This window comes from Manis javanica, chromosome 5 (genome assembly GCF_040802235.1).
Source record: "Manis javanica isolate MJ-LG chromosome 5, MJ_LKY, whole genome shotgun sequence".
Classification (NCBI taxonomy): domain Eukaryota; kingdom Metazoa; phylum Chordata; class Mammalia; order Pholidota; family Manidae; genus Manis; species Manis javanica.
The window spans coordinates 133382189-133490520 of record NC_133160.1 but is presented as its reverse complement, the minus strand read 5'-3'; the positions used below and the strand labels follow the sequence as shown (position 1 = coordinate 133490520).

At 41.9% G+C, this 108332-nt stretch overlaps 2 protein-coding genes across 3 annotated transcripts; both read right to left on the bottom strand.

Annotated features, from left to right (window-relative positions):
• Positions 1-46913: 46913 nt before the first annotated feature.
• On the bottom strand, positions 46914-90721 carry LRRC66 (leucine rich repeat containing 66). 2 transcript variants are annotated; one of them, XM_036998703.2, is made up of 5 exons: positions 90515-90721; positions 88156-88656; positions 61113-61273; positions 54809-55001; positions 46914-53621 (listed from the first exon to the last, which is right to left on the bottom strand). In XM_036998703.2, exons 2-5 carry the CDS (start codon positions 88649-88651, stop codon positions 51157-51159), a joined length of 3315 nt encoding a protein of 1104 aa, XP_036854598.2. In that variant the 5' UTR covers positions 88652-88656; positions 90515-90721; the 3' UTR covers positions 46914-51156. The 2 variants fall into 2 exon arrangements, with proteins under 2 accessions (XP_036854598.2, XP_036854599.2); XM_036998704.2 differs by having other exon boundaries at positions 54809-54998.
• A 188-nt stretch (positions 90722-90909) lies between these two features.
• Positions 90910-108111, bottom strand: SGCB (sarcoglycan beta). The gene is made up of 6 exons (XM_036998705.2): positions 107761-108111; positions 103367-103576; positions 98212-98397; positions 97280-97471; positions 96828-96959; positions 90910-93786 (listed from the first exon to the last, which is right to left on the bottom strand). The coding sequence occupies exons 1-6, from the start codon at positions 108094-108096 to the stop codon at positions 93583-93585; spliced, it is 1260 nt and encodes a 419-aa protein (XP_036854600.1). The 5' UTR covers positions 108097-108111; the 3' UTR covers positions 90910-93582.
• Between the last annotated feature and the right edge of the window lie 221 nt (positions 108112-108332).

Here is a 108332-nt window from a genome sequence, read left to right as displayed (position 1 = left end):
AGGGTACGTCTCTGATGTGAGGGCAATGGCGAAACTGAGCTGCAGGTTTACAGTGAGGTGTGCATGATGTTGATGTTAACCATGAGAGGTCAGATCCAAGGGCAGGTCTAGGGTTAGGGTTAGGGTTAGGTTTTCTGGAAGGTGTATGGGGAGGATAGCATTACACTTAAATTTAGAGTCGGGCTCTGATGTGTGGGTGAGTGTGAGTATAAACTTCTTGGTTACAGTGAAGCATGGGTGTTGTCAATGGTGAACATGAGTGGTCAGGTCATGTGGCTAGGGCTAGGGTTTGGGTTAGGTGTTCAGTAAGGTGTTTGGGCAGGATAGGGTTTTGGTTACATTTAGGACCTGGCTCTGATGTGAGGGCAACAGCGAGATTGACCTACAGTGTTACAGTGAGGCATGGGTGAGGGCAATGGTGATGGTTGCGATCTTGTCCAAGAGCCAGGACTAGGGTTAGGATTAGGTTTTCAGGTAGGTGTACAGGGGTAACAGGTTTGTGGTTAGAGTTAGAGGCCAGCTGTGCTGTGAGGGTGAGTGCGAGATTGTGTTTCAGGTTTACGACTTGGTGGGGGTGACATTGAAACTGATGGTGAGTGGTCAAGTACAGGGGCCAGGGTTAGGATTAGGCTTAAGTGTTTGGTAAAGTGTATGGGCCAAATAGAGTTATGGTTAGAGTGAAGATCTGTCTCTGATGTGAGGGTGAGGGCGAGATTGAGCTACAGGTTTATGGTGAGTTTTGGGTGAGGTTGATGGTAGGGGTCTTTTCCAAGAGCCAGGGCTAAGGTTAGGGTTACGTGTATGGGGAGATGTACACGGTGGATAGGCTTTCGGTTAGAGTAAGGGTTTGGCTGTGATATGAGCATGAGTGCGAGATTGTGTTTTAAGTTTATGTTTTGATGGGGGTGACATTAAAACAGATGTTGGGGGGTCATGTCATGGGTCCAGGGCTACATTTAGGGTTAGGTGTTCGATAAGGTATAAGGGCAGGATGGTGTATGGTTACAGTTAGGATCTGGTTGCGATGTGAGGTCAAGGTCGAGATTGAGGTTCAAGTTTATGGGGAGGCATGGTGGAAGGTCAAATGTGACCATGAGAATTCATGTGCTACATGTAAGAGTTATAGTAAGGGTAGATGGGCTACAGTAAGGGTTAGGTGTTTGGTAAGGTGTCCTGGGAACAAAGCATTTCGGTTACACGTAAGGTCAGGCTCTGATGTTAGGGCGAGGGAGAGAGTGAATTTCATTGAAGTGTGGTCATGTCAATTGTGATGGTAGGTTTCTGGACCACAAGCCAGGGCTAGGGTAAAGGTTAAGCGTTCAGTAATGTGTGTGGGGAGGATAGGTTTACAGTTACAGTTAGGATCCGGCTCTGATGTAAGGGCAAGGGCAAGATAGAGGTTCAGTGTTAGTGTGAGGTTTTCATGATGTCCATGGTGACTGTGAGGGATGAGGTCCAAGGTCCAGGGCTAGGGTTAGGAGTTCGAGAAGGTGTATGGTCAGAATAGTGTTATGTTTACAGTTAGGAATCCACTCTAATGTGGGGTGGTGGGCTAGGATTGAGGTTCAGGATACGGGGAGTCGTGGTGGACATCTATGTTGACCATTAGGGATAAGGTGACAGGGCAGGGCTAGGGTTAGGGTTAAGTGTACGCTAAGTTGTACAGGGCAGATAGGGTTGGAGTTAGAATTAGGATCTGGCTCTGGTGTGAGGACGAAGGTGAGACTGAGGTTCAAGTTTATGGTGTGACATGGGGGATGTCGATGGTGTTGGTCAGGTGTCAGGTCCAGGAGCCCTGGTCTAGGTTTAGGTTTAGTGTTTGGTTATGTGTACGGGAATGATAGGGTTACATTTGCTCTGAGCATCTGGCTGTGATGTGAGGGTGACAGCGAGATTGCGCTACAAGTTTACGGTGAGGTGTGTGTGCGGTTGATGTTGACCATGAGAGGTCAGGTCCAAGGGCAGCACTAGGGATAGTGTTAGGTGTTCCAAAGGTGTATGGGGATAATAGGATTATGGTCATAGGATTAGACTCTGATGTGAAGGTGAGTGCGGGTATGAACTTCAGGGTTACAGTCATGCTTGGCTGTGGTCTATGGTGATGGTGAGGGGTCAGGTCGAGGGGCCAGGGCTAGGGTTAGGGTTAGGTGTTTGGTGAGGTGCAAGGGCTGGATAGGGTTATTGTTACATTTAGGATCCGCCTCTGATGTGAGGGTGACAGCAAGAATGGGCTAAAGTGTTACATTGAGACATGGGTGACATCAATGATGATGGCAGAGGTCTGGTCCAAGAGCCAGGGCTAGGGATAGGGTTAGGTGTTTGGGATGGTGTACGAGGGTATACTGTTTCGGTTACAGTTTGGATCTGGCTGTGATGTGAGGATGAGTGCAAGATTCTGTTTCAGGTTTATGATTTGGCGGAAGTGACATTGAAACCTATGGAGAGGGTTCAGGTCCAGGGGCCAGGGCTAGGGTTAGGGTTAGGATTTTGGTAAAGTGTACAGGGTGGAGAGGTTTGCGGTTAGAGTTAGGATCCAGGTTTGATGTGAGGTTGAGGGCGAGATTGAGGTTCAGGTTTATGGGGAGGCATGCTGGAAGGTCGAAGGTGACCATGAGGGTACAGGTGCAAAGGCTGGACTATGGTCAGGGTTAGGTGTTTGGTAAGGTGTACTGGGATGAAAGGGTTTCAGTACATTTAGGGTCAGGCTCTAATGTGAGTGTGAGGGAGAGATTGAACTTCAGGCTTAAAGTGAAGCATGGCTCTCATCAATGTGGTGGTAGGGGTCTGGACCACGAGCCTGAGCTAGGGTTAGGGTTAGGTATTCAGGAAGGTGTATGCGGAGGACACGTTTGCAGTTAGAGTTAGGATCCGGCTCTGATGTGAGGGCAAGGGCGAGATAGAGGTTCAGTGTTACTGTGAGGCATTGGTGATGTCCATGGTGATCATGTGCTTTGAGGTCCAAGGTCCAGGGCCAGGGTTAAGGTTAGGAGTTTGATAAGGTGTATGGTCAGAATAGTCTTACATTTTAAGTTAGGAACCTGCTTTAATGTGAGGGTGATGGCTAGGATTGATGCTAAGGATTATGGGTAGGTATGGTGGACATCGATGTTGACCATTAGGGATAATGTGAAAGGGCAGGGCTAGGGTTAGGGTTAAGTGTTTGGTACAGCATACTGGGTGGAGAGGGTTCCACTTTGAGTTAGGATCCAGCTCTGGTGTGAGAACGAGGGTGAGACTGAGGTTCAGATTTATGATGAGGTGTGGGGCATGCTGAACATGTCAGTCAAGTGTGCTGTCCAGGATCCCAGTGCTAGGGTTAGGTATAGTGTTCAGTAATGTGTACGGGCAGGATAGGTTTATGGTTTCCCTGAGGATCCGGCCCTAATAAGAGGGTGATGGCAAGATTGAGCTGTGGGTTTGTGGTGAGGTATGGGTGATGTTGATGTTGATGTTGACTGTGTGGGATCACTTCCACGTCAGGGCTACGGTTAGGGTTAGGTGTACTGGAATGTGTATGGGGAAGATAGCATTATGGTTAGAGTTATGGACCAGCTCTGATGTGAGGGGAAGTGCAGGTATGAACTTCAAGGCTACAGTGAAACATGGGTGTTGTCAATGGTGCCGGTGAGGGTTCAGGTCTAGATGCCTGGGCTAGGTTTAGGGTGGGTGTTTGGTAAGGTTTACATGCAGGATAGTTATGGTTTCATTTAGGATCCAGCTCTGATGTGAGTGCAACAGCGAGATTGAGGTACAATGTTACAGTGAGGCATGGGTAATGCCTATGTTGAAGGTAGGGATCTGGTCCATGAGCCAGGGCTAGGATTAGGGTTAGGTGAAAGGGGAACGTGTACAGGGGGGATCCCATTTCGGTTAGAGTTAGGGTCCAGCTGTGATGTGAGGGTGGGTGAGAGATTCTGTTTCAGGTTTACAATTTGTCACGGGTGACATTGAAATTGATGGAGAGTGGTCAGGTTAAGGGGCCAGGGCAAGGGTTAGGGCAAGTGTACAGGGTAGAATGGTTTCTGGTTCATGTTATGATCCAGGTCTGATGTGAGGTCGAGGGCGAGATTGAGGTTCAGGTTTATGGGGAGGCATGCTGGAAGTTCAAAGTTGACCATGACAGCTCAGGTACAAAGGCTGGGCTGCGATTAGGGTTAGGTGTTTGGTAAGGTGTACTGGGAGGAAAGGGTTTCAGTTACATTTAGGGTCAGGCTCTGATGTGAGGGCGAGGGAGAGATTGAACTTCAGGCTTACAGTGAAGCATGGGTCACGTCGATAGTGACAGTAGGGGTCTGGACCACAAGCCAGAGCTAGGGTTAGGGTTAGGATTTCAGAAAGGTGTACGGGAAGGACACATTTGTGTTTAGAGTGTGGATCCAGCTCTGAATTGAGGGCCAGGGCGAGTTAGAGGTTCAGTGTTACTGTGAGGTATTGGTGATGTCCATGGTGACCATGAGGGATGAGGTCCAAGGTGCAGGGCTAGGGTTAGGATTAGGAGTTCGATAAGGTGTATGGTCAGGATAGTGTTATGTTTACAGTTAGGAACCAGCTCTAATGTGAGGGTGAGTGCTAGGATTGAGTTTCAGGATTATGGGGAGGCATGGTGGACTTTGATGTTGACCATTAGAGATAATGTGAAAGGGCACGGCTAGGGTTATGGTTAAGTGTTCAGTAAGGTGTACAGGTTGGATAGGGTTTCAGTTAGAGTTAGGATCCAGCTCTGGTGTGAGGACAAGGGCGAGACTGAAGTAGAGGTTTATGCTGAGTCTTGGGGTATGTTGATTGTGTCAGTCAGGTTTCAGGTCCAGGAGCCCTGGGCTAGGGTTAGGTTTAGTGTTTGGTTATGTGTATGGGTAGGATAAGGTTATGGTTACACTGAGGATCTGGCTCTGATGTGAGGGCGATGGCAAAATTGAGCTGCAGGTTTACGGTGAGTTGTGTGTGATGTTGATGTTGACCGTGAGGGGTCAGATCCAAGGGCAGGTCTAGAGTTAGGGTTAGGTGTTTGGTAAGGTGTCTGGACGGGATAGGGTTTTCGTTACATTTAGCATCTGGCTCTGATGTGAGGGCAACAGCGAGATTGAGCTACACCGTTACAGTGAGGCATGGGTGATGTCGATGGTGATTTTAGGGGTCCAGTCAGTGAGCCAGGGCTAGGGTTAGGGTTAACTGTTCAGTAATGTGTACAGGGAGGATAGGTTTACAGTTACACTGAGGATCCAGCTCTGATGTGAGGGGGACAGCGAGATTGAGCTACAGGTTTACTGTGAGATGTGGGTGATGTTGAGTGTGAGGGCTCAGGTTCAAGGGCAGGGCTAGGGTTAGGGGTAAGTGTTCCAGAAGGTGTACAGGAGGATACTTTTATGGTTACAGTAAGGATAAGTCTCTGATGTGAGTGTGAGGGGGAGATAGAGATTCAGTGTTACTGTGAGGCATTGATGATCTCCATGGTGACTGTGAGGGGTGAGGTCCAAGGTCCAGGGCTAGGGTTAGGTTTAGGAGTTCGATAAGGTGTACAGTCAGGATTATGTTATGTTTACAGTTAGGAGCCAGCTCTAATGTGGGGGTGAGGGCTATGATTGAGGTTCAGGATTATAGGGGTGTATGGTGGTCATCGATGTTGACCATTAGGTATAACGTGAAAGGGCAGAGGTAGGGTTTGGGTTAAGTGTTCAGTAAGGTGTACATGTTGGATAGGGTTTTGGTTAGAGTTATGATCTGGCTCTGGTGATAGGACGAGGGTGAGACTGAGGTTCAGGTTCATGCTGAGGCATGGGGACGTTGATTATGTCAGTCAGGTTTCAGGTCCAGGAGCCCTGGGCTAGAGTTAGGTTTAGTGTTCAGTAATGTGTATGGGTAGAATAGGGTTACGGTTACACTGAGGATCCAGCTCTGATCTTAGGGCGACGGCGAAATTGAGCTGCATGTTTACGGTAAGGTGTGCATGATGTTGATGTTAACCTTGAGGGGTCAGATCCAAGGGCAGGTTGGCAAGGTCTAGGGATAGGGTTAGGTGTTGTGGAAGGTGTACGGGGAGGATAGCATTACACTTAGACTTAGAGTCCGGCTCTGATGTGAGGGGGAGTGTGAATATAAATTACTCGGTTCCAGTGAAGAATGGGTGTTGTTGATGGTGATTGTGAGGGGTCAGGTCATGTGGCAATGTCTAGGGTTAGGGTTAGGTGTACGTTAAGGTGTCTGGGCATGATAGGGTTATGGTTACATTTAGGATCCGGCTCTTATGTGAGGGCAACAGCAAGATTGAGCTACACTGTTACAGTGAGGCATGGGTGATGTTGATGGTGATGGTAGGGTTCTGGTCCATGAGTCAGGTCAAGGTTTAGGGTTAAGTGTTCAGTAATATGTACGGGGAGGATAGGTTTATGGTTACCCTGAGGATCCAGCTCTGATGTGAGAGGGATGGCGAGATTGAGCTGCAGGTTTACTGTGAGGTGTGGGTGATGTTGATGTTGAGTATGAAGGCTCAGGTTCAAGAGCAGGGCTAGGGTTAGGTTTAAGTGTTCTGGAAGGTGTACAAGGAGGATAGTTTTATGGTTATAGTAAGGATAAGGCTCTGATGTGTGGGTGAGGGCGAGAAGGAGGTTCAGTGTTACTGTGAGGCATTGATGATATACATGGTTACTGTGACAGGTGAGGTCCAAGGTCCAGGGCTATGGTTAGGGTTAGATGATCGATTATGTGTACTGTCAGGATAGTGTTATGTGTACAGTTTGGAACTGGCTATAATGTGATGGTGATGGCTGGGATTAAGGTCTAGGATTATGGGTAGGCATGGTGGACTTCAATGTTGATTAGTAAGGAAAGGTGAAAGGGCAGGCCTGGGGTTAGGGTTAGGTGTTAGGTACAGTGTACCGGTTGGATGGGGTTTCGGTTAGAGTTAGGATACGGCTCTCGTGTGAGGAAGAGGGCGAGACTGAAGTTCTGGTTTATGCTTAGTCATGGGGGATGTCAGTGGTGTCAGTCAGGTGTCAGGTACAGGAGCCCTGGGCTAGGGTTAGGTTTAGGGTTCAGTACTGAGTACAGGCAGGATCCTGTTATGGTTATATTAAGGATCCAGCTCTGATGTGAGGGCGACGGCCAGGTTGAGCTGCAGGCTTACAGTGAGGTGTGGGTGATGTTGATGTTGACCGTGAGGGGTCAGGTCCAAGGGCAGGGCTAGGGTTAGGGTTAGGTGTTCTGGAAGGTATACTGGGAGGATAGCACTATGGTTAGAGTTAGAGTCTGCCTCTGATGTGAGGATGAGTGTGAGTATAAACTTCCCGGTTACAGTGAAGTGTGGGTGTTGTCAATGGTGACAATGAGGGGTCATATTGAGTGGCCAGGGCTAGGGTTAGGGTTAGGTGTTTGGTAAGGTGTCCAGGCAAGATAGGGTTATGGTTACATTTAGGATCCAGCTCTGATGTGAGGAGGACAGCGAAATTGAGCTACCATGTTACAGTAAGGCATGCGTGATGTTGTCGCTGATGGTAGTGGTACGGTCCATGAGCCAGGGCTAGGGTTAGGGTTATGTGTTTAGTAATGTGTACAGGGAGGATAGGTTTACAGTTACAGTTATGATCCGGCTCTGATGTGAGGGTGAGGGCGAGATAGTGGTTTAGTGTGACTGAGGCATTGGTGATATCCGTGTCCATGGTGACCATTATGGATGAGGTCCAAGGTCCAGGGCTAGGTTCAGGGTTAGTTTGGGAAGGTGTAAGCGGGTGATACCATTTGGTTAGAATTAGGGTCCGGCTGTGATGTGAGGGTGATTGTGAGATTCTGTTTCCAGTTTACTATTTGGCACAGGTGACATTGAAACCAATGGAGAAGGGTCACCTCAAGGGAACAGGGCTAGGGTTAGGGTTAGGAGTTCGGTAAGGTCCAATGAGAGGAAAGGGTTTCAATAACATTTAGGGTCAGGCTCTGATGTGAGGGGGAAAGAGAGATTGAACTTCAGGCTTACAGTGAAGCATGGGTCACGTCGATGGTGATGGCTAGGGTCTGGACCCTGAGCGAGAGCTAAGGGTGAGGGTTAGGTTTTCAGAATGGTGTATGGGGAGGCTACCTTTATGATTAGAGTTAGGAACCAGCTCTGATGTGAGGGTGAGGGTGAGATAGAGGCTCAATGTTACTGTGAGGCATTGGTGATATCCATGGTGACCATGTGGGTTGAAGCCCAAGTCCAGGGCTTCAGTAGGGGTTAGGAGTTCGATAAGGTGTATGGTCAGGATAGTGTTACATTCACAGATAAGGACCAGCTCAAATGTGAGGGTGAGGTCTTGGATTGAGGTTCAGGATTATGGGGAGGCATGGTGGACATCAATGTTGACCATTAGGGATAACGTGGAAGGGCAGGGCTAGGGTTAGTGTTAAGTGTTCAGTAAGTTGTACAGGTTGGATAGGGTTTCATTTAGAGTTAGCATCTGGCTCGGTGTGAGAATGAGGGCAAGACTGAGGTTCAGATTTATGCTGAGGCATTGGGGACATTGAACGTGTCAGTCAGGTGTCATGTCCAGGAGCCTGGGTCTAGGTTTAAGTATAGTGTTCGGTAATGAGTACAGGCAGGATAGGCTTATGGTTACACTGAGGATCCAGCTCTAATAAGATGGTGACTGCGTGATTGAGCTGCAGGTTTATGGTGAGGTGTGGGTGATGTTGATGTTGACTGTGTAGGGTCATGTCCAAGGCAGGGCTAGGCTTAGGGTTAGGTGAACTGGAAGGTATATGGGGAAAATATCATTATGGTTAGAGTTAGGTACTGGCTCTTATGTGAGGGCAAGTGCGGGTCTTAACTTCAGGGTTACAGTGAAGTGTGGTGTTGTCAATGGTGCTGGTGAGAGTTCAGGTCTAGTGGCCAGGGCTCGGTTAGGATTAGGAGTTCGGTAAGGTGTATGGGCAGGATAGGGTTATGGTTACATTTAGGATATGGCTCTGATGTGAGCGTGACAGTGAGATTGAGAAACAGTGTCACATTGAGGAATGGGTGCCACCAATGGTGATGGTAGGGCTATGGTCCATGAGCCAGGGCTAGGATTAGGATTAGGTGAATAGGAAGGTGTATGGGGGTGATTCCATTTTGGTTAGAGTTAGGGTCCAGCTGTGATGTTAGCGTGAGATGCAGTTTCAGGTTTATGATTTGGCATTGGTGACATTGAAACTGATGGAGAGGTGTCAGGTCCAGGGACCAGGGCTAGGGTGAGGGTTAGCTGTTCGATAAAGTGTACAGGGTAGATAGGTTTCTGGTTAGAGTCAGGATCCAGGTCTGATGTGAGATCGAGGGTGAGATTGAGGTTCAGGTTTATGGGGAGGCTTGCTGGAAGGTTGAACATGGCCATGACAGCTCAGGTACAAAGGCTTGGCTGTGGTTAGGGTTAGGTGTTCAGTAAGGTGTACTGGGAGGAAAGGGTTTCAGTTACCTTTAGGGTCAGGCTATGATGTGAGGGCGAGGTAGAGATTGAACTTCAGGCTTACAGTGAAGCATGGGTTATGTCATTGGTGATGGTTAGAGTTTGGACCACTAGCCAGAGATATGGTTAGGGTTAGGTTTTCAGAAAGATGTATGGGTAGGACATGTTTATGGTTAGAGTTAGGATCTGGCTCTGATGTGAGGCAAGATATAGGTTCAGTGTTACTGTGAGGTGTTGGTGATGTCCATGGTCACCATGAGGGATGAGGTCCAAGGTCCAGAGTTAGGGTTAGGGTTAGGGTTAGGTGTTCGATAAGGAGAACAGTCTGGATAGTGTTATGTTTAGAGTTAGGAACCTGCTCTAATGTGAGGGTGAGGGCTAGGATTAAGGTTCATGATTATGGGTTGTCATGGTGGACATCTTTGTTGACCATTAGGGATAATGTGAAAGGGCAGGGTTAGGGTTACGGTTAAGTGTTCAGTAAGTTGTACAGGTTGGATAGGATTTCAGTTAGAGTTAGGATCTGTCTCTGGTGTGAGGATGAGGGCTAGACTTAGGTTCAGGTTTATGCTGTGGCATGGGGGATGTTGGTTTTCTCGGTCAGGTTTCAGGTCCATGAGCCCTGGGCTAGGATTTGGTTTAGTGTTCGGTAATGTGTATGGGTAGGATAGGGTTACAGTTACACTGAGGATCCGGCTCTGATATGAGGGCGATGTAGAGATTGAGGTGCAGGTTTACAGTGAGGTGTGGGTAATGTTGATGTTGACCAAGAGGGGTCAGGTCGAAGGGCAGGGCTAGGGTTAGTAGGTGTTCCAGAAGGTGTATGGGAAGGATAGCATTATGGTTAGAGTTAGAGTCCAGCTCTGATGTGAGGGCAAGTGTGAGTATAAACTTCCCAGTTACCATGAAGCATGAATGTTGTCGATGGTGATGGTGAGGGATCAAGTCGTGTTGCCAGGGCTAGGGTTAGGGTTAGGTGTTCCGTAAGGTGTCTGGACAGGATAGTGTTATGGTTACATTTAGGATCCACCTCTGATGTGAGGGCGACAGTGAGATTGAGTGACAGTGTTACAGTGAGGCATGCATGATGTCGATGGTGACAGTAGGAGTCTAGTCCATGAGACAGGTCTAGGGTTAGGGTTAAGCATTCCATAATGTGTACAAGGAGGATAGGTTTACTGTTACAGTTAGGATCTAGCTCTGATATGAGGGCGAGGTTGGGATAGAGGTTCAGTGTTACTATGAGACATTTGTAATATCCATGGTGTCCATGAGGGAGGAGGTCCAAGGTCCAGGGCTAGGGTTAGGGTTAGGTGTTTGATAAGGTGTACGGTCAGGTTAGTGTTACGTGTACAGTTAGGAACTGCCTCTAATGTGAGGGTGAGTGCTGGAATAAGGTTCAGGATTATGGGGAGGCGTGGTGGACTTCAATATTGACCATTAGGGACAAGGTGAAAGGGCTGGGGTAGCGTTAGGGTTAACTGTTCGGTATGGTGTACAGGGTAGATAGAGTTTTCTTTAGAGTCTGTATACAGCTCTGGTGTGAGGAAGAAGGTGAGACTGAGGTTCAGCTTTATGGTGAGTCATGAGGACGTTGATGGTGTCTGTCAGGTGTCCGCTACAGGAGCCCTGGGCTAGGGTTAGGTTTAGGGTTCGGTATTGGGTACAGGCAGGATCGGGTTATGATTACATTGAGGATCTGGCTCTGATGTGAGGGTGAGGGAGAGATTGAACTTCATGCTTACAGTGAAGCATGGGTCACGTCGATAGTGACAGTAGGGGTCTGTACAATGAGCCAGAGCTAGGGTAAGGGTTAGGTTTTCAGAAAGTGTACAGGGAGGACATGTTTACGGTTAGAGTTAGGAACCATCTCTGATGTGAGTGTGAGGGTGAGATAGAGCTTCAGTGTTACTATGAGCTCTTGGTGATATCCATGATGACTGTGAGTAACAAGGTCCATGTTCCAGGTCTAGGGTTAGGGTTAGGAGTTTGAAAAATGGTATGTTCAAGATAGTTTTATGGTTACACTTAGGAACCCTTTCTAATGTGAGTGTGAGGGCAAGATTGAGGCTCAGGATTACGGGGAGGCATGGTGGACATTGATGTTGACCATTAGGGATAAACTGCAAGAGCAGGGCAAGGATAAGGGATAGGTGTTTATTAAGGTGTACAGGGATCCGGGTGTGATGTGAGGGTGAATGGGAGATTCTGTGTCAGGTTTAAGATTTGCGGGGTTGACCTTGAATCTGATGGTGAGTGGTCTTTCCAGTCGCCAGGGCTAGGGTTAGGATTAAGTGTTTGGGAATGGTCATGGGCAGGTTAGGGTTACGGTTAAAGTGAGGTTATGGCTCTGATGGGAAGTTGAGGCTGATATTGAGCTACAGGTTTACCATGAGTTGTGGGTGACGTCGATGTTGATGGTGAGAGATGAACCCAAGGGCCAGTGTAGGGTTGGGGTTAGGTGATCCAGAAGGTGTTTGGGGAGGGTAGAGTTACAGTTAGACTAAGGGATGGTCCCTGATGTGAGGGCAAGTGTGGGCAAGAACTGCAGCATTACAGTGAAGCATGAGTATTGTTGATGGTGATGGTGAGGGGTCAGGTCTAGGGGCCAGGTCTAGGGTTAGGGTTAAGTGTTCGGTATGGTGTAGGGGAAGGATAAGTTTATGGTTACATTTAGGATCCAGCTCTGATGTGAGGGCGACAGAGAGATTGAGCTAGTGTTTCAGTGATGCGTTGGTGATGTCGATGGGGATGGTAGGGGTCTTTCCCATAAGCCAAGGCTAGGGTTAAGGTTAGGTATTCGATAAAGTGTACAGGGTGGATAGGGTTGCGGTTAGATTTAGGGTCTGGCTGTAATGTGAGAGTTACTGTGAGATTATGTGTCAGGTTTATGATTTGGCAGCAGTGACAATGAAACTGAAGGTTAGGGGTCAGGTTCAGTTGCCACGGCCAGGGTTAGGGTTAAGTGTTCAGCAATGTGTATGGGCAGTATAGGTTTATGGTTACAGTGAAGATCTGGTTTTGATGTGAGGCTGAGGACGAGATTGAGCTACTGACTTATGGGGAGTTGTTTGTGATGTCGATGTTGATGGTGAGGGTTCAGGCCCAGGGCCAGGGCTAGGGTTAGGTTTAGGTGTTCAGGAAGGTGTATGGGGGTGGATAGGGTTTCAGTTAGATTTAGGGTCTGGCTGTAATGTGAGTGTGACTGCGAGATTGTGTTTCAGCTTTACGTTTTGATGAGGGTGACATTGAAACTGATATTGAGGAGTCGGGTCCAGGGCTCAGTTTAGGGTCAGGAGTTCTAATAGTTGTGTGGGCAGGATTGTGTATGGTTACAGTTAGGAACTGGCTGTGATGTGAATTCAAGTGCGAGAGTATGAGGCATAGTGGAATATCGAAGATGAGCATGAGGATTCATGTGCAAATGATGGGCTACAGGAAGGGTTAGGTGTTCGGTAAGGTGTACTGGGAGGAAAGCATTTCAGTTACATTTAGGGTCAGGCTCTGATGTGAGGGCAAGTGTGGGTATGAACTTCAGGGTTACAGTGATGCATGGGTGTTGTTGATGGTGACGGTGAGGGCTCAGCTTGGGTGGCCAGGGCTGGGTTATAGTTAGGTGTTCAGTGAGGTGTACCAGAAGGATAGGGTTACAGTTACATTTAGGATCTCTCTCTGATGTGAGGGTGACAGTGAGGTTGATCTACAGTGTTACAATGAGGCATGGGTGACATTAATGGTGATGATAGGGCCTGGTTGAAGAGCCAGGACTAGGATTAGGATTAGGTGTATGGAAGGTGTACATGAATAGGGCTTTGGTTAGATTTAGGGTCCGGCTGTGATGTGAGCTTGAGTGCGAGATTGTGTTTCAGGTTTACGATTTGGTGGGGGTAACATTGAAACTGACAGTGAGTTGTCAGGTTCAGGGTCAAGGGTTAGGTTTAGGGTTAAGAGTTTGGTAATATGTATGGGCAGTAAAGGGTTAAGGTTACAGTAAGGATTTGCCTGTGATGTGAGGGTGAGGGCGAGATTGAGCTACAGGTGTACAGTGAGTTGTGGTTGATGTCGATGTTCACCATGAGGGGTTATCTCCAAGGGCCAGGGCTAGGGTTAGGGTTAGGTGTTCCAGATGTTGTATGGGAAGGATAGAGTTACAGTGACAGTAAAGGTCTATTTCTGATGTGAGGGCAAGTGCTGGTATGAACTTCAGGGTTACAGTGAAGCATGGGTATTGTCAATGGTGATGGTAAGGGGTCAGGTTGTGTGGCCAGGGCTAGGGTTGGGGTTAGGTGTTTGGTAAGGTGTATGGGCAGGATAGGTTTATGACTACATTTAGGATCCGGATCTGATGTGAGCGCGACAGCGAGATTAAGCTATAGTGTTACAGTGAGGCATGGTTGACATCGATGGTGATGGTAGGGGTCTGGCCCAAGAGCCAGGGCTGGGGTTAGGGTTTGGTTTTCAGGATGGTGTACTGGGGCAATAGGGTTTTGGTCAGAGTTAGGGTCCAGCTGTGATGTGAGATTGAGTGTGAGATTGTGTTTTAGGTTTATGATTTGGCGGAGGTGACATTGAAATTGATGGTGAGAGTCATGTCCAGGAGTCAGGGCTAGGGATAGGGTTAAGTGTTCATTAATGTGTATGGGCAGGATAGGGTCATGGTTAGAGTGACGATCTAGCTCTGATGTGAGGGTGAGGGCGAGATTGAGCTACAGATTTCCTGTGAGTTATGGTTGATGTCAGGTCCAAGGGCCAGGGCTAGGATTAGGGTTAGGTGTTCTAGAAGGTGTTTGGCGAGGATTGAGTTATGATTAGAGTAATGGTCTTTCTCTGACATGAAGGCGAGCGCATGTATGAACTTCAGAGTTACAATGAAGCGTGGGTGTTGTCGATGGTGACATTGAGGTGTCAGGTTGAGTGGCCAGGGCTAGGGTTAGGGTTAGGAGTTCGATAAGGTGGACAGTCAGGATGGTGTTACAGTTACAGTTAGGAACCTGCTATAATGTGAGGGTGAGTGCAAGATTGAGGTTCATGATTACAGTGAGGCGTGGTGTACATCAATGTTGACCATTAGGGTTAAAGGACAAGGGCAGGCGTAGTGTTAAGGTTAGGTAATCGGTAAAGTGTACAGGGTGGATAGAGTTGTGGTTAGAGTTAGAATCTGGCTGTGATGTGAGGACCTGGGTGAGGCTGAGGTGAAGCTTTATGGTGAGGCGTGGGGATGTTGATGGTGTTAGTCAGATGTCAGGTCCAGGGGCCCTCGGCTAGGGTTAGGTTTAGTGTTTGGTAATGTGTACGGACAGGATAGGGTTGTGGTTACACTTAGGATCTGCCTCTGATGTGAGCGTGAATACGAGATTGAGCTGCAGGTTTATGGTGAGTTGTGCATGATGATAATGTTGATTGTGAGGGGTCAGGCCCAACAGCAGGGCTAGGGTTAGGATTAGGTGTTCCAGAATGTGTACAGTTAGGATAGCATTACGGTTAGAGTTAGGGTCCTGCTGTGATGTGAGGGTGAGTGCGAGGTTGTGCTTCAGCTTTACGTTTTGATGGTGGTGACATTGAAACTGATGGTGAGGGGTCAGGTCAAGGGGCCAGTGCTGGGACTAGGGTTAGGTATTTGCTAAGGTGTATGGGCTGGATTGTGTATAGTTACAGTTAGGAACCGCCTCTGATGTGACCATGGCTTTATAGACTTCCCTCCATGGCAGTGTTCCAGTGAACCTCCACTGTCCTTCCCCAGTCATATATCCAGTGCACTGCTCCAGTGCCCCCTTCAATGCACTGTACCAGTGCTCCTTCCACTGCACTGCCCCAGACCTCACTCCACTGCACTGCTTCAGTCCTCCAACCAGGGCCCTGCTCCAATCCTGCCTCCACGGCACTGCTCCAGTCCTCATTCCACTGCACGGCTCCAGTGCTCCCTCCACTGCACTCCCCAAGTACTTCACCCAATGCACTGCTCCATAGCTCCCTCCACTGCACTGCTCCAGTTCTCCCTCTACTGCATTGTTCTGTTCCCACCCCCATGGGGTTACAGTCTTCCCTCCATGGCAGTGTTCCAGTGCACCTCCACTGCACTTCCCCAGTCATATATCCAGTGCAATATCCCTTTCAAGGCACTGTACCAGTTCTCCCTCCACTGCACTGCCCCAGACCTCACTCCACTGCACTGCTCCAGTCCTCCAACCAGTGCCCTGCTCCAATCCTGCCTCCGTGGCACTGCTCCAGTCATGCCTACACTTCACTGCACCCATGCACCCTCCACTTCACTGCACCTCACCTCCCTCACAGCACTGCTCCATTCATGACACCACTATACTTCTCCAGGGCTCTCTCCATGGCACAGCTACCATCTACCACTCAAGTCACTGCTACCATGCACCCTCCACTGCACTGCTCAAGTCCACCCTCCAGGTCACTGCTCCTGCAAACGCTCCACTGCACTGTTTCTGGCCTCCCTCCATGGCATTGCTCCATTAATGAATACACTGCACAGCTCTATTGCTCCCTCCACAGCACTTTTCCAGTGCTCCCTCCACTGCACTTCACCTGGCGTACCTCTATGGCACTGCCCCACTGCTCCAACCACGGCAGTACTCAAGTGCACCCTCTACTGCTCCAGTCATGCCTCCACTTCACGGCTCCAGTGCTCCTTCCACTTCATTGCTCCAGTCCACCCTCCACAACACTGCTCCAGTGCTCCTCCACTGCACTGCTCCAATCATACATCCAGTGCACTGCTCTAGTGCTACAACACATTACTGCTCCATTCCCCACTCTAATGCACTGCTCCAGTGCTCCCTCCACTCTGCTGCTCCTTGCCTCCATCCACTGCACTGCTCCAGTGCTCCCTCAATGCACTGCCCCAGTACTTCACCCAGTGCACTGCTCAAGAGAGCTCCCTCCACTGCACTGTTCCAGTCCTCCAACCAGTGCCCTGCTCCAATCCTGCCTACACGGCACTGCTCCTTGTCTCCCTCCATGTCACTGCTCCAGTGCTCCCTCCATTGCATGCTACGGTACCTCACACAGTGCATTGCTCTGTAGTTCCCCTCACTGCACTGCTCCAGTCCTCCCTTCCTTCCTGCCCCCATGACTTTACTGTCTTCCCTCCACGGCAGTGATCCAGTGAACCTCCACTGCACTTCCCCTGTCATATATCCAGTGCACTGCTCCAGTGCCCACTTCAACACACTGTACCAGTGCTTCCTTCACTGCACTGCCTCAGGTCTCACTCCACTGCACTGCTCCAGTCCTCCAACCAGTGCCCTGCTCCAATCCTGCCTTCATGGAACTGCTCCGGTCATGCCTCCAATTCACTGGTCCAGTGCTCCTTCCACTGAACTTGTCCAGTCCTCCCTGAAGGTCGCTGCTGCCATGTACACTACACTGCACTATCCCTGACTTACCTCCATGGCACTGGTCCAGTGCTCTCTCCACAGCACTGCTCTAGTGCTCCCAGTATGGCAGTGTTAGAGCGCACTCACAAATTCACTGCTCCAGTCCTCCAACGGGTGCCCTGCAACAATCCTGCCTCCACAGCACTGCTCCAGTACTCACTAGACTGTACTGCTCCAGTGCTCCCTCCACTGCACAGCTCCTGGGCTACCTCCATGGCACTGCTCTAGTGCACCTCCACTGCACTTTTCCAGTCATACATAAAGTGCACTGCTATAGTTCTCCGTCTAGTGAACTGCTCTATTGCTCACACAACTGCACTGCTCCATTCCCCCTCCACTGCACTTCTCCAATTCTCCCTCCACTCTATTTCCCCTTGCTTCCTCCTCTGCAAAGCCCCAGTACTCCTTCCACTGCACTGCTCCTTGTGTCCCTCCATGTAACTGCTCCAGTGTACCCTCTACTGCATTGCCCCAGTAATTCACCCCAGTGCACTGTATCAGTGCTCCCTCCACTGCATTGCTCCTTTCCTGCTTCCATGGCTTTACAGTATTCCATCCATGGCAGTGTTCCAGTGCACATCCACTGCTCTGCCCCAGTCATATATCCAGTTCACTGATCCAGTACACCCTTCATGGCACTGCACCAGTCCTCCCTCTAGTGCATTGCTCCAGTGCTTAGTCCACTGCACTGCTCCAGTGCTCCCTACACTGCACTGTACCTGTCTGACATCCATGGTACTTCTCCAGGGCCATAACACCTTGGAAGTGCTCCAGTGCACCCTTAACTGCACTGACACAGTCCTGCGTCCACTGAACTGCTCCAGTGCTCCTTCCACAGCACTGCTACATTCCACTCTCCATGACACTGCTCCAGTGCTCTTCCACTGAACTTCTCCAGTCATACATGTAGTGCACTTCTCCAGGGCTCCCTCCAGTGCACTGCTCCTGTGCACCTCCACAGCACTGATCCAGTCCTCCAACCAGTGCCCTGCTCCAATCCTGCCTCTACGGCACTACTCCAATCATGCCTCCACTTCACTGCTCCAGTGCTCTTTTCACTGCACTGCTCCAGTGTGCACTCCAGGTCACTGCTCCCGTGCACCCTCCACTGCACTGCTCCTGGCCTACCTCCATGGCACTGCTGCATTGCTCCTGTCTTCCAACCAGTGCCCTGCTCCAATCCTGCCTCCATGGCACTACTCCAATCATGCCTCCACTTCACCATTCCATTGCTCTTTGCACTGTACTGCTGCAGTCCACATTTCAGATCACTGCTCCAGGGTACCTTCCACTTCACTGCACTCACATCACAGCCGGATCTTAACTCTAACTGTAAATGTATTCCCCCTGAACACCTATCTGAAAACCTAAATCTAACCCTATCCCTGGCTCATGGTCCAGAACCCTACCATCACCATCGATGTGATGCATGCTTCACTGTAAACCTGAAGTGCAATCTCTCCCTCGCCCTCACATCAAAGCCTAACCCTAAATATAACTGAAATGCTTTCCTCCCAGTACACCTTACTAAACATCTAACCCTTTCCATAGCTCATCCTTTGCACATGAACCTTCATGGTCACCTTCGACCTTCCACCATGCCTCCCTGTAAACCTGAAACTCAATCTTGTCTTCGACCTAACATCATAGCCATTTCCTAAGTGCAACCATACACAATCCTGCCCATACACCTTACCAAACTTCTAACCCTAAACCTAGCCCTGGACCTTTGACCTGACCCTTCAACATCAGTTTCAATGTCACCCCCATTCAAAACGTAAAACTGAAACACAATCACTCACTCACCCTCACATCACAGCTGGACCCCAATTCTAACTGTAACCATAATCCTATCCTGCCCCTAAAACTTAGCGAACACCTAACCCTAACCCTAGTCCTGGCCACTAGACCTGATCCCTCACCATCACCATTGACAACACCCATGCTTCACTGAAATCCTGTAGGTCATACCCACCATAGCCCTCACATCAGAGCCGACCCCTAACTCCAACCGTTATGCTATCCTTCCCATACACCTTGAGGAACACCCAACACTAACCCTAGCCCTGCCTTGGACCTGATCCCTCATGGTCAACATCAACATCTCCCACATGTCACTGTAAACATGCAGCTAAATCTCACCATCACCCTCACATCAGAGCCTGATCCTCAAGGCAACAGTAAACCTATCCTGCCAGTACATCTTACAGAACACCTAACCCTAATCCTAGCCCTAGCCATTCCACCAGACCATTCACTCTCACCATCGACAGCACCCACGCTTCACTGTAACCAGGAAGTTTATACTCTCACTCGCCCTCCCAACAGAGCCTGACTCTAACTCTTACCATAATGCTGTCCTCACTGTACACCTTCTGGAACACTTACCCCTAACCCTATCCCTGCCCTTGGACCTGACCCCTCACAGTCAACATCAACATCACTCACACCTCACTGTAAACCTGCAGCTCAATCTCACCATTACCCTCACATCAGAGCTGGGTTCTCAGTTTAACTGGAACACTAACCTGCCTGTACACTATATTGAACACTAAACCTAACCCTCGCCCAGGGTTCCTGGACCTGACACCTGACCGACACCGTCGATGTCCCCCACACCTCAGCATAAACCTGAACCACAGTCTAGCCCTGTCCTCACAAAAGAGCTGGATCCTAACTCTAACCGAACCCCTATCCAACCTGTACATCTTACAGAACACTTAACCGTAACCCCAGCCCTGCCCTTTCACGTTATCCATAATGTTCAATATCGATGTCCACCATGATTTCCCATAATCTTGAACCTCAATCCTATACCTCAGTCTCACATTAGAGCTTTTTCCTAACTTTAAACATAATACCATTCTGATCGTACACCTTATCGAACTCCTAACCCTAACACTAGCCCTGGACTTTGGACCTCATCCCTCCCAGTCACCATGGACATCACCAACATCTCACAGTAACACTGAACCTCTATCTCGCCCTCGCCATCACATCAGAGCCGGATCCTAACTATAACCATAAACGTGTCTGCCCTGTACACCTTTCTGAAAACCTAACACTTACCCTAGCTCTGGCTCATGGTCCAAATCTCTGCCGTCACCATCAACATGACCCATGCTTCACTGTAAGCTTCAAGTTCATTCGCTTCCTCAACCTCACCTAAGAGCCTGACACTAAATGTAACTGAAACCCGTTCCTCCAAGTGCACCTTCCCGAACACCTAACCCTAACCGCAGCCCAGCCTTTGCACCTCAACCCTTGTGGTCACCATCGATCTTCCAGCATGCCTTCCCATAAACCTGAACCTCAATGTCACCCTCGGCCTCACATCAGACCTGGATCCTAACTGTAACAGCAAACCTATCCACCCTGTACACTTTACCGAAGTGCTAATCCTAACCCTAGCTCTGGTACCTAGACCTGACCTCTTTCCATCAGTTTCAATGTCACCCTTGGCAAATCATAAACCTGAAACAGAATCTCACCCTCATGCTCACATCATAGCTGGACCATAACTATAACCGAAATGGTATCACCCCCATAAACTTTCCTAAAAATCTAACCCTATCCCTAGCCCTGGGTCATGGACCTGTACCCCATCAGCATAGGTGTCACCCATGCATAAATATAACACTGTAGCTCAATCTCGCTGTCATGCTCACATCAGAGCCGTATCTTAAGTGTAATCATAACCCTATCCTGCCCGTACACCTTACCAAACACCTGACCCTAACCCTAGCCCTGGCCACTAGACATGACCCTCACCATTACCATTGACAACACCCACACTTCCCTATAACCCTGAAGTTCATACCTACACTTGCCCTCACATCAGAGCCAGTCCAGCTTAAATCATAATGCTATCCTCCATGTACACCTTCGTTAACACCTAACCCTAACTCTAGCCCTGCCCTTGGACCTGACACCTCTCGGTCAACATCAACATCACCCATACCTCACCGTAATCCTGAAGCCCAATCTCGCCATCTCCCTCACATCAGAGCCTGATCCTCTGTAACCATAAACCTATCCTGCCCATACACATTAGCGAACATTAAACCTAACCCTAGCCCATGGCTCCTGGACCTGACACCTGACTGACACCATCAACATCCCCACAACTCACTGTAAACCTTAACCACAGTCTCGCCCTTGTCCTCACACCAGAGCTGTGTCCTTACTCTAACCAAAACCCTATTTACCCTGTACAATGTACTGAACACTTAACCCTAACCTTAGTGCTGACCTTTCACCTTTTCCCTAATTGAAGTCCTAAATGCCTCCCCGTATTCTTAAATGTTAATCCTAGCATTCACCCTCACATTAGAGCAAGAACGTAACTGTAAATGTAACACTATCCTGAGCATACACCTTATCAAACAACTAAGCATAACCCTAGCCCTGGACCTTGGACGTCATCAATCATGGTCATGATGGACATCACCAAAGACTCACAGTAACACTGAACCTCTAACTTGCCATCACCCTCACATCAGACCCAGATCCTAACTGTAACCATAAACCTATCCTCCCCATACACATTACTGAACGCTTAACCCTAACCCTAGACATTGGTCATGGACCAGATCCCTACCATCACCATCGATATCACCCATGCCTCACTGCAACACTGTAGCTCAAACTCGCTGTCACCATCACATCAGAGTGGGATCCTGAATGTAACCATAACCCTATCCTGCCCAGACACCTTACTGAACACCTAAACCTAAGCTTAGCCCTGGCCACTTGACCTGAACCCTCACCTTCACCATTGACAACAACCACGCTTCACTGTAACCAGGAAATTTAAACTCACACTCTCCCTCACATCCCACCCGGACTCTAACTCTAACCATAATGCTGTCCTCACTGTACACCTTGTGGAACTCCTAACCGTAACCCTAGCCCTGCCCTTGGACCTGAACCCTCACAGTCAACATCAACATCACCCACTCTTCACCGTAAACCTGCAGCTCAATCTTGCCATCGCCCTCACATCAGAGTCAAATTCTCAGTATAACTGTAACCCTATCCTGCCCGTACACATTACCGAATACTAAACCTAACCCTAGCCCAGGGCTCCTGGACCTGATACCTGGCTGACACAATCAACGTCCCCCATGCCTCAGCATAAACCTGATCCTTAGCCTTGCCCTCATCCACACCAGAGCCAGATCCTAACTTTAACCGAAACCCTATCCAACTTCTACACCTTACTGAACACTTAACCCCAACCCTAGCCCTGCCCTTTCACGTTATTCCTAATGGTCAACATCGATGTCCCCCATGCCTCCCCATAAACCTGAACCTCAATCTCACCCTTGAACTCACATCAGACCTGGATCCTAACTCTAACCACAAATCTATCCACCCTTTACACTTTACCAAACACCCCACCCTAAACCTATCCCTAGCCCCTGGACCTGACCCCTCTAAATGAGTTTTAATGCCACCCATGGCAATTCATAAACCTGAAACAGAATCTCGCACTCACACTCACATCACAGCAGAACCCTAACTATAACCAAAGTGGTATCCCCCCTGTACACCTAACCCTAACCCTACCATTGGCACATGGACCAGAAATCTTCCATCAACATAGGTGTCACCCATGCCTCACTGTAACACTGTAGCTCATTCTCACTGTCATGCTCACATCAGAGCTGGATCATAAATGTAAACATAAACCTATCCTGATCGTACACCTTATAGAACACCTAACCCAAACCCTAGCAGTGGCCACTAAACCTGACCACTCACTGTCACCATGGACAACACCCATGCTTCACTGTAACCCTGAAGCTCATACCCGCATTTGCCCTCACATCAGAGCCAGTCCCTAACTTAAAACATAATGCTATCCTCACTGTATACCTTCCGGAACACCTAACCCTAACCCTAGCCCTGCCTTGGACCTGACCCATCAAAATCAACATCAACATCACCCACACCTCACCATAAACCTGTACCTCAATCTCGCCATCATCTTAACATCAGAGCCTGATCCTCAGTGTAACTGTAAACCTATCATGCCCGTACACTTTACCGAACACTAAACCTAACACTAGCCCAGGGCTCCTGGACCTGACAACTGACTGAAACCATCAACGTCTCCCCATGCTCACCAGAAACCTGAACCTCAGTCTCTCCCTCGTCCTCAGACCAGAGCCATACCCTAACTCTAAGTGAAACCCTATCTACCCTGCACACTGTACAGAACACTTAACTGTAACCCTAGCCCTCTCTTTTCACCTTTTACCTAATGGTCAACATTGAAGTCCACCAAGCTTCCTGTAATCCTGAACCTTAATCCTAGAACTCACCCTCAATTAGATCCTTTTCCAAATTGTAAACATAACACTATCCTGACCGTACACCTTAACGAACTCCTAAGCGTAACCCTAGCCCTGGCCTTTGGACCTGACCCCTCTCCATCAGTTTCAATGTCAGTCGTGCTCAATCATAAACCTGAAACAGAATCTCACACTCACCCTCACATCACAGCTGAACCCAAACTCTAACCAAGATGGTATACCCCCATACACCTTCCAGAACACCGAACCCTAACCCTGGCCCTGGCTCATGGACCAGACCCCTACCATCAACATAGGCATCACCTATGCCTCACTGTAACACTGTGGCTCAATCTTGCTGTCGCCCTCACATCAGAGCCAGATCCTAAATGGAACCATAACCCTATCCTGCCCAGACACCATGCCGAAAACCAAACCATAACCCAAGCCCTGGCCACTCAACCTGAATCACTGTCACCATCAACAACACACACACTTCCCTGTAACAGGGAAGTTTAAACTCATACTCATGCTCACATCAGAGCTGGATTCTAACTCTAACCATAATGCTATCCTCCCCATAAACCTTCCAGAACTCCTAATCCAAACCTAGCCCTGTCCTTGGATCTTACCCCTCATGGTCAACATCAACATCACGCACACCTCACTGTAAACCTGCAGCTCAATCTCACCATCACCCTCACATCAGAGCCAGATCCTCAGTGTAACCATAAGCCTATCCTGCCCATACACATTAACAAACATTAAACCTAACCCAGCCCAGGGCTCCTGGACCTGACACCAGAATGCCACCATAGATGTCCCCACACCTCAGCATTAACCTGAACCTCAGTCTCTCCCTCATCCACACACCAGATACAGATCCTAACTCTAACTGAAACCCTATCCAACCTGTACACCTTACTGAACCCTTAACCCTAACCCTAGCCCTGTCCTTACACGTTGTCCCTAATGGTCAAGATCAATGTCCACCATGCCTAGCCATAATCCTGAACACCCTCCACCCTCACATTAGAGCTGGCTCCTAACTGTAAAAGTAACACTATCCTGACCGTGCACCTTATCGAACTCCTAACCCTAACACTAGCCCTGGACTGTGGACCTCATCCCTCATGGTCACCATGGACATCACCAATGCCTCACAGGAACACTAAACCTCTATCTCGCCGTCGTGTTCACAGCAGAGCTGAATCCTAACTCTAACCATAAACGTGTCCTCCCCCTACACCTTTCTGAAAACCTAACCCTAACCCTAGCTCTGGCTCGTGGTCCAGAATCCTACCGTCACCATCGACATGACCCATAGTTCACTATAAGCCTGAAGTTCAATCTCTCCCTTGCCCTCACATCAGAGCCTGACACTAAATGTAACTGAAACCCTTTCCTCCTAGTACACCTTACTGAACACCTAACCCTAACTGTAGCCCAGCCTTTGCACCTGAAAACAAATGGTCAACTTCAACCTTGCAGCATGCCTCCCCATAAACCTGAACCTCAATGTCAGCCTCAGCTTCACATCAGACTTTGGTCCTAAGTCGAACTGCAAACCTCTCCATCCTGTACACTTTCCTGAACTCTGAACCCTAACCCCAGACCTGGTCCTTGGACCTGACCCCTCAACATCAGTTTCAATGTCACCCCCATCAAAACGTAAACCTGGAACACAGTATCACACTAAACCTCACATCACAGCCGGACCCTAACTCTATCCAAAACCCAATCCACCCTGTACATCTTCCCAAACACCTAACCCTAACCCTAGCCCTGGCTCATGGACCAGAACCCTACCATCACCATCAACATCACTCTTGTCTCACTGTAACACTGTAGTTCAATCTCGCTGTTGCCCTAACATCACAGCTGGATCCTAAGTGTAACCATAGCCCTATCCTGCCCATACACCTTACAGAACACCAAACCAAAAACCTAGCCCTGGACATTCGTCCTGACCCCTCACCATCACCATCGACAACACACATGCTTCACTGTAACCCTGAAGTTCATAACCACACTCGCCCTCACATCTGTGCCAGACCCTAACTCTAACCGTAATGCTATCCTCCCTGTACACCTTCCAGAACACCTAACCCTAACACTAGCCCTGCCCTTGCACCTGACCCCACATGGTAGACATCAACATCACCCACACTGCACCACAAACCTCCAGCTCAATCTCACTGCCACTCTCACATCAGAGCCAGATCCTCAGTGTAACCGTAACCATATTCTGCCCATACACATTAGTGAACTCTAAACCTAACCCTAGCCCAGGGCTCCTGGACATGACACCTGACTGACACCATTGACATCCCCTATGTCTCACCATAAACCTGAACATCAGTCTTGCCCTCATCCTCACACCAGCACCATGTCCTAGCTCTCACCAATACCCTATCCACCATGTACATCTTACAGAACATTTAAACCTAACCCTAGCCCTGCCCTTTCACCTTATCCTTAATGGTCCACATCAACGTGCACAATGCATACCTGTAATCTTGAACCTCAATCCTAGCTCTCATCCTAACATTAGAGCAAGTTACTAACAGTAAACGTAACACTATCCTGACCATACACCTTATTGAACTCCTAACCCTAAGAATGGCCCTGGACCTTGTACCTGATCCCTAACGATCACCATGGATACCACCAACGCCTCACAGTAACACTGAACCTCTGTCTCACCCTTGTCCTGACATCACAGCTGGATCCTATCCCTAACCACAACCCTGTCAACCCCACACAACTTACGAAAACCTAAACATAACCCTAGCTCTAGTCCCATGCCCTCACCCCTGAACATCAGTTTCAATGCCACCCCCATCAAAACGTAAAACTGAAACACAATCTCACACCCTCACATCACAGCCAGACACTAACTCTAACCAAACACCTGTGCTCACTGTAAAATTTCCCGAACACCTACCCCTAACCCTAGCTCTGGCACTTGAACCAGAACCCTACCATCATCAACAACATCACCCATGAATCACTGTAACACTCTAGCTCAATCTCGCTGTTGCCCTCACATCAGAGCCGGAACCTAAATGTAACCATAGCCCTATCCTGCCCATACACCTTACCGAACACCTAACCCTAACCGTAGCTCTGGACACTTGACCTGACCCTTCACCTTCACCATCAACAACACCCATGCTTCACTGTAACCCTGAAGGTAATACCCGCACTTGCCCTCACATCAAAATCAGAACTTGAAACTCCCCAAACACCTTCTGGATCACCTAACGATAACCATAGACCTGGCTCTGACCTGACCCCTCACAGACAACATTGACATCATCCACAACTCACCGTAAACCTGAGGCTCAATCTCGCCCTCACCCTCACATCAGAGCCTGATCCTTACTGTAACCATAACACTATCCTGCCCGTACACATTACAGAACACTTACCCTAACCCTAACCCTAGCCCTGGCCCCTGGACCTGACCACTCACCATCAGTTTCCATGTCACCCACACCTAATAGTAAACCTGACACACAATCTCACACTCACCCTCATATCACAGCCGGATTCTAACTCTAACCGCAATGCTATCCACCCTGTACACCTTAACGAACACCTAACCCTAACCCTAGCCCTGTCCTTGCACCTTATCCCTAATGGTCAACATCAATGTCCACCATGCCTCACTGTAATACAGAACCTCAATCTTGCCCTCACCGACACATTAGAGCCGGTCCCTAACTGTAACCGTAAAACTATCCTGAATCTACACCTTATCGAACTCCTAACCCTAAGCCTAGCCCTGGACCTTGGACCTCATCCCTCATAGTCACCATGGACATCACCAAGACCTCACAGTAACACTGAAGCTCTATCTCGCCCTCGCCCTCACATTAGAGCTGGATCCTAACTCTAACCATAAATGTATCTTCCCGGTACACCTTTCAGTAAACCTAACCCTAACCCTAGCCCTGGGTCGTGGTCTAGACCCCTACCATCACCATCGACATGACCCACACTTCAGTGTACAACTGAACTACAATCTCTCCAATGACCTCACATGAGAGCCTCACCCTAAATTTAAGTGAAACACTTTCCTCAAAGTACACCTTACAGAAGACCTAACCCTACCTGTAGCCCAGTCTTTGCACCAGAACCCTCATGGCCACCTTCAACCTTCCACCATGCCTCCCCAAAGTCCTGAAACTCAGTCTCGCCTTTGATGTCACATCAGACCTGGATTCTAACTCTAACCTCAAAGCAATCTACCCTGTACACTTTACTGAACCCCTAACCCTAACCCTAGCCCTTGCCACTGGACCTGACCCCTCTACATCACTTTCAATGTCTTTCCCACAAAATCGTAAACCTGAAACACAATCTTGCACTCACCCTCACATCACAGCTGGACCCTAAATCTAACTGAAACCCTATCCGACCCATACACCTTCCTGAACACCTAACCCTAACCCTAGCCCTGGCTCATGGACCAGACCCCTACCATCATCATCTACGTCACCCATGCCTCACTGTAATACTGTAACTCAATCTCGCTGTCGCCCTCACATCAGAGTCAGATCCTAAATGTAACCATAACCCTATCCTGCCTGTAAACCTTACCGAACACCTAACCCTAACCCTAACCCTGGCCACTTGACCTGACTCCTCACCGTCACCATCATAAACACTCACACTGCTCTGTAACCCTGAAATTCATACCCGCACTTGCTCTCACATCAGAGCTGGTCCCTAACTCTAACCATAATGCTATCTTCCACATACACCTTCTGGAACATCTAACCCTAACTCTAGCCCGGCCCTTGGACCTGTAACCTCATGGTCAACATCAATATCACCCACACCGCACTGTAAACCTGCAGCTCAATCACGTGGTCTCCCTCACATCAGACCCAGATCCTCAGTGTAACCGTAACCCTATCCTACCCATACACATTACCGAACACTAAACCTATCCCTAGCCCTGACCCCTGGATCTGAAACCTGACTGACATTATCGACATCCCCCATGCCTCACTATAAACCTGAACATCAATGTCACCCTCATCCTCACACCAGCGCTGGACCCTAATTCTAACTGAAACCCTATCCACCCTGTATACCCTAAGGAACACTTAACACTAACCCTAGCACTGCCCTTTCACCTTAGCCCTAATGGTAAACATCGATGTCCACCACAACTCCCCATAATCCTGAACCTCAAACCGAGTCATCACCTGCACATTAGAGCCTGTTCCTAACTGTAAACATAACACTCTCCTAACTGTACACCTCATGAAACTCCTAACCTTAACCGTAGTCCTGGAACTTGGACCTGATCCCTCACGGTCACCATGGGCATCACCAATGCCTCATAGTAACACTGAACCTCTATCTCACACTCGCCCTCACATCAGATCCAGATTCTTACTGTAACCTTAAACCCATCCTCACCATACACCTTTCTAAAAACCTAACCTCAACCCAAGCCCTGTCTCATAGCCCACAACAGTATGCTCACCATCGATGTGATGAATGCTTCACTGTAAGCCTGAAGTTCAATCTCTCACTTACCCTCACATCAGAGCTAGACTCTAACTCTAACCATAATCCTATCACCCCCATACACCTACCCAAACACCTAACCCTAACCCTAGACCTGGCTCTTGAACCAGACCTCTAACATCACCATTGACATCACCCATGCCTTACTGCAACACCGTAGCTCAATCTCACTGTTGCCCTCACATCAAAGCTGGATCCTAAATGTAACCATAACCCTATCCTGCCAGTACACCTTACTGAACACCTACCCCTAACTCTAGCCCTGGCTACATGACCTGAACCCTCACCATCATCATTGACAACACCCTCGCCTCTCTCTAACCCTGAAGTTCATACCCGCAGTCACCCTCACATCAGAGCCGGCTCTTTCTCTAACCTTAACTGTATCTTCCGCACATACCTTCTGGAACACCTAACCCTAACCCTAGCCTTGGCCCTTGGACCTGACCCCTCATGGCCAACATCGACATCACCCACAACTCACCATAAACCTGTAGCTCAATCTCGCCCTCACCCTCACATCAGAGCCAGATCTTCACTCTAACCATAAGCCTATTCTGCCCGTAAACTTTACTGAACACTTAACCCTAACCTTAGCCCTGGCCCCTGGACCTGACTTCTCACCATCAGTTTCAATATCACCTGTACCAAATCATAAATGTGAAACACAATCTCACACTCACCCTGACATCACGGCATAACCCTGACTGTAACTGTAACCGTTCCCCCTACCATATACCTACATGAACACCTAACCCTAACTATAGTCCTGGCTCTTGAATCAGACCCCTACCATCACCAACAACATCACCCATGACTCACTTTAACATTGTAGCTCAATCTCGCTGTCAACCTCACATTAGAGCTGTATCCTAAATTAATCATGACCCTATCCTGCCCTTAAACCTTTCCGAACACCTTACCCTATGCCTAGCCCAAGCCACTTGAACTGACCCTTCACACCAGTTTCCATGTCACCCATGCCTAATCATAAACCTGACACACAATCTCACACTCACCCTCACATCACAGCTGTACCCTAACTCTAACCGCAACCTTATCCACCCTGTACAACTTACCGAACACCTAATGCTAACCCTAGCCCTGTCCTTGCACCTTATCCCTAATGGTCAACATTGATGTCCACCATGCCTCCCCATAATCCTGAACCTAAATCTTGCCCTCACCCTCACATTAGAGACAGTTCCTAGCTGTAACCATAAAACTATACTTACCATACACCTTATCAAACTCCTAACCCAAACCCTAGACTTGGACCTTGGACCTTTTCCCTTCTGGTCACCATGGACATCACCAGCACCTCACAGTAACACTGAAGCTCTATCTCGCACTCACCCTCACAACAGAGCTGGATCCTAACTCTACCCAGAAACGTATCCTCCCCATACACTTTTCTGAAAACCTAACCCTAGCCCTGATTTGTTGTCCAGACACCTACCATCTCTATCAACATGACCCACTCTTCACTGTAAGCCTGAAGTTGAATCTCTCCCTCGCCCTCACATCAGAGCCTGACCGTACATGTAACCAAAACCTGTTCCTCCCAGTACACCTTATTGAACACCTAACCCTAACCGTAGCCCTGCCTTTGCACCTAATGTCATGGTCCCCTTTGAACTTCCACCATGCCTCACAATGAACCTAAAACTCAATCTCACCCTTGACCTCACATCAGGCCTAGATCCTAACTTTAACCACAACCCTATCCACCCTGTACACCTTACCGAACACCTAACCCTAACCATAGCCCTGCCCTTGCACCTTATCCCTAATGGTCCACATCAATGTCCACCATGCCTCCCCATAATACTGAACCTCAATCTTGCCTTTACCCTCACATTAGAGCCAGTTCCTAACTGTAACTGTAAAACTATCCTGACCATACACCTTATCGAACTCCTAACCATAACTGTAGCCCTGGACATTGGACTGCATCCCTCACATCACCATGGACATCACCAACACCTCACAGTAACAGTGAAGCTCTATCTTGCCCTTGCCCTCACATCAGAGCCAGATCCTATCTATAACTGTAATGTATCCTTCCCATACACCTTTCTGAAAACCTAATCCTAACACCAGCCCTGGCTCTTAGTCCATACCCCTACCATCAGCATTGGTGTCACCCACAATTCCCTGTGAACCTGACGTTCCAGCTCCCCCACACCCTCACATCAGAGCCTCATCCTAACTCTAACCATTACCTGGTGGGAGCCATGCTGCTCAGGCTGTTTGACAAAGTCCACGCCCGAGGATGGTCCCTGCCCAGCAGGTGTCCTTGCAGCTGGCTCTCTCTATTACCTGCCTTAACATTTTTGAGAGCTGTAATAATACTGTCTATTTTTTTACTGTGTTCATACCCAGGGCTTAATTTTCCTTTGGTAAGTTAACCAGAACTGATGGGGACACTGATTTCCTAACAGGTTTTCAGAATAATTACTCTAAGGAACATAATGGAACACAGAAAGAAAGTGAGATGCAGAAAGAACAAAGTAAAAGATTAGTAATTACAGAAAAGCCTCATGAATTACTTCCCCTGTTTTGTAATAACACTAATGTCAGTAATGAGGAATTCTTTAAGAAAATCCAGCATGAGCAAATCATGGATCCAGGCCTTTGAAAAGCTCCCTGATGCGAGAGGCTAATAAAGGCCTAGATAAAATAAATAGAGCTGTTACCACTGTAGCAGGACCACATGGCCCCACTTATCTTATAGGAGGAAGATTCTGGTATCTCTCTAGAAGAAGAAAATTCATGAGCAACATAGAGTTTACTTTGTTACCCACAGTACCCTATGAAAGAGTATATGATGAAGATATGAATTTGTGGTATTGGATTGATTATAAGATGGTTTGATTTAGTTCTGTCTCATAATGGGAAAGGATTAAAAGAGGAAAGAAACCTTAGTGTCTTTGGACACGTCAAGCACATAAAGTGTGGATAGAAATGTGGAATAAATGTTATAGAAAAATTAAATCTATTTATTGTATTAGGCCTTTAAAAGATGAGAATTATAATGTGAATTGCTATAGTAAGTGAACTTTGAATGAACTTTTGCACCTGCCCTTTCCCCACTGCATGCATCATGTATTCTGGTGAACATGCTTTGCATAAAAATGAGATGGTGTCAAAAAATAATCATACTAAGAATTGCATGAATAAGGAAATAGAGATGTCAGCTGTCTGCAATTAAGGGTAGTCACCTGGAATAAGAAAGAAACAGAAAGGAAAAAAGATTCTATTATCACTGATCAAAGGATAAATAAAGATTGTAACATTATTGATCAAAGGGTAAGTGTCTGGAAATAATCATATAAATAAAACCACTACTGGCACACTCACTAAGAACTGTGACTAGATGATTCCAGCTTGACTCCATGTCTGACTCCTTGTTTTTCCTCACTGTTTCACCAACTCCATCCTGCACCTTCGGGCATCCCACCCCTCAGCTGGAGCTGGACTCCAGCAATTACCCTTTCCTCCCAGTACACCTGACTGACCACCTAACCCTAACCCTAGACCTGGACCCTGTACCTGACTCCTCACTGTCACCATCAATGTCACCCATGCCTCACCATAACCCTGAACTTCAATCTCGTCCTTGCACTCACATCAGTGCCAGTCCCTAACTCTAACCATAACTCTATCATCACCATACACCTTACCAAACACCCAACCCTATCCCTGGCCCTTGGCCTGAACCCTCATTGTCACCATTGGTTTACCCCACACCTCATGGTAAACCTAACCCCTGCCCTCATATTAGATTTGGATCCTAATTCTCACCATAACCCTATGCTCTCTATACACCTTTACAAAGAACTTAACCTAACCCTAGCCCTGGCCCCTGGATGTGACCCTTCAACATCAGCATTGATGTCAACCCCGCCACACCATAACCCTGAAACCCAATCTGGCCCTCGCCCTCACATCAGAGCTGGAGTCTTAATCTAACCATAATCCTTTCCTCAATGTATACCTTACCAAAACCTAATCATAATTCTCGCCCTGGCCCCTTAACTGTCAGCATCAATGTCAACCACACCACACCATAATACTGAAACTCAATTTGGCCCTCACCCACACATCAGAGCTGGAGTCTAAATCTAACCATAACCCTATCCTCTACATATACCTTACCAAAAACTTAACCATAACCCTCGTCCTGGACCCTGGACCTGAACCCTCACCATCATCATCAACATCATCTATGCATCACCTTAGCCCTAAAGTGCAATCTGGCCCACGTCCTCACATCAGATCCATACCCTAACTCTAACCATAATGCTATCCTTCCCATACAACTTACAGAACACCTAACACTAACCATAGCCCTGGCCCCTGGACCTGACCCCTCACCATCAGCATTGACATTACCCCTGCCTTACTGTAAACCTGAACCTCAATCTCACCCTCGCCCTCTCAGAAGAGCCAGACCCTAACTCTAACCATAACCGTACCCACCCCGTACACCTTACTGAACAACTAACCCAAACCCTAGACCAGGCACCTGGACCTGACTCCTCACCATCACCACTGACGTCACCCAAGATTCACCATTACCCTGAACCTCAATCTCATCCTCCCCCTCACATCAGAACTGGACCCTAACTCTAACCATAACCCTATCCTGCTGGCACACCTTACTGAACACCTAACCATAACTGTAGCCCTGGCCCCTGGACCTGACCCCTCTCCATCAGCATGGACATTACTCCAGTCTCACTGTAAACCTGAACCTCAATCTCGCCTTCACCCTTACATCAGAGATGGACCCTAACTCAAACCATAACCCTATCCACCCCATACAACTTAACAAACATTGAACTACAACCATATCCCTGGCTCTTGGTCCTGACCCCTGACCATCACTATTGACATCACCCATGCCTCACCATAACCCTGAATCTCAGTCTCGCCCTTGTCCTCACATCAGAGCCAGACCCTAACTGTAACCATAAGCCTATCAATGCTGTACATGTTACCGAATACCTAAACCTAACCCTAGCACTGGAACCTGGACCTGACGCCTCACCATCACCATCAATGACACCCACACCTCACCGTAACCCTGAACCTCAGTCTCTCCCCTGCCCTCACATAAGAGCCAGTCTCTAATTCTAACCATATCCCTATTATCACCATACACACTACCAAACACATAACCCTAACCTTGGCTGGCCTCTGGACCTGACCCCTCATCGTCACCATTGACACCATCCACACATCACCTTAGACATGAAGTGCAATGTCTCCCTTGCCCTCACATCAGAGCCATACCCTAACTCTAACCATAACGTATTCCCCCTGTATACCTTACTGAAAACCTAACCCTAACCCTAGTCTTGGCCCCTTAGCCTGAACCCTCACCATCAGCATTGATGTCACCCCTGCCTAATGGTAACACTGAACATTAATCTCTCCCATGCCCTCACCTTGGAGCTGGACCCTAACTCTAACCATAACCATATCCTCCCTGTACACCTTTCCAAAAACCTAACAGTAACCCTATTCCTGGCCCTTGTACCTGTCTCCTCACCGTAACCATCGACATCACCCACACCTCACCATAAACCTGAAGCTCAGTCTTGCCCTCTCCCTCACATCAGAGACAGACTCTAACTCTAACAGTAACCTTATAATCCCCAAACACCTTTCCAAAAACCAAACCCTAACCTTATCTCTGGACCCTAGACCTGACCTCTCACCATCACCATTGACATCACCCACACATTCCTGTAATCCTGAACCTCAATCTCTTCCTCGCCCTCACATCAGAGCCAGACACCAAATCTAACCATAACCCTATCCTCCCTTACACCTTTATGAACACCTAACCCTAACCCTAGCCCTGGCTCCTGGACCTGACCCCTCACCATCACCATGAACATCACGCATGCCTCACCATAACTGTGAAGCTCAATGTCATCCTCACCCTCACATCAGAGCCAGGTTCTAAGTCTAACCATAACCCTCCCTCCACGTACACATTAAGGAACACCTAACACTCACCCTAGACCTGGCCCAGGATCTGACCCCTAACCATCACCATTGATGTCACCTCACCATAACCCTAAGGCTCAATTTCGCCCTCGACCTCACATCAGAGCCAGATTCTAACTCTAACCACAACCCTATCCTCTATGTACACCTTAAGGAACACTTAACACTAACCCTATCCCTGGCCCCTGGATCTGAGTCCTCACTGTCACCTTCGATGTCACCCATGCCTCACCATAACACCAAAGCTCACTCTCACCCTTGACCTCATATCAGAGCTGTATTCTAAATATAACTGAAATCCTATCTTCCATGTATATGTTACTAAACACCTAACCATAACTCACACTAGCCACTACACCTGACCCCTTACCATCACCACTGACATCCCCCACGCATCACCTTAATCCTGAACATCAATCTCGCTCTCACCCTCACATCAGAGCTGGGCTCGAACTCCAACCATGACCCTATCCTACCCGTACACCTTACCAAACTCCTAATCCTAAACTTAGCCATTGAACTGTGGACCTGACTCCTCACCATCAGCATCAACTTCACCAACGCATCACCATAACCCTGAACCTCATACTTGCCCTCGACCTCACATCAGAGCCGGACACTAAATCTAACCGCAACTCTATCCTCCGTGTACACCTTTCCGAACACCTAACTTTAACCCTATCCCCGGCCTCTGGACCTGACCCCACACTGTCAGCATCAATAACACCCAACCCTCACAGTAACCCTGAAGTTCAATATCACCACCGCCATCACAACAGAACTGTATCCTCACTCTAACCGTATGCTTATACTTTCCATACATCTTACCAAACACCGAATCCTAATCCTAACCCTGGTGCCTGGATCTGACCCCTCATTGTTATCATCAAATTAATCGACCCCTCTCCATAACCTTGAACCTTAATCTCACCCTCGCCCTCCAGTACGAACCAGACCCTATCACTAACCGCAACCAAATCCTCCCAGTACACCTAACAGAACACCTAAATATAACCCTAGCTCAGGCCCCTGGACCTGACGGCTCACAGTCACCATCAACTTCACTCAGGCCTCACCTCAACCCTGAAGTGCATTCTTGCCCCCACCTTCACATCAGAGATGGACCCTAAGTCTAACTGTAACCCAATCCTCCCAGTACACCTTATTGAACACCTAACCTTAACCCTAGCCCTCTTCCATGGACCTGACTCCTCAATGTCACCATAGATTTCCCCCATGCATCACTGTAACCCTGAAACTCAATCCCACCCTCACCTTCACATCAGAGTCGGACCCTAACTCTAGCCTTAAACATATCCTCCCTGTACACTTACCAAACACCTAACCCTATCTCAAATTATGGACCCTGGACCTGAACCCTCACTGTCACCATTGACATCATCCACATGTCACCTTAAACCTAAAACACAGTCATGCCTCCACTCTCACATCAGAGCCAGACCCTATTGCTAACCACAACACTAACCTCCCCTTACACCTAACAGAACACCTAAACCTAAACCGCGCCCTGTCCCTGGACTTGACCCCTCACCATCACCATCGACGTCACCCATGCCTCACCTTAACCTGAAGCTCAATCACGTTATTGCCCTCACATCAGAGCCAGGTTCTAACTCTAACCATAATGCTATCCATTCCGTACACATTACCGAACACCTAACCCTACCCCTAGCCCCTGCCCCTGGACCGTACACTCACTGTCATCATCGACATCACCCACGCTTCACCATAACCCTGAACATCAATCACGTACCCATACTAACATCAGAGCCAGACCCTAATCCTAACCATAACCCTATCCTCCCCGTACACCTTACTGAAACCTGAACCCTAACCCTAGCCTTGACCCTGGACCTGACTTCTCACTGTCACAATCGATTTCACCCACGTATCACTGTATAGCTGAACCTCAATCTCGCCCTCACCCTCACATCAGAGTCGGATCCTAACTATAACTGTAACCCTATCCTCCCTGTACACCCTATCAAAAACCTAACCCTAACCTTAGCCCTGTCTCCAGAACTCACCCCTCTCATGGTCACCATTGACGACACCCATGCTTCACTTTAAACCGGAAGTCCAGTCTCGCATTTGACATCACCTAAGAGCCAGACACTAAGTCTAACTGTTACCCTATCTTGTCCATACACTTTACATACCAGCCAACCCTGTCCCTAACCCTGGCCCCTGGACATGACCCCATACTGACAGTAGTCACCCATGCCTCACAGTAACCTTGCAGCTGAATCTCACACTCGCCCTCACATCAGAGCCAGACCCTATATCTAACCATAACTCTATCCTCCTCATACACCTCACCAAATACCTAACCCTAATTCTAGCTCTGATCCTGGACCTGACCCCTCACTGTCACCATTGATGTAAACCGTATTGCTGAACCTCAGTCTCACCCTAGACCTCACATCAGAGCCCTACCCTAACTCTAACCATAAACCTATCCTCCCAGTACACCCTATTGAACACCTAACCCTAACCCTAGCCCTGTCCCCAGACCTCAACCCTCATGGTCACCATCCACAACACCCACACTGCACCTTAAACCTGAAATTCAATCTCGCATTTGCCCTCACATCAGAGCCGGACACTAACTCTAACCATAACCCTATCCTCCCCATACACCTTACTGAACACCTAACCAAAATCCTAGCCCTGGTCCCTTGTCCTGACCTCTCACCATCACCATTGATGTCTCCCATGCTTCACCATAATCCTGAAACTCAATCCTAACCTCACTGTCACATCAGAGCTGGACCTGAACTCTAACCATAACCCTGCCCTCTCCGTACACCTTTATGGACCCACTACCCTAACTCTAGCCCTGGTCTGTGGACCTAACTTCTCACCATCATCATTGACAAAACCAATGCCTCACCATAATGGTGAACCTCAATCCCGCTGTTGCCCTCACATTAGAGCTGGTCCCTAGCTCTAAACATAACCCTTTGTTCCCCGTATACCTTACTGAACACCTAATCCTAACCCTAGCCCTTGGCCTGGACCTGATGTCTCACTGTCACCATTGACATCACCCCCACATCACCACAAACATGACTATCTTGCCCTCACCCTCATATTAGAGCCGAATGCTAATTCTAAACATAACCCTATTCTCCCAGTGCACCTTGCAGAACACCTATATGTAACCCTAGCCATTCTTTTCAATCTGAATCCCCCACATCACCATTGACTTCACCCACACTACACCATAACCCCGAAACTCAATATTTCCGTCACCATCACATCAGAGCCAGACCCGAACTCTAACAATAACCCTATCATCTCCGTACATGTTACCAAACATATCAACCTAACCCTAGCCCTGGACCCTGGACCTGACACCTCACAATCACAATGGATGTCACCCACACCTCACTGTAACTCTGAACCTCAATCTCGCCCTTGCCATAACATGAGAGCCATATCTGTACTCTAATTGTAACTCTATTGTTCCCGGTTCCCATGCACTCTAATGAACACCTAATCCTTACCCTATCCCTAGCCCATGGAACTGACCTTGGGCCATCACCATCAATGTCACACATGCCTCACCGTAACCCTGAACTTCTATCTCTTCCACGCTCTCACATCAAAGCCTTACCAGAACTCGAACCATAACCCTATCCTACCCATACACCTTAAAGAACACAAATCCTAACCCTAATCCTGGACTCTGGACCTGACACCTCACCATCACCATGGACGTCACTCACCCCCACAATATCCCTAAACCACAGTGTCACCCATTCCCTCACACCAGAGCTGTACCTGAACTCTAAGGATAAACCTATCCTCGTGGTACACCTTACCTAACACCTAAACTGAACCCTAGGTCTGGCCCCTCACCATCACCACTGACATCACCCATGCCTCACCGTGAACCTGAACCTCAATCTCAACCTCAGCCTCACATTAGAGGCAGACCCGAACTCTAAACTTAACCCTATTCTTCCCCTACAACTTACTGAACAACTAACCCTAACACTAGTCCTTCCACTGTACCTGACCTTCAACATCACCATTGACATCATCCACACATGACCATAACCCTGAACTTGAGTCTTGTACTCACCCTCACATCAGAGCTGGACCCTAACTCTAACTGAAACTCTATTCTCCCTGTACACCTTACTGAATACATAACCAAAATCCTAGCCCTGGCTCCTGGACCTGATACCTCATCATCACCATTGATCGCACCCATGCTCACCATACCCTGAAACTCAATCTTTCCTTTGCCATCACATCAGAGCCACACCCTAACTCTACCATAACCCTATCCTCTCGGTACACCTAACCAAACACCTAACCCTAACCCTAGCCTTGGCCCCTGGCCTGACCCCCACCATTACCATCGACATCTCCCAAGCCTCACCATAAACCTTAACCTCAATATACCCCTTGTCCTCACTTCAGAGCCTGACCCTAACTCTAACCAGAATCCTATCCTCCCTGTACATGTTACCAAACATATAACCTAACCTTAGCCATGGCACCTGGCCATGAGCCCTCACCATCACCATTGACGTCACTCACACCTCATCTTAAATCTGAACCACAATCTCACCATGTCCCTCACATCGGAGTCAGACCCTAACTCTAACCTTAACCCTATCAACCCTGTAAACCTTACCAAGCACCTAATTCTAACTTAGCCCTTCTCCTGGATCTGAACCCTCCCTGTCACCATTGAAGTCACACACACTTCACCGTAACCTTGAAACTGAATCTTGCCATCGCTCTCACATCTGTACTGGAATCAAACTCTAATTGTAACTGAATCCTTTCCATACACCTTGCCAAACACCTAATTCTAACCCTAGCCCCCAGCATCACCACCAATATCGCCCATGCCTCACTGTAAACCTGAACCTTAATCTCGCTGTTGACCACACATAAGAACCAGACCAGAACTCTAACCATAATCATATCCTTCCTGTACACCTTACCGGAAGCCTAATCCTAATCCTAACCCTAACCCTGGCCCCTGGACGTGACCCCAGACCATCACCATCGACTTAACCCACATGTTACTGTAAACCTGAACCTGAATCTTGCCCTTGCAATCACATTAGATTCTGTCCCAAACTCTAACCACAACTCTATACTCCTGGTACACTATACCTTACACCTAACCCTAGCCCTAGCTGTTCCACGGTACCTAACCCCTAACCATCACCATCAATGACAACCATGCCTCAGTGTAACCCCGAAACTAAATCTCGCCCTCACCCTCACATCAGAGCCGGAATCGAACTCTAACTATAATCCTATCCTTCCTGTACACTTTATCGAACATCTAACCCTAACTGTAGCCCTGGACCCTGGACCTGACCCTTCACCATGAACATCAACATCACCCAAGCTTCAACGTAACCCTGAACCTCAATCTTGCCTTTGCATCAAAGCTGGACCCGAACTCTAATTGTAACCCTGTCATCCCGTACACTTTACCAGACACCTAACCCTAACCCTACCCTTGGCACCTGGCCCTGACCCCTCACCTTAACCATTGACATAATCCATGCCTCACCGTAAATCAGAACCTCAGTCTCACCCTTGCCCTAACATCAGAGAGGGACCCAAACACCAATCCTAACCCAATCTGCCCCACACACCTTAATGAATACCTAACCATAACACTAACCCTGTGCCTTTTCCATCACCATCATCATCGATGTCACCAAAGTCTCACTTAAACCTGAAGCTCAATCTCGCCCTTGCCCTTGCATTGGAGTTGGATATTAACTCTAACCATAACCCTATCTTCCCTGTACACCTTACAATATACCTAACCATAGCCCTTTTTCTGGATCTGGTCCCTCACTGTCACCATCAACATCACTGATGACTCACCATAACCCTGAACCTCAATCTTGCTCTTGCCCTCAATCAGAGCAAGACCTGAAGTCTAACCATAACCCTATCCTCCCCATACACCTTACCGAACACCTAACCCTAACCCTAGACCTGGTCCCTAGACCTGACCCCTCACCACCACCACTGAAGTCACCAAGGCCTCACTATATCCCTGAACCTCAATCTCGCCCTCACCCTCATATCAGAGCCAGACCTGAACTCTTACCATAACCCTATCCTCCCCATACACCTTATCGAACACATAACCCTAACTCTAGCCCTAGACCCTGGACCTGACCCCACACCATGATCATTGACATCACCCATGCCTTACCATAACCCTGAACCTCATTCACTCCCTTGCCCTTACATCAGAGCCTCACCCGAACTCTAAACATAACCCTATCCTCTTCGTATACTTTACTGAACACCTAACCCTAACCCTAGCCCTGGCCACTGGACTTGACCCCTTACCTTTACCATTGACATCACCCACGCCAGTAGAACAGACTACAGAACACACATATAAACCCAAGAACATATGGTTAATTAGTATATGATAAAAGAGCCATGGATATACAATGGGGAAATGACAGCCTCTTCAACAGCTGGTGTTGGCAAAACGGTACAGCTACATGTAAGAGAATGAAACTGGATTATTGTGTAACCCCATACACAAAAGTAAACTCAAAATGGATAAAAAACCTGAATGTAAGTGATGAAACTATAAAACTCTTAGGAAAAAACATATGAAAAATCTCCTGGACATAAACATGAGCAACTTCTTCATGAACATATCTCCCCAGGCAAGGGAAACAAAAGCAAAAATGAACAAGTGGGACTATATCAAACTAAAAAGCTTTGTAAAGCAAAGGACACCATGAGTAGAACAAAAAGATCCTACAGTATGGGAGAATATATTCATAAATGACATATCCAAAAAGGGGTTGACATCCAAAATATATAAAGAGCTCACACACCTCAACAAACAAAAAGCAAATAATCCTATTAAAAAACCCAAAGAGGATCTGAACAGATACTTCTCCAAAGAAGAAATTCATATGGCCAACAGGAAATGAAAAGATGCTCCACATCACTAATCATCAGAGAAATGCAAATTCAAACAACAATGAGATATCATATCACACCAGTTAGGATGGCCAACATCCAAAAGACAAACAACAACAAATGTTGGCAAGGATGTAGAGAATGGGGAACCCTCCTACACTTCTGGTAGGAATGTAAATTAGTTTAACTATTGTGGAAAGCAGTATGGAGGTTCCCAAAAAAACTCAAAATAGAAATACCATTTGACCCAGGAATAACACTCCAGGAATTTACCCTAAGAATGCAGGAGCCCAGTTTGAAAAAGACATATGCACCCCTATGTTTATCACAGCACTATTTACAATAGCCAAGAAATGGAAGCAACCTAAGTGTCCATCAGTAGAAGAATGGATAAAGAAGATGTGGTACATATACACAATGGAATATTATTCAGCCTTAAGAAGAAAACAAATCCTACCATTTGCAACAACATGGATGGAGCTAGAGGGTATTATGCTTAGTGAAATAAGCCAGGTGGAGAAAAACAAGTACCAAATGATTTCACTCATCTGTGGAGTAAAAGAACAAAGCAAAACCTGAAGGAACAAAACAGCAGCAGACTCACAGAACCCAAGAATGGACTAACAGTTACCAAGGGAAAGGAACTGGGGAGGATGAGTGGGAAGGGAATGATAAGGGGGAAAGGGAGAATTATGATTAGCACACATAATTTTGAGGGGGGGGAAATGGGGAAGGCAGTATAACACAGAGAAGACAAGTAGTGATTCTACAGCATTTTATTATGCTGATGGACAGTGACTGTAATGGCGTATGTGGTGTGGTGGGGACTTGAGAATATGGGGAGTCTAGTAACCATAATGTTGCTCATGTAATTGTGCATTAATGATAACAAAAAAAAATTAAACCGAGACTGTAACTCTGACCAACGTCATGCTTTTGGTAGTTTTCAGTGTGCCTGAGAATTAGCAGAAAGTCATTCTTTCCAGGCTGAGTCACCCACAGTGAAAGCTGATGCATTTTGAAGCCAGGAGGTCTGGGAGTAAGTGGAGCATGTGTGTGAGTGGTGTGACCTCATTCGCAGGACTTACAGAATGGAAGAATTTCAGCAAGCCTCTTTTTTAGAAAAGGGAAGTTTTACATAATCCACTCTGCTGACAAGTAACTCATTGCTTCTGTGCAAGGAAACACTTCTTCAACTATTTGGTTTTCTCACTGTTTATTTTGTTCTTTCCTTGGGAACTTTAGGCAGGACTTGATGTTCTGGGTTTTTTCCTTCCCCCTACCCCCATTTGAGTGAATTTCCATTCTTAATGCTTTGTAAAGCAGTTCCTTGGCTTCCAAAGGAGGTACTTTTGTACACATGAGTGGCATGTGCTTAATGCATAATGCAGAACATAACAGACATCTAATTACTTCTTTGCTCTAGCAAACATAGCTCTGTAATATTCGCTTTCCTCCACCCTTGCTGCTCCAACTATAGACCCTTTAAGGACCTGGTGTGGAAGATTTTTCAGTTCACTTTATTTGAATATGAAAATAAGTTTTCCAGGTAAAATATAAGTCACCCAATAGAATCTGAATTTCAGATAAACAATGAATAATAATTTAGCATAAACAGGCTCCAAATATTGCACAGGACATAGTTAACTATTAAGAAAGTATTTTTGGATTACCTGGAAGGCAAACCCACTGGGCATCCTGTATTTTTATTTGCTAAACTGGCATCCCTAAAAAAAATCAGTACTACCAGCTGATATTTTCCTGCAGTAAACAGGGAGATGCTGAATGGTGCATTTCTCTTTGCTTGAAGGTCTCCTGCTGTGCCCAGTCTTTCCGGGGTAGGGTGGGGAGAGAGGGGAGAGGCCCGGAGCTTGCAGCACCATGGGGGGCTGGGAGGAGGCAGGGAGCCTGATCTGAGAGCAAATGGGCCTCTGCTGGCTGGGTCCAGGCTGACTGCAACAGGAACAACTCCAGAACAACCACACTCCAGGTGTTTAAATGAAAAGCAGGGCAATCAAGGGCTGTTTCAGGGGTTACCATGATTGTAAGGTTCTCTGAGGTCTGGCAAAGTGTGTCCAGGTCATCTTCAGGGAAAGGCAGTGTGGGGTGGGGAGAGGGAGGACCACAGGTGTACCCCCACAGGGAGGGGGCCATGGAGAGTGGGAATGGGGAAGCCCTGGCCCTTCAGGTGGCAGGAAGATGAACTTCAGGCTTGAAAGGTGGAAAGCACTGGGCTACTTCCAACTGCCAGGTATCATCCCCTGTCTCAGTGAATGAAGCAGTGAGGGTGCCAATTGCCACATTCACAGCAGCAGGCAGATGACTTTCCTGGGAAGGAGGGTGTGACATCCAGAAAAAAATGTTTCCTAAATCTCCTGAGGGGCAGGCCCCCTAGCTGGCAAGCCAGCCAGAGCAGAAGAGTAACAGTGGGAATGATGGAGGAAAGGATAAGGATTGTCCTTCATTGATAGCAGGCATCCAAGTGAGTTCTGATTGGAAACAAGAACTAGCTGGTTGACCTTGGGCAGTAAATTGACAAGCCTGTGCGTCAGTTTCCTTATCTATATAATAAGGTTGGAATCAATGGTGGGCTCTTCCAGTGCTGATTTCATTATTCACCTGGAAACTGTTTCAGATTGGAACAATGCTTCCCCAGAGTCAGTTTAGTTACCTACACCATCTATAAGAAAGAACAGAATGAAAAATCTGAAGGAAAAAAAAGGAGGGGAAATGAATTTATTTTCTGCATGATTATCAACATTATTTCTCCTCACCCAGCATCAGAACTTCATTCCCCTTGCAGAAGGGTGTGTGGATATCATTCAGAGAATGCAGTCAACATTAATAAATCCATACTGAGGCAAAACAAAAGTGTATCTACAGCAATTTTGATATCTACAAGATGTCCATAGAGTCTGTAAACATAAAAAAATACTGTTTTACTTATTTAGATTGGAGATCTTTGTGACAGCATTATGTATATTCATTTATGTTTCTGAATCTTACACATTTTTTTAAAGATATACACACCCTTCATAAGTGAGTGAGGGAGAGAGGAAAAGTGAGAGACAGGGAAACCAAATATGGCAAAAATGTTTATAATTAGTGAATCTAAATGTAGTCGGTCATGGTGTATGTAACTTTAGGTTTTTCACACGTATATCCAGGTAACTGCTATTTAAACAGTTAAATCATTGCATTTGGGTAGGAAATGAGCTTTTAAATCAGTGAAACATAAGAAAAGACTGTAATATTTACACTAGTTATCAAAGGTATTAATTATAGAGAAAGACTTGACTTTACATGAAAGTGAAGAATTTATGGAAAATATCTAGTATCATAAAAATGTTCTTTTCCAAAAATAGATACTGAGAGGTTATTTTTTCATTTTTGTTCATTTTGGAACTTTACATTTGATTTGAAAATCATTTCTAATTTCAACATCAGATCCCAGGCAAAAACCTGCGTTTTTTTCCCTTCCTTTGGCAGGAACCCATGCACTTGCTCCTTCCAGCTACATCTGCTATTAAATGAGTTGCAGTGCTCCACCCAGAACAGATCAAGCTTTGCTAATTGTCCTTGCTTATTAGCTAGACCTCACTACTTTTCATTACAACTGAGGAGTCAACTCTATGTTTATCTTGATGAAATTATTTACCCTAATAAGGATTATTTGACATTTGACTTTTCCTTGAGTTCTGTTCAGTATTTAATACTAGAATGTAGGGGGTGGGAGAATACATAAAACATGATCCTTGTGTCAATGAGCTTACAGTCCTCATGCTATAGGACACACAGGTTGTATTAGGACTGACTTGCTAGTTCTGGAGATGGAACTGGAATTCAGTTATTTTTTCTCCAAAGGAATAGATCTTTATGCATCCCCACGAGGTATGGGTAAAACCCCAGCAAGTTTCAATATCATCTCCATCCTTTCTGGGTGGAGCACATAGTATTGTCAGGGAAAAGAAAGGAGTTTTCTGATAATCTGGAGTTTCCAAGTGGTATTCAGTGTACCATCCAGGGTGCATCTTGTTGCTTTGGGCTACTCTGCAGAGAAAGTCAGAGGGCCTCATTTTTGATGGGTAAATGGAGTAGTCCTGACGCATGTCAAGAGAAGCCAACTTTAGGGTCCTGGACAGTGCTGATACAATAGCCCACTATTGCTACAGAAATATATGGCAGAAAGTGAGTTCCATGTTTACATTTCAAAAACAATATTAGGGCCTTATTTAAGCTGCTATTTAGCATCAAGTTTCATCAAGCCAGCGTTTTGTCTCAGTACATTTGGAAGACAGTCTGATGATTAAAAAAAGGAAACCTGAAGTCTTGTAACATAGTGTTTTAGGGAAGGGGCAAGCTCCCAGAGGAGGTTATCCAGGGACCTCTTCCAAGATACAACTATGACAGAAAAATAATGTAGTTCAAAGCAGAATCAAAAATAGACTAAATAGAATTACAAGGTGTGTATTTGGGGAGCACAGAGAGGCCTGAGGAAGGTGATTTTGGAACAATCAAGAGAGCCTTCATAAAGAGGGGAGCAGTTTTGAGCTGGTTCCTCGAAGGTGGGTGGGATATTCACAAGCAAATAATGAAGAAACATGATCCCTAGACAGAAACAGCAGGAATTCCAAATACTTAATGGAACAAAATGACTAGGAGGAAGCAATTGGCCAAATGCAGAATGTAGGTCACTCTGCAGGACAATTTACCCTGTTTGTTCAGCAAGTCTAGGGTGTGGAAAGGGGTGATGGTAGAGAGAAGGATTAATCTAGATTTAAAAAGATCTACTGCCCCTCATTAGAGCAGAATTCTCTGCCTGTGCTCTGTCCCTTCATTCCACTACTCACGGAGCTGACAAATGCTTGTTCAGCCCTCACTCCGTGTCGGGGACTGGGCTAATCAATCAGCACTGTGGGTCCTTCCTGGGACTTTCCATTTCCAGTCCCTTGACACCTTCCTCAACTAATGCCCACATTAAAGCAGTGGTCTCCATAGCGATCTCATTCCCTCCAAGCCCATACTTTTTCCACAATCTGTAAAGCTAATGTGAAAACTTGTCTGGAATCCACAAATCCCACAGAGCCAGGCAAGAGGCCTCTGGTGACCACCCTGTGAGGCAGCCTGCATGGCCAAGGGCAGACACGGGGCCCTGTGGAAGAACCCGCACAGACAAAAGGCACTCGGCACGAGGTCACATACCGAGGGAGACAAACAGAGATTACACACCTCAGTCCCACAAGCCCCTTTTTGATAAAAGTAAAAAAAATCAAGTCTCTCTATGAAAGGAGTATATTTTAATTAAAGGGAACTTACAAGCAAATTCTGCTGTACCTGAAGGTACATTTGTTTAATTGGGCATTATATGAAAATAATATCTCTTTGCTGAAAAGAGAAGGTGCTGCAACCAAATGAGTATTTCCTCAACAATAGGGTTGAGACAAAGTCTCGGGTAAGAGAGACCGCCCTGTCTCCGGTGACAATTCTTTCTGGCTGTGTTTTCTGCCCATGCAGTATAAAGCCATCAGAACTCCATCTTGTTATCAAATTGTTTTATGATAAAAGTTTCTTCTTGCCCACATGAAATATACACCTGTCTTGTCTGTTTGCATGTCAATAATAATGAAACAGGTTTTTAAAAAGTTTAAAAAGTCACAAAAGGCAACTAGGGCAAGCAATAATAACTGTAATAGTAATTACTATAAATGTAAATAAATTTCAAACAAGTTGTTTTCTCTTTTCCCTACTAAAAGCTATTTCTGGGTCTAAAAATACTTTAGAAAGTACATTATAATTTCTGGTTTTTGAAACAGGCAGTGGTAAAAATAACAAGGCCTTTAACAATCTCAAAACCTAAACACAACATGTATTTATGTTTCAACCACAGTAAATCAGAACAAAGGAACTGGAGTGGCAATCAGTAAAGGGATTTTTTCAGATGTGATGGCCAACCACTGCACTTATTATTCTTCCAGTAGTTTTATTATCTATGTTAATATTAACACTTTTATTTTGGACTTAGTTTGTGTGGAAGAACAAAATGAATAGTTATATTATTCAATTTCAGTTATAAATAATTCTATGGCTTGGAAAATTATGAAAGAAAAGGAGTTAATGTTTGTAATAGGAACTAAAATTGTTAGTAGGTATGTCATAGAGCAAATCTAAAACTAAACCTAAAAATATTGCTGTGAACTCATGTATGCAAGGGAGACCTTTTCTACTTCTGCCCCCAAATAACCCAGCAACAGGTACCTGAACACTACCCTCAGCACAGATAGTCTAATCTGTATTCCTATGACTAATATTTACATGCTAGTACAGTAAATTCCTCTATGCTCTGGTTAACTGTGCACAAACAATTCCGCCACTAAAACTTAGTGGCTTACAGTAGCACTTGACTATTATTTGTCAGAGCTCTGGAGGCTGACAGGTTCAGCTGAGTCGCTCTTGCTTTGGATCCTACAGGGCTGCAATCAGGTGGTGGCTCTGGCTGAAGTCATTATCTTTGTGCAAATGTTTGCACTCAGCTTGGATGTCTGGAACAGCTGGGTGCTGACTGGGTGTCTCTCCATGTGGCCAGCTTGGGCTTCCTTATGGTATGGTAGGTCTGAGGGTAACAGGACTGCTTACATGGCAGCTTGCTTTTTCCAGAGTGAGCATTTTAAGATACCCAGGCAGAAGCTGCAAAACTTCTCCTGCTAACCCTGGAGTCCTGCTGTGCTGCTGTGCTGAACTCCATTGGTTAAATGGGAAGCTTAGCTTCCAGGAGGTGGAAGAGTAACTTCCAGCCCTTTGCCCTGCCAGTACAGAGAGGGAATAAATTGATGATGTCACACAGCATGTTTCTATTCTATGAATTAGTTCATGTGCAATTAGAAAATGATGCAGTCTAACCAACAAGTCAAGTTTGATCATATTGGGTGTTTTCTAGGAAAGCAGAACCAAAAGAGCAAGAGTAAAATTAGAACCTTCAGCAGGAAAGAAAAAAATCTCACAACTCAGCTGCTCTACTGGGAACAGGATTCCTTTAGTCACTGGTGATTGATAGCGATCAACGCACCCACTTTTTGGACATGTGTTGCAAGGATGGGTGCAGCAATTAGGAATAAATTGGACGTGGCCCTGGACATTTCAACACATGGACCAGCGATGACTGGCTCTTCTGGCACCCTGGGGAAAAGGCCTGGAAGCTGGCCTCCTGTGTATTCCTGGAATAACACCAAGGTGGCCCACCAAAATCACGGTTATTTGCCTCTATAGTCCTTGTGTCCTGGATGTGTCCCCTGGCTGCAAATGCCACATGATGGCTGGAATGGACAAGCTTTGGACTTAATCTGCATGGAACTTTGGACCTAGTTAAATCCTCTGGTTTGAGAATTATGATTGTGTTGCTGTTGTCAAGAAAAAAATTCTTAAAGAGAGGCTTGACTTTGTCTAATGTTTGGCAAAAGTTTTGTGAGCAATCTAGCATGGTTGTTAGGAATGAGTAAACAAATGTAGAAACATATTTTGTGCTTAGTGAGGGATTGTGCTGAAAAGTACGTTTATTTAATCTGCATAGGCTGAATCCTCTGGTTTGAGGATTATCAAGATTTTATTGCTGTTGCTATTGTATGTTATTAGATTGGTTGGAAGAGGGGAAACAAGTAAATTGTAAGGTGAGGTTTCTGGAGGGGTGGCCTGTGGGTAAAGTTGTAATATTTCCAGAATATCTTGCCTGGTTTTAGTATATTTGCATATCAACAGGAGCTCAAGAGAGGAGAGAAGTATGGCTTTAGTGGATTTGCATAATTCCTCAGGGGTGAAGAGAAGTTCATCTCCAAATCAATGGGTAATTACCTGGGCAACAGAGGCCCTTATCTGTACCTGAGAGGTGAGGGGAGGGCCGGTTTTGCTGCTGCTGGAGCAGGAGAGAGAGAAGGGCCAGACTGCAGTTTGTAAGCAATAAATGGATTTTAAACTTTATTTCTCCCTTTGACTGATTTTGGTTTTTACAGGTATTTTGAACTGGGATTTCCTCTCACCCTTCTCCAGTAGCTCATGTCTGGCTTTCTACTTAATAGATCCATGCCCAAGACTGCAGTAAGAGCAGACTGGAGGGATTAACCACTGAGTCTTAGATTGGAAGAAAGAAGGGATATGGATAGTAAAATGTTTACTGCTATGGGGTAGGGGAGTGAGGGAGTTTTCTTCTGATAGCCTAAATTTTCTCAAAGTTCAAGGACAGGAAAATTTCAAAATAACAATTGTGAACAGGGGGAAGAAATTGATCAGAGACCAGTGAAGGCCTTAAAATTTTGATGAAATGAATAAATGATTCACTTAAGTGATGTAAACCAGAATGTAGAATGTGTGGTGAACTAATAATGTCATGAGATGAAGTTGGAAAGGCAGGGTGTGCCAGCTTATGGGATTTGGTCTTTATATAGGCAATGGGGAGTTATCAAAAGTTTTGAGTAGTGAAGAGATGAATAGGATATAAGGTTATTTAGAGGTAAGTTGGGGCAAGGAGAAGTACTAAAGGTCACAAAGAGGCCTTAAAACAATCTAGGTGATCAATAAAGCATATGCCTTATTTGAGGGTTGAGAGAGCTACTGAGGACTTAGACCCTATAAGACTAGTGGTGATGATAACAGTTGGATTAGGGGATTCTTGGGACTAATCAAGGATAATGATGGAGTACTTCTTTCATTTACAGAAAAACATTTCCTTTCTTGAAATTGATTTTTAATTTACATTTAATTCTAGAAAATGGTCCCTCTTTTAATGTAGCTTATTAAAAAAATATTTAGAATTGCTCTGAATCCTTCCATTTTTGTAGTTTTGGGAACAATTTCCAAGAAGTTCTTTGTGCAGAATTAATTAAAGTCTGATCAGCAATTCCATCTAAGTGCTTCAGTCTGTATGGAAAATGTTAACTTGAATTTTGCTTTGATTTTCAAATTGAATGTCCTTGTCTTTGTCATAGAGCCAGTTCCTATCAAGTTGCTCTGGGTCTCCATTTATGTATAAAAGTTAGAATCATCTTTTCTGAACTGCAACAGATTCTCCTTTGAATGTTTACCCCGATCTCTAACAATGAAGAGCTCCTGTGTTCCTAGTGAACTGGTTTTATTTGGAAGCTCTTGTAGTAATGTAGCAGGCTCTTGGGACCATCTTCAAAACATTTACCCCCTCCTCTTTCACACTGAAGAGCTGCTTCGTGACCACAGGGCTGTAACAATTGTTTGGCTTATAGCCTTTCAGGAATCACAGTCCTCATGAGGATATATAAGCCCTTTATTTGCCTCAGTGTCCAGCAGTTGGAATTCATGTTGCCCCCTTCAGAATCTTGTTCTGGGGGCATTGTGTTTTCCTCTGTAGTGATCTTAAAAGGAATATAATTTTGAGCTGTATCTATTCCCTGAATACAAAGGTTCATATTTATAAATATCTGAGTCTCTTTCATGACAGACACTCTTATGAGGGTCTGAGAGAACTTCAGCAGAATGTGGTGGTATTTGTGGTTAAATATCCACATTTGAAAATTCTAAGTCTCTAAGTGAGCAGTGCCACTCTGCTGTCTCAGACTGAGGAGCTGCGACGTGTTCATGAGTGACCGTGCCTGGGATCTCATCACTGAAAGGACTGCTATCCAGTGATCCAGGCAAGCTCAATGGATCCTCGATTTTCTTGGTATTAGAGGCACTCTGCAGATGAGTCTCACACAAACCAGGCTCTGGACCAGGAATGGGTGGTTTTTCAAAATGATCTTCCTGATTTTCACATTTCCCCAGAATCTTCAGGAAGGTGATATTGTCCTCAAGACTCTCTAATGAGGTGACATTGTCCTTCCTCACCCCTAGGTCCTCATCCTCCAGGGTGTCTTGTAATAATGGTCGCAGGCTCTTGGGACCATCTTCAAAACATTCACCCCCTCCTCTTTCACACTGAAGAGCTGGTTCATGACCACAGGGCTGTAACAATTGTGTTTGGCTTATAGCCTTTCTGGAATCACAGTCCTCATGAGGATATACAAGCCCTTCATTTGCATCAGTGTCCAGCAGGTTGGAATTCATGTTGCCTCCTTCAGAATCTTGTTCTGGGGGTGTTGTGTTTTTCCCTGTAGTGATCTTGAAAGGAGTATCATTTTGAGCTGTGTCTATTGCCTGAATGCAAGGTTCATATTTATAAATGTCTGAGTCTCTTTCATGACAGACACTCTTACTAGGGTCTGAGGGAACTTCAGCAGAATCTGGTGGTGTTTGCAGTAAAATATCCACATTTGAAAATTCTAAGTCTCTAAGTGAGCAGTGCCACTCTGCTGTCTCAGACTGAGGAGCTGTGACGTGCTCATGAGTGACCGTGCCTGGGATCTCATCACTGAAAGGACTGCTGTCCAGTGATCCAGGCAAGCTCAATAGATCCTCGATTTTTTTGGTGTTAGAGGCACTCTGCAGATGAGTCTCACACAAACCAGGCTCTGGACCAGGAATGAGAGGTTTTTCAAAATGATCCTCCTGATTCTCACATTTCCCTAGTATCCTCAGGAAGGTGATATTGTCCTCAAGACTCTCTAATGAGGTGACATTGTCCTTCCTCAGCCCTAAGTCCTTGTCCTCCACGGGTTTGCTGGCTGTACAGCTCCCCTTGCCAAGTGCCTCTTCTTCAATCTCATTTCTTGCATCCTCTGAACTCACAGAACTAAGAGTGAATAAAGACCCTTCATCAGAATCGTAGTTGGAGTCCAGCTTATACTCAGTGACAGAAGGAACAGGTATATGCACTGGCTGCATATCAGGAGTGACATGCAGGCCCTGGCCCCATCCTGGAGGAAAGACCTGTGGGAATCGGTCCATATCACCTGGGTCACTGAGTGGGACCGTCGTGGAGCAGGCAGAAAGCTCTTCCTTAGCACTGGCCCCCTTGAGCTTCTGTTGCTGTGTGTTCTGAGAATTAATGTAAGCACTCACTTGCATTTCCTTTGCAAACTCTGAAGGTAACTGTTCAGTGCACTCTCTTCCTTGACTCTCTCCAGTCCTCTGTGTTTTTATATGTGTTCGCATTTTAGAGAAAGAAGCTGCAATTTGTCTTGAGGGTGGTGGGTTTAATTCATGTGAATTATCATGGATTGAGACAGAGACAGTTTGTAACCTGCCAGTTACTGTGGGGACATCCATTTGCTCACTGAGAGAATCTTCCTGGACCACAGTTTTATCATTTATTTCTCCAAGATGGTCATTCCTGTAGACATGGTCCTGTCCTGCTGAAATGAGTGTCTTATTACCGGTGTTCGTCTGTCCTCGGAGAACTGAATGGGCTGTACTATCATTGGGAAGCCCCTGATCCTTTCTTCCTGCCCCAGGGTTGTGTTGGCATAGTTCCCTGCTCTGCGGGCTGCCAGGTTTCTTCCTGCTCTCCCGCTGCGTCCCATCAGGAACGACAGCAGCGTGTGGGCTGCACTGCCTCACCACGAAAGGGTCGTGGTTCTCATAGGAGTTGAGATCCTGGAAAGCCTGGGGCAGGCCTGTCCTTCCGTGCTGTGGGCTCCCCGCAGCCTCCACGTCAGCATAGAAGCCCTCGTTCGAATACACACTATCTGAACCAGGGCCTCGGTTCCGGCATCTCTGTTGCCACAGTCTGTCAACATGAGGCCTTGTAAAAGCCCCCAGGCCGAAAGCCACGAAGAACGTGATGAACACCGCCAGGCAGACTGCCAGGGTGAAGTCCTGGGAGGTGTCTTCCTTTCCGCCAGTAGTTTGCACATCCCTGGAGCTCCTAATCCATCTTCGCAGCCGTCTCTGCTTCTCAGTGGTATCAAAGCCAGCATGTTTTTTCTTCCCTGGAGTGGAAAGGCACACAAACAGTCTTTCCTGGGGCCTCTGGGCTTTGCTTGTTCTAAGGCTTTTCATATGATTCCTGTTAATGTGAGGATGGTGGGTCTCCCTGGAAATTCTGCTTTTGGGAATCCACCAGTATGCTTCCTTATTCCCTGAAAGTAGTGGGGAGAAACACACATTGATGAGCATTGAAATAAGATACTAGTGGTTTAAAAGCTTCTGTGAGTCCACCCCAGTCCTTATCTGGCTTTATATAGAGTGTATATCACATGATGATAAGCAGCCTTACTGATTGATTATTGGTTGATTGATTATCTCAGGCCATTAAGTATGTAAACAGCTCTGTGCACTTTTACACATGGCTTTCAGGCTTAGGTTCATTTCTGAGGCTTCTTGCCTGACTGCTGCCTATGGGAGGAAGCAAGCCAGATGGAGGGGCAGCCACAGTGCTTCCTGCTTATCCTCACCTCCTGTACGTTTCTAAGAAATTCCATCATCTCTCTGCTAAGTCTGCCTTGGCTTTGTAATATCATTTCCTCACCATTCCCCAGTGCTGGTAAACACAAAAATATTTAGGTTTCTCTCCTGGTTCCTCACATTTTTCCCTCCATACTCAGAATGCCAGTCATGGCTTTTAAGAGGAATGAAACAATATGGCCAAAAATATTAAGACTTCTCTCTAATCTTCAAGGATTTCTTCTAAACCCAGTAAGCATGGCCATGTTTCTACTTCAATGGCAGTCCTGGGGAGAACAGAGTGCAGGTCTCATTACAAAACAACCTGACTCCTGTGCCCCCAGTTAGCAGTACAAGATTTAGCTAAGACACTTAACAGTGAAAAAATGTTTTCCAGAATGTCCACGCCAGTAACTGTAGCACTTTGTTTGAGTGGCAGAGAACAAATGAAAGAAAAATATACTTTTGAAATACATGTGTTTTGTGTATGTATAGAATTATAATTTCAGAGGGTTATTAGCAAGTATTTTAAATGATAGCATTTCACATTTAAAAAGTTCTCCCTCTGCTGAACTGTTAGGAATTGGGATAGAAAGTGACATTTTGGGGCTTTCTCCTTGTGAAATTTCTGTTTTTGATCAAATCCAATTGTTTCTGAGCTATCTGAACAGGTTTCTTTGACTGCCTGATAAAAATCATTCATGAACTGAGGAAAACAGTTAGGTACCAGTGATTATTCTGCGCCACAGCTGATGCTGATGAACCTGTGGATCAGCCCTCCTGCTTTCTGTCCGCCACTGTTTCATAAAGGAGTACATTTTTCATGGGCTTTTCTTCAGTTTGCCTGAAACCATTTCAGAGAGAAGAGGTACTACTGACTTACCTATAGACTTGTTACAGATTAGATGCCATTTTTCCCTCCAGGATTCAGATATGAAATCTTGGAAGACTGCCATGCTACAGTCACACTGCCATTGTTTATCAGCCAAGTTAGCCTCCAGATGGGGAAGTTCTAAAGCAATGATCATCATTGGTAGGATGGTGGTCAGAACATTGTTTCTGAGATCTACGACCTGCTTGAGAAGAAACAAATTTAGGGTAGTCTGTGAATAAAGATACTGAGAGACAAAATACAGGATGGTTATAGACCTTGTTTACATTTCTATGGAGGCAAAATGAATTTAGCACAGAATTGAGAGTCAGAGAGTACTGGGTTTAAGTCTCTGCTCTGCTCCTAACAACTCTGTGAGCCACAGCAAACTGTCTACTCTCTATGAGCCTACCTCCCAGGGTTGTTGGAAAGATTAAATGTGTGTGGAAGACTTAAGTACAGTGCCTATATTAGACACCTTTATTTTCCCTTCTTTCTTTTTATTTTTATTGTGGTATAATTAATGTACAATCACATGAAGAACATTGTGATTGCCAGATTTCCCCCATTATCAAGTCCCCACCACAATCCCCTTATTACAGGTCCATCAGCATAGTAAGATGCTATAGAGTCACTTACTTGTCTTCTTGTGCTATAGTGCCTTTCCTGTGCCCCCCCTACAATGTGTGTGCTAATCATAATGTCCCTTATCCCCTTCTTCCTCCTTCTCACCCCCCTCACCAGTCCTTTTCTCTTTGGCAACTGTTAGTTCATTCCTGGGTTCTGTGAGTCTGCTATTTTGTTTCTTCAGTTTTTGCTTTGTTCTTATGCTCCACAGATGAGTGAAACCATTTGGTATTTCTCTTTCTCTGCCTGGCTTATTTCACTGAGCATAATACCCTCTCGCTCCATCCATGTTGTTGCAAATGATAGGATCTGTTTTCTTCTTATGGCTGAATAATATTCCATTGTGTATATGTACCACATCTTCTTTATCCATTCTTCTACTGATGGACACTTAGGTTGCTTCCATTTCTTGGCTACTGTAAATAGTGCTGTGATAAACATAGGGGTGCATATATCTTTTTCAAACTGGGCTCCTGAATTCTTAGCATAAATTCCTAGGAGTGGAATTCCAGAGGTGTGTGAGTTCTTTATATATTTTGGATGTAACCCCTTGTTAGATATGTCATTTACAAATATATTCTCCCATACTATAGGATGCCTTTTTGTTCTGCTGATGGTGTCCTTTGATGTACAGAAGCTTTTTAGCATGATGTATTTCCATTTGTTCATTTTTTATTTTGTTTCCCTTGCCTGAGGAGATGCATTCACGAAAAAGCTGCTCATGTTTATATTCAAGAGATTTTTGCCTATGTTTTCTTCTAAGAGTTTTATGGTTTCACGACTTACATTCAGGTCTTTGATCCATTTCAAGTTTACTTTTGTGTGTGGGGTTAGACAATAATCCAGTTTCATTCTCTTGCATCTAGCTGTCCAGTTTTGCCAACAGCAGCTGTTGAAGAGGCTGTCATTTCCCCATTGTAAATCCATGGCTCCTTTATTGTATATTAATTGACCATATATGCTTGAATTTATATCTGGGCTCTCTAGTCTGTTCCATTGGTCTATGGGTTTGTTCTTGTGCCAGTACCAAATTGTCTTGATTACTGTGGTGTTGTAGTAGAGCTTGAAGTCAGGGAGCATAATCCCCCCATCTTTATTCTTCCTTCTCAGGATTGCTTTGGCTATTCGGGGTCTTTTGTGGTTCCATATGAATTTTAGACCTATTTGCTCTACTTTGTTGAAGAATGCTGTTGGTGTTTTGATAGGGATTGCATTGAATCTGTAGATTGCTTTAGGCAGGATGGCCATTTTGACATATTAATTCTTCCTATTTATGACCATGGGATGTGTTTCCATTCATCAGTATCTTCTTTAATTTCTCTCATGAGTGTCTTATAGTTTTCAGAGTATAGGTCTTTCACTTCCTTGATTAGGGTTATTCCTGGGTATTTTATTCTTCTTGATGCAATTGTGAATGAAATTGTTTTCCTGATTTCTCTTTCTGCTAGTTCATCGTTAGTGTATAGGAGTGCAACAGATTTCTGTGTATTAATTTTGCATCCCACAATTTTGCTGAATTCAGATATTATATCTAGTCATTTTGGAGTGGATTCTTTAAGGTTTTTTTTATATACAGTAACATGTCATCTGCAAACAGGGACAGTTTGACTTCTTTCTTACCAATCTGGATGCCTTTTATTTCTTTGTGTTGTCTGAATGCTGTGGCTAGGACCTTCAGAACTATTTTGAATAAAAGTGGGGAGAGTGGGCATCCTTGTCTTGTTCCCGATCTTAAAGAAAAAGCTTTCAGCTTCTCGCTGTTAAGTGTAATTTTGGCTGTGGCCCTTCCTTCCTTTTTATGAGTTGTAATTTATATTGTTAGGTAAAACTTAGATTCATTGTTGTTATCAAAATCTAGAATTAGGTATCAGGTCTAGGTTTTCTAGAAGCCCTGTGAACCTGAAAGTGACAGAAGATACTAGATGATGAGGACATAGGACAGAACTGTGGTTGACCAGAAGTAGCAAAGAGAGATATTTTGCATCAAGTATTATCTCAAGGGTCATAGAATATTTCTCTTCATCCATGGCTATTCAATATATATATAAGATGACTAATTTTTCTAGTCTAATCAGAAATTCAGGGGGAACTGGGGAACAAAAAGTATTCAGTGACTCTAGAGGCACAGAGCAGGATCTCCTGAAGTTGGATATGTCAGTGGCATGATATAGCAGGGAAGGCAGGTAGGTATAGCCCTAGCTTCCATTTTTATAGCACAGCTATCCACCAGGCATTCTACTGGGGGCTTCACATACGTTATTTCTAACCCCACCAACTTCCTCGTTTTCCCCATCTTTACAGAGGAGGCAACTGGGCTGGGCCACACAGTATAACCCACATAGCCCCTAGTACTAGAGTCTAGCACACCGCAGGCATTCAGTAAATAATGGAGAAAGGAATGTGTGAATGAAATGGCCAAGTTGAGATCTTATCTGGCTCACTGTGTGCCTTCCAGTCCAGAATACACCCTCTTTGAATATACTCTCACTGCTCTGGAGTGAAAGATTGGGCAGAGGAGGCCTGGAGCATGAGGCACCATGGTAGGTCATGGGGCTTGGGGAGGGGAAGATGGTTATTAGAAAAAGAGAAAATGCAAAAAAAAAAAAAAAGGCCATGCAAAGAACTAGAGAAGCTAAATGTTATCTGGGTCATATGTTTTTATAAACACCAGGGAAAAAGCAGCACTGACATCTTGGGTTATGTAGATTCCTAAGAGGAGCTGATTCAGATAAACAATGAAACAGCACCATGAGAAGACCATTACATGTAAAATCTGAATTCTCCCTGAACTTAGGTAGTGAGGGTGTCCTTTTCAGTGCTGAGTAACCAGACAGTCTTGACTCCCAAAGGAATGTTGTCAAACATAAAAAGTAGAAGACAATGACTGGGAAGAAAAAGAAAACTGTTTGCCTTGGTCAGGCCTTGCCCAGGATCAATAGCTTTCTTATATACCCCTCCTCAACTACTGAAGAAATAGTCCAATGTTTTTCAGGTACTTATTTTCTTTTTAGTGCATTTCTGCATTCTTTTTCATTCTTGCATCTTATTATATTAACATGGAACCAAAAGCAAAACGGGAGAGAGGACAGTAAACTAGTAAAGTGATTCAGGAGGAATAATTTCTAAGAAGAGTAAAACAGAATAGTCAAATTTGGCTAAAGAATAGCCATCCATCAACATCTGAAAGTAGTGTAAATTATAGAAAGATTGGGAGAAGCATATAATGTAGCCACACAAATCATGGCCTCTAAGAAGAATGGGCTAAGCTGAAGAAAGGAATGCTAATTTGAAATGTCCATGGAACTTACTTCATTCTATCTAAACATGATTATGAATTTATGTTTTGAAGAATCAATCTGGCTTCTGAAAAGAATCCCATAGGGGAAGACATATAGCACAATGCAATTATTAAATATAGCTCCTGAAAAAAACCCAATATCTGTTTTAATATTCAGTTTCGGGTTCAAATATGTTTGTCATGTTCCAAAATCTGTTTTTAGAGTTATTGCCAAATTATGTAGAAGGGATAATAGAGAAGGAGAAGTATGATTCTGGATGGCTTGAGTGAATTGAGAAGACAGATGATTTAACAGTCTTGGGGTTACGTTTTAGTTTGCCGATAGCATCTATTACCTATGAGCTACAGAAAACTTGTAAAGCACTATAAAAAATGCACAGGAAATAAAGACAAAGGTCAATTACATATATAAATATACTTCAGTCAGCATACAATATACTGAGAGAGATTCCCATGCAATCTGACAACCAATCTCTGGTGAACTGGGGAGCACTACCAAACTAGGTGGACTTTCTCCTCTGTGCTGATAGTTACTGTAGCAGACAAACTCTAAGATCAAATGATCCTGCCTCCTGTATTCATGCCCTTGAGTAATCTCCTCTCCTTGAGTATAGGCAGGGCCTATGACTTGGTTCTAACCACTTATTATGGCAAATGAAATGAGATGTCACTTCTGTGACTACATTACTTAAGGTTATAATGTTCTTGCTTAGAAGGCTCCCTTCTTTGGGCCCGAAGCAAGCACCATGCTATGAACTGCCCTGTGGAGAAGCCCACATGGCCTGGAACTGAGGTAGGCTTAGGCTGACAGCCAGGAAGGAGCTGAGCCCTCGGTCCAATAGTCCACAGGGAACTGAAGCCTGCCGACAACCACAGGCGCTTGGAAGTGTGTCCTTCTCAGGTTAGAATCCAGCCCTGGTGAACACCTTGGTGGCAGCCTCTTGAGAGACCCTAGGCAGAGGACCCTTTTAAGCCTTGCCTGGATCTGTGACCCATGGAAATCATGAGATAACATGTGTGTGGTTTTAGACTGCTAAGATTCTAGTAATTTTTTAGACAGCAGTTGATAACTAACATACCTCTCCATGGTCCTCACCCATCACTCATTCCTTTGTTTACTCAACATGTGTTTTTAAATATGTGTTATGTATTAGACATGTGCTAAGCACCAGGAAACAAAATAGATGTGCTCTCTTTGAGTTTACTGTCTAGTAGAAGGGTTATGAGAATATAGGCATTAACCACTAACCATAACTAAAACTAAATAAGTTCAGTTGTGATAAGTACAGTGAGGAAATAGTATATTCTAAGTGTGTATGGAAGGGCAACTAATTCACCTGGAGGAGCAGGGAAACTTTCCTTGAGGATGTGGCATTGGAAGAATTAATAAGAGCGCTTCCAGGCAAAAGGATCAACAAGTGGGCAGAGCTTGAGGTGAAGACAGAGGATACAGAGAGCAGGGGGGATGGGCTTAGGAAGTGGGGTGGGGGCGGGCAGGGGCCAGCTTCTTCTTGTGGGCCTCACAAGAGTTTTCAACAAGGTGTGGCACAGATTATTACATTAACAGAGTAGCCACTTTAGAATTCCTATGTGTCATCTATATTGCTAAAGAGTTCACTGTATTCCAAATACTGTTCAAAGCATTTTATACATATTAAAACATTTAATTCTCACAAAATTCTATAAGAAAGGAACTAAGTTATCTCTATTTTTCAGATGAGAAAATTGAGACACAAAGAGATTTGGTAACATGCCCAAGATAATTTGGCTGATAAGTGGCAGAGTCTAGGTTTAAACCCAGGCAGTACCTCTGGAGTCCACCTTCACCTCACCACTACTTCACTAGTCTCTCTTTGAGAGAGGAGAGACTTGGGGAGCTATTCCAGTTAAAAGGGGGGAGTTGGATATTTGTCTTGCAGCTATGCTTAAATAACACTTCATATAAAACTGGGCTAACATCAGCTAGCAACCACCAGGGTGATTCAGAGAAACCTCCCAAGTTCTGGATTCCATAAGACCCCAGGGACATTTGACTGACCTTGAAGCTCAGGGAAGGAGCCCTGAAAATAACTAAGATTAAATTTCTGGCCAACTGGTAAATAGAAACTTTGATTTAGAAAAGTAATGTGCCAATTCTTGCTAAGTATTACACTAGAATAAAATTCACATCCATTACTGAGGTGTTCGATCTTTGAGGCAAGACACTTCCGCAATTTTAGAGGAATCTTAAAATAGACTTATATGCTTTGATTAATAGCCAGTACTCCTCCTGAGTGTGAAGAAACTCTCTAATGGAAATATTCTAATATAATTGCCCATATATCCACATATTTGAAGTATTATAAAGATACTATGTACTATGTGAAAGTATTATGAAGTATTATTTGTAACCTGTGATTTTTTGAGGTCCTTGAAGGCTTCTGGGTGAATTTTAAATATCTTGTTGCTCTTTAAATAGAGATTCTCCAGTTGCAGGCAGTTTTGAAAATCAGACAAACCAATTTGTGATATCCCATTGAATGACAGATCCAATGACTTCAGTTTCCACAGTCCTATTAAAATTAGAAAGCAAATTAAAATATAAACTGGTGATGCTTACTGTAGCATTGTTTATAATGGTGAAAAATTGGAGACAACCTAAATGGTTCTCAGCAGAGAAATAGTTAAAAGAAATATGGTATATCAATACTATAAAATACCATGTCATCTTAAAAGAGAATGGGGTAGGTCAACATGAATTGATTGAACAGGAAGGAAAATGTTAACTGAATAGTACAATGTTCTTGGAGAAAAGAGTCATGTGCGAACATATGAATATATTTTGAGTGAGCAGAGAGAAAGGACTGTGAGGAGATGAACTAAGTTATCTGTAGCAGTTACACTTTGCAGTCAGAACGAGGGAGGTGGAGGGGGATGAGAAGGTAACTATGCTTTTATTTTGTTTTTGAATTCTTTCTTTCAGTAAGCATATGCTAATTTTGTGGTAAAAACATAAATTTAAAAATCTAACTTTGAAGGATGTGATAAGTAAATATTTATTTGACTGAACTATGGGTAAAAAGCAAATAGTAGTTTTGATGATTTATTTATATGGATGAATTCTTTGAGTTGTAAAATGTTCTTTTTCTATTTTGTAGCTATATCCTTTCTTTCATCTATTATTGTTGATATTATAACTATTTTCTAGGCATTCTTGTATTTTTCAAAGGTAGTAAGTTATAGCTATATTTTGTTTTTTGGCAAAATAACCAACTGAGTTTTGGTCCCTACCTCTGTATTTCACTTGATTCCAGAGTAACCAGGAGGCCCATTTGGCACTGAAAATAAAGGTTGAGGTACCAGTCATAGCAGGCTTCCAAATTTGATTTTCCCCCATAAGTCTTACAAGGAAGCCCTGCATTTTTACATTTCCTTTTGCTCTGTTCTCACATGTGTTCTATGTCTTTAACTACTATTTAACAGATCAGATTGGTTCGATTCCAGAAGGGTTTATTCCTTGCCTACTGTCTGCCAAGGCACTTGTTGTAAGACTGATTATGCAGAGAGATGATGACTTAATTTAAATCATTGTACATCTATATTATGTTCATTTCAGCTGTACAGAATGAACAAGAGATCATTAGGAAAACAACTCAATCAAAACATGAGTAAAGCACTTGGCATTGAGAACAAATGAGCATAGAATCCTTGTGTCTGGTTGAGTGACAAGGCATATACACAAGAAAAAGTTACTAGTTACACAAAGCAGTTATATCCCTACCATCTGACTATAAAATTAACTGTTAGCCTCTCCATCAGATGATTAGTTCCTTCAGGGCAGAATTCACATCTTTGTGAACTCTTATAATGCCTGGAATATAATATGCACTCTACAAGCCAGAGATTAAAGTTTTAAAATTATTAAACCAACAATAAAGATTCAATACAAAACTTTGTATTTCTAGCACCCATTGAAAAATTGGAAGTTTAATGGGCATAAGACAACATTTTGGCTGAAGCTGAATGAGGGCTGCCTGCTTCAGACAGGGTATACATTAAGAGAAGACTGATTTTTTTGTTCTCATGTCTCTATAAAAAATTGGAAAACAAAGGATAGGCCAAGAAGCCTGCATGTTTAAAAAAATGGGAGAAAACCAAGGCTGATATTTACCTGGCACATTTTGGTAAGAAATATTTCCAGATTGGTTTGTAAATAGCTATGAACCACTCTGTGCTGTCCCAGACCCTCTGTGTGCTTCTTTACTACCCCAGACACTTCAGTGGATCTTCCCCTTCTACTCCCACCCCTCCCACAGGACTCGGGACTCAGTTCTAGCACTATGGCCAGAAGGCATGCAACTGGGGGGCTCAGGATAAAGGCCAGTTGTTAAATATTTTGAAAATGTTTCTTTGTGGAGCAAAAAATATTCCTGCACATTGGAATATGCAAAAAAAATAATGCAACATAAGGCAATATGAAACAAGCTATAGTTTCCTTACTATTTTCATGATACTTGTCTGGCCTATATATGGACATGAGCTCATGATTCCTGCAATATCACAATGACTAACTGAATTAAACAGGTATCCTAGGAGTTGAATTGAGGGAATAAATTATTTTAAAACTCCTATTTAATAACATATTCTTTTTCTGCTCTAAGCATTTCACAAACCTCTCCTTTTAATCCTCACAAAGCTCTAGGGGTTTTGCAAATGACAAAAACCAGTGCAGGGAAGCATTTGCCAATGTCATGGTAGGCGGAGCTGTGGAGCAGGGCTTTCTAGGCAAAAGAATGGTATAGGCCAAGGGACACATGAAACTGCTAAATGTCTTAGAAGTTGTTTGGTGATTCTACTTGTATCATGTAGTTATTAGGGTCCTGCACAGGGACGTAAATGACTGAGTTTTATCCCAGCTCTGTGATTTCTGCTATGAATCATGGAGTATCACTTAAGGTCTCTGTGCCTCATTTTCCTCCCTTAACTATTTCTCACAGCTGGAATTGAGCTATATCTTTGATTACTATGATCTTAAAATATTTTGAGCTCAGTGGAAGACAAGTGTAATAGATTAGGTTATTATTCAGGAAATACTCACTTTCCTGTGGACAGAGTTTACCTCCGCATTCCATTTCATTGTGTTTGGCCAGGAGATTTGTTTTAGCCAATAAGATGTTAGCAGACATGATGTGAGCAAGCTTTGAAGTAAGTTTATGTACTGGGACTAGTTCTCCTGGCTTCTGCCTTTGTCATGAAAAGAATATGCCCTGACTAGTCTCTGGTCCAAAGACAGTGAGGGACAATGTGGAGCAGACTTGGGCCTAATACGTAGCTCTCAAGAAAACAGACAAAATTCCTTGAGGAAAGAAACTGTGTAAGAGCAGAGTTAGAGCTTTTCTTCACTGCCAAAACACTTGTTCTATTTATAGAATCAAAGCTCTTCAGTGAGATGTGGCACATTGGTGCTATCAGCCTCAGGTGACTATGTGTGAACTACACCAAAGTTTGTAAATGAGTGGATTGATGCTAGGATGAAAATGAGGACAGAAGCTGTTGATAGGCTAGCATCAAATGTAGTTTACCAAAACTACAGAAAACCCAGGGCATGATATACAGCTGGCCCTAATTGGGTGGGTCTAGGGTGCTCTGAGAATAAATTTTCAGTAGAAGAGTTCCTAACAAAGTAGTCTGACATGGGTGAATTCCAGAAATCAACCACAGATGACATTCTGATCCCATAAAACAAAATAAATTTCAGTTTGATTAAAAGTATAATCTGTCTGAAAAATCTTCTCTGACAATATTGCTATTCATGGGGCATGAAGAACATAAATAAGAGCATGGTGGAGTCATACTCAGGGAAAATTGTTTTGGGGAAAAATAGCAAAGGAAGAAATTATAAAGAAAAATTAATACATTTGATTACAAAACTGTAAATTGAGCAGAGGTTAAGAACACTACAAAAGGAACAAAGATAAGGGTGACAGTAGATTTCTTATGGGGAATAATGAGTGAAGACAACAGAGCAACACTTAAAAATACTAAAAAATATGTCAATGTAAAATTCTTTACTGATTGAAAAATACCTTTAAATTGGAGGCAAATAAAGACTTTTCAGACATATAGGATCTGAAAAAATTCATCATTAGCAGACCTACACTAGAAGAAATGTTTGGAGAAGTCCAACTAAAGAAAAATGACATCAGATGGAAGTCTAAATCTACACAAAGGAATAAAGAGCTCCAGAAATGGTAACTATGGGTCAATATTAGTATTTTTTTCTTATTTAAATTTCTTGAAAAGTTAATAAACTATTTAAAGCAAAAATACTAAAGATGTTTTGTGGGGTTTATAACATATGTAGCAATATTAACACAAAGGCCAGGAGCAGAAAAATGGAAGAATACTGTTGTTAAGTTCTTGTGTTTTAGGCAAACAGTACAATGCCGCATAAAAACAGAACTTTGATGTTAAGGGAAATCCTTAAGCAATATCTAAACAACAACAACGACAAAGAATTATGACTAGTAAGCCTACAGAGGAGATAAAATAGATTAATAAAAAAGTACAGTTAATACAAAAATGGTGGAGAGAGAGGAAAAGGGGAACAAAACTGGAAGGAACACAGAAAAAAAATCAAGATGGTAGATATAAATGATACCTGAAAGCACCAATGAAAAGGCAAGGATTCTCAGTCTGGAAAAAAATTCAGGAATCGAATATATAATTCCTATAAGAAAGGCACTTTAAATATAAAAAGATGAATAGGATACATGTAAAAGAATGGAAAAGACTTTTCAGTAAATGGTGCTGGAAGAACTGCATATTTTTAAACTTTTGTGTGTTATTTATACCACACATAAAAATTAACCCAAACTATTTTAAGACAATCATAAACCTAAATGTAAAACCTAAATGTAAGTAAATCATAAGCCTTAAACGTAAAATGTGAAGAAAGTAAAGTTATAAAACTTCTGGGAAAAAACATAGGAGGAAAATCTTTGTGACTTCGGGTTAGGCAAAGATTTCTTAGCTATGGCACCATAACACAATCCATACACTAACCAATGCATGAATTGGACTTCATAAAAATTAAAAACTGCTCTTTGAAAGATGTTGTTAAGATAATGAATACTCAAACCACAGACTGGGATAAAATGTTTGCAAACCATATATCTGTGAAAGGACTCATACCTGGAATGCATAAAGAACTATCAAAACTCAATAATTAAAAAATTAAAAAGCAGCTAAAATGTGTACATATTATAAAAGATATACAGATGGCAAAAAGCACACAGAAAGATATTCAGTATCATTAGTCATTAGGGAAATCCAAATTAAAACCATAATGATATGTCACTGTACATCTTTTAGCATGGCTAAAATTAAAAAGATTGACCATACCTGGTGTGGGTAAGGATGTAGGATAACTGAAATTCTTATACAATGCTGGCGGGAATTAAAAATAGTACAGTTGAAAGATGGAGGCATTAGAGGTGAGACAGAGGCTTCCTCCTAAAACCACATATAATATGAAAATATAATTAATACAACTAATCCTGAGACAGCAAAAGGAAAGAGGACTGTGCCAGACTGCATAAACCTGGAGAAAAGAGCAGAGCTCATGGAACAGAGTAAGGTACCAAAGCTGTGGCCCAATGGGACCCAAGCCCTTCCCCAAACCCACCTCACCAGCGGGAGGAAGAGAAACAGAGCAGGGAGGGAGTAGAGGCCTGGGACTGCTGAATACCTAACTCCGGAGACCTGCTCTAGGAGCACAAACCTACATTTCATGGTGCTTGCATGATACTCTTGTGATTATGGGGTTGGAAAGCTAAGACAGGCAGAATTCCTGGAGAGACTAAGATTCCAGCCAACTGTAGAAAGCAGGGATCCATATCCGGCTGCTCTGGGACAAAAGCTCATACCTGTGTGCTCAGCTCACTGGCAGTGGAGACAGGCATAGCAGCTGAGAAGCAGGAAACAGCTCTTTCCTCCCTCCAGGCACCAATCTCACTTCACCGTGACCCCCGACATAGCTTCAGGGGCTGAGCAGCTCCAGAGAGTAGAGCTTCTGGATACTAGAGGGTGCCATATACAAATATGAAATGCCAAAGGAACCTGGTCCAGAGTAAAATTATTAATACAACTCCCAAGAAATATTCAATGAAATGGACCTCATGACTCTTCCTGAAAGGGAGTTCAAAATAAAAATTATTAACATGCTAATGGAGGTATGGAAAAATATTCAAGAACTCAGGAATGAATTCTGGTCAGAGAACCAATCATTGAAGAGCACAATGGAGGGTATTAAAAGCAGACTGGATATAGTGGAGGAGATGATAAATGAAACAGAAACTAGAGAAGAGGAATACAAAGAAGCTGAGGCACAGACAGAAAAAAGGATCTCCAAAAATGAAAGAATATTGATAGAACTGTGTGACCAATCCAAATGGGACAATATTTGCATTATAGGGATACCAGAAGAAGAAGAAGAGAGAGAAAGGATAGAAAGTGTCTTTGAGGAGGTAATTGCTGAAAATGTCCCAGATCTGGGGAAGGAGATAGTCTCTGAAGCCATGGAGATCCACAGATCTCCCAGCACAAGGGACCCAAGGAAGACAACACGAAGACATATAGTAATAAAATTGGGAAAGATCAAGGATAAGGACAGACTATTAAAAGCAGCCAGAGAAAGAAATAAGATCACATACAAAGGAAAGCCAATCAGGCTAACATCAGACTTCTCAGAAGAAACCTTACTGGCCAGAAGGGAGGGGCATGATGTATTTAATGCAATAAAGCAGAAAGACCTGAAAACAAGATTACTTTATCTGGCAAGACTATCATTTAAATTGAAGGAGGGCAACATAGTACTGGAGATCCTAGCCATGGCAATTAGGCAAAACAAAGAAATACAAGGAATCCAGATTGGTAAAGAAGAAGTTAAACTGTCACTATTTGCAGACGACATGATGTTGTACATAAAAAACCCTAAAGACTCCACTCCAAAACTACTAGAACTAATATCAGAATTCAGCAAAGTTGCAGGATACAAAATTAACACACAGAAATATGTGACTTTCCTATACACTAACAATGAACTAACAGAAAGAGAAATCAGGAAAACATTTCCATTCACAATAACATCAAAAAGAATAAAACAACTGGGAATAAACCTAACCAAGGAAGTGAAAGACCTATATCCTGAAAACTATAAGACACTTTTAAGAGAAATTAAAGAGGAGAGTAACAAATGGAAACTCATCCCATGCTCCTGGCTAGGAAGAATTAATATTGTCAAAATGGCCATGCTGCCCAAAGCAATATACAGATTCGATGCAATCCCTATCAAATTACCAACAGCATTCTTCAATGAACTGGAAAAAAGAGTTCAAAATTTCATATGGAACCACCAAAGACCCTGAATAGCCAAAGCAATCCTGAGAAGGAAGAATAAAGTGGGGGGGATCTCGCTCCCCAACTTCAAGCTCTACTACAAAGCCACAGTAATGAAGACAATTTGGTACTGGCACAAGAACAGAGCCACAGACCAGTGGAAAAGAATAGAGACTCTAAACATTAACCCAAATATATATGGTCAATTAACATTCAATAAAAGAGCCATGGACATACAATGGGGAAATGACAGTCTCTTCAACAGATGGTGCTGGCAAAACTGGACAGCTACATGTAAGAGAATGAAACTGGATCACTGTCAAACCCCATACACAAAAGTAAATTCGAAATGGATCAAAGACCTGAATGTAAGTCATGAAACCATAAAACTCTTAGAAAAAAACATAGGTAAAAATCTCTCAGACATAAACATGAGTGACTTCTTCATGAACATATCTCCCAGGGCAAGGGAAACAAAAGCAAAAATGAACAAGTGGGACTATATCAAGCTGAAAAGCTTCTGTACAGCAAAAGACACCATCAATAGAACAAAAAGGTACCCTACAGTATGGGGGAATATAATCATAAATGACAGATCCGATAAAGACTGACATCCAAAATATAAAGAGTTCATGCACCTCAACAAAAAAAAAAGCAAATAATCCAATTAAAAAATGGGCAGAGGAGCTGAATAGACAGTTCTCTAAAGAAGAAATTCAGATGGTGAACAGACACATGAAAAGATGCTCCACATTGCTAATTATCAGAGAAATGCAAATTAAAACCACAATGAGATACCACCTCACCCCACTAAAGATAGCCACCATCGAAAAGACAAACAACAACAAATGTTGGCAAGGTTGCAGAGAAAGTGGAACCCTCCTACACTGCTGGTGGTAATGTAAATTAGTTCAACCATTGTGGAAAGCAGTATGGAGATTCCTCAAAATGCTCAAAATAGAAATACCATTTGACCCAGGAATTCCACTTCTAGGAATTTACCCTAAGAACGCAGCAGCCAGTTTGAAAAAGACAGAAGCACCCCTATGTTTATTGCAGCACTATTTACAATAGCCAAGAAATGGAAGCAACCTAAGTGTCTATCAGTAGATGAATGGATAAATAAGTTGTGGTACATATAAACAATGGAATATTATTCAGTCATAAGAAGAAAACAAATCCTACCATTTGCAACAACATGGATGGAGCTAGAGGACATTATGCTCAGTGAAATAAGCCAGGCAGAGAAAGACAGGTACCAAATGATTTCACTCATATGTGGAGTATAAGAACAAAGTAAAACTGAAGGAATAAACTGGCAGCAGACTCACAGAACCCAAGAATGGACTAACAGTTACCAAAGGGAAAGGGACTTAGGAGGATGGGTGGGAAGGGAGGGATAAGGGTGGGGAAAAAGAAAGGGGGCATTACAACTAGCATGTATAGTGGGTGGGGGGGCATGGGGATAGCTGTATAACACAGAGAAGATGAGTAGGGATTCTGCAGCATCTTACTACACTGATGGACAGTGACTGTAATGGGGTTTGTGGGGTGGAGTTGGTCAAGGGGAGAGCCTAGTAAACATAATGTTCTTCATGTAATTGTAGATTAATGATACCAAAATAAAAATAATAAAAAATAAATTAAAAAAAATTTGAAGGTGGGATTAAACAATTTCCAGATAAGCAAAAGCTGAGAGAATTTACCTCCCACAAACCATCTCTACAGTCAAGCTTGGAGGGACTGCTATAAATGGAAGGGTTCCTAAGGTTTAATAGCTGTCACCAGAGGAAATAAAACCACAGTAAAGAAAGTAGAACAGCTAATTACTAAGAAAATACAAAATTAAATGAACTATCCCCAAACTCAAACAAGGGATAGACAAAGAATATGATACCTAATGTATAAAGAATGGAGGAGGAAGATAAAGGAGGATAAAAAGAAAATAACCCTTAAATTGTGTTTGTAACAGCATATTAAGTGAGTTAAGTTAGACTCTTAGATAGTAAGGAAATTAACCTTGAACCTTTGGTAACCATGAATCTAAAGCCTTCAATGGCAATAAGTACATACCTATTGATAATCACCCTAAATGTAAATGGACTGAATGCACCAATCAAAAGACATAGAGTCACTGATGGATAAAAAAACAAGACCCATCTATATGCTGCCTGAAAGAGACTCACTTTAAACTCAAAGACATACACAGACTAAAAGTGAAGGAATGGAAAAAGATATTTCATGCAACTAACAGAGAGAAAAAAGCAGGAGTTGCAATACTTGTATCAGACAAAATAGACTTCAAAACAAAGAAAGTCACAAGAGACAAAGAAAGACATTACATAATGATAAAGGGGTAATTCCAACAAGAAGATATAACCATTATAAATATCTATGTTCCCAACACAGGAGCACCCACATATGTGAAACAAGTACTAACAGAATTAAAAGAGGAAATAGAATGCAATGCATTCATTCAAGGGGACTTCAATACTCCACTCACTCTGAAAGACAGATCAACCAGACAGAAGATAAGTAAGGAGAGAGAGGTACTGAACAACACAATAGAACAGATGGACCTAACAGACATCTGCAGAACTCTACACCCAAAAGCAGCAGAATACACATTCTTGTCAAGTGTACATGGAACATTTTCAAGAACAGATCACGCCACAAAAAGAGCTTCAGTAAATTAAAAAATATTGAAATTGTACCAATCAGTTTCTCAGACCACAAGGGTATGAAACTAGAAATAAGTTATGCAAAGAAAATGAAAAATTCCATAAACACATGGAGGCTTCACAACATGCTCCTAAATAACCAATGGATCAATGACCAAATAAAAACAGAGATCAAGCAATATATGGAGACAAATGACAACAATAATTTAACACCACAAAATCTGTGGGATGCAGCCAAGGCCATGCTAAAAGGAAAGTATATTGCAATACAGGCCTACCTCTGGAAAGAAGAACAATCCCATATAAGCAGTCTAAACTCACAATTAATGAAACTAGAAAAAGAACAACAAATGAGGCCCAAAGTCAGTAGAAGGAGGGACATAATAAAGGTTCAAGCAAATATAAAACATAATCAAGGAGAATAAAACAATAGAAAGAATCAAGGAAAGCAAGAGCTGGTTCTTTGAGAAAATAAACAAAATAGATAAACCCCTAGCCAGACTTATCAAGAAAAAAAAGAGTACACACATAAACAGAATCAGAAATGAGAAAGGAAAAAAGGACACCACAGAAATGCAAAGAATTATGAGAGAATACTATGAAAAATTATATAGTAACAAAATGGATAACCTAGAAGAAATGGACAACTTTCTAGAAAAATACAACCTTTCAAGGCTGACCAAGGAAGAAACAGAAAATCTGAACACTCCAATTACCAGCAATGAAATTGAACTGGTAATCAAAACCTAAGAACAAAACCCCTGGACCAGATGGGTTCACTGCTGAATTTTATCAAACATTTAGTGAAGAACTAATACCCATCCTCCTTAAAGTTTTCCAAAGAGTAGAAGAAGACGGAATACTTCCAAACTCATTCTATGAGGCCAGCATCACTCTAATACCAAAACCAGGCAAAGACACCACAAAAAAAGAAAATTACAGACCAATATCCCTAATGAACATAGATGCAAAAATACTCAACAAAATATTAGCAAACCGAATTCAAAAATACATCAAAAAGATCATCAATCATGATCAAGTAGGATTTATTCCAGGGATGCAAGGATGGTACAACATACAAAAATCCATGAACATCATCCACATCAATGAAAAGGACAAAAATCACATGATCATCTCCATAGATGCTGAAAAAGCATTTGACAAAATTCAACATCCATTCATGATAAAAATTCTCAACAAAATGCATATAGAGTGCAAGTACCTCAACATAATAAAGGCCATATATGACAAACCCACAGCCAACATCATACTAAACAGAGAGAAGCTGAAAGTTTTTCCTGTAAGGTCGGGAGCAAGACAAGGATGTCCACTCTCCCCACTTCTATTCAACATAGTTCTGCAGGTCCTAGCCATGGCAATCAGACAACACAAAGAAATAAAAGGCATCCAGAGTGGCAAGGAAGAAGTTAACTGTCCCTATTTGCAGATGACATGATATTGTACATAAAAATCCCTAAATAATCCACTGCAAAATTAATAGATCTAATATCTGAATTCAGCAAAGCCATGGAATACAAAATTACTAAACAGAAATGTGGCATTCCTATACACTAACCATGAACTAGCAGAGAGAGAAATCAGGAAAATAATTCTATTCACAATTGCATCAAAAATAATAAAATACCTGGGAGTAAACCTAATGAAGGAAATGAAAAACCTATACCCTGAAAACTACAAGACAGTCTTAAGAGAAATTAAAGAAGATACCAATAAATGGAAACACATCCCATGTTCATGAATAGGAAGAATTAGTATTGTCAAAATGGCCATCCTGCCTAAAGCAATCTATTAATTCAATGCGATTCCTATAAAAATACCAACAGCATTCTTCAATGAACTAGAGAAAAATCTTTCTAAAATTCATATGGAACCACAAAAGACCCCGAATAGCCAAAGCAATTCTGAGAAGGAAGAATAAAGCTGGGGTCATTATGCTCCCCAACTTCAAGCTCTACTACAAAGCCATATAGTAATCAAGACAATTTGGAACTGGCACAAAAACAGACCCATAGACCAATGGAACAGAGTAGAGAGCCCTGATATAAACCCAAGCATATATGGTCAATTAATATATGATAACGGAGCCATGGATATACAATGGGGAAATGCCAGCATCTTCAACAGCTGATGTTGGCAAAACTGGACAGCTACATGCATGAGAATGAAACTGGATTATTGTTTAACCCCATACATAAATGTAAACTCAAAATGGATCAAAGACTTGAATGTAAGTCATGACACCATAAAACTCTTGGAAGACAACACAGGCAAACATCTCCTGAGTATAAGCATGAGCAACTTCTTCCTGAACGCATTTCTTCGAAAAGGGAAACAAAAGCAAAAATGAACTCATGAGACTACATCAAACTAAAGTTTCTGTACAGCAAAGGACACCATCAACAGAACAAAAAGGCATCCTACAATATGGGAGAATATATTTGTAAATGACATATCCAACAAGGAATTAACATCCAAAATATATAAAGAACTTACATGCCTCAGCACCCAAAAAGCAAATAACTTGATTAAAAAATGGGCAGAGGATATGAAGAGACAGTTCTCCAAAGAAGAAATTCAGATGGCCAACAGACACATGAAAAGATGCTCCACATCACTAATTATCAGGGAAATGCAAATTAAAGCCACAATGATATCACCTCACACCTGTAAGGATGGCCAGCATCGAAAAGACTAAGAACAACAAATGTTAGCGAGGATGCGGAGAAAGGGGAACCCTCCTACACTGCTGGTGGGAATGTAAGCTAGTTCAACCATTGTGGAAAGCAATATGGAGGTTCCTCAAAAAACTAAAAATAGAAATACCATTTGACCCCAGAATCTCACTACTTGGAATTTATCCAAAGAATACAACTTCTCAGATTCAAAAAGACATAGGCACCCCTATGTTCACTGCAGCACTTTTTACAATAGCCAAGATATGGAAAGAATCTAAGTGTCCATCTGTAGATGAATGGACAAAGAAGATGTGGTACATATACACAATGGAATCCTATTCATCCATAGGAAAGAAACAAATCCTACTATTTGCAACAACATGGATGGAGGTAGAAGGTATTATGCTCAGTGAAATAAGCCAGGCGGAGAAAGACAAGTGCCAAATGATTTCCCTCATTTGTGGAGTATAACAATGAAGCAAAACTGAAGGAACTAGATGGCAGCAGACTCAGAGAATCTAAGAATGAACTAGTGGTTACCAAAGGGGAGGGGTGTTGGAGGTGGGGTGGGGAGGGATGGAGAAGGGTACTGAGGGGTATTATGTTTAGTAAACATGGTGTGGGGGATCACAGGGAGAACAACACTGTATCACAGAGAAGGGACATAGTGGATATCTGGCAACTTGCTGCACTGAGGGACAGTGACTGCATTGGGGTATGGGTGGGGACTTGATAATATGGGTAAATGTAGTAACCACATTGTTTTTTCGTGTGAAACCTTCATAAGAGTGTATATCAATCATACCTGAAAAAAAATTTTAAAAAATTGATAGGAAAAGTAGTGAGATTTCCTTTTCATCTCTGCTACTGGCAATTCATGTATTTTCTCTTTTTTTTCCTGTAAATACTGCCTAATGAAAATGGTATAGTTTAACTGCAGACCAACCTCATTGTGTTAAATTTTTTAAAAATGATTTTTCCATTATTAACACTGAACTATAAAAATATGGGAGGAAGGTGGAATGATGAATTCACAGCTGGCTTCTGTTTTGTAGATTGTGTTAGCTGGCACCTCCTCTGGGTGTTTTCCCAAGATAAAACTTATTGGTGATATCACAGCTGACTCTTAAGAAGGGATCAGCAGACACTGGGTTAGTCAATGTGATGTTTCACCTTTTAAAAAGTGGGCTTTCCTGAGTAAAAGCAGCTTTTAATTAGTTCTATCACTCTTTTAAGCAATGTGGGATGTAATTTATAAAAGTATACATTTGTTATAAGGCCAGTTGCTTGACTGCTGCTTTCTCTGTTATTTTAGATGAATGCAAGCACCTATATAAATAGTTGGATACAAATGATTCTCTGTTCATGAATTATAGGGGGCTAGGAGTTTCATCTACTGATACATTTATTTAACATTTTAAAGACAGTGAGATTTAGACAACAAATTTATTGCTAATTTCTAAACAGATTGTTAGTCACAATTTGTGCCAAGAGAGTAATAACTAATATTTGTAAAGTACTTTACAAGTTAAAAAAAATTTTAACAGCACTCATACATATTTTTTTTTAATTTTACTATCATTAATATACAATTACCTGAACAACATTATGGTTACTAGAGATTCATGTTGTTGCCAATGGTAGGATTTATTTTCTTCTTATGGCTGAATAATATTCCATTGTGTATATGTACCACAGCTTCTTTATCCATTCATCTACAGATGGACACTTATGTTGCTTCCATTTCTTGGCTATTGTAAGTAGTGCTGCAATAAACATATGGGTGCATATGTCTTTTTCAATCTGGGCTCCTGCATTCTTAGGGTAACTTCCTAGTAGTGGAATTCCTGGGCCAAGTGGTATTTCTATTTTTAGTTTTTGGAGGAACTTCCATACTTCTTTCCACAATGGTTGAATTATTTTTTTTCTCGTATCATTAATGTACAATTACATGAACAAAATTATGTTTACTAGACTCCCCCTATTATCAAGCGCCCACCACATACCCCATTACAGTCCATTACACTGTCCATTAGCATAGTAAGATGCTATCGAGTCACTATTTGTCTTCCCTGTGTTATACTCCCTTCCCAGTGTCTCCCCCACTAAATTATGTGTGCTAATCTTAAGGCCCCCTTTTCACCCTTACCCCTCCTTTTCCACCCATCTTCCCCAGTCCCTTTCCCTTTGGTAACTGTTAGTGCATCCTTGGGTTCTGTGAGTCTGCTGCTGTTTGGTTCCTTCAGTTTTTCTTTGTTCTTATACTTCACAGATGAGTGAAATCATTTACTAGTCTTTCTCTGCCTGGCCTATTTCACTAAGCATAATACCGTCTAGCTCCATTGATGTTGTTGCAAATGGTAGGATTTGTTTTCTTCTTATGGCTGAATAATATTCCGTTGTGTATATGTACCACAGTTTCTTTATCCATTCATCTGCATTCTTAGCATAAATTCCTAGGAGTGGAATTCCTGGGTCAAATGGTATTTCTATTTTGAGTTTTTTGAAGAACCTCCATACAGCTTTCCATAATGGTAGAACTAGTTTACATTCCCTGCAGCAGTGTAGGAGGGTTCCCCTTTCTCCACATCCTTGCCAACATTTGTTGTTGTTTGTCTTTTGGATGGTGGCCACCCTAACTGGTGTGAGGTGATATCTCATTGTGGTTTTAATTTGCATTTATCTGATGATTAGCTATGTGGAGCATCTTTTAATGTGCCTGTTGGCCATCTGAATTTCTTCTTTGGAGAAGTGTCTGTTCAGCTACTCTGCCCATTTTTTAATTGGCTTATTTGGTTTTGCCTGTTGGTGTGAGCTCTTTATATAATTTGGATATGAACCCTTTATTGGATATGTCATTTATGAATATATTCTCCCATACTGTAGAATGTCTTTTTGTGCTACTGATGGTGTCCTTTGCTGTACAGAAGCTTTTTAGTTTGATATAGTCCCATTAGTTCATTTTTGCTATTGTTTCCCTTGCCCAGGGACGTTTATTCATGAAGAAGTTGCTCATGTTTATGTCCAAGGGATTTTTGCCTATGTTTTTCTCTTAAGAGTTTTGTGGTTTCATGACTTACATTCAGGTCTTTGATCCATTCCAAATTTACTTTTGTGTATGGGTTACACAATAATCCAGTTTCATTCTCTTACATGTAGCTGTCCAGTTTTGCCAACACCAGCTGTTGAAGAGGCTGTCATTTCCCCAATGTATATCCATTGCTCCTTTATCATATATTAATTGACCATATATGCTTGGGTTTATATCTGGGCTCTCTAGTCTGTTCCATTGATCTATGGGTCTGTTCTTTTGCCAGTATCAAATTGTCTTGATTACTGTGACTTTGTAGTAGAGCTTGAAGTCAGGGGGCATAAATCCCCCTGCTTTATTCTTCCTTCTCAGGATTGCTTTGGCTATTTGGGGTCTTTTATGGTTCCATATGAATTTTAGAACTATTTGCTCTAGTTCATTGAAGAATGCTGTAGGTATTTTGATAGGGATTGCACTGAATCTGTAGATTGCTTTAGGCAGGATGGCCATTTTGACAATATTAATTCTTCCTATGCATGAGCACAGGATGTGTTTCCATTTATTGGTTTCTCCTTTGATTTCACTCATGAGTGTCTTGTAGTTTTCAGAGTATAGGTCTTTCACTTCATTGGTCAGGGTTATTCCTCGGTATTTTATTATTTTTGATGCAATTGTGAATGAAATTGTTTTCCTGATTTCTCTTTCTGCTAGTTCATCATTAGTGTATAGGAATGGAACAGATTTCTGTGTATTAATTTTGTATCCCACAACTTTGCTGAATTCAGATAGTAGATCTATTAGTTTTGGTGTGAATTCTTAAGGTTTTTTAAATATACAATAACATGTCATCTGCAAACAGGGATAGTTTGACTTCTTCCTTATCAATCTGGATGCCTTCTGTTTCTTTGTGTTGTCTGATTGCCATGGCTAGAACCTTCGAACTATGGTGAATAAAAGTGGGGAGAGTGGGCATCCTTCTCTTGTTCCCAATCTTAAAGGAAAAGCTTTCAGCTTCTCGCTGTTAAGTATAATGTTGCCTGTGGGTTTGTCATATATGGCCTTTATTATGTTGAGGTACTTGCCCTCTGTACCCATTTTGTTGAGAGTTTTTATCATGAATGGATATTGAATTTTGTCAAATGCTTTTTCAGCATCTATGGAGATGATCATGTGGTTTCTGTCCTTCTTTTCATTAATGTGGTGGATGATGTTAATGGATTTTCAAGTATTGTACCATCCTTGCATCCCTTGGATGAATCCCACTTGATCATGATGGATGATCCTTTTGATGTATTTTTGAATTCGGTTTGCTAATATTTTGTTGAGTATTTTTGCATCTATGTTCATTAGGGATAATGGTCTGTAATTTTCTTTTCCTGTGGGGTCTTTGCCTGATTTTGGTATTTGAGTGATTTTGGCCTCGTAGAATGAGTTTGGGAGTATCGTCTTCTACTTTTTGGAAAACTTTAAGGAGGATGGGTATTAGGTCTTCACTAAATGTCTGATAAAATTCAGCAGTCAAACCAATTGGTCCAGGGATTTTGTTCTTAGGTAGTTTTTTACCAATTCAATTTCATTGCTGGTAATTTGTCTATTCAGATTTTATATTTCTTCCCGGGACAGCCTTGGAAGGTTGTATTTTTCTATGAAGTTGTCCACTTCTTTTAGGTTATCCATTTTGTTACCATATAATTTTTCATAATATTCTCATAATTCTTTGTATTTCTGTGGTGTCCATAGTGATTTTTCCTTTCTTATTTCTGATTCTTTTTATGTGTGTATACTCACTTTTTTTCTTGATAAGTCTGGCTAGCGGCTTATCTATTTTGTTTATTTTTACAAAGAAACACCTCCTTCTTTCCCTGATTCTTCCTATTGTTTTATTTTTCTCAATTTTATTTATTTCTGCTCTAATGTTTATTATGCCCCTCCCTCTACTGACTTTTGGGCCTCATTTCTTCTTCCTTTTCTAGTTCCGTTAATTGGCGTTTAGACAGTTCATGTGGGATTGGTCTTCTTTCCGGAGGTAGGCCTGTATTGCAATATATTTCCCTTTTAGCACAGCCTTTGCTGCATCCCACATATATTGCAGTGTTAAATTATTGTTGTCATTTGTCTCCATATGTTTAATCTGTGTTTTGATTTGGTCTTTGATCCATTGATTATTTAGGAGCATGTTATTAAGCCTCCATGTGTTTGTGGCTTTTTCATTTTCTTTGTGTAATTTATTTCTAGTTTCATACTCTTGCTGTCTCAGAAACTGATTGGTACAATTTCAATCTTTTTTAACTTACTGAGATTCTTTTTGTGGCCTAGAATATGATTTATTCTTCAAAATGTTCCATGTGCACTTGAGAAGAATGTGTAACCTGTTGCTTTTGAATGGAGTGCTCTGTAGCTTTCCATTAGGTCCATTTCTTCTGATACGCCGTTCAGTGCCTCTGTCTTTTCCTGTATTTTCTGTCTGGTTGATCTGTCCTTTGGAGTGAATGGGGTGTTGAAGTCTCCCAAAATGAATGCATTGTATTCTATTTCCCCCTTTAATTCTGTTAGTATTTTTTTCACATATGTAAGTAATCCTGTGTTAAGTGCATAGATATTTAAAATAGTTATATCCTTTTGTTGGACTGACACCTTTATCATTATATAATGTCCTTCATCTCTTGTTACTTTCTTTGTTTTGAAGTCTAATTTGTCTGACACAAGTACTGAAACTCCTGCTTTTTTCTATTAGTTGCATGAAATACCTTTTTCCATCCCTTTACTTTCAGTCTGTGTATGTCTTTGGGTTTGAGGTGTCTCCCATAGGCAGCACACAGATGGGTCTTGTTTTTTTCTCCATTCAGTGACTCTATGTCTTTTGATTGGTGCATTCAGACCATTTATATTTAGGGTTATTATCGATAGATATGTACTTATTGTCATTGCAGGCTTTAGATTTGTGGTTACCAAAGGTTCAAGGTTAATTCCCTTACTAACAGTCTAATTTAACTCATTATGTATGTTATGGTATTACAAACACAACCGAAAGGTTCTTTTTTTCCTTGTCTTCCTCCTCCATTCTTTATGTTAGGTATCATATTCTGTACTTTGTCTATCCCTTGATTGACTTTGGGGGTAGTTGGTTTGATTTTGCATCTGCTTAGTAATTAATTGTTCTACTTAGCTTTGATTTTATTTCCCCTGGTGACATCTATTTCACCTTAAGGATACTTCCATATATAGCAGTCCCTCCAAAATGCACTGTAAAGGTGGTTTGTGGGAGGGAAATTCTCTCAGCTTTTGCTTATCTGAAAATTGTTTAATGCCTCCTTCAAATTTAAATGATAACCTTGTTAGGTAGCATATTCTTGGTTTGAGGCCCTTCTGCTTCACTGCATTAAATATATCATGCCACTCCCTCCTGGCCTGTAACGTTTCTGTTGAGAAGTCTGATGATAGCCTGATGGATTTTCCTTTGTATGTGATTTTTTTCTCTCTCTAGCTGCTTTTAAAACTCTGTCTTTATTCTTGATCTTTGCCGTTTTAATTATTGTATGTCTTGATGTTGTCTTCCTTGGGTCCCTTGTGTTGGAAGATCTGTGCACCTCCATGGCTTGAGAGACTATCTCCTTCCCCAGATTGGGGAAGTTTTCTGTAATTACCTCCTCAATAACACTTTCTATCCCTTTTACTCTCTTCTTCTTCTGGTACCCCTATAATGTGGATATTGTTCTGTTTGTACTGGTCACACAGTTTTCTCAATATTCTTTCTTAGAGATCCTTTTTTCTCTCTGTGCCTCTGCTTCTTTGTATTCCTCTTCTCTAACTTCTATTCCATTTACTGTTTCTTCTACTATATATAATGTTTTTAAATGCCTCCATTGTATGTTTCATTTCAGATATGGAATTTCTTAATGATTGAATATTTATCTTAAATTCATTCCTGAGTTTTTGAATATTTTTCTGTATCTCCATCATGTTTATTATTTTTATTTTAAACTCTCTTTAAGGGAGACTGGTGAGTTCAGTTTTATTTGGCCCTTTTTCTGGGCTTTGTAAGGTTTTGGTCTGAGCCAAGTTTCTTTGACGTTTCATAATTCTATGTGGTGCCCTCTAGTGCCCAGAAGCTCTAGTCTTTGGAGCTGCTCAGCCCCTAGAGTGAAGTTGAGGGTCATAGGGGAGTGGCCCTGGTGCCTGTGGGGAGGAAAAAGCTGTTTCCCGATTCCTGGCTCCAGTACCTGTCTCCCGTATCAGAGCCAGTGGGCCAAGCACACAGGTGTAAGCCTCTGTGCTTGGGCATCTCTAGCTGTTGTATGCAGGGCCTCCCTCTGGCTGGCCTGACACAAGCGCAGTGGCTGCTGGTTTGCAAGCAGGTGCCAGCAGGCCAGGAGAAAGGCACAGCAGGCTGTGTGTCACAGTGGGGGGCCTTGGAGCACAGTAGGTAGCCAGGGGGATGGAGTGCCTAAAGCTCCTCAAAGTTCCCAATCTGCTGAGCCAGGTGGACCCAACCTTGTCCACCTATCCCTTCTCCCATGTAGCAAGCTCCACTCCTTCAGCATTGTCTTGCTGCTAGGAAGCCTTTCTGCCTGCCTGCCTTTTCTTATCAGTGGCCGGATGTGGATCCCCATCCTCCAGAAGCTGCTAGAATCTCAGTCTCTCCAAGTATTCCACCTGTCTTAGCTTTCCAACCCCACTAATCTCCCTAGCACCATGCAATGTAAGTTCATGCTCCCAGAGCAGACCTCCAGGGCTAGGTATTCAGCAGTCTTAGGCTTCCACCCCCTCCCTGGTCCATTTCTCTTCATTCTGCCAGTGAGCTGAGGTCGGGGAATGGCCTGGGTCCTGCCGGATCAAGGCTTATGTACATTACCCTGTTTCATGAGGTCTACTCTGTTCATGAGGTCTGTATGCAGTCTGGTACAGCCTTCTTTCCTGTTGCTGTTTTAGGGCTAGTTGTATTAACTATATTTTCACACTATATGTGGTTTTGGGAGGAATTCTCTGTCTCACCTCTCATGCCACCATCTTGAATCTCTATACTTAATAAGTTTAAAGGATACTCTGCATATTTCAAAAGCTATTATGCTATTAAATAGTGTTGTTAGGTTCCTTAATGCACTTTTGTAAATGACATCTCCACTTATTGTCATTTTAAAATGAAGCTATTAAAAAATTTAACCTGCTGACTATTGTTTTTACATGTAGTTTTTCTTTAAAAATTTGTTTTATTATGGTATTAATGATATACACTTGTATGAAAGTTCCACATGACAAAATAATGAGGTTCCTTCATTTACCCATACTACCAAGTCCCCACCCATACCCCAATCAGTGTAGTAAGATGCCACAGATTAACTACTTGCATTTTCTGTGCTATCCTGTTTTTCCCGTGACCCCTCACACCATGTGTACTAAACATATACCCTTCAATCCCCATCTCCCTCCCTCCCAACCCACCCTTCTACACCCCTCCCCTTTAGTAACTGCTAGTCCCTTTTTGGAGTCTGTGAGTCTGTTGCTGCTTTGTTCCTTCAGTTTTGCTTCATTGTTATACTCCACAGATGAGGGAAAATCATTTGGCATTTGTCTTTCTCTGCCTGGCTTATTTCACTGAGCATAATATTCTCCACTTCCATCCATGTTGTTGCAAATGGTAGGATTTGTTTCTTTCTTATGGCTGAATAATATTCCATTGTGTATATGTACCACATCTTCCTTATCCATTCATCTACTGAAGGACACAGGTTGCTTCCATATCTTGGCTATTGTAAATAGTGCCATGGTAAACATAGGGGTGCATATGTCTTTTTGAATCTGAGAACTTGTATTTTCTGGGTAAATTCCCAGGAGTGGGATTCCTGGGTCAAATGGTATATCTACTTTTAGTTTTTTGAGGAACCTCCATATTGCTTTCCACAATGGTTGAACTAATTTACATTCCCACCAGTAGTGTAGCAGAGTTCCCCTTTCTCCGCATCCTCATCAGCATTTGTTGTAGTCTTTTTGATGCTGGCCATCCATATTGGTGTGAGGTGATATCTCATTGTAGTTTTGATTTGCATTTCTCTGGTAATTAGTGATGTGGAACATCTTTTCATGTGTCTGTTGGCCATCTGAATTTATTCTTTGGAGAATTGTCTCTTTATATTCTCTGCCCTTTTTTAAATCAGGTTATTTGCTTTTTGTGGTGTTGAGGCGTGTGAGTTCTTTATATATTTTGGAGGGTGACCCTTGTCGGATATGTCTATAAGAGACACATTTCTGATCTAAAGACATACATAGACTGAAAGTGAAGGGATGCGAAAAGATGTTTCAAGCAATAATAGAGAGAAAAAAGCAGGAGTAGCAGTACTTAAATCAGACAAAATAGATTTCAAAAGAAAGTAACAAAAGACAAAGAAGGACATTACATAATGATAAAGGGATCAGTCAAACAAAAGGACACAACCATTATAAATATCTCTGCAACCAACATAGGAGCACCTACATATATAAAACAAATACTAACAGAACTAAAGGGAGAAACAGTACAACTCAATCACACTAGGAGACTTTAGCAGCCCACTTACATCAATGGACAGATCATTCAGATAGAAAATAAATAAGAAAATAGAAACACTGAACCACACAATAGATCAGATGGACTTCAGATAAATATAGACCATTGCATCCAAAAACAGCAGGATACACATTTTTCTCAAGTGCAAGTGGAACAATCTCCAGAATAAATCACACATTAGGACACAAAAAGATTTAGAAAGATTGAAAGGGTATCAAGCAGCTTCTCAGACCACAATGGTATGAAAAGCAAAAAACTCTACAAACACATGGAGGCTAAACAACATACTTCTAAAGAAAATCAATGGATCTAAAAACAAAGCAAAACAGAAAGAACAAAATAGCAGTAGATGCATAGACACTGAGAAGGGACAAATAGTTACCAAGGGGAAGGTGTTGGGGAGGAGGGGAACAGGTTGGGGAGAGGGGGAAGGGAATTAGGGGTACAATAATTTGCAATCACAATATAGATTGGTCATGGGGATGGTATTACAGCACAAAGAATACAATTAATGGTTCTGTAAGATCTTACTACATTGATAGATAGTGACTGCACTAGAGGGGGTGAGGATTTAATAATATGGGCAACTGTTGAACCACTGTGTTGTATATCTGAAACCAACATAAGATTGTATGTCAATGATACTTAAACAAAAAAAAATAATCAATGGATCAATGAACAAATTAAAGTAGAAATCGAGCAATACATGGAGACAAATAAAAATAAAAATACCACAGTTCAAAATTTGTGGGACAACGCAAAAGCAGTTTTAAGAGGGAAGTACATAGCAATACAGGACTATCTCAAGTAATAAAAACAATCCCCAATAAGCAGTCTAAACTCACAACCAGAGAAACTAAGAAAAGTAGAACAAATGAAACTCAAACTTAGTAGAAGGAGGGACAAAATAAAGATCAGAGCAGAAATAAAATTGAGAAGAATAAAACAATAGAAAAAAATCAATAAAACTGAGAATTGGTTCTTTGAGAAGATAAACAAAATAGACAACCCTCTAGCCAGACTTATCAGGAAAAAAAAGGATATAAACAAACAAAATCAGAAATGAAAAAGGAATAGTTACAACTGACACCACAGAAATACAAAGAATTACTAGAGAATTCTATGAAAAATTATATGCCAATAATTGGACAACTTAGAAGAAATGGATAAATTCCTAGGAAAGTACAACTTTTTAAGACTGACCCAGGAAGAAGCAGAAAATCTGAACAGACCAATTACCAGTAACAACATTGAACTGGAAATCAAAATACTCCCAACAAACAAGATTCTAGGACCAGATGGATTCACAGCTGAATTCTATGAAACTTTTAATAAGAGTTTATACCTATTCTTCTTAAAGTATTCTGAAAAGGAAAAAGGTGGGAATACTTCCAAACTCATTCTATGAGGCCAGCATCACTGCAATACCAAAACCAAAGACACCACAAAAAAGAAAATTATAGACCAATATACCTGATGAACATAGATACAAAAATCCTCAACAAAATATCAGCAAATGGAGTTCAAAATACATCAAAAGGATCATCTATCATGACCAAGTAGGTTATTCCAGGGTGTAAGGATGGTACAATATTTGCACATCAATCAATGTGATATACCACATTAACAAAAAGGATAAAAACCATTTGATCATCTAAATAGAGGCTGAAAAAGCATTTAACAAAATTCAACATCCATTCATGATAAAAATTCTCAGCAAAATGGGTACAGAGGGAATGTACCTCAACATAAGGTCATATATGTATATGACAAACCCACAGCTAACGTCATAATGACAAAAAGCTGAAAGTTTCCCTTCTAAGATTAGGAACAAGACAAGGATGTCCATCTCACCACTTTTTCAGCATAGTACTGGAATTCCTAGCCATGATAACCAGAAAAGATAGATAAAAGACATCCAAATTAGTAAGAAACAATTAAAACTGTCATTGTTTGCAGATGACATGATACCATATATAGAAAACCCAATGACTCCACAAAAAGCTATTAGAACTAATAATCGGATTCAGCAAATTTGCAGGATCAAAATTAATACACAGAAAATATGTTGCACTCCTATATACTAACAATAAACTAACAGAAAGAGAAATCAGGAAAACAATTCCATTTATAATTGCATCAAAAATAAAAAAATATCCAGGAATAAACCTAACCAAGTTGGTGAAAGACCTGTACTCTGAAAACTACATGACACTGATGAGAGAAATTAAAGAAGACACAAATGGAAATCTATCCCATGCTCATGGATAGGAAGAATTAATATTGATAGAATGGCCATCCTGTCCAAAGTAATTTCAGACTCATTACCATACCTATCAAAATATCAATGGCATTTTCAATGAACTAAAGCAAATAATCCTAAACTTTATATGGAACCACAAAAGACCCCAAATAGCCAAAGCAATACTGAGAAATAACAAAACTGAAGGGATTATGCTCCCTGATTTCAAGCTATGCTACAAAGCTACAGTAATCAAAACAGTATGGTACTGGCACAAGAACAGACCCATTGATCAATAGAACCGAACAGACAGACCAGACATAAACCCACACATATATAGCCAATAATAAATGATAAAGGAGCCATGAATGTACAATGGGGAAAAGACATCCTCTTCAATAACTGGTATTGGGTAAACTGGACAGCTGCATGGAAGAGAATGAAATGGGATTACTGTCTAACCCCATTCACAAAAGTAAACCCAAAATGGATTAAGGATGTAAATATAAGACATAGGAACATAAAACTGTTAGAAAACATAGGCAAAAATCTCTTGAACATAAGCACAAGCAATTTTTTTCTGGATATATCTCCCCTGAAAAGGGAATCAAAAACTGAACAAGTGGAATTACACTAAACCAAAAAGCTTCTATACAGCAAAAGACACCATCAACAGAACAAAAAGGCATCCTACAGTATGGGAGAATATATTAATAAATGACTTATCTGATAAGGGGTTAACATCCAAAATATATAAAGAATTCATATGCCTCAATATCAAAACCACAACTAACCCAATTAAATAATGGGCAGAGAACCCGAACAGATGTTTTTCCAAAGAAAAAATACAGATGGCCAACAGGCTCATCAGGGAAATGCAAACCAAAACCACAGTGAGATACCACCTCACACCAGTCAGAAGGGCCACTACTCAAAAGATAAGAAATAATAAGCGTTGGCTAGGATATGGAGAAAAGGGAGCCCTCCTACACTGTTGGTGGGAATGTAAATTGGTGCAGTCACTGTGGAAAGCAGTATTGAGGGTACTCAAAAAACTACAAATAGAAGTACCATATGACCCATTACCCCACTTCTAGGAATTTATCCAAAGAAAGCAAAATCCCTGATTCAAAAAGGCATATGCACCCCTATGTTTATTGCCATATTATTTACAAAGGTCAAGATATGGAAGCAATCAAAGTGTCCATCAATTGATGAATGGATAAAGAAGATGTGGTAAATATACACATATTCAGCCATAAAAATAAGAAATCCTGCCATTTGCAACAACATGCATGGACCTACAGGGTATTATGCTAAGTGAAATAAGCCAGGTGGAAACAAATACTACATGGTTTCACTTATTTGTGGAATCTAAAAACAAAACAAAACAAAATGAACAAAATAGCAGTAGACTCATAGACACTGAGAAGTGACTGGTGGTTATCATGGAGGAGTGGGTGGGTGGCTAGGTAGGGAGAGTGAGGGGGCATAAAGGGGGCACAAAAATTCTCAGTCATAATATAAGTTGGTCATGGGGATAGCAGTACAGCATGGGGAATATAGTCAATGATTCTGTAACATCTTTTCATGTTGACAGATAATAACTGCACCAGTCGGGATGAGGATTTAATAACATGGGTAACTCTTGAACCACCATGTTGTATACTTGAAACCAATATAAGATTGTATATCAACAATATTTCAATAAATTTTCCTTTTTTTCTTTTAATTCCTTATTCTATAGCTATTTCTTTTATAATAAGAACAATACAGTAAAAATTAATAAAATAAAATGTAATTAGCTTAGACTTTACATTGAAATAGTATAAAGATTAGGGAGCGAAGACTCCTAGCCTTCTCACACAATTCTGCTGATATGGTAGCTGGAATAGTCATTCTGTCACCTGCCAGGCTGCGATTGTCAAAATGATGAGTAAAACAAGACCAGAAGGTGCAGGAGGAGCAAAAAATAAAAATAAAAATATGAAATGAAAGATGTGAAAAATGAGAAAAACTTAATATACATAATTTGGAATGAAATGACAATATCCTTATAGTTTGTTAGCATATGGAGTCTTATATAGAGTACGTACTTGAGCAAATAGTGACCAAGACTAAAAACCAAAAAGGAAATTGTCTATAACTCTTGAATACAAAAAGGGCAAAGGAAGCTCTGGATTATGAACCTAATACATTTTCTCAATAAAACGCTGATGGATTAGTTAAGTAATTTCAACATAAATTACTGAACACCACAATGGGTTAGAATTTATTGTAATAGGAGGTTTGACAGTATCCTTTTAGAAACCAGGATAAGGAATTCTGGTTTTGATTTGTCAATAAAAAAGCTTACATATTAATATATAATACTAGCATACTTGTAGTCTACATTTGACGGACATCTACATTAAGTAGATGCAAAATGTGTTCTAGGAAAAATAATTATTCACATGGCAACATAGCGAATTTGAATTGCATTAAACATTAAAAGTGTCTGAACTAGTTGTTTCTCAAAGCATTTCTATATTTAGTAACAAATTGACAATCAAACTAGGTAATTTAAAATCATGATTATTTGGCAGTTAAAAACATCCCAGTGTCTCTCAATAAACTGATATAACATTAATGTAAGTTATAATAATGGGAGATAAAATTGCATTGACTACAAATTCCACATATTATAACTTCAAATTCCACTAAGAAACTCCTCCTTTTATTATACATGCTCTGATCAAATTGCTTTACTGTCAGCTGTTTCCTCAGAAATGAAAAAAAAGCATGGAATTCTTACTGACATAAAACATTAGCTCTCTGCATACTCATTGTTTCTTGTCCTAGTCCATCTTTTAAAATTGTACTTACCCTTGGAAATGTCACTGAGTTTTTTTCTTTGAAGAATTAGTGACTTTAGAAATAGAAAGCCATTTCTCAAGCGGATCCTATGGTGTCTCACCCATGAGGATTTAGGACTGAGTAGATCCAATGAGATGTAATGGATGGCATTGTTGCTGAGGTTTAATATTTCCAAAGCGTGTAAATATTCAAGAGTGCTTAAGGTTACTTTTGGTATGAGATTGTTACTGAGGTCCAGATGTTTTATATTCCATTCTCCTTTTTTTGTGTGACACTGTAAAAGAACCCTAAAGAAACTGGAGCTTACATCGACTCTGGCTGCTGTCTGTGATATGTCCACAGGTGGATCATATTTTCCAGTAAAAGAACAAATTGTCAGAAGATATCCATTCCACTGGCACTGAGAATTGAATAAAATACTGGTTTGTCTTGATGGGTTTGTCACTGTTCCAGTAAAATAAAGACCTATAACCACTGTAATGACTCTGAAACATAGGTTTTTCATAATGCCTGGAGAAAGGAAAATGAATTAACTTATTCAAAATAACTATGTAAAAACTAACAGCAAATAAGCAGAAAATTTAATTTTCAATTTAAGATTTATTGCCTTGATTGCCAATTTAAGTGTATGTTTGATTTTTTAGAAATAGGGGCATTAAAATGTAGCTACCAAAATAGTGCAGCTGTAGCGTAAAATTAATTTGTTACATTTTAAAGAATGAACTTCCCTGATTTTTCAGAAAATGCATACTCACTTGGACCTCACCTCTGTGTCTGCTTTTCCAGGATCATTTGCGTTCCATTCTGCTTAGGAGTGAGGGAAACCTACCAAGATTGAAGATTGCCTTGCTTCCTCGCTAGTCATTAGTACTGAGCAAAGTCTATTATGCCTATCTACAACAATGTAATCAGCCATGTGGTTTATTATGTGAGTGACAAGCCAGCTAGTGACACTAAACTGTGGAACTGTATGGGTGTAAAGTTCAATTCACAGAGAAGACTCATGGTATTTTTTTAATGACTAGAAGAACTACAAGCTTTGCCTTTGTGGCTTTTGTGGCTTTTCAAATCCTTCTGAAATCATTTAGATATATACAACATAAATAAAATGGGTTACAAAAAGGATGTGTTTTGCCTCAGAACCATGAAGATGTGATAAGATATAAAAACATCAAGTACCTTTTTTGCCAAAGATTCTTGAGAAGGAATTGAAAGTTTTAAGTAAGTATCTACAAATCACAATGGCTAAATGCATACATGAAAAACAATTTTAAAAGTAAATGGGTAATAAACTTCCCAAAGAATATATGCTCCCAGAAGATAAGGGCCATGTTTTCCATGCTACATACATATGTATACGCATAATATATATACTATATATATGACATATATTTATATAATTTACATTTTTTATATAATGTATATTTTTTATTTTTATGAAAATATGATACAAAATTTAGACACACATATACACACTTGCTCCCTATGTTTTTTAAGTCTGCAGTCTGTAGCAGGGCTACACTCTGTTTGGATGAATGAATGCATGGAGTGAATGAAATTTACCATGTTAACTTTTAAACTTCTGTTTTATACAAGGTCATTTCTCCAGTATTTTCAAGGGTATTTAAATTCAGGTACACATGACCACAAACTGAAAAGGTGCCCTACAGTAGGAAAGGGTGATTTATTTTTGTAGTGTGCCTCTTATGCAATATCAGGAATTGAATTAATTTGTAGTCATTAAGATATTTGTTTCTATATTCAAAGCTGCATTCATTATATATACAATTATATACCAAGCTAATGTAACAATATTAGCAACAAAAAAATACAATCATTCACAGGCACATAAGTTTGTGATATTGAAGAAAAACATGTGGATGAAAAACATTTCTTAAGGGGACATAAATTAAAGATTTTCATTGACCTGGCTTTTATTTGAAGAGATTTATACATTAATTGATTTGAGTTCAAAACAGCTACATAAGGATAATCCTATATCTTAAAGTGAAAGATAATAATTTGTAAAGAAAAGCTATACATACTACAAACTTGTATGATTAGGTAAGGATCCCTTGAGAACTCCGGAAAATTTTTCTGAAAAAATTGGAAACAATTAAGTAAAACGTGAATCTTTAAATGGACACGTTCAAGCTGAAGTATGAGGAAGCAATTAGAAACACTGGGTGTGCATGTGTCAGAGAGTGAAACAGAGAGAAGGCAGTAGAAAAAACATAGTAGAAGGAAAATGAAGAGTTTATTTTTACATAAAAGAAAGAGAAGTTAAAACAATTGGAAGAAAAAAAGCAGAAGGGGCTATTTTTGATAAGACTTAGAACACAATAGCAACACTGTTTGTAAGGCATACCTTATGATCCTTAGGTAGTTTTCAAATGGTGGCTGTGTGGATCAAGTCAGGTGGGGATTTTAGACCTCAGACTGAGAGGCTCCACCCATCCACCCATGGAGCCTGCCCAGTGGCAGACCTTCACCCTTCCATCTCTAGGCTCTGGCTGCTTGCCACAGTGAGTCTGCACATTTCCTCTGGTATGCTGGAAGAAGAGCCACTGGAGAAAGGCCTTCTGCAATGGACAGAGGCTAGGACTATGCAAACTGGATGGTAGAATTTCTAACTTTGAGCTCTAGGATTCCAGAGATATTACATACATATTGATGGTTTCCGATTCTCAAGCTATATTTAAATTCATTATGTTTAAGCAGAAACCTGTTAATATTTCAACCATTGAAAAAATTAACATCAAACAATTTACAGAATCTTTATTGTAGAGGTTATTAATAGTTACTACAAACTGAATTAACTATAACTTAAGCTGGCAATCTGAAATAGATTTATAGTTTTATTTTTGTATGGCATAATTTGTAATCTTTGCCCCATCAACACTTTAAAAAATATTATTAAAATTATCAGCATTTCAGTGGTCTCTTTTTGGTCAAGTTTACCACTGCAACATTCTCACCCTCTTGATAAAACCTCATTTACGACTAGGTAGAACTCCCACCTTTCATCATCAAAACTATCACACAAAATTTGCTTTTTCATAATGCAAAAAACCCACAAATAAGAACATTTTTAATATTACAGACTGTAAATAGGTAATCCCGCATTTGTGTTGCTTTGCATTTTTCCTATCTGCCCTCTAGTCTCTAAAACATCTTGCTTTTATTTCATGTCATTGCAATCTACCTGTAACTTACTACAGTTATTCAAACAACATGAATCCCCTCCCTCTCCTTGTCATCTACCTCTCCCAAGACAGTGCTCAACACAAGGGAGGAAGAACTAGCAAAGAAAGGCAAAGTTCACATTTCAGTTTATAGAAAAATACCATCTGGTGGTGAAAATTTATAAGTGAAGCTTTCCTCTTATAGTAAAGTGAAAAAATAAGGACTACCTATAAAGTGACCTAAAATACTATACCTGTTATCTTAACAATCAGTTGCATAAAAACATCAAAATATCCTCTCAAGTCAAAAGCACTTAATGGAGATATATCAAAAAAACAAGTTATTTCACAAAGAGGAGTAAAAATAGATTGTTTCATGAATTATATTCAATAAATAATACTTGGTAACATATTGTTCTGTGGTTTTTGTAAAAATATTTAAAGAAACTTTCAAAACAAATTTAAATAAAGCAGACAAGTAATGAATGTAAAATTTAAGAATACATTGAGCATCTGAATGAAAATTCCAATGGATTTTTTCTGAATATTATTCAGATATTAAATGATACTGAATATATTCAAATAGGTTCTGAATATCACTACAACTAAGAGGTCACACATTTCACTCTTTTTCTTTTTCATTTAAAAACTGTAGTCAGTATTACATAGTAAGTCAATCTCTTAGTATATTTTAACAACTACTTATAATCTCTAAGGCATTTGGTTTCTCTATCAGAAAGAACTGTGGCAATACTGAATGCAAATTACTTTTTGTATTGATTTTCTTATCTACACAGTTCAAAGTGACCATGACAGAATACTGTTATATAGAATGCAGAGTGGGGCCAGTGATTTATCTCTACTGCCTACTTTACAGCAAACTACTTCTGTCCCTGATGTTGTGTGTGTCTTAATAATACCAGAGAGTTCAAGTATAAAATACATTAAAAATCAACTGGCTTGAGGGTTGTAAATCATTACAATGGGATGGCCTTCCCACTTCCCATTGGGTTTCTCTAAGGGCTTTGGGTATAAATATCTTGGCAACTCTTTCATCCAATTCAGGTACTCAGGTGTGCCAAGGCCCATCAGCTGGGCAACTGGTGTAACCCACAACCAGGACAATTTGACTTCTCTATAGTATAATGTTTTGGAATGGGCTTGAGATGATTTAAAATCTGACAGCAATTGGCCATTTTTTTTTTGACAAAAGATTGATTTTTTAAAAAAACTAGAATAGGCATACTAGTTTTGTTTGATTTTTACCTGCATAGATAAGTTTTAATTAGCTTTTGTTATCTTTCTACAATTTTAAATTAACTAAAACTTCAGTGCAGATAGTCAAAAGAACACAGTATTTGGAAGAAGGTATATCTAAGTTTGAATCACACCTGAATTTCAATCCTAAACTCTATTTCCTTTGTGACATTAGACAAGTTTCTTAACTTCCCTGTTCCTCAACTTCCTACTGGATAAAACTGGGAAAAATAACACCTACTTACAGAGCAGTGTTAAAAATTAGAGATACTACACATGCTATGCCTAAGATAGTGCCTAGGATATATAAGATGCTCAGTAAATGAAAGCTATTACCATTATTTAAAAGTTAAAGCTGAGATGGTTTTTAATTCCTACCACATTGTGAACACTTACTATGTATCAATACTTAACAAGTAAACATTCCATTATAGAGTATTTTCTTCCTAGTGTAAAACTAAGAAACTGTAGTTTCTTACTATTGCACATATATGAATGAAGTTAGCAAATTCACTTGCATATGAGAATATGGCTGTAAGTTGGTGCACTAAAAATCTGCCTTTTTTCTTAGAAGCTGAAGACAGAAAATGTAACATTTATTGACTGTGTACGTCTTAAACACCTTAAGTAGGTCTACCCCCATTAGTTACCAACAGTTTACTTACAGTGAGTCTATAAACAGTTGCTTCAGCCTTTATCCCTTAGCCAAGGAATAGTGAAATTTTAAAATAACTCCTTTAAGGATTAATTTTGATTTTATTCACTTCTGATAACTATTTTAGAGAATTATAATTTAAAGATCAGTGCAAACTTAATAAAATGAATTAGAATTTAGGATCTCGAAATAATTTAAATATGGAGATTGTAAAATAGATACAGTAGTTGCTCTGCAGATAAGATAATTACAAGTTATCACAAACTGTAAAAACATGATTTGCATGCATATTTAAAAAAAAGTCAAGACATGAACACACTGATGACCTCTTAGGTTCTTCTAATGAGTGTTTCCACAGGGGTTGTCTGAGATTTGGCAGCCCATGTTCTGGCCTGTCACTTGTACTTTGAAGAGAGTTCCATCAGCACACACACAGAGCTTGTAGCGCACCCAGTCACCAGGACCAAACTGGTCTCCACTGGAGGAACTAGGTAGGCGAGTTGGGCTAACCATCACAGTTCCATTTAAGATGATGCTGTTTTCCTGTTAGGAGAATGAGAATATGATTTATTTACCTCTGGAGGTGGTCACAGAACACTGTTAATAAAGAAAATTTACTGGAATATTAAGAAGAAAAGAATGCAGAAGATAGAACAAAATCATGACCAAAACAATAGAGAAAACAAATGTCAAGTGACCTCTTAGTAGTAGTTCATGATGCATATCAACATAATTGTAACAATTTATTTCCCAGTTAGTTAAAATTACATAAAAATTCCTAAGTGCACAGACTGATGTTGATAAAGTCATCAGATCATTTTCATTTGTTACTTCCTAAGAGAGTTTTGACAAAGTTAAGTTTCCGATGATGAGAAGAAAAAGACTGTTTTTCTCTTAGAGAAAATGAATTTTAATTCCCAATGTTTTTGCAACAACACAAATGAAGATTTAAACCATATAATTTTGAAGACCAGGCACTAAAGGATACTGCACGGAGGTTCTCTTCTTCAAGCCCACTGTTCCAGGAACATTCTCGTACTGTAGACTTTCTTTTCAGGAACTCCTAAACTTCTCTCTCCCTCTCTCTTTCCTTTTCTGCTTTTAATTCATTCAACAAATAATTTTTCAATGTCTACTATGTGTTAGATACTATTTTAGGTACTGGGGATATAGTGGTTAACAGATAGCAGAGGCCAAGTTCTTATACAGTTAACATTTTAATAGGGAGGGGAAGATAATAAACACATGAATGGGTAAAACAAATGAGACATCATCTGAGAAAAGTAAGTCAGGGTAAGTAGAAAGTAACCAGGCAGAGTTTCTACTTTACATAGGGTGGTCATGGAAGGCCTCTCTAAAGGTCATAGTCCAATGGAAAATGTATTAGTGAGGAAGCAAGCCATAGGGTTAACTGTGGAAGGGCACTCCAGGCAGAAAAAATAGTACATGCAAAGGCCCCAGGGAGAAGTGCCTGGTGTTCGAGGAACAGAGAGGAGGCCATTGTGGCTGAAGCAGAGAGAATGAAGGGGTTGGTTGCTAGGAGAGGAGTCAAATAAATAACCAGGGGTCAGACATGTAAAGCCAGGGAATGGACTTTGGATTTTATTCAGGTTAGATGGAAAGTGAAGACTTCTGAATGCTTCTGAATAGGGAAGTGACATGATCTTTTAAAAAGGATCACTCTGGCTGCTGTACAACTGACTACAGGGGTGAAAGAGGAAGCAGGGAGATAACTTAGGAGGCTGTTCCAACAGCACAGGTGGGAAATGACGGTGTTTTACACGGTGGTAGGGGTGGGGGTGAGAAGCAGCCAGACTCTACATCTTCTGAAGGGAGAGCCGGAAGGCTTTGTTAATGGGAAACATTAACCAGAAGGGAACACTTAAAAAAAAGATGCATGTTTGGGAAGGGAGGAAATGAAGATAATGAAGATTTTAGACTTGTTAAGCTTGAGGTGCTTAATTAGCTACTGAAGTAGAGAAGGTAAGAAGGCAGTTGGATATGTGAATCTTAGTTCAGAGGAGATATTAAAGCACGAGTTCCAAATTTGAGAGCCATCAGCATATAGCAGGTATTTGCAATAATGAGAGAAAGTAGGTTATGAATGGAAATGGCTAATTGACTATGTAGTGATAATATATGGCTTAAATGTAATTCTTAAGTGATGATTTTTCAAATTTTGTTCCAATGCTGCCACCTTGTGGTAATCTACCTTCACTTTCTTTAAATTGCTAAAGGAGTTATTTTTTTAAAAGCAGTTTGATAAAATTCTTTCTAATAATTAGCTATACACTTAAAAATAACCACTAATACTACGTGAATTATAAAGCTAACTATAATACTGGCTTCTTTTTCTTTAAATGTGGAGAAACTGATACGTGTGTATGTGTATTTCAAAGTATTTTTAGTATTTGTCATTAACAGGTAGAATTTTCAGATGGAAAAAAAATTTAGGTAGCTTGCTAATAGCTATATACAAATCTATCACACATCTTGCATCTTTGAGTTTCTACTGTAGAAAATAAGAGCCCCAGTGTGACTGTTCTTCAAAACTATTCGCTCAGAGGAATGGCTTCTTACTGTAATACATATATAAAAAAGACTCAGTATTACTACTGAGTTTCTGGCAAGAGTCACATTTTATGTCCACATTTATTCTGTAGAGATTGGAATATGTGCATTAAGGGGGAAAAGTTGTTTATGAAATTGAAAACATTTAATTTTTTAAAGTTTATTTTATCTAAGAACTATGAAATACAATTTTTAAAAAAGAAAGAATTATTTTATAAGTCCTTAAATTTAAGTTCCCTTGTGTCATTTAAACTTGGTAAAACAAATTTAATTAGCTTTAGTTAAGTAGCATATAGCAGGTGCCAAAAGACATTTTGAATAAGTGTACTTTGAGAAGAATTGTGAGCAGGTAAACATTTTGGGACTTACGGTTCCTTTATATCAGATATGTTGCCTACTAAAGTTCAGATATAATTTGTGAAGCACAAGGAAAATTTTACTTTTCAGCAGATAAAATAAAGGCAGAATCTTTTTCCTTTACAGTTAATAATAGGTGTATAAATGAAAATACATTTTAAATATTTGCTAATTGATTCATATCACTGGATATAAAACCCAGGAAGGGATAAGAAAAATCTTTAACTGAAAAAAGCCCAACAACTTTGGTGAATGGATACATACTTTGATCTCCCAAAATTCTTTTGGGAAGTTTTCTGTTCTGCCTTTTAAGATAATACAGATAATATTATGCAGAAAAGAAATCTACAAAATAACAGGCAAACAGAAGTAGAACTAAAACTAAAACAATCTGTTACACTACCCATAGTTAACCATTGTTGTTGACATTTTGGTATACCATTCCAGGTTTTTATAAACATATTTATGTTCTGAAAAATAAAAATTAGGTATTTCAAAATTGTTTTATAACTTTCACCTCATACTTCATTTTGAACATCTTTCCTTATCAAAAACATACAACTACATACCATTTAAAATAATCATATACTACTCCACACATGGATTTACATATCCAAGAATCTAATAATTATCTTAAATTCTTAAAAAATACTTACTGCCTTTAACTCCATGTTACCACCCATGTGAAATTCAATGGTTTTGCCCATAATGAACACGCCTTCATTTCCACGCACAATAGCACGCCCATCAACTTTTATATTTAGATCACTAGTAGCATTGCTGGTAATCTGAAAATTGGAAAAAAAAAAGTAGTGAAAACAGTTTCTAAATTAAAGTGAGAATTGTTATTAGCAAAAGAGGAATAGGAGTTTCAACCAAGAAATATGAAAAGCAAATGCTTTCATTCATGTTTTATAGATGTTGAGATAAAGAAGGCTGACTTGAAAATGATCACATAAACTAGTTAATGACAAATCTAGAACTTACCCTTTCCACTGTTCTGGAATTTATTTCTTCATACCACTATAAAACAGTAAACTCCCCTCCCACTTTGTAACTTTCAACAATAATTCTCTTCCATTAATAAAGCAAAGAAAATATATCATACCCTTTCAGTAGATGCTTTTTGAACATTCAAGCTTTTCACTCCACTTGGCAAATGAAACTCATGAGTTTCATAGTCTGTGCTGAATAAGATATTTTGAGTCCTTGGGTCAAAAAACTGCATACCAATGTCACTTGTAATAGAAGTTTTGTTCTTTTCTACACTGAGCTTTGTTGTCCCTTGCTGGAAAACAATCTTCAGAAAAACACTTTATCATGAATATGTTATCAAAGACTGCATCCAAAATTCATAAGAACACTATAAAAGACATTGTATATAATAATAAACTTCAAATAATTTTAACTGTCTCTCTTCCCTCCACCCACTTGGGAGAGGTGGCATACAGCACCCCCTTTAAAACGAGGGCTTATATTCTTATTTGTTTATACTGCTCTGAACAAATACACAGGTTACAAGCAGGCTCAAGGACTTAGGCCTAAGGTGGGTAGGAGGAAGGCACAGCAAGAATACCTCCTTGGGGTTCCAGTCAGTTCAAAACCTATATTATAGCAGCCACTTAGCATGGGCTGCCATAGACTAGATTAGCATATTATCTACCAGACTTCAAGAATGTAGAGAGTATTCTAACCTGCAAAGGTGCTTTTTTAAATGGTTTGCTCATATGGAGGAGAAAAGAGTAAACTGTTTTTAGCTTAAAATTTTTTAAAAATTAAAAATTTTTAAATTAAAAAAAATTTGGTTTAAAACTATTCTTTTAGTAATTATATGTATCATAAAAAATACTACCATGGAACAAAATCTAGAATATTAAGAAAACATCTAACATTAATAGATTATAAGACCAGTGAATTATTTATTAAATTATTAAACATATATATAAATTCTCTAAAGGAAAATACCCATTTCTAATAATCAACTCTAGGTTTTTACCAACACTTGTTTTCTAACATCCCTCAATTAATATGGTAACTTACAGGCTGGTTATTGCCAGTGATGACCAAATTTTCATTTCGCCTTCCTCCTACTGTGCTCTTATAAAGAGGATGTATAACTCCCATGTCAGACACTTGCTTAAATCGAAGCAGACCACTTTCATGGAACTCCATGCTGTCACAGCCATTTGGTCCAATGCGAATCACAGCCCAGATAACAAGTGTTATCTAAAAGATAAAACAAGTTCACTGTTAATAGGCAGCATACATTTCACACAATTGAAAAAAAACAAAAAAGATAATTGCCAAAGGATTAAACTTCCTAAAATGTTTCATCAGTGAGGTGAACATATCAATTGATTTTTCCACTTATGAGCAAAACCAGTTTTATTTCTAACAAGGTATTACATGCAAATAGGTAAAAGTCACAAGTGCTAAAAGATCTACAATAAAAAAGGAAGTTTCTTATCTTTTCTACTCCCTCAATATCTCTTTCAGGGACAACCACTTTCAACAATGCTAGGTATTCATTTAACATTCATCTTCACATTTCTAAATATGTATATTGTCTTCACTTATCAATTTTGGGTTTTATCTATTAACTTATCTAATTTACATATTCATTTTCTATTTTAGCTCATTTACATTACTTCTCCCCCAACTCCAGTCTCAAGTTTCATTTAAACCCATGGTCAATATTTTCAGTATTACAACCATATACATACTGCTCACTGCTACCATGGAACAAAATACTGTATCATGGAGGCACTTCATTTCCTGTGCTTTGTGTCTCTCAGAATAATATTTGTCTTTTTCATTTGCTTATTAGTTCCTTTGAAAATCTGACTAAATTTATTCAAATCCTCTAACATTTCTGTAAAATGTCACTCAGTAAATGTTCTAAACATTCAAACCTCTCAGGTAATTTATTAGTTCTATTCTCTTCTCTCAGGAAATCCTTTTGGAGTCCCTATCTTCTTGTTCCAGTGTGGACCTTCTCCCTCTGGCAACAGTCTGCTTAACAGCTATAATCATGGACTTTTCCTTCACTTTCATGCTGGAATTTCCTTTTGTCCTTCCCTGGTGCTAGATACCCAGCTTCCTGGGTCCTTGTCTTCAACTTTCTTGGTTTAGTACCTTCTTTTGGGGAGTACATCCTCCAGCAGCTTCCTTAGAAAGAAGCATGTGAAGTAAATGTTTTTTGAGAATTTGTGTGGCTGAAAAAATGTCTTGATAATCCCTCACATTTGATTAGTAGTCTAGTTTTGTATAGATCTCTAGATTTGAAATTATTTTCTCTCTCAATTTTGAAGGCCCTTGCTTTCTAATTTCCTTCTGAGAGGTCTGATGTCACTGTTACTTCGTATTCTTTATATGTAACATGCTTTTTTCCTCTGGAAGATTTTAGGATCTTTATTCCTGGCTTTCTTAAATTTCACAGTAATGGCCTTGGTGTGAGTCTTTTTTATGCATAATGCTGGACCTCAAATGGTAGCTTTCAATTTGTTCTAGGAAATTTTCTTTCTTTATTTCAGAGTTCTCCCCAGTGTGCTCTTTTTCTCTGAAACTCATATTAACAGAACATTATAGTTTCTTGATTGGTTCTTCAATTGTGTTGAATTTTCTGGAAGAGTTCCTTTTCTTCACCGTCTAGTATCTATTTTATCCATCCATCCATCCTTCCATCCATCCCTATGTATATATTTCTATGAGTTCTTCCTTATCCTTTTTAATGGCAGGTTATTCTTGTTTCGTGAATGCAATATTCTCTTATTTCTCTGATGATTTTAGTTTTTGGTTTTAAAGTTTTCTATCATTTGTTGTATTTTCTCTATCTCCCTGAATTCCTACTTTTCCCATGTTTTGGGTGTTTTTGGTCTCTATCATTTTTCAATTCCTGGAACTTTAAAAAAGAAAACTGATTGATCCCTGGTGGCTCAGTGCTCATATTTAACAGTAAAATAGTAAGAAGTCCATAGAAAGTTCTCTATGTGAGGTGGGGCTTGTGATTGACAGGCTCCACAGTAGGGAGATTAGGTGGGACCTGACAAGTGTCATATCTATAGGTCTTTTCTCTAGGTGCTTCAGTTTCTTCAGAGAAGGCTATTTTAACTCCTGCATGGGGGAAATAAGCCTGATGACAGGGAGCTGGAAGGGGAGGATGAGGATAAGAGTCTCAGTGCTCAAGATTCAGACTTCCCTGCTTTGAGTATAGAAATCCATCACTCCCCTCCCCTGGGTACTCTCCTGAGGCAGAAAAGAATCCTCTCTGGTGCCCTGTGTCCAAAGACACACTATTTTTACATGAGGTTATGAGGGGTAGTTGCCTAACTGCTGGCTGGAAGAGGAAGGCTAGGAATCTCATGGCTTTCCATAGAATTTTCTCAGTTCCTGCTTTTCAAGGTGCTTGTACTTCTAGTTCCTGAGGATTCTACAAGGCATTTCACCAACAAACCCTGCAGACCTCTCACCAACACACGTGAGCAGTTTCTCTTCTCTGGTAAGCTATTTGCCATTCCTCCTCCTCCTTTTTTTGTCTTCATAGATTATGGCTTAGGATTTTGATTGCCTCCCATTTTCTTCTAAGACATTTCTGTTTATTGATATTGTCACCTAGGGATGGGCTTTTGAGAGAAGAAAGGGATGAAAATGTCTTCATTCTGCCATCTTAACCAGGGTTTCCAATGAAATAAATTTATAAAATAAAATAAATTCACAACATGTGTTTCTAGTTAAGCTCTTATCGATTTAAGTACAGATTTGGAAAATGAGATTAGAAGACTAAAGGACTGGCTTGAGAGTATCAGATGTCAAAAATCAAGTAAATGGAATCACTTTAGAACTGCTGCACTCCATGTTTATGAACAGTCTTAAGTATACCAATCAATAATCATTTTCTGAAAATATCTGTCCACAAACATGCCAGAGAGTTTCAAATTTAACTCTCAGGTAGTTATAACCTTGGATTAAAAATCTTCTTTAAAAAAGCAAATATCATTGGAAAAGACAATGCAAAAGGTCCTCAACATCTTAGTGTAAACCAGCCTACTGGATCCTTTCATTCTTTGACAACAGAGATTTAACACTACAAAATATAACTCTGTACTGCCATCCAAGGGTTGGAAATTTTTAAACCTAGCTGGGGAAGCAAGACTAAATGCGGAAAAAGTTGAATGAAAATAAGAATAATTGCATTTTTTAGAAAAGATGAAGGCAATAAATTCATCTTGGCAAAGGTCTCTCTATTGAGTTGACCTTTTAAAAGTTAAGTCCTTAAAAGGGAAGAATCAATGAACATTTCTTTCTAAATAAAACTCGTATGAGCATACTGGGGTTTAGGCCCCCCTTTTTTAATTTTGGTATCATTAATATACAATTACATGAGCAATATTGTGGTTACTAGATTCCCATTATCAAGTCTTCACCACATACCGCATTACAGTCACTGTCCATCAGCATAGTAAGATGCCATAGAGTCACTACTTGTCTTCTCTGTGCTACAGTGTCTTCCCCATGCCCCCACACACATTCTGTGTGCTAATTGTAATGTCCCTTATTCCCCTTCTCCCACCCTTCCCACCTCCAACTCCCCTTACCCCCCAGACCTTTTCCCTTTGGCAACTGTTAGTCCATTCTTGGGTTCTGTGAATCTGCTGCTGTTTTGTTCCTTCCATTTTTGCTTTGTTCTTATGCTCCACAGATGAGTGACATCATTTGGTACTTGTCTTTCTCCACCTGGCTTATTTCACTGAGCATAATACCCTCTAGCTCCACCCATGTTGTTGCAAATGGTAGGATTTGTTTTTTTTATGGCTGAATATTCCATTGTGTATATGTACCACATCTTCTTTATCCATTCATCTACTGATGGACACTTAGGTTGCTTCCATTTCATGGCTATTGTAAATAGTGCTGTGATAAACATAGGGGGCATATGTCTTTTTGAATCTGGGATTCTGTATTTAGGATAAATTCCCAGGAGTGGAATTCCTGGGTCAAATGGTATTTCTATTTTTAGTTTTTTGAGGAACCTCCATACTGCTTTCCACAATGGTTGAATTATTTTACATTCCCACCAGCAGTGGAGGGTTCCCCTTTCTCCACATCCTCGCCAGCATTTGTTGTTGTTTTTCTTTTGGATGTAGGCCATCGTAATTGGTGTGAGGAGATACTCATTGTGTTTTTAATTTGCATTTCCCTGATAATTAGCAATGTGGAGCATCTTTTCATGTGCCTGTTGGTGATATGAATTTTTTCTTTGGAGAAATGTCTGTTTATATCCTCTGCCCATTTTTTAATAGGGTTATTTGCTTTTTGCATGTTAAGGCATGTGAGTTCTTCATATATTTTGGATATTAATTCCTTGTCAGATATGTCATTTGCAAAAATATTCTCCCATACTGTACAATGCCTTTTTGTTCTGCTGATGGTGTCCTTTGCTGTACAGAAGCTTTTTAGAACAATGTAGTCCCATTTGTTCAGTTTTTATTTTGTTTCCTTTGCCTGAGGAGATGCATTCAGGAAAATGTTGCTCATGTTTATATTCAAGAGATTTTTGCCTATGTTTTCTTCTAAGTTTTATGGTTTCATGACTTATATTCAGGTCTTTGATCCATTTCAAGTTTACTTTTGTGTGTGGGGTTAGACAATAATCCAGTTTCATTCTCTTGCATATAGCTGTCCAGTTTTGCCAACACCAGCTACTGAAAAGGCTGTCATTTCCCCATTGTATATCCATGGCTCCTTTATTGTATATTAATTAACCATATATGCTTGGGTTTATATCTGGGCTCTCTAGTCTGTTCCATTGGTCTATGGGTCTGTTCTTGTGCCAGTAACAAATTGTCTTGATTACTGTGGCTTTGTAGTAGAGCTTGAAGTCAGGGAGCATAATCCCCCCAGCTTTATTCTTCTTTCTCAAGATTGCATTGGCTATTCTGGGTCTTTTGTGGTTCCATATGAATTTTAGAACTATTTGCTCTAGTTTGTTGAATAATGCTATTGGTACTTTGATAGGGATTATATGTTTTTTAATATATAAAATATTCACTAAAACTCAGAAAGAGATTAAAACATATATAGAAAAACAGAAAGCGGGCATTGAAAGATATTACAGAACCAAAGTCCATGATTTCACTGAAAAATAGATGAAAAATTCCCCACAGTAATTAAGAAATATTCTGTACCATATACTCACAATTAAATTGATAACAGCCAGAATAAACAAGAGGATAATAACACAGATGGCTAAATTGCCCTTTCTCCCTCTCAGTCCTGTTTTATGGAGGCGATCTTCATCAATTGGAATATATCCAGCTTTAAAGTTACTGTTGTGCTCTTTATTGATATTCCTTCTCTCAACAGCCTTCTCCCGCATGGACTTCTTTACAGGACCATTGGAACTTTGCTAAAAACAAAATATAACACAATGGAACAGCTACAGTCACTTTTTTGATGCATGTAAGACGAATTGGTTAATGATACATTTTCCACTAATAAATTTCAAGTCACATTGAGTTATAGGGTCCAAGTAAAGACATACCAAGCTCAGGGGGGTAGTTGAGAAGAACCTTCAGTGTGACTATGGTAACATAGTCACACTTTCTGCTTTGATTAGTCCCACTGTCAGTAAAGTGTACAGCTAGCTCACTTGGGGAAAGCACTGACATATGTATTCTACAGTGGGTAATCTTGTTTTTATTAATGATTTATAATGACTTGTTTAAGTATATATTTATTTCATTTACATGAAAAGAAGTTGGAAAGGCTGACTGACACACTTTGTAATTTATCACTCCAATTGACCAAAGCTAACATTACCCTAGACCAGTAATTTCCAGTGTAGATGTTGGACAACCCTGGAGGTATCTGCTGAACCCTTGCATGTGGCTGGAGGGTGAAAAACTATTTTCAAAATAATGTAACACTAAGGTGCTATTTTCCTTTTTTCACTCTCTTTCTCTCACGAATGTGCAGAGTTTTCCAGAGGCTATAAACCATATGTTATGATATCATTGCTTTAAGAGCTAATGGGATGTGTGAATGTGTATTCCTGTTAAAAATTATGTTTTAATTTCTAATATGGCACATATCCACAGATATAACCGTCATAAACAAAAGCTCTCTGGGATCCTCCATAATTTATAAGAGTATAAAAAGAAACTAAAACTAGAGATATAGATTTGGGAGGGATGAGAACAAAGAGCCAAGGAAACCAAACGTGCAGGACCAGTGGAAAATGAGATGTACAGTGAATGGTAAGAAAACCAAGGATGTTCAGTGTTGCTGAACTTGATTTGTCATGAAATGTTTCCATAACCTTCAACAATGAACTATGAATAGCAATTTTGAGTAGCAACTGATAAGCAGAAAAATAGCATCAAAAAGTTGCCAGCATGTATACATATATTTCAAGGCCAGAGGTGGAACAAGGAAAGACTGTAGCTGAAGAATTAGGTGCTGTCAGAGGAAAACTGTGTTTGCTATTGTTAGTGTATCCATTCCCCAACACCCCCAATTTGGAGTAAGACTTGTAGGTTTGATGACAGAGGGAAAGATGCCAAGAGGGACAAAGATTAAAGATCTCAGAGTAAGGCATAATGTGGGGAACGAGACCATACAGGAGGCAGGAAATAAAGTGGTATAGCGTATAGGAGAAAAGGAGTGTTAAAGGGGGGGCTCCTGCTTCACTGAAGTGGTTCACACCAAGAAGTGAAAACATTCTTCTTTGACCTAGGGATGTAAAAGGTCATCTGCCAAGAGAGGGCTTCTGCAATCTTACCATGGTGGCAGAGGAAGCAGGCTGTTTAATAGCTTATGGAAAACAGAAAAAGACGAGAATAAACCTTGTAATATAGCAGATAAAAATTTTAAATTTGACAAAGCAGTAAGGAAGGCTCTGTATTAGATAATTCAATATATATTTTTTTTAAATCACAGAACAGGATGTTGATTACAATTGTGTAGGTGGTATCTGAATGAGATGCAGCATTTATGAGAGTGAATTGATACTGCAGACATTCCAGAGATGGAGATACATTTTGATAGTTTTTCAGCCAAAGGCAGTAAAATACCTGAAGGGAGGCATACTTTCTTCTAATTTTCAGACATAGTTTGGGTGTGTGACAGCACTCATGTATGACCTATTTAAAGGTCTTGGCCAGTCTGAATATAGGTCTACACAAAAGACAAAGCAAAATTTATCCCTCCTGGGATGCATTCTTTACTCCTCTCTGCCAATTCATACACATTATTACATTCAATTTGATGTATTTATCATTTATTGAAGAGTTACTAAATGCCAGATGTGTCAGAACACCATGATGAGCAAGACATAACATCTACCATCAGTGAACTTACAGGTCACTAGAGTAGATCGACAGGGTCACGAACATCACAGTCCAGTGGGGCAAATGCTGCCGCGGAGCAATGCATCCAATACTGAGAGTCCAGACAAAGAATGCTGTTCTACTTAGTGAGAAGGGCATCAGCCAAAGGTTTTTAAGAAAAGCTGAGCTTTCATTTGAGTCTTTAAGCATAAGGAAGAGTTGCCAGGCAAAAGTGCAGAGAAAGAGATTCCAGGCAGAGGGAACAGCAGGACACTTTCAGTGCCAGGCATCTCTGGATGAACTAATTTTGCTAGCTTTGTATGGATGATGAGGAAGATGAGTATAAGAGAGGGGCAAAAATGAGGTGTGAGATGTGGTTAGGGGTCAGTAAATGAATGGATGTAAATGCCACGTCAAGAGCGATGGACTTTATCCTGAAGGCAATGGGGAACTACTGAAGATTCAAAATAGGTTAGTGACACAAACAGACTTGCATTACAGCAAAATCAAACCAAAAAGAGATGAACTGGAATAGAAGAATTTACAGAGGAAGATAGCAACAGCAGGTTTGACTCAGTCAAACGAGGGCTTGACTGACCTTTGTTTGGCACTGGAGATGAAGAGAAGATTGGGGAGAGGCATTATGAGGTAGAATTGGCAGGACCTGGTAATTGATTGGATGCGAGTGTGACATAGAGATGAGTCCCAAGTAGGACCTGCTACAAAATCTGTGGGGTCTGGAGCAAAGAGAAAATATGGGGCATTGTGTTCAAATGTGTTCAGATATCAAGCCTGGGACAGCAGAGCAAGACCCTTCTAGACTCCCTTAAGCTACCCCTGCTCCCAAGTTTCTGGCTAGGTTAACAAATGAATGGATAGTTGCAGCTCTTTTAATGGTGAAAGATGCAATCTGTTTTGAACATCTTTGAGTTTTGTGTGCCTGTGGAAAATTCAGTTAAGTTCAGGCTGGAGACATATATGCCAAACTCTGAAGTGGAGATTAAGGAATAGATCAGATCACCCAGTTTATGTGTAAGGCAAGAACAGAACCTTGGTGGGACCTCAAGAGAATCAACAGGTGATACAGATGAAAAAAGAATCATCTAAAACAAGAGCTGATAAATCAGGAAAGTGAAGGAACAATTTTACTATCAACAACTCCAATAAGTTTTGTGTCCTTTCACTTTCACTCATCTTTTCAGATTTTATTTTAATTATGATCTATAGCTTTCCTATTGTCTTTAGCTGATTTTTCTGCATTTATTTGGCAGTCTGATTTTAAGCTCATGTCGTCTATTTTTGATGTCCCTTAGAATGATTGACCAGTGATATATAGCTAGTAGGTACCTAAAAGCAGTTAATAACCTAAGAAAATATTTTCTGGAAACATTTTCTGGAGACAGAATGTTGGCAACTTGACTTATTTATTTTTTCAACAATGTTGAAGAATTAGACTTTTTCAAAAGAAACTATCGTAAGTTTTTTTTTTAAGGGAAATAAGGGGGAAAGCAACTATGAAAATTATTTTTATTGCAACAAATCACCCTAATAACTATAAATATGCATATGCATATATATATGTATGTATGTACGTACGTATGCACATGTATGGTTTGCTTTTGGGGGAAAACAGGCTTTTAAACAATTCCAAGTTCCAAGTTTATAATGCACATCGGAAAATACTTCATAAAGCATTTTAAAAAAAGGATTTTAAACCATTTAGACAGGAGACAGTTTTATATGGGTAACCAAATCTCCAAAAAAAAATAAAGCGGAGGAGAAACTTAGATGTCTGCATATCCGGGATGGCAGAATAAGAAGTGCCGCAAGCTGACACCAGGCAACAGCTGACTGTTTCTTGGCTGCTGCCTGGGAAGCCTCGCGGCTCCGGGGCCGAGGTTATTTTTACCCGCATCTCCGCTGGCCACTGAGCGGGGCACGTCCCGGAGTCGGCTCCCGGCTGCCACGGCCGCCTCCCGGCCTCCCAGGACAGCAGCCCCTCCTCACTCTAACAGGGGACTGCCAGGCCAGACCGAGGGCCGCGGCTTGCTCCCCATCCTCGGCCCCGAAGCCCCTGCACCGTCCCGCTCGGCCTGGCCAGCATCGCGGGCTGCGTACAGCTCATCGCGCGCTGTCCCGCCGAGCCCGGCACCGGCGGCCCTCGCGGCCCTGTCCCTGCCCGCCGGCCTACGACGCGCCCCACCCGCAGGCCCCCCAGCCTCTCCTGGCCCTCCAGCTCCCGGCCGCTGCGGGGCCCTCAGACCTGCTCTGCAGCCGCCGCCGCCGCCGCTGCCGCCGCCATCTTCGCGCGCCCGGCCTCACCGCCCTTCTCGCCGCGGCTGCACCTCTCGCGCCTGCGCCTGCGCCCGAGCCCTGGCGACGTGGGAGGGGGACCGCGACGTTCACGCCCCCCAACCCCGCCCGGGACGGAATCACAGCCCTCCCGGGCTCCGCGCTTCTGTCGGGCGGATCGGCACCCGGGACGGTGGCCTCGGGGCGCGTTTCCCGCGCACGTGGACTCCGCGCCACCTGGGCCGCCGCTGGAGTCTCCGAAAGGGCACCCTCCAAATACAGGGACGCCTCTCCCTGTGCCCTCCATTCCGCATCCCTGAGGGCTGGTGTGGCCCCGAGCGGGGATGTGCTACCCGCTTTCCGGGGTTGGGAGGTGGGGGGCCGTGGGGGAGGGCCGTTTTAGGACGCGTGGACGAGGGCGGTGGGGGTGGCAATGTGGTCAGAAGTTAACAAGTTGCCAATTAGCCAGTTAAAATCTTGGAAACGAAGAGTCCTTGAGGACATCAAATCACTAAAGGGATGCTTATTTGTAGGGCTTAGGAT

Excerpts from the sequence above, each read along its gene's own strand:
- LRRC66 (XM_036998703.2), bottom strand. The coding sequence starts at position 88,651 with ATGAAAAACCTATGTTTCAGAGTCATTACAGTGGTTATAGGTCTTTAT. Across the intron at positions 55,002-61,112 it reads AGGACCTCAAAAAATCACAG|CAGGTCGTAGATCTCAGAAA; the intron begins GTTACAAATAAT and ends TTTCTTCTCAAG. Across the intron at positions 53,622-54,808 it reads AATCTGTAACAAGTCTATAG|GGAATAAGGAAGCATACTGG; the intron begins GTAAGTCAGTAG and ends CACTACTTTCAG.
- SGCB (XM_036998705.2), bottom strand. The coding sequence starts at position 108,096 with ATGGAGGGCACAGGGAGAGGCGTCCCTGTATTTGGAGGGTGCCCTTTC. Across the intron at positions 103,577-107,760 it reads CGGCGGCGGCTGCAGAGCAG|CAAAGTTCCAATGGTCCTGT; the intron begins GTCTGAGGGCCC and ends TTTTGTTTTTAG. Across the intron at positions 96,960-97,279 it reads AAAAAGCATCTACTGAAAGG|ATTACCAGCAATGCTACTAG; the intron begins GTATGATATATT and ends TCCAATTTTCAG.